This window comes from Mirounga angustirostris, unplaced genomic scaffold, assembly GCF_029215605.1.
Source record: "Mirounga angustirostris isolate CCGP_5_RB_7025 unplaced genomic scaffold, mMirAng1.0.hap1 SCAF_9, whole genome shotgun sequence".
NCBI lineage: Eukaryota > Metazoa > Chordata > Mammalia > Carnivora > Phocidae > Mirounga > Mirounga angustirostris.
In genome coordinates, this window is record NW_026991717.1 from 92,487,170 (window position 1) to 92,631,348 (window position 144,179).

The 144,179-nt window shown below is 36.2% G+C and overlaps 2 pseudogenes; one reads left to right on the forward strand and one right to left on the reverse strand.

Annotated features, from left to right (window-relative positions):
* Positions 1-31,246: 31,246 nt before the first annotated feature.
* Positions 31,247-116,474, reverse strand: LOC123862176 (vasculin-like; annotated as a pseudogene).
* A 20-nt stretch (positions 116,475-116,494) lies between these two features.
* On the forward strand, positions 116,495-116,792 carry LOC123862428 (non-histone chromosomal protein HMG-14-like; annotated as a pseudogene).
* The last annotated feature ends 27,387 nt before the right edge of the window (positions 116,793-144,179 follow it).

The following is a 144,179-nucleotide window of genomic DNA, read 5'->3' on the forward strand; positions in this document are numbered from 1 at the left end:
GATATATATAAGAAACCTGCTGGAGAATTACTTAATGAAAGGCATAAGAGGGAGAAATGTTCTCTTTTCATCACCATGTGCTTTGCCTATTTTAAATAAAAAACTAGGTTAGGACATTACTTCTTTAGCAATGCACAAATATATAGAATATAGAACATATTCTATTTTGTTTTTGAATGTGTATTTTATGTTTTACTCTACTCCTAAGAAGTACTGTATGCATATATTGAGTGTTCATTTATATTTTTATAGTGGAAATTGAATAAAAGTTGAGTCATGCATTAGGCCAATAACAGATATGCCTATAAGGTTGATAGAAATATGACTGGCCTTGGGGACTTGATAGTTGTGATGTGTTAGAAGTGCTCTATAACCTTTTTTAGGGGTCATAAATAATTTTAGAAGTAAAAACTTAACTTTTACTTTAAATCATCTCTTACCGTACTGTTATGTGGGATACCTGATACTGTGGAATCCATCATAATAGAATCTAGAAACTGGAGGAGATCTTTTTAATTGCATATTCTAATCACTTCATTTTTTTTTTAAGATTTTATTTATTTATTTGACACAGAGAGAGAGCGCACAGCAGGGGGAACAGCATGCAGAGGGAGAAGGAGAAGCAGACTTGCCCAGAGCAGGGAACGCGATTGGGGCTCGATCCCAGGACCCTGGGATCATGACCTGAGCCTAAGGCAGATGCTTAATGACAGCCACCCAAGCACCCCCTAATCATTTCATTTTACAGTGAGAACTTTATTTTGAAATCATATCCAGTTTTTAGTCAGTTATTTCATTGAAAATAATTTCTTTAATTTATTGCTTCAAATAAATGTTTTGCTTTTGAGATTATTTCCTTAGGTTAAATCTCTCTGCTCTTGTCTTTCCTATATTTGAAGGCCATTAATGGTTCATTTTCTTCTTCTGAAGAATATTGACTAGGGTAGTAAAGGTTAGTAGCAAGAGGAATTACGCAATTCATCTGGCATTTTGAGTTTCATTTAATACCTCAACATGATTCTATTACTTCTGAGCATTACTATGGAATTGAATATTCATGAAGCCTTCAGAAATGGTATTAAGACTCATTATAAAAAGTATATATGTGTGGGCGCCTGGGTGGCTCAGTTGTTAAGCAACTGCCTTCGGCTCAGGTCATGGTCCCAGGATCCCGGGATCAAGTCCCATATCGGGCTCTCTCCTCTGCAGGAAGCCTGCTTCTCCCTCTCCCACTCCCCCTTGCTTGTGTTCCCTCTCTCACCGTGCCTCTCTCTGTCAAATAAATAAATAAAATCTTTAAAAAAAAAGTATATATGTGTATATATATATGTTCAAAATGATTAATGTTATTAGTCCCGTTCAAATGATGGAAAGATGATAAGATTGAATCTTTAGGCACACTTAAAGAATTTGTACATGATGACACAGATGATACCTGATTCTCAAATAGCATGCCAGTTTTCACCTAGTAGAGATGTTGCCCCAATGAGTTATAATCTTGAGACATTTTAATAAGCCTGGATTTGAACAGATGATCCAAAAAGTACCATTCTAACTGTACTGCCTATCTTCAGTTTTTTCAAAGTGGAGAATTTTTTGCAAGCTGAATAAAATGTTTTTTCATGGCTGTGGGATAATACAAGAGGCTTGAATGTAAGGTAGTGGGGTTAGTGGACTCTAGGTGAAGGCAATATGACTAGAAGTTTTTATTTGGCTATCTACCATCACTCGTTCTCTCAGAAGTCTACTGGGATAAGCCTTCAGAAATAGTCATCTAGGCCAGGGCATGATCAGTCTGGTATCTGTGCTTACTTCTTTAGCAAGAAAACTTGACATTCCCAATCCCAGTTAAAAGGATTGTGGTTTCAGAAGAAACAGAGAATAAAAATTAGTATTACAAGATAAAAAATGAAAAGACATGTCAAGCTCTATAATGCCAACACAACTGACTACTTTGGGTTAAAACACAAAAGGCCTCTGATAATTCCAAGCATATTAAAATCCTCTTAGCTACTGGCCTTACCTAGATTGACTGTATCAACACTGTTTACTCTCATATTGCCATCTAAGTTGGGAAGCCAGTCAGATAATAAGAAGGGCAATAAATCTCTGGGGAAGAAGTAGGACGAGGGAACAGATGAAGGTAATATTGATCCAGAGTGGACATCTTAGGTAAAGTTTGCTTACTTTGCATTTTTAGCTGAGGGTGTATGTATTGATTATGTGGGTCTTATAAAGTGATAGAAAGTGGGATAAAATTATGCAAACTTTCAAACCTATGCTGTGTTAGATTGTTGCCATGGTGAATATCTTTCCTGGAAATTACTGTGGTCAGGGGCAACCAGCATCAGACCTAAACAGTCAAAGTTGTGTCCTTTGATTCTTATGCTAAGACGTACTGCTTGAATTGAACTAAACCCATTCTTTCTGTTTGTAACCTATTGAAGAAGCGGAAGAATTTGGATCCAGCCAACAAAGTCACTATTTGTGAATGAATTCTGTTTTCTAATAAAGCTTTTGCACATAGAGAAATGTTTAATGGAAACATGGATTTAAGTCATTACAGGTGAAATAAGGAGTTGAGGAAAATTATCTGCAATAATTCGGACTTAGAGTAACTTTCATCTAAACTTTCAGATAATAGAGAAAAAAATTTTTTGGAATTTTTCCTTTGCTTAGATTATCTGTACAATTGCCTCTTCTACTGTGTGTGAATCTGGAAACCACCCATTCATCAGTTTTCTATTCTACAAATGTTTATGGAACACCTACTCTGGCTAAGACCCAGAATGTGAGGTGAGAGGAACAATACCATCTGTTCAAAAACTTATTGTATTATGGAACTCATAGCCTTTTAATAACTGGTTTTATTACTTTGTAAAATATAAACATAACACATATAAACCTAAGCAGCTCTTGAGATATTAGCTGTCAAGAATAGAACCAGACCAATGGATATTCTTAAAAGCAATTAAATTAAATATTCACCTAAATCTCTTAAAGCATGCCAAAGTGAGATTATAATAATAAAGCCCAGTTTAGTTCCCCACCCCCTACCATTTCTCAGCAAGTAGGCTCTGTTCCCTTTGTCTCTGAGCTTTGTCAGTGCAAATACCTTAAACCTCTCTCCAGGCCTTCCCATTTCCCCCTTCTACATTTCCATATTCTATTCCTTAGTAACTCTGCCTTTACGGAGCTCCTCAATTCTCCTTCACTCACTTCCCTGGCTCTATACAACAAAGACCACATCACTGAGATAAAATACACACGCACACACATGCACATACTTTTTTTTTCTGTGATGTAAAACTTACAGAAGAGTATTTGAGTGAGATTTTTAGGTTATACAAAAGTGTCAGAAAAAATATTCACAAATCTGAAAATGTAAATTTTTTAATTGTTTCAGCCACTTATTATGAGTTGATCTGGTAATTTCATATATCTCTTTGCCTTGGATCTTCATAACTTTGGCCTGAAGAAGCAGGCATAGGTTAGCCATTTTGTAATTGCAGAGCAGCCAAACAGACTATGATATATGTGTTATGTTTTTCCGGAAACACGTTTATGTAGATGTCTTCTTCCCACATTGACACCCAAGTCTCGTGTATGTTAATGTCCTTTAATCTCTTAAAACCAAAATGTTTTTAAAGACCTCAACTGTTTATATTTGGAAAAACTGCTGCTTTGTGCAGTAGCTTGAGTATGTCTCATAAAAATTTTATCTCTAGTGCTAGCTATGGCTATAAGATGTTATGGTGGCATTGAAATTGTAATTGTTCTATTGATATCATAATTGCTCTGAAGGACCATTACAATGTAAATACGCAAGTGCTCCTGACAAGCTGCACTGTTAAATGAAACCACCAAAAACAAGCTAAATGTAACAGTGCAGATAAGACATAACAAGCCTGCTGAAGAACTGGTATTAGAGACAGATTCTTCCTTCCTTAGCTAAATGGGTGGAGACTGAGGAAGCAACTTGTTTGTATTTTAGTTTTAAGAATTAAGGTTTTCACCTTCTTAAAGGACTAAATAGTAACTTAGATTATCTCTTTTGCTTTTGAGAAGAGAAGAAGAGGCAAAGGGAGGATAAGGATTTATTTTGAGGTTTCATAGCTAATGGCATAATCAGAACTAGAGTTTAAGGCCTGACCTCTGTTCAGGATTTCTTTCACTACATAGTTACCATTCAGTGACAATGTAACTCCAGGCAAATATACCTGTTTTAAATACTTGTTGTGTCTCCATTTTGGGGAAGGTGTTGTTCCCTGTCCCATTTTGAGATCTTGATTGCCATCTGTGGTGTTCTTAAGATGACTTCAAGCTCTATTACAAAGCTGTCATCATCAAGACAGTATGGTATTGGCACAAAAACAGACACATAGATCAATGGAACAGAATAGAGAGCCCAGAAAGGGACCCTCAACTCTATGGTCAACTAATCTCTGACAAAGCAGGAAAGAATGTCCAATGGAAAAAAGACAGTCTCTTCAACAAATGGTGTTGGGAAAAATGGACAGCCACATGCAGAAGAATGAAACTGGACCATTTCCTTACACCACACACAAAAAGAGACTCAAAATGGTTGAAAGACCTCAATGTGAGACAGGAGTCCATCAACATCCTAAAGGAGAACACAGGCAGCAACCTCTTCGACCTCAGCCACAGCAACTTCTTCCTAGAAACATCACCAAAGGCAAGGGAAGCAAGGGCAAAAATGAACTATTGGGACTTCATCAAGATAAAAAGCTTTTGCACAGCATAGGAAACAGTCAACAAAACCAAAAGACAACCGACAGAATGGGAGAAGATATTTGCAAATGACATATCAGATAAAGGGCTAGTATCCAAAATCTATGAAGAACTTATTAAACTCAACACCCAAAGAACAAATGATCCAATCAAGAAATGGGCAGAACACATAAACAGACATTTTTCCAAAGAAGACATCCAAATGGCCAACAGACACATGAAAAAGTGCTCAACATCACTCGGCCTCAGGGAAATCCAAATCAAAACCTCAATGAGATACCACCTCATGCCAGTCAGAATGGCTAAAATTAACAAGTCAGGAAACGACAGATGTTGGCAGGGATGCGGAGAAAGGGGAACCCTCCTACACTGTCGGTGGGAATGCAAGCTGATGCAGCCACTCTGGAAAACAATATGGAGGTTCCTCAAAAAGTTGAAAATAGAGCTACCCTATGACCCAGCAATTGCACTACTGGGTATTTACCCCAAAAATACAAATGTAGGGATCCGAAGGGGCACATGCACCCCAATGTTTATAGCAGCAATGTCCACAATAGCCAAACTATGGAAAGAGCCAAGATGTCCATCGACAGATGAATGGATAAAGAAGAAGTGGTATATATATATAATGGAATATTATGCAGCCATCAAAAGGAATGAAATCTTGCCATTTGCAACGACGTTGATGGAACTGGAGGGTATTATGTTGAGCAAAATAAGTCAATCAGAGAAAGACATGTATCAAATGACCTCACTGATATGAGGAATTCTTAATCTCAGGAAACAAACTGAGGGTTGCTGGAGTGGTGGGGGTTGGGAGGGATGGGGTGGCTGGGTGATAGACATTGCAGAGTGCTATGGTGAGCACTGTAAATTGTGTAAGACTGTTGAATCACAGACCTGTACCTCTGAAACAAATAATACATTAAGTGTTAAAAAAGAAGAAGATAGTAGGAAGGGAAAAATGAAGGGGGGGAAATTGGAAGGGGAGACGAACCATGAGAGACTATGAACTCTGAGAAACAAACTGAGGGTTCTAGAGGGGAGGGGGTGGGGGGATGGGTTAGCTTGGTAATGGGTATTAAAGAGGGCACATACTGCATGGAGCACTGGGTGTTATACGCAAACAGTGAATCATGGAGCACTGCATCAAAAAGTAATGATGTAATGTATGGTGATTAATATAACAAAATAAAAAAAATGTTAAAAAAATTAAAAAAATAAATCTAGCAAAAAAAAAGATGAACTGGAGTGTTACTAACTCAAATGAACGGAACATTCTTTGCATATAAGTAGGAAGATTTGGGGGGAAAGAAGGAAATGTTCTCTGAAACAGGATGGAATATCCCCCTCCCCAGAGGGTAGTTAGGTGATTGTCTAGTAGCATGTTCTTTCTGCCCATTGTAGGGTGGAGAACAAGAAGGGTCAAGGCAGAGGATTGGTGAGAATTGCAGCAGCCTACTAGTCAAGTGGTGATACACTTGACCTATTGTAGGGTGGCCTGCTTGATGGTCCTAGATCAGCTTTGCTCTGAAAGAGCTACAGAGTTTGAAATGTTAGATTTCATTTTATAGGGTATTATACATATAAGTTAAACATTTCATCTGGAAATGCAGTGTTCTCATTTAGGCTTCGTGGCTTAAACCTCCTTTGCATAAAATTAAGGATGAGAAAGCAACTCCAGGAGAAGGAACAACATCTTAATTAAATGATTTTTAATTAGTGATTTAAATTAGTGATTCTTTAGAGATAGATGCTTAACAACCATTAATAATTATTTTAAAAGTTACAGTTATGCGTAGGAGAAAGCTAGTGGGCCTTGAGAGGGTAAAATCCAGGACATTGACTTAGTTGAAGAGCACAGATGGCTTTCTTAGCAAAGTGACACTTGAGCTAAACTCAAGTTGAAGAAGGAGTAGGAAGTAACGATGCATAGAATAGAGGCATTGAATAGAGTCCTTTGTCTGGCGAGGGACAAAAAGACCTCCAAATTAGAAAGAACATGGCATGTTTAAGAAACTGAGGAAATGTAATAGCTGGAAAGCAGAGAATGGAATGAGAGTGTCCAAAAATGAGACTCATGAGAAGGGTCATCAGATGATGCTTAATAATTGAATATTCAACAAACTATAAATGTATATATATTTGATACAGGTTGATTTTTTAAAGAATTAAGTTAAGCAGGATGACATTCTAAATGAAAAGTTGTACACTTTTGAGTATTTTTACTGGAGAGAGAATTTCAAGGAAGAATATATTTATGTGTGAAGTTAATAACAGGGTCAATACATAGTTAATTAGTTGTTTTTTATGAGTGAGTATATTTTAAATTCATGAAAGATCAGTTATTCTATTTAGAAGTAAATGTAACACACACCTAAGTAATAAATGGAATATGTTAAATAATGAAATAGATTGATTTTAGTTACCACCATCATTTTTCCAAGCAGAGAGACTTTTCTAATCATTCATTATGATTGAATTAATTTTGTTTTTTCATTCAGCACTTTCCTTCCTCTAGGTTGATTATATTCTGAAAGATTGTAATTTTTGAGTTTGAAAATAATTAGAAATGTTATTTAATACTTAATTGGTTGACTCCTTCTTTGAACTTCATGCTAGTTTGCCATTAGTTTTGACTGAAAGAAATGTGCTAGCTCTAGCTATACTGGAGTAATGACAGAGAATGGGTTTATTTACTTGGAAATCAAGCAAACTTAAGAATAAAATTTGTGACTGAAACTTTTAACTCCTTGATGAAAAGTTAGCCAGTCTGGCTATATTGTAAATATATGCAATTACAAATGCATTTGTTTGCACACTTAATAATATCAAATAAAAATTCCTGTACCAATCGGCCTTAACCAGTGACAATATGGTTACCTTTAAGTGGGTTTGATTCAGAATCTTTTTTTCAGGGATGACAGTGATGTGGTAAAATGTCCCATGCACCATTGTAGGAATCAAGTGGAATATTTCCTACTTTTATACTTCCTGTAGTAGTTTATTATTCAGGTATATGTATGTTCCAACCTCTTCCGGGATGTCATCACACCTCAAACAGGAGTGGAGGTGCAGATGGACTTTGTATCAAACATTGATCAAAAACTGTGCTGGGTGCTAGGCACAGTTGGAAGCTTACCAAGACAGGCATGATATGTATGTTCATGGAACTTTGAGTCTAGATGGAGAGACCTACATTTCAAACTAGTTATTTAACATACAGTTGTGACAAGTTTATGAGAGCATATAATAAGGGAGCTAACCTTGTTTTGAGTGGTCCTGAGGAGATGAGGGCGCCCAGGAAAACTTTCTTCTGAGTAAATGACATTTAAGCAGAAAGCTGAAGGTAATTACAAATGAAGTTTGGGCTGAGTGGAAGGAAGAGCCCTCAAGGAAAAGCCTTGAGGTGTATAGAATTCAAGAATATAAAAAAAATTATAATTTTAATTTTATTTATTTTATTTTAAAAGTATAGTGGACATATAATATTATAGTAGTTTCAGGTGTACAACAGTGATTCAACAATGATACACATTACAAAACACCGCTTATAAGTGTAGTTACTGTTACTGTACAAAGTTATTATGAATTTATTAACTATATTCTCTATGTTGCACTTTTCATCCTTCTGACTTATTTATTTTATAACTGCAAGTTTGTACCTCTAAATCCCTTTCACCTATTTCACCTATCCCCCCCACCCCTCCTCTCTGGCAACTACTAGTTTGTTCTCTGTATTTATGAGTCTGTTTCTCTTTTGTTGTTGTTTGTTCATTTGGTTTGTTTTTTAGATTACACAAATAAGTGAAATTATATGATATTTGTCTTTGTCTCATTTATTTTACTTTGCATAATGCCATATAGGTCCATCCATGTTGTTGCAAATGGCAAGATTTCATTCTTTTTTATGGTTGGGTAATAGTCCAATGTATTTATATACCACATCTTTTTTATCTATTCATCTGTTGATGGACACTTAGTTTGCTTCCATATCTTGGCTTATTGTAAATAATGCTGCAACAAACATGAGGTTACGTATATCTTTTTTAATTAGTGTTTTCATTTTCTGTGGGGATAATTATTGATAATAATTAATAATAATTACTAGCAGAGGCCAGTAAGTGAGAGACCCACCAAAAGTGAAATGTTACCCACTCTACTACTCTACCTGAAGAGATCCTTTCTGCTGTGTTAAATTTGTTAATACAATTTTTAAGATTTTAAGATGGGCCCTTCTTACTTAGAGGTTGAGAAAAATAACTAAGAAATCATTGTTTTTTACTGCCTTTTCTTCTTTTTTTGCCAAACATTGAAGATCATGAGAATTTGCTTGTTTCCAAAGAATTTTGAGCTGTTGCACAAGAGTGAAATGTAAAAAGCTTTCCAGGAAAAGCTGAAAATAGAAGTAATCACACATATGGGAGTGGGGATTATCTACTTTAAAAAAAAAAAAAAACTAAAGCCAGTGAAGACATCACAATATGTTAACCAGGATTTTAAAAGCATGCCACTTTTAGGTACAGATTCCAGTTAGCCCACAGACTTAAGTTTGACAGAAAAAAAATGGGCAGGTTAAATACTTTACTTCAATATTCAACGGAAGCCCTTTGTTGGCTAGCCATTTACTCAGGCATCTGCTGAATCTTCATGTTGGCAGTCTCACTGGGCTTTGGTCTTAGCCCAGCTTTGACTAATTGGTTAGTTAAACCATTTAGTTAGGGGCGCCTGGGTGGCTCAGTCATTAAGCGTCTGCCTTCGGCTCAGGTCATGATCCCAGGGTCCTGGGATCGAGCCCCGCATCGGGCTCCCTGCTCAGCGGGAAGCCTGCTTCTCCCTCTCCTGTTCCCCCTGCTTGTATTCCCTCTCTCGCTATGTCTCTCTCTGTCAAATAAATAAATAAAATCTTTAAAAAAAAAAAATGGAGTACTAAGTCTAAAAAAAAAAACAAAACAAAACCATTTAGTTACACGGTTAGTTAACCATTTAAATATCACCATCAAGTTAATGGAAGTGTGCTGACTGACATAAGCCTTCCTGAGGCAAGAAAAAGTTCAGGATGACTAAATATGAAATGACAGTGACGGCTTCCTCAAAAGTGGTGTTCAATCTCTTTGGTTGTGGAAGCAAGCAGCAGTTTGGATTGTTGATCACTTTGAACATAATGGCTATCCTAATTTCCACATCTGATGAAATTTTGTTTCTTGTGAGTAGTCTGCACACTCAAAGTTATGCCTCACCAGGGATAGGAAAGGAAGACAAATTCATTCTACTGACAAGCATCTAATGCAGCACTGTCCAGTAGAAATATAATGTGAACAACAAATAAAATTTAAAATTTTCTCGCAGCCACATTACAAAAGTAAAAAGAAATCTGATAAACTAATTTTAATAGGATATTTTATTTAACCTAATATATCCAAAATATTATCATTTCAACATATAATCAATATAAAATTATTAGTGAGATACATTCTTTTTTTATACTAAGACTTCAAAATCCAATGTATATTTTACACTTACATCACATTTTAATTCTGAGTAGCCATTTATCAAGTGTTTAATAGCCACATGTACTGGTTTTCCCTATTGAGACAAGAATTTTATGATTGTTTCTTCTTGTGTATAACATTTTCACATGGCTAAAATTGCCCTTTATGTTTTGTTTTCTATGTATTATCTATCATTAGTTTTTTCTTGTCTATTGATAATTTTAGACACTCGTACACATCAAATAACCTATCAATTTCTTTTTTTCTCCCTGAAGAGCTCTGCCTCCCTGAAACCGCACCCCCCCCCCCCCCCCCCCCCCCGTCTTTTGTCTTGCTGCTATAGTCTGAACTAGCTGTTCCCTAGGCTTTGGTGTATAGCAGAAATTCAGTGCTTCTCTTTGTCATTTTCTGTTCTGGATCTGCTATTTCTCGCATGCCACACTTGTCTTTTTCTTGGTTCACTCCATTGTTTTGTTGGCCCTTATCCTTTAGTAACTTCTTACCAAAAATGGCAAAAGCATGAAAGATAATGTTTTTATTTGTATTTTAATTTGCACAAGTTATGAAGAAAAACTGGTGATTTTATGGGTTCAGTTCATGAGCTTTGTATGTGAAATGGCAGCAATCACTTGTTGAATACTTTCTCTCAGGAGGTTATAAGGTCAGTACAAGTCTATAATTTGTGTATTGTTTATTGCTCTAGCCTCATGGTAGAGGATAAACTGTGGGTTTTAGAAATTGTGGCAGAGGATAGGTGTGGCCAAAACTCAAGTGAGAGTGTAAGACAGTAAGGTTGAAGGGAGGGTTCTGGATGGCATTATAAAGGAGGTAGACCCTAAATGAGTTTGTGACCAATTGACCCACAGTCAAGTAAGGGAATGTGCACATGTATGTGTGCACTAAATGAATGTATACCTGTGTTTGTGCAACATGCACAGCCCTTCCCTATCCCTCTTTATATAAGAAGGATAAATATTGTAATCTACCTCAAGGGGAAGTGAGGAGGATTAAGTGAGATAGTATATGCAATGCACTTAGATAAGTGCCTGGCATGTAGTAAGCACAAAACAAACTTAGTTATCAAATTGAGTTACATCTTGAACCTGAAGTGCTTGGGGATGGGCTGGGGGGAAAGGTACCTGCAAAAGATCTTAGAGTCCCTAGTATCTGCTCAGGTGCGTGCTCAGGCACAGTGTGGGTCTGGTAGGTGAGTCTGTACCTCAGGTACAAGAGGTATCCCCTTGTAGCCTAGAGACATGAAAGAATCTTAACGGTGATTAGATGAGAGGATGGTTATGCTGCTAATGATTTTCCTGTGGAAAATGTAGTTAAGAGGCTCCTTAGAACATTTTAAGAAGTAAAAAAATAAAATTAGACCACGCCTTGCTATCTTCACAGACTGACATTCAATGAATCAGGGAATGCACATCTTTGTTCAGGATTAACATATAAAGGAGACTTATCCCGCATCCTTATTTTTGGTCTTACTTTAGGATTGAAAGATAAAGGGTTAGTCCCTCAAGGGGCCATGATTTCTTTGAACTTAGGCAAAATGGGGAGAGGTAAGATTTGTTGACCACTGCATCTTGTCCCTGTTCAATCTCTCATCTTTCTTACTTTCTTTTTCAAAAATCTTAAAATATTTTAAAACAAAACAAACCGGGTGCCTGGGTGGCTCAGATGGTTAAGCGTCTGCCTTCGGCTCAGGTCATGATCCCAGCGTCCTGGGATCGAGCCCCGCATCGGGCTTCCTGCTCAGCGGGGAGCCTGCTTCTCCCTCTCCCTCTGCCTCCCTCCCTGCTCATGCTCTCTCCCTCTCTCTCTCTCTCTCTCTCTCTCTGTATCTCTGTGTCTCAAATGAATAAATAAAAAAATCTTTAAAAAAAAAAAACATGACACACTATTTTTATCTTCACCTTCTTTATTGTCCCTCCTTTTTCTTCCTCTTTCAAGCGTTCCTCTTCTTGCTCCTTTCACCCAGACTACCTTCTTAGATATCTATACTTTCTTTCCATCTTAATCTGTGTCCTTTTTTCCCCTGAATCTTGCCCATCTTTTCTTTTTATTGAGGAGAGGAAAGGGAAAGGTAGGTTTGGGCCACAAGTAGGGAGAGACGAAGAGAGGAAAATGTAGTAACAGGTTATAGGTGATGCTAAAAGACATAAGCAATGAACATATCTGACTTCATTCTTTGTGTCCTCAAGTCCTCATTTGGCTGGGAGTTCCCCAGGCATAGAAATCTTTAATTTTCTATTTGAGTGATGTAGGTATCATTATTCACTATTTCCAAATGGGATGTATATTCTGATTCTCCCTCGCACCCCGCCCCCGCTCAGTAAGAGAAGGAGGTAGAGGGAAAAAAAAGAGAAGGGACATAAAATTACCCAAAGAGCCACTTCCTTTTTGTCTTTATTTTGTAATTTAATATCTATTTTTTATTTTGCTGATTGATTATTGTTGTGCTCCCAGAGGCCAGCTGTGCTCCATCGCAGGGCCAGTTGCCTGTTATGCTGATTTGCTCTCTGATCAGCGGGAGTTCTGTTGTGCTGCCTTCTGACTGTCCGGGACCCTGTGCTGCCCCACTCCATCCAGCTTGGCACTGAGCTTGGCACTGAGGCTCTGTGTCATGTTGCTGTGACTGAATGCCTGCTGCCCTCCAGAGCTGCAGGTTCTTCATTGAACCTTCTTGTGATAAGATCCCTGTTAGGTTCTGCTGACAATATGAGACAAGTCCATGGAGTGTGCATACTGACGTGTCATCGTAGATGACAAACCAAACCAAAGGTAACTTGGCTTTCTTTCCCGTTTGTTGCTCTGCATTTGAGCAGTGGCCCCCGGAGGGCCTAAAACTCCCCCAACTATCTCAGGAGAAGAGTAGTTCATAACAAGTTTCCATGACTTGGCTTGTAGTCCAGTCACACAGGTGGCTCCCTGAGCTTCAACTTTCTCCTGCCACTGTCATTCTTTGTATTTGCTTCCTGCTTCTTCCACCAGGAATGCCTTTCTTGGCTTGGTTTAAATGTCAATACCCAACCTACATGTCTTTCCTGACGCTGTGCTATGCCAGATATGATTTCTGTTGCAAAGAACCATATACATTCCTTTGTCAAGGGTCTTTGCACAAATTCTTTTACACACTGAACTGTGTACTTACCATACTTTCAGCAACTTAAAGGAGGCCCCACATTCTATTCATCTTGAATTATCAGCACTTTGTACGTTGCTTGGTGCATTGTAGGTAATCAACACAATCTCATCACATTGCATGAACATGTTATCTATGATGGAAAGACTAACAGGGGAAGTTATGGGGCAAGTGATATAGGTTCTGAGAGGAGGCAAAGAGCTACACATGGACCATGCAGTAATATCCACAGATACTATTCAAGGCAGTTGCTTTCAGGGTCTATTCCTAAGGCCAGATAATTTTTCTTTGAAGGCATTATTTTCTCCATGTCTCCAAATAGATAACCTGAGAGATTATTTTTTATACAAGTAGTATAAGAAGCAATGCCGTAGATTTTCTATGAATAAGCACTTTAATCTTCTGTTTCTAATTTTTAAAATTTCATCCTTAAAATATCAATTTTGAATTAGATGGTTTTGGCTTCCATTTTTATGAGCTAATGTACTGTATCAAAATTTCAATCTTCACTTTCTGTCATTTTCTGTCATTATTTTAGCTTGCTTGCAGAGTTGTGGGTGAAGGTCCATGTAGAGAGGTCATCTGTTCTATCCCCTTGCCCCAGGTAGGACAGCTGTGTCAGCAAGATAGTTGGCTAGAATCTTGTAGAGGGACACAATGAAAGCTTGGCAATCTGTTTGTCAGTCTGTGTTTTGAAGCAAATGGCTAGTTTAGAAGTCCTGATAGTAAAAGTCAGTGCAAACCCCTTATTGCTTTACCTCAATTATGCACTGCACAGAACTGACTTCAACCCTGGTGACCTCAGTTGGTACAAGTAAGAAGTATATAGTCATTTCTTGTGCACATCCTAAAATGTGCACACAGTTATATTACTATTCCTCTGTGAAATATTATACTTTTTTCTGTTCTTTCAAGTAAGAAAGGAAAACAGGAATAAATAGATCAATGGATTCTCTCTCTCTCTACCATATATTATATGGATTTTTGAGACATATGATTGATTAAAAAGAGCTACTAATCAGATAAGTATTATTTTGAAAAAAAGTAAACCAAAAAAGGAAAAATGACTTATATCAATATAGCATGTTAATGAAAATTATGATCTGAAATATCCATTTATCCAGGTTTTTTTTCCCTATTTACCCAGTTTCTAATTTTCATCTTACCTGAAGTGTGAACTTGGATAAGATTCACCTTTACAAAGTTAAACTGTTTGCTTTTTGCATCTTTAAAGCAGATTCATCAAACACACAAGTTAGTAACATTTCTGTTAATTGCCTCTGAACATACTGAAAAAACTGCTGTGTGTGTAAAATTGTTACATAAGTAGGATTGAAGCCCTGCAGAGCAGATTGTGAATTTTGCAATTGCATTTTTAGAGCCAACTTAGTCTAGCCTATAACTATTTTCTTGGCTTGAATTCATATAATGGATAATGGGTGCTTTCTATGAGGTAAGCATATTGAAATGAATTTTGAAGTTTGTATTTTTTTGCTTGAGAAGGCTGACGTTTTTAAGTTAGGCCCAAACCACAGCAGTCTTTATGGACAAAAATAATCTAACATTTGCAAAAAGTATATTTCAAGCCTATCATCATAATAACAATGGAATGGAGGTTGAGAACTGCTCCCGGAAGAAGTGGTTCTTAGAGTTTTGACATGAATTTCTCTCATATAAAAAAGTAGCATAATTGCTTTCCCATCTTCTTTCCCTCCTCTGCCCTATCTTTTGCCTTTCATTTCCCTTCCTCCCGTGAAATTCAACAACTGTAAAGAAGAAAAAGTAAAGAATGAAATTAAACTATATTTTTCTTATTTTACATTAATAGCTAAGTAACTATGTACAGTATATGAATTCCAGTGTAGGTTCCATTTTGCATTTCATAATATCTAATGGTATTATCTGTATCTGTATAAATATACTTCCAACATGTTGACGCATTTGAAATATTTATTTAAAAAAAAATGGACTTTAGGGGCGCCTGGGTGGCTCAGTTGTTAAGCGTCTGCTGTTCGGCTCAGGTCATGATCCCAGGGTCCTGGGATTGAGCCCCGCATCGGGCTCCAGCCCTGCATCAGGCTCCCTCCTCGGCGGGAAGCCTGCTTCTCCCTCTCCCACTCCCCCTGCTTGTGTTCCCTCTCTCGCTGTTTCTGTCAAATAAATAAATAAAATCTTTAAAAAAAAAAGGACTTTATTTTTTAGAGCAGTTTTAGGTTCACAGCAAATTGAGCAGAAGGTATAGAGAGTTCTCATATACCCCTTTCTCCTACACACTTACCACCTCCTCCACCAACATCCCACACCAGAGTGGTACATTTGTTAAAGATAATGAACCAACATCTACACATCGTTATTACCCAAAATGACCCAATAGTTTACATTAAGATTCACTGTTGGTGTTGTACATTCTGTAAGCTTTGACAAATGTTTTATGAAATGTATCCATCATTGTAGTATCATATAGAATAGTTTTACTGCCCTAAATGTCCCCTATGCTCTACCTATTCATTCTTTGAAATGTTTATTTTTAGTAATTCTATAGTTTTGTGTATATGTTTTAGCCATATCCCTATTCTTGGGCAGATGGATCACTTTCAACATTTTTTTTTTTAAGATTTTATTTTATTTATATGACAGAGAGAGACACAGTGAGAGAGGGAACACAAGCAGGGGGAGTGAGAGAGGGAGAAGCAGGCTTCCTGCCAAGCAGGGAGCCCGATGCGGGGCTGGAGCCTAATGTGGGGCTGGAGCCCGATTATAAATAACACTTATCAAGAAATTGACTTTTTCTTTGCTCTTGGATCATATCTTTAAGGTACACTGTACAAAGAATTGAGTTAGAGTATATTAGAAAGTCTATAGTACTTGTTTCCTTCATCCAATAAGCATGTTCTGAACACCATCTGCACCCAGATACTAGGGTTATAGTAATAACAAATAAATAAAGTACAATTCTTGCTTTCAATTTTGAGTATGTGGAATGAGGGTGAGAGAGTAGATATGTTAACTAGGAAATACTTACATAATATAAAATGCTAAATATCATAACTGAGATATGAGAAGTGCTTTTTGGTTCCCAATGAGGTGTGATAGCAGAGTACAAGAAAGTAAAAAAAAAAAAAAAAAGTTTTAAGAAAGAGGGAATGACTTTTCAGGTAGGTCCTGAAGGATAAATATGATTTCTAGGCAAAGAAATGGGAAAAGGGTTTTCCAGGATGAGGGAATCATATGTGCAAAGCAAAGACCCAGTAGCACCAGCTACATTTGGGGAATCATAATACAGTAGTTGAGACTGCAGTGGGTGTTTGTACAGGTTGGGGGGATAGTGAAAATTATGGAAATAGTGGAGAATGAGACTGGATTCTTAGGCTGGCCTAGACTGTGAGATGTCCTGTGTCCCTAAAGGAACTTAAGCTTTACCTTTTGGATAACAGACTGTCAGCAGAATTTACCAGAACGTCCCCTGATAATCTGGGGGTTAACAGACAAGTGGTGTAAGTGATAGGCAGCAAATATCATGTAGCCCAGTGGTTCTCAAACTTTTGTGTGATTCTCTATCACTTGGAGAGCTAATAAAGGCTAGGGAAAACCAGACTTGTAGAAGCAGGATGGGGCTTAGACCTCTGGATTTTTGCCAACTTTTCCAGGTGTTTCTGATAAATGCCAAAGTTTGAGAACCACTGATAACATATACAACAGCCATCATGGGGCTCACTTTCAGTAGCGTATCTAGAAACATCCTTTCACGTGAAAATTATAATAAGACAATTTAAATATTTTAAAAAGTCTTTAAAATACCACCAAAGTAGAATGCCCTTTATAACTTTTTGAATCCTGCTTTCCCCATCTCTCTTAATATGAACATAGATTTTGGAGTCATGTAGACCTGAATTTAGGATCCAAGCCACCTGTACTACTCCCTACTGGAATGATCACAGGCAAATGATGCCTTGATTAATTTATTGTCCGTGAAACACAGAAATGATAATAATGCATGCTTAAAAAGGACTGTTGTGAGATATGAAAATGTCTAGCGTAATGACTGGCAAGGAGTAGGCTCTTAATTAGTAGTAAGTTGTTAAGAGAATGGAATCTGCAGCCAAAGTGCTTGGGCTGGAATACAGGTTCCACCACTTCTTGGCTATGTGATCTTGGGAAAGCTTTTTAATCATTTCTATGCCTCAGTTTCCTGTTATTATAAGTGGGTACAATTAATCCTATTACTGAATACAATAATAATATCTATTTTGTAGAGTTTGTAAAGCACTTAGAATAGCAGCACGTACATGGTAAAAGCTAATATGACAGGTTTTTCTTTATAAATATAAATGAGTCTTAATCTTTTGGATTGAAGAATTATTATTATTTCAATTTTTCCCCTCAATTACTTTTGCTTTTTTAAGAGATTTAATAGATTCCTGCCTGCATCCTTTACTAATCAAAGTCTAATGTTAACTTTTTTACCTTCCTCTCAGACCATATATGTACTTTAGAGTGTGCTGACTTTATTTACCTTTGTGCTGTTATTGCATTTTAACTTCTATTTGCATTTTAACCCCATGAAACATAATCGTTGTTTTACAATGAATATTTATTTATGTTTACCCATGTATTTATATATTTCATTCTCTTTCATTCTCTCTTGCATCTCTTTCCTTTCATCTGGGATAATTTTTCTTCTGCTTGAAGAACACTCTGTAATAAGTCTTTTAGTATATATTTCCTGGGAAAAAGTCGCTCAGTTTTTGCCTTTCTGAAAATGGTTTCTTTTACCTTCATTTCTAGATATTATTTTCACCAGGTGGAGAATTTTAAAGTGGCAACTATATTCTTTTCTTTCCTTTTTAAATTAATTAGTTAATAAAATTAAAAAGAAGTTTTTATTTTAATTCCAGTTAGTTAACATACAGTATTAGTCTCAGGTGTACAGTATAGTGATTCGACACTTCCATATATCACTTGGTGCTCATCATGACAAGTGCACTCCTTAATCCCTATTGCCATCTAACCTGACCCCCACTCTCCTCCCCTCTGATAACCATCAGTTTGTTCTCTATAGAGTTTATTGATTTCTCTCTCTTTTTTCCCTTTGATCATTTTTTAAAATTTTTATTTAAATTCTAGTTATTTAACATATAGTGTAATGTTAGTTTCAGTAGTAGAATTCAGTGATTCATCACTTACATATAATACCCAGTGCTCATCACAAGTGCCCTCCTTAATACCCATCACCCATTTAATCCATCCCCCACCCACCTCCCCTCCAGCAATCATCAGTTTCTTCTCTAGAGTTAACAGTCTGTTTTATGGCTTGTCTGTCTCTTTTTTTTCCTCCATGTTCATCTGTTTTGTTTCTTAAATTCCATGTATGAGTGAGATCATATGGTATTTGTCTTTCTCTGACTGAACTATTTCTCTTACCATTATACTCTCTAACTCCATCTATGTCATTGCAAATGGCAAGACTTCATTCTTTTTTATGGCTGAACAATATTCTATTATATATATATATATACAATCTCTTCTTTATCCCTTCACCAGTCGATGGACACTTTGGCTGCTTCCATATCTTGGCTATTATAAATAATGTTGCTATAAACATAAGGATGCATGTATTTCTTTGAATTAGTGTTTTTGTATTCTTTGGGTAAATACCCAGTAGTGAAGTTGCTGGATTGTGGGTAGTTTATTTTTAACTTTTTGAGGAACCTCCATTCTGTTTTCCACAGTGGCTGCACCCATTTGCATTCCACCAACAGTCCATTAGTGTTCCTTTTCTTTCATATCCTAGCCAACACCTGTTGTTTCTTGTTATTGATTTTAGCCATTCTGGTAGGTGTAATAGCTCATTATAGTTTTGTTTTGCATTTGCCTGAGGGTAAGTGATGATGAACATCTTTTCATATGTCTTTTGATGATTTGGATGTCTTCTTTGGAGAAATCTCTGTTCATGTCTTCCGCCCATTTTTTAAATTGGATTATTCATTTTTTTTGGTGTTAAGTTTTATAAGTTCTTTATATATTTTGGATACTAACCCTTTATTGGATATGTCATCTGCAAATATATTCTCCCATTTAGTAGGTTGCCTTTTAGTTTTCTTGATTGTTTCATTTGCTGTACAGAAGCTTTTTATTTTGACATAGTCCTGATCATTTATTTTTGCTTTTGTTTCCCTTTCCTCAGGGGACCTATCTAGAAAAAGTTGCTACAGCCTATGTCAGAGACCTTACTGCTTGTGCTCTCTTCTAGGACTTTTATGGTTTCAGGTCTCACGTTTAGATCTTTAATCCATTTTGAGTTTATTCTTGGGTATGATGTAAGAATGTGGTCCAGTTTCATTCTTTTGCATGTTGCTGTCCAGTTTTCCCAGCACCATTTGTTGAAGAGACTGTCCTTTTTCCATTGGATATTCTTTCCTGCTTTGTCAAATATTAGTTGACCATATACTTGTGGGTTCATTTCTGGGTTTTCTATTCTATTCCAGTGATCTTTGTATCTTTTTTTTTTTGTGCCAGTACCATACTGTTTTGATTACTACAGCTTTATAATATAACTTGAAGTCTGGAATTGTGATGTCTTCAGCTTTGCTTTCTTTTTCAAGGTTGCTTTGGTTATTTGGGGTCTTTTGTAGTTTCATACAAATTTTAGAATTGTTTGTGCTAGTTCTGTGAAAAATGTTGATATTTTGATAGGGGTTGTATTAAATGTGTAGATTTCTTTGGATAATATAGACATTTTAACAATATTTGTTCTTCCAATCCATGAGCATGGACTTTTTCCATTTCTTTGTGGCAACTATTTTCTTTTAATACTTTGAAGGTATCTTCCATTGTCTTCTGACTTTCTTGTTTTTGTTTTTTTTTTTTTTTCTGTTGAGCAGTTAGCATAAAGGCATTTGAAATTAATCAGTTTCGTTGCTGTTGCTGCTTTTGAGACTTTCCTTTTGTGTTTTGCTGTTTAGTATGATGCATCTAGGTGTGAATTTCTTTCTTTATTTCTGGTTATGCTTATATGGATTTTTATATCTGAATTGATTTATTTTAATAGTTTTAGAAAATTCTTAGGCATTGTCTTTTCAAATATTGATTCTACTTCATTTTCTTTGTTCTTTGTCATGGTCTTACAATTAGTTATAATGCATATTATAACTTGTCACAATGTCTCTCGTACCTTCTCTTCCAATTTTTCATGCTATTCCTCTGTGGTTAATTATGGATATAATAATTATGGAAATAATTTTATTTATTTATTTATTTATTTATTTATTTATTTATTTATTTATTTATCTATCTATCTATCTATCTATCAGAGAGAGAGAGAGTGAGCACAAGCAGGGGGACCTGCAGGCAGAGGGAGAAGGAGAAGCAGGCCCCTCATGGAGCAGGGAGCACCTGGGATCATGACCTGAGCTAAAGGCAGACGCTTAACTGAGTGAGCCTCCCAGGTACCCCTCCAGAAAGTTCTTAACTTCAGTTGTACTTTTTAGTGTTAAATTTCTATTTGATTTGTTCAAAGTTATGCCATTTTTTATGGTTTCTAGTTCTTTGCTTAGATTTTGAACTTAATATTTTATTTCTTTAATGAGCATAATTATTTCAAAATCTATACCTGAAAATTTTATTATCTGTAGTTTTAGTGGTTCTATTTTTATGGTGTGTTGATTCTACTTATTTTTGTCCATGCTGTCTTGATCTTCTCATTTACAGTTTATTTTTATTGTTTGCTAGACATTGTATTGACAAAATTATTGGTAAAAAAATGTAAGACCTATGATAATATTTTCCTTCAAAGAAGCCTCCATTTCTGGATTGGATAGTCCACAGTTATTTTTCTTGCTCCATGCAAATGACTGTAAGACTGCAGTCTGTGCAAGGATTATGCTACTTCTGATTCACTCTGATCCTTTTGGAGTTCCCAGGTGAACTTGTGAGGGGCTTTATTAGAGCTCCAATCCTTCATGGATTTTGACTTCCAACATGAAGCTTTCATAGTACTGCTTAACCTTTCATCTATCACTTCTGGAATTGGCAAATACCCTCAGGGGTCAAGCAACCACAAATGATAGGTTTACTTTTCTGGATATTTCTGTCATAGATCTTGGCTATGTAATTCTTCACTATAATATTAGTTCTGTCATGCATTCAAGTCGATAATTTTAATGTAATCTATATTTTGCAAGATTTTCTCATTGATCTAAGTGGGAGAGTTTATCTGATTTACCTGTCATTCCTGGATGCAGAAGTCCAATTTTCCTTTCCTTTCTTTTTTGTAAAACATTTTTAATAAGAGAACAATTCATAAAACAGTGTGGAAGATAAATTAGAGGAGAGGAGGGAGGTATAGTTCCCAAACAAATTGGTTGCAAAGAGGATGTGCCAGTTGACACTTCCGCTAGTGTTATATGAGAGTTCTGGTTGTTTCTTTAGTGTGTTTTTTTTAGCTTTGTCCACCTAGCAAGGAATTCTTGAAAAATCTGTTTGTAGGACAATGAATTATATCTTCATTATAGGAGCTGTACAGATGATGTGTGGATGGGAGGGGATGTGTCCTGGTAGGATAGGTAAGTAGCTTCTTTCTTTTTCTTTTCTTCCTCCCTCCCTCCTTCCCTCCCTCCCTCCTTCCCTCCCTCCTTCCTTTCCTTTCCTTCCTTCCTTCCTTCCTTCCTTCCTTCCTTCCTTCCTTCCTTCCTTCCTTCCTTCCTTCCTTCCTTCCTTCTCTCACTTCCTTCCTTCTCTCACTTCCTTCCTTCCTGGATGTTCCCTGTTTATTTTAGTAGCTATAAGGGTACTGCTCACTTTTCTGGCCCCAATGCTCAATCCAAATATATCTTCACTTAGAACTCCCTCTGCAGAGTTTATTTAGAACATTATCTTGGGGGAAAAATAGAATTAGCTGCAAATATTCTGTTGTTCAATAATTACCTGGTAGAATCCCCATGGGTCTTTCCTTTTCTAAGCCCCACACACCCATGTCTCTGCTCTTTGTACCATTTCTGTGGTCTGCTGGGAAAACTTTCTTGTTTAGAGGGTTCTTCCTTTCACTTGTGTGTGGTTATAGATTTCGGGTAATGTTGGATTTCCCCATTAATTTATTCTCATGTGTTATATATTTTCCAGGATTTTCTTATTGCTTCTGCTGGCATTTTCCTTGCTTTTTTTCCAATGTTTTAAAAATGAAATATTTGTTAATATTATTTCATTTTGAGGGAAAGGTAAAATTTATAGACTTCATCAGCCATCTTAATCAGAAATTCCATAAATTTCCAATATTATTATCACTGATATATTTTGAAATAACTATTTTTATAACTTCTGTTATTTATACTGTCACCAGGCAAATAATATACTCTTCCAAGAAGATCTAAAAATAACAATTACTTGGATTTACATTTCTAATTCCCTTTTTTCTTTATTGTTTTATCTCAATAGTCTGAAATCCATCTGAAATTCAATGTTCAGCTCTCATATTAGCAAGGCTGTGTCATCTAATAAAATAATATTTATCTTTAGCTTTCTTCATTGTCAAATCTGTTTATCTTTTAGAAATATTTTTTATCTTTTAACTTTCATGGTTCCTTGTTTTGATCATTATATCTATAAAACTTTTTTTGACAAATTGTTTCAGGTTTTGAAATATTCTTTTATTTGTTTGTTTGAAGGGAAAAGTGTCTTGCTTTTTACTCTTTTGTGGTATCAACTCTGTCTCTTTTAAATTTTTGTAAATTTTTCTTTAAGCTTTTTAAAAAAATCTATAATCTTCAGGCAAAGGAAAAAAATTCATTCGTATTGTCCCTAATTTAAATACTATGGATTAGTTTCTTCTTGGTATGTTGTTAAGAGTCTTAGCACTGACAATAAGGTATTCAGGGTGGGCTAGCAAGGGCTGGGAGATTCAACAAAATGGTTGTTTATAGGCATCACATTAGACACCTGGAAGACAGTGGTAAATAAGAAGATAGTACCTGTCTTTATAAAGCCTACTAATGGAGAAGGGAGAAAAATCACATAAGTGATAGTAATTAAGAATGATGAGCTTTATGACAAGGCAATTACTAGAATTTATCAGAATATACAGTAGCATTTCCTATCTTAGGTTAGAGGAGAGAAGTCTCCTAGGGATTTTATGATATCCTTACCAGGACTGTGATTTACACATCAGCAGTATTGTCTGAAACTAATACATTAATTATAGATCGAATCTTCTGTTTGTGTTTTCTATTTTATCAGATACTTTCATAATTCTTACTTGTATATTTTAGTTCTGTGCTTCTTAAACTGATATGACCACCATAGAGATATCAGGACACAGGACACACATACCTGTTTTCCCAGAATATTTTGTTGCAGAACACAAAATTTACATGAATTTATTTTAAGAGAAAGAATATGATTTCAGAGAGAGTTCTTCCTTGTGAAGGGCTTGGGGAATACATTCATTGTCCTCTGTCATTATTTCAGAAGAAAAATCTGAGAAGCTCCAGTTTGAGTGTTTTGTATTTCCTTACTACCAGTTGTCTTCTTATTTATTTTTCATATGATTTATTCCACTCTACTTAAATCTAGTTGCTCCCTTAGTTTCATATGAATTGTCCCTTCCTCATTTGTAAGTATTTTAGATTAAATGTCCAATTGTAATGACTCCTTCCCCTCAAGTCAGTTGTGGAATGTTTAAGGTGGAGGCTGCTGACTCTTAAGTGGTCTTATTGCTCAGTCTGATTCTGGTCTTGTTAAGGATGAAGTATGGTGACTAGAATAGTGTGGTGAGAACTGGCTATTATAGGATCGTAATGACTTGTTTTTCTAGCAACTATATGGTAAGTACTAAGTTCTGTTATTCAGTAATTTCAAATTTCCACTTTGCACTGTGTCCTTGGAGTCAAGACTGGTTTTAGAGTTCCTTCTTTGGTATTAGATTTTTCATTTCTGTTTCTATTTTGAGATAGCCTGAGAACATTGCTCAGGTCTGGTTTTCCAAGTCCATTTGCCTTCATGAGAACCATAGGAGGCTTCCATTACAGATTGGAAGACTAACCCATTTTTTTTTTTAATTTTTAAATTAAGCTAACTTAGGTTTTTTATTGGGAAGGGTGGAGTCAAGACCTTGAAAACCTTGAGACTCAGAGATAACTTGTGTTCTTGATGTAATGATTTGGGAAAATTCAGATGTTGAGAAGACTAGCCAATCAACAAACACAAGGGTTTAGAAAGAAATTTAGAGATGCTTTGATTCAACATCCTTTTGTTAGAGGTGAAGATAATTCTAGGCTCAGCAAGTGTGAGAGACTTGCTCAAAGATGAGGGACTTACTCAAAGAAACTAAGTTGATGGCAGACTTAAAATTAGGCTTTTAATCTTAGGATGATTTTTGTACATTTAAAATTACACTTCTGCCCAAAGTCTCAGTGGCAAGCATGTCAGAACACTCTGGTAACTGCTTTCAATGGCACCATAGTATTCGGCCACTAAAACTGCATTCCACTTCTCTACCCTTTGTAGCAGACTTTTCCCTATACCTTTCTCTCATGTTCCCTGGAGTTTCTGCAGATAGTTAAAAAAATATTTTAAACTTAAACTGAGGCAGGTAAACAGACAGGAAAGAGATGAGCACCTCTGAATGCTTTAATCTATTCTTATCCTTAGAAGTTCTTTTCAATATTGTTAATAGGCAAGGTAAATTTTTATAATCAAGTTGTTAATATTATTTAGGTTTCTTTTAAACCTAGAATTCTGTAAAAAAAATTATATATATTTCATGATTCATTTCATTCTACTCTACTGTAATTTGGGGATTTAAAATTTTTCTTTCATAAATGGTGACTATGAATGATTTTGTAGAAATTATTCTCTTAAACTTCTTTCTAGACTTAAAAAAATAAAACAAAAAAACTGATGTCACTATGAATCTTCAATCTTTTGGTATGACTTTATTTGGAAATAACCCCTTAAATGTTATTATTTCAATGTCAGAGTAGGTAGTTTTATTTTAGAAGAATTTATTATCTTGTTGGCAAATGAGTTCTAAAATAATCCTAGAAATAATTCATAATTCTTGTTCTTAAATCTCTACTTAGCATTTTCTTCAAAATAATATTAATTTGAATTTTATTTATTTATTTATTTATTTTTAAAAAGATTTTATTTATTTATTTATTTGACAGAGAAAGCACAAGCAGGGGGAGTGGCAGGCAGAGGGAGACGGAGAAGGGGGCTCCTGGCTGAGCAGGGAGCCTGATGCAGGCCTCGATCCCAGGACCCTAGGATCATGACCTGAGCCGAAGGCAGATGCTTAACCAACTGACCTACCCAGGTGCCCCAATTTGAATTTTATTTAAAAAAATCAACTAATCAAGAATATTTATTCACTGATGAAAATTAAACATAATTTTTTAAAAACATTTTATTTATTTGATAGAGAGACACACAAGCAAGGGGAGTGAGAGAGGGAGAAGCAGGCTTCCTGCTGAGCAAGGAGCCCAATGCGGGGCTCGATCCCAGGACCCCGGGATCATGACCTGAGCCAAAGGCAGACGCTTAATGACTGAGCCACCCAGGTGCCCTAAACACAAATTTAATCTGACACTTTTTTTATTCAGCTTCATTACTTACAACCTTGGAGTATGTTGGGGTATAGAAAAGAAATGTAAGGCATATTATCAGTTCTCAATTTTTAAAAAATGATATACATACATATAAACATGCACAAAATAACATTTTCTGGCTTTCTCATTCATTGAGTAGTGGACTATATAATTTCTGGTCATTTTGGATTTCATACAGTTGTTTTAATATGCTGTATTTATTATAATACCGCTGCATGGCTTTCCTTATAATATTCTCTCTTTCTAGAATGTCATTCCTCCCTTATTCTCCTGATTGATCTGCTTGCTTCCTTACTTATCTATAAAGATTCAATTGAAGAGTCACTCCCTCTATGGTAGTTCTCCCCAGTAACTCCTTCCCTTAATGTCCTATTAAAAATAGTCCTTTTCTTTGTGTTCCTTCAGTACTGTGTGCATGTACCTTTTCTTAGAGCTAGAGAGCACTTGATCGCTCTAAAAATCAGCAACAACAACAAAACAAGAGCTTTATGTCTGTGATCATTTATGGTCTCCATTATGTATTAGGTAATTTCCTATATAGAAAAAAAATCTGCTTGTCAAAATCTATAGGGATAAAATATAACAAATCATTGAAAAACTGCTCCAGAATCAAATTCTTGGAGTGATAATATGTTTGTTGCACTTTAAAAAAGTTTCAGTCTCCTTTTTCTTTTTTGACTGTGAACTCCTTGAGAGAAGAGACTTTGTCTCTTTTAATTTTGTATTTTCCCTACTTAAAAATGTGTTTTGCCCATTGAGGGACACAATTGCTATTTTTTGAATGAATGGATGAGCAGCCAGGGATCTGGTAAATAATGTACATTTTTTCTGCTTGCTCAGTGTGTTGCATATTTTTATTTGCCCCTCACGATCCATTATCTGCCCTTGCTATTTTGCTGCCCTGGGGCCTGCCTTTTAAGCCTTATGTTAATGGGCTCCCATGACCTCTAGATCTCAGTTGAGTTTAGCCAAAGGTTATTCCTAGAAGGGGATTGGAGGGAGAGAGGGTTTATTTCCCAGGCTCTCTTCTTGTGAGTTCATTTTGGGTTAGTTGTGTGCCTTACTGAAGATCTTTGTGACTCACAATAGGGTTTCTTTACAGGACCCTTTGCTTCTTGATTTTAGTAACTCCTCCTTTCCCTTATCCCTTTGGACAAATCTTCTAAGTACTATACTATCTCTTGTGGTCCCTCTATACCTCATTTATATCTTTGCAATTCATCTCTTCATAAACAAATTTTCTTGAATTACCTTAATCTGAGTGTTCCATTTGTTTCCTGTTGGGACTCTAACTGGTAAACTCAACAAGCATTCTTTTGCTTTTCCCTTGGATGAAAATTCCTCTTTTCCTTTCAAGAACACCATTTCTCCATGTGTAGTTCATGGGGCTGATCCCACCCATTGTTCCAGGGATTGGCACATGACTTAGATTTGGTAGAGTAGCTATCCCTCTAGCTTGAGTTATTGGTTTATGTACAGGCTTAGTGCCAGATGCATTTCTTTTTTTTTTTTTTTTTAAGATCTTATTTATTTATTTGACAGAGAGAGACACAGCGAGAGAGGGAACACAAGCAGGGGGAGTGGGAGAGGGAGAAGCAGGCTTCCCGCCGAGCAGGGAGCCCGATGTGGGGCTCGATCCCAGAAACTTGGGATCATGACCTGAGCCGAAGGCAGATGCTTAATGACTGAGCCACACAGGCGCCCCCAGATGCATTTCTTATCTTGCTATTTTCTCTAGCACTACTGGGAAGGAGGCAGTCTTTCCTGAAATTATGGTAAACTGGGATTATGTGGGAGCTGTCTTTGTCTTCATGTGGAGAGTCTTTATAAAAATGAAGCCAATATATATGGTATTATTAACATTCACAAACTACGGTTGTGTGTTAGCAACTGGGAGAAATAAAATGACTATATTTGAAGGATGTGTTGTACTGATTTATGACCAAAGCATCCAGAGAACAGAGGTCATTTTGTTTCTGTATATGTCTGCATACCTATTAGCTTGTGCTTGTCAAGATTTAAATACTAATGATTCTAATTCTAGGATTATAAGAAATTTATCTGCATGATATTAAGAAGCTTATCTATTTAAAATTTTTTCAAAACATTGTAGCATGGATGTTTTCTACCCTTTTTCTTATGTATTTTGGGTTTCCAGTAAATGTCTTATTTTCCTACCTGAAAAATATTTGTAAGCTTAGTCTTTTTATTCCTCCATAGACCACTGTTTTCCAAATAAAGATTACTGGGTTTAGCTTTAGTTTGAAGGAATCTATCAAATTGATTTCACTTGTGATCTAAGTTTTATTTTCACTTAAATCTCTAGGGCAGGAAACCTACCAGTTGCACTAACTCTTAGTGAGAATTCTGAATGAAGCTGAGAGCAAATTGCCAAAGGCAAAAAGAATATATTCTTGAAAAATGCCTTGTTTCTGTCTGCATCTCAAAATAATTCAAACATGATAATTTCCTCAAGCAGGATTTTAAGGTGCATAATGTATCTAAGAGACATATTTCCTAAGACTCCAGCCAGTTAGGCAGGTCTTAGAATTCAAAAGTCATGGTTGCATTTTTATTTAAATGAGTCTGAACATTCAAACCAGGCTTCTTTTCCTGAAGGAGATGGAAATGAAAACAACAAAAACAATGTGTTTTTTTTTTTTTTTTTTTGGATGCTTTCCATTACCCTGTTTTCCAGTAAAAACAATGTGTTCATTATTAAGGGTTGGGATGCTTCTTGATCTATTTAAAAGCTAATGAAAGAGTTACAAATTTCTATATGTAAATGTCAAGTTTTTTTTCAGGAATTAAAATTCTTTCAAATAACACAGTTGAGATTCTTTTTCTTAAGGTTTGATCCTTTGGACCTCAATTGTCAGTTTTTCTAAAAGGAAAATACTGCAGAAACAATATATTTCAGTCCGGGATATAGAATCACATGCCTTCTGATTTGGTGGTTACAATCCAGAAACACCTGCTATTGAGTCTGAATCTTGATTGTTTAGCTCTTCTTCTGAGTTTCAGAGGTACCCCTGTAACCTCCCTTCAAAATTCCCACCCTCTTATTTAGTAGGGTTTTTCCTTTTTTTTTTTCTGCACTAGACTGAGTTGATTCTGTTGCTTGCAATGAAAATATTTTAATTATGTATTCTAAGTGGTTGCACTATCTCTTTATGATAAGAGGCAATGGAAGATGGCTACCCCCAGGAAAAGCACAAATCTTATAATAAGTTTACTCCAAAAGTATTAATAACTCTTTCAAAAGGGATTAGAATAAATTTTAGTAAAGAAAATCGAGTGACTGCTATCAGCAGTTGTTATGCCCACTTTCATATATAATATTTCATTTGACTCTATATTAGTTTACTAGGGCTACTTAACAAGTTACCTCAAACTAGGTGACTTTAAATAACAAAAGTTTATTCTCTAACAGTTCTGGAGGCCAAAATTCCAAAATCAAGGTGTTGGCAAGGTTGGCTCCATCTGAAGTCTCAGAGGGAGAATCTGCTCCATGTCTCTTTCCTAGCTTCTGGTGACTGCTGGCAATTCTTTGCACTTCTTGGCTAGTAGCTGCATAACTTCATTTTCTTCCTTAGTCTTCCCTTCTGTGGCTCTGTCTTCTCCATTTCTGTCTCTTATAAAGACACATGTCATTGGATTTAGGGCCCACTCTAAATCCAGGATAATCTCCCATTTGAGTTTCTTAATTAAATCTGCAAAGACACTGTTTTAAAATAAGGTCACATTAAGAGGTACTGGGTATTAGGACATATCTTTTTGGGATTGCTATTCAACCCATTAGATCCTTCAGTAGTCTGTGGGATGGGTGACAATGTTATCCCCCTTTCACACATGAGTAAGCAGAGGCTGAAATCACATAGCCATCACGGTGGAAAAGCAGGACACCAACCAAAACCTCATTCTAAGACCAGTGCTCTTTCTTCTATGTCACAGCTTCTCTTGACATACTATTTTTGCTTACATAATCATTTCATCTTTTAAATAGAAAAAATACATATTTTAACATTGTTCATAGGTTTGACATAGTTGTATATTTTATCAGCATTATGTTTAGTTTTCCTTGATACAAAATGATTCTTAACAAGCTATTCCTAACAAAATTCCTCAGCTTTTCAGAAAGCAAAGGAAATTAAGAGAGAAACCAAATATATTTTTCCTCATCATCCTCAGCCATTATTTTTTTTTACTTACGATTTTAATCTTCTGTTTATATTGCTCTCCTTCTGCTTACTCTCATCCCAGTTCCAGATCCCTGGGGTTCAGCTAGTGACGAGAACTCTTGAAGAAGCCCAGGGAAGGCATGCTGGCTCTGTCTACAATCCCCTTTTCTTGGCACTCTGTGTAAATAATCAAGGATGCACCTGTCCCATTACAGATATGGGAATAACGCCATGATGCATGTTTGAGTTTTGGTTTTTAAAAGCATCTATTTTGTAGACTAGTCCTGTTGAGGCCAGGCCACAGAGAGCACAAGGTAACATGTGAATAAACTTGCTGCAAGGTATGACACATGGCAGTAATTTGCCTGAGTGATCTAAGGAGCCTTGTCTATCTTCCCATGCTTTTCTAATATTTGGAATATTCTACAATCTCACAAAACTCAAATATCCAATTCATATTGAGTCATGTACAGAAATTCAGAACATATAGGAAAGATGTAATAATTGGTTTTCTAAACCAATTCTTCATTAAAAAAAAAGTTTACGTTCCTATATCACTGAATGCTTGCCTTATATTAATCTGATTTTATTGCTTAAAAAGGGGTTACAAAACAAACAATATGTAAGTAAAAAGACTAATCTAAAAAATTGAGCATTAGAATTTTTTTCAAATTAAATGCCTACTCACACATTCTACCTTCACAAAAATAATTCTTCCTTGAAGTCAGTTCCACAATTTCCAAGAAGTCCTGAATTCCAGGTTTTGATGTCCTCTCTTCTCGGATTTGATTAGCAATTAGTTTGTACTCTACAATTTAATTTTTTTATTATTTAGCATGTACATTATAGTTTTGAGTGCTTATCTCATATCTTATCACCAGACTTTCCAGAAATTGGTACTTGCCCTGGTACCTACAAGTAATAGCCAACATGGCAGATATTGAGCTATGACTGACACAAGTACAAACTACAATTATTTTAAGTCCAGAGCTGATAGCACCATATTTCCTACTGTATTACATAATACTTAACATTATTGCAGGTTTGCTATGTACCAGGTACTGTTCCAAATATCTTCTATATATTCACATCAGTTTGTGGAAAATTTGAAGACTGAATGGTTTGTTGGGAAATCACAGCAGCATTGTTATTGTTTTGAGGAATATAATTTTCATCAAAGTTTTGGTTGATAGCCGTTTCTGGAGGAAACTATTGCTATTACGCAAAGTCAGGATCAACCTGACTTTCATCTTCAGTTTCCTCTTCCTCTCTGTCCCTTTTCAATGTTTTCAAGTATTCACATTTTTTATCAGTGCCTATTCAAATCAGTTTGGATAGATGAGGCTGTTGATTAATTCTGTCAACAAGTGAATAAGAATTTGAGTGATTATACTCTTTTATTAAATTTTTTGCACTAACATTCTTGGCAGCTGATTCAAAAGTATTAAAATTACCAATATTGTAGGTGGACTTCTGAATGAAAGAAGTCCAATCTTTAGTTTCTTTAGTTTGGCTTTACCTTGGTGAGCTTTTGTAGGAAGAGCAGCACATTTAGGGACTAAGACTTCATACCACTTGAACAAGCCTTGTTCTTAACTGGCTATAACTAAAAATTTTCTACTCCTGGGAATCCAGATATCTGCCAGTCTTTTATTATTATTATTATTATTATTATTATTTTAAGGATTTATTTATTTATTTTAGAGAGAGAGAGAGGGAGTGTATGTGAATGGGGGGAGGGGCAGAGGGAGAGAATCTTCGTGCAGACTTCCCACTGAGCATGGAGCCTGACATGGGGCTCAGTCCCACAACCCATGAGATCATGACCTGAGCTGAAAGTAAGAGTCAGTTGCTTAACTTACTGAGCCACCCAGGTGCCCCTCTGCCAGCCTTTTGTATCATCTTCCTCAATGACAATCGTTCTCAGTACTCTAGATAAAGGTTTTAGAGGCTATTCTAAGAAAGAAGCTTAGGAGACTTATTTGGTTGAGTATTTATGTGTTTGTGCATGTAGGCCCTATATACCTAGAGCTAAAGATGTTCAATTTAGTTATATCTCATATTCAGGAGTTAAGGATATAGGATCCTCAGGCTCAACCTGTTTGAATTCTCACTTGTCTCCCCTTGGCATCCCCCATTCCCACCCTTGGTTTCATTGTTAGGGACATTATTTTTGTGGAGTCATTTTTTTCTTGAATGGAAATTACTGCTATAAGAATAGGAACTTCTACCATAGTATCTGTTCCACAGATACCACAAATTCATATGTTAAAGTTCTAACCCCCAGTGTGGTGGTATTTGAGATGGGGCTTTTTGGGAGGTAATCAGGTTTAGCTGAGGTTTTAAGAGTTGGGTCCTTATGATTGGATTAGTGCCCTTAGAAGAAGAGACCAGAGAGCTTGCTATCTCTCTCCCCACCATGTCAGGACACAGCATAAAATGGCTATCGGTAAGGCAAGGAGAGAGCTCTTACCAGGAACCTGACCATACTGGTACCTTGATCTTGGACTTCCCAGCCTCCAGAACTGTGAGAAATAAATGTCTGTTGTTTAAGCCATCCAGTCTATGGAGTTTTGTTGTAACATTTCAAGCAGACTAAGACAGTATATCCCTTTTAATAATTTATGTTTTCAATACCATTTATTCCTTGTATACGTCACCCAATTTTTCTTACCTTACAGTGTTATCTTCATTAGGATGCCGAATACCAGAGTCAAAAGTATTTGGAGAATTTTGTTATCTATGATTTACATCATAGCAACTTTTTGTCCATGAAAAATTTTCATAATGCTTCTCAAAATCCAGAGATGATTTTTGATGGTAGAGAAGAAAAATTAAAGTTATGCTGTGCCATTTTGGAAGTCTGATTCAGTAAAAAACTGTCTTCAGTATCTCATGGCAAATCCCAAATCCAACAGGACTGCACAGAAATGTGTTAGAATTTTTCTTTGAAACTGTATTTTCAGTTTGTTTTTTAAACTTTGTTTTCTTTGAAATAATACCCAGGTTTGGGTTTTTTTAAAGATATATAAATATATATCTTTAAAACATGTAACTGTTTGACATAGAATTTCAAGTCAGTCATAAAATTTCAAGTCGGAATTTTACAAGTCTGTTAAAAATTTTTATATGATGATCCTCAAAATTAGCCAATTTCTTTGCTTTTAAGATCATAATGTATTCTGAATCCTGTTTCTATATTGTTCCATGTACTTGTACAATTGACATCTTTTCCAGATGAAATAGGTTTCAGGAGCTAAAAAGCAAAACCAAAAGAGAATTTCTTTTTCTTTTTTTTTTTTTTAAAGATTTTATTTATTAATTTGAGAGAGAGACAGACAGAGATAGTGAGAGAGAGCACGAGCAGGGAGGAGAGAGAAGCAGGCTCCCTGCTGAGCTGGGAGTCTGATGAGAGGCTTGATCCCAGGACCCTGGGATCATGACCTGAGCTGAAGGCAGACGCTTAATGACTTGAGCCACGCAGGCGCCCCGAGAATTCCATATCTGAAGGAAAAACATTTCAAATCATCATGGAGACATGTAGGTATCTTGCCACTACCATGCTCCTGTGAAATGGCAACATCTTAAACAAATTTGCACTTTTAATGTCTTCGTTTAGAAAAGTTGTCCCACTGTGACATGGAACAAGCTAACATCAGAAATTCCTATAACTTTTATTGAAGATAAAAATATCTATCATGAAACTTCAGCAATATTTAAACAGTAATTTGAAACTCTTTAAGCTACTCAGCATATGGATCAAAAATATCTTACAGCTCTGGCTGAAGAATACCAATGAAAGGGAAGAAGGCAAAAATTCCATCAACTTAAATTCCTAACCACTTATAATCTGTTTTGAACCTAAATATTGAAGAAATGTCTGAATCTTTTAAAAAAATTAGAATTTTACTATTTTATTTTGATAAAAATCATATCAAAATTATCCAGAACTTAGTTTTTAAAAATTAATTTTCCACTATTTTTTAAAAGATTTTATTTATTTATTTGAGAGAGAGAATGAGAGAGAGAGAGCACATGAGAGGGGGGAGGGTCAGAGGGAGAAGCAGACCCCCTGCTGAGCAGGGAGCCCGATATGGGACTCGAACCCGGGACTCCAGGATCATGACCTGAGCCGAAGGCAGTCGCTTAACCAACTGAGCCACCCAGGCGCCCCTTTCCACTATTATTTTAATAAACTTTAGGGTTAAAATTATTCAAAACAATTATATTCTAAAAAGGGCAAAATATCTGGAATATCTAGAAACTTTTATTCAAAACCTAGATGATATTCTTTGTATATGAATTGAATCCAAGTGATTCCTTTCTACCAGGGATACCCTGGCCTGGGGTGCTGCTTTGCTCAGTCCTAGGAAATGGTTTTCAGTGCTGTTTTTTCCCTTCCCACAACGGGTCTCAGTCCCCAAATGGCTCCAATTTGATTCACAGTGTTCTGGGCCAAGTTTCACACGAGCCTCTAGAATTTGGTTTTGAACACACTGAATTTGAGCTGATTACAGTATATCCAACTGAAAATGTCCAGAAGACTGTGCCAGGCTAGGTCCTCTGAGAAGCAGTCACCAAGACAGAATTTGAAACATAAGATATTTTTTAGGAAAATATCTGTGAGAAATAAGCAGGGAGGGGTCAGGAGTCCACGGGGAACTGACAGATGCAGGTGTGACACCTGTGAAAAGTCTGAAAGGAAAGGAGGAGGGTCAAATGAGAATCACTCCAGACTACTGTGAAGTAGCAAGTCCTGGCCAGGCCAGTGGGAGCCCCAGAGCAGAGACTGCCCCTCTGTGTCCTGTGTTGAGCAGGTAGGTGTTCCCAGTTCCAGTGTGCCCTCTATGTTTGGTCCTTGACAGGCCACAGCCAGCAAGACAAGGCCTCAGCGTGGGTGTGAATGCTGTGGTAAGTCCTGAAGATAGAGGTTGTTAGCTGACTAGTCTTTTTAGCAGGTTGTTACTTGAAGGAGAATCTGAGCAACATTCCTTCATGGCCACCACAGGTTTAAAAATGTGGGAAGGTTGTCTTCTCAATAGTTGGCAGAGCATTCCTTTTATGAAGGAAACCTTTTGATTGGCAAAAGTAATAAACCAATTGATATAAAAAGGCTGTCTGCAGAAGCCCAAATAATACAACTGATGGTTAAGATGCTCTGCATGAGGAAAATGCTTTTATGATTTGCTTAACAAATATTTACCGAGCACTTAGGTCATGTCAAATATTGTGAAGATAGAACAGCCATAAAAACAGACCATCATCAGGGTACCTGGGTGGCTCAGTTGGTTAAATGTCTGCCCTCAGCTCAGGTCATGATCCCAGGGTCCTGGGATCAAGCCCTGTATGGGGCTACCTACTCAGTGGGGAGCATGATTCTCTCTCTGCCCCTCCCCCTCCTTGTGCTCTCGTGCTCTCTCTCTCTCACATGGTCTCTCTCAAATAAATAAATTCTAAAAAAAAAAAACAGACCACAATCTCTGCCTTCATGAGGTTTACATTATAGTGGGTAGAAAGATAATAAAACAAATAAATGAGCAAGTTATATAGATTGTCAGAAAGTGATAAGCGCTATGGGGAAAAATAAAGCAAGGAAGGTGGATAGGTTATTGGGAAGTGAAGGGTTGCTATTATAAAAATGGTGTCTGGGAAGTTTTCATTGAGCTGACAATTGAGCAGAAGCTCAAGGAGGCAGGTGGAGTAAGCCACTTAGATAACTGGGAGAAGATCATTCTAGGCAGAGGGAAAAAAGGCTCTGAGGCAGGAGTGTTCCAGAACAGCAAGGAGATTTTTGTTTGAACAAGGCTGGAGTTGGTAGGAGAGAAGTCTGAGAGTTACTAGGGGGACCAGGTCAAGGAGGACATATTATAAGGACTTTGGCTTTTCTGTCAAGGTATCATGGGAAGCTATTTGAGGATTCTGAGCAGAGGAATGACATGAACTGACATGTTTTCAAAGGCTCTCTCTGGCTGTCCTGTTGAACTGACATGTTTTCAAAGGCTCTCTCTGGCTGTCCTGGTTGTAGTAGAAGGGCAAAGTGTAAGTATAGAGACCAGTTAGAATGTTAATGCAATAATCCAGGTGAGAAAATGAGAGGAATTAATTTTTCTCCTGAGATGAAAGGGGGAAGAGATGGGAGGGGAAAGGAGAGTCTAAAGAGAAGGTATAAGGAGACATGGCCAATGAAGGTTTCCCATTTGGGGTGGATAAGGGACATTTTAAGAAGGTGAATGTCAAATATGACCTTTGAAATTGTTGCCGTGTTTCTGTTTCTGCTTCAGATTTCCAGGCAAGCCTATTTTACTTGCAGTTGTATTGTGGGGGTGTATGTTTGTTTGTCTATCTATCATATAACTTTTTTTTATTCAGCGAAGGGTCTGGGTCTGGGTGTGTTACAACTGTGTTGCATATAGAACAGTGGATACTCATGGTAGCAGGAACTTGAAATCAAATATAATTAGGAGAATGGAAGCCCTGGGAGTTGGCAGAAATCTTGGGGAAGGTCTTGAAGGTGGGATTTGAACAAATGTCACCTAGTTGTAGGAGGCTTGACTCCAGCCGGCTTCTGACTTAAGGCAAAGCTAGAGATTTAATTTTTTGAGCTACCCCATATAGAGGTGATGAATAATAGAGGACTTTTTGGAGGGAAAAATACCAGAGGAAAAAAAATTTGTACTTTAGTAGTGATTATTCCAGATAGAAGAAAGAGATGGTAGATTTAGTAAAGACAGTAAAAGACTGGAATGATAGATAAGAACCAATGTCACCTGTTGTGACAGAGTCTGCTGGTTTCCCACCCAAATCCGTGTTTCCTTCTTATTTGCAAACCCTAATTTTTATTGTGTGGCTAAAATATTATATTTCCTATCCTCCCTGTGTAGCAAGGCTTGGCTTAGTTCTTGCCAATGAGATGTAAGTAGAAGAAGTTGGATGGAAGTTGTTGACAGAATGAGAAGGTGCCTTGAAAGTGTACAGGCAGCTGGGATGAGTCCTTCTGGCTAATTTAGGTTTTCTGTTTATGACAATATAACCGCCATATAATCCTGGCGGTCACCATTTATTGAGCCCAATTATATATCAGGCACAGTGCTAAGAACTTTATACTGTTAGCTCAGTTGGTCATCACAGTAATCCTGAGACATGGGTCATAGGTGCTATTATCTTCACCGATTTAATGGATGAGGAAAATGAAACTTAGAAGGTCGTGTGAATGACCCAAGATCACCTAGCTAGTGTGTAGTTTCAAACTTATTTGTTGGATTTTAAAGCTTGGGCATTATCACCTCCAACAGAGTGTCAGGTGGGGATAAAACTTAATTGCGGTTCTGAGAGTCTTGTTTGAAACTACTGTGTTTCTCTAAACTTAACACTTTATCATCGACCAGCTACGCTTCTCAGGCCGGTCTTCTTTCACACATGGTTCTGACAAATCCCCGTCCCACCTAAGACCTTATTCTACTGCAGCTATGCTACGGCCCAGCATGATGTTTAAATCCTGCCAGAATCTGCTTTGTACAGTTCTCTGTGAGAGCAGTCCCCAGGCAGGGTGAGAACTGTGCTCTCAGAGGTTATTTCTTTGTTCAAAATCGAAAGGAGGTAGCAGCTGGCCTAAAATTATGACTGGCAACTGGTCTCAGACTTATTATGGTTGCCCTGATGCTTTCTCAGATTCACTGAAATGTTTTTCCTCTGAGAACAAAGCTTCCAGAAACTCAAAACACCTGTATTAACCGGTGACCTAAAAGGAGCACTTAACCTGCTAACTTCCCGGCTGATTATCAAGTAGCTTGGCGGAAACTTCCTGCTGTTGCTAGGCTTCTATAAGGAATTAATTGTTCTGGATAGCTAGACCAACTTCAACAGAAACTGCCTCATCTGAAAAATCTGTCTCCTGATATTTTCTAATAACCATTAAGAGCCCATTAGCAAAGTTGTAAGGAAAATAAGAAAGTAGGACTAGTAAAGGCATTATCCCAATCATCCCTACCAAAGATATACCAGCATATGCATTAGTTTATGTGGATGTTTTTGTTTTATAACTATTCTAGATGACAGAGATGAAAGAGCTTAAAATCTTTTTATTTATGTGTGTGATTGAGAGTGGAGTATGAGAAGTAGGTATGAATGGAGAGGATCATTTAAATATTTTATTCAAAAGTATGGGAATAGCTACACTTTACTGAATGCCTGTTAGGTGTCCGATGCCATATGAGGTACTTCTCTCATTTAATGCAGTCTTTTCCCCAGCCCCTATGAGGTAGAGCATAGTTTGTAAATATGATGATATTCAGAGATATTCAGTGAATTGCTTAAGGTCACAGAGTGGGAATTTATATAGAGATCTGTCAGTCTCCAAATACATGCTTTTTCTGTTTATTATTCCATGACAAAAAGTTTGGAAGAACATGTATTTTTGTGGATTAAAAAAAAAAAAATGGTGACCCAGAATCACATAACAAAGAAGTGGGAATTTAAGGTCTCTGTGTCCTGCAGAGACCTCTTGATTCTAGCCCAATGAAATTCATTTTCAGCTTTGACCTCCAGGAATGGAAAAGTGTAAATTTGTTTCTTTTAAGCCCTCAGTGTGATAATTGGTGATAGCAGCAATAGGAAAGAGACAATGACATTTATCCAATAAAATTTTCTTTGAAGAAACTGAAAAAAAAAAAAGCATTCACTGTTATGGGATATTTTAAACAGAGATTTGCTTTATAGAACTTTAGCAATACAGAAAACTCAAGTGCCACTTGTAAACAGTTCTGGATCACTGATTATGGTCTAGTTTGAAGTTTTTAGATCCTATGTTCTTTTCTTTCCTGCAGCTACCCTTTGACCATTTTATATATACTAGAAGAAAGAATGCAGTTAATTAATTCTGTTCATTATTAACTGCCTTGGCAAGAGTTTTGATGAAGGAGAAAGTGGAAATGAACTTTGTTTATTATTTTTCAATTTCATTTAATGGTACATTACCATTCTTCATTCCCGTGATTTCTTGAATAGACTTTAGTTTTAAAAAAAATCTCAAAATTGCTCTCATTTAGCAAGTGAATACAGTATTGTTTTTACAAATAAGAAAACTAAATTATATTTGCTTATAATGGTTTATAATTACCCTAATATTCACAAGGGAAAAATGAAGGGGGGGAATTTGGAGGGGGAGTCACATTAAAAAAGGACATAAATCCTTAAAGCATCCAGTTTCATTTGTTACTTTGAGGAAGGCCAATAGTCATAAAATAATAGTCATGGCTCTGTGAGAGCTTAGTGTGGTAGGGTCTCAACTGAGTGGCGTATCGGTGCACTTGATAGACTCTCTGGCTGTATGCAGTTGGTGCTTAAAATCCTTAGCAGTAGCTGTAAGATTTTATCTCCATTAGCAGTAATCAACATCATGCAGTATACTATAAAGTTTCTGCTTAAAGGAAATTTGTCGTTTGCTAAATTTTACACGAAGGCAATGCAATGTTGACTATTTTAGTAGCCAATGAAATATGTAATATATACCCTTATCATCTATCCTCTATGGGAATTTTGAATCACAAATGAATATTATTATTTAATTTCCATTTTGTATCTCTTTCTAGCTAATAATGTTTGAAGAAAGTAATCATCAAATTCTTGAGTTTTTCTCTTTACATTTGAATAAAGTATTTTTCAGATTCCTTTATGGGTTGGATATCGACTACAGGTTATTACTGACTTTTAGGAAATTATGCAATAAATCGGTTATTCAATGTATGTAGAACATTTGTTCCTTTGGAAACACTTAAAAAGAAAATATCTAAATATTTACAAAGTGTTTGACAAGGTTAAATAATCTAATCACTAACTTGGTGCTTGTAGTATTTATGGGTGAACGTGTAAGAAAAGGAGGGTTTATCTACAGACCCAGATTCTGGCTTGTCCGTTTTCGCCCCATCCAATAGCTTTCCTAGAGCTGGGGTATAACCAGGAAACATGAACTTCCATTGCAAAAGGAAAATTTGTTTACATTAAGAGCTTTCCTCATCACTTCTCCCCAGGATTTAGAGCTGGAAACTACCAGGGTAGCTTCAGTCAAGTTCCAGTGACAAGGACAGGAAATAGAACTAAGAAATAAAATGGCCTTGAGCAGATAGAGTCCTAGTCATGCAGGCTTAACACAAAGGACCAAATGTCTGAGAAAGAACATTGTTTTTCATCGTGTGTGTGTGTGTGTGTGTCCAAGACCAGTTACTCTAGCATGGTAGTTCTCAAACTTTGACATACATAAGAATCTCTTGGAGGGATGGTAAACACAGATGTTTGAGGCCCATATCCAGAGTTTCTGATTTAATAAGTCTAGGGTGATGTCTAAGAGTTTTTATTTTCAACCAGTTCCTGGGTGATGCTGCTGCTATTGGTTCAGGGATTATACTTTGAAAATCATTGCCCCCACCACACAGATAAGCTTTATATAAGGGGGTTGCCGTGAACCCAGAGTGCTGTGACTATGCAAGGAATTATGGGGCTTTGGCAGGAATCCAGCCCAGAAAGGGCATTCCTGGAGCAGTGGATAGTTTCTTTTGGACTTGGCCTGATAACTTGTAGCTGTGCTATGAGGCAATGAAAAGCAGTGGTGGTGGACTTGTACTTTTAATCTCTCTCTACCTGAAGTTTAGAAGCAGGACTGACTAGACTAGCCACACTATTCTGAATCATTCCTGGCATTTTTTAATATTCTCATTGCCCGGCTTATAAAAAATGTTTTAGATAATGCTTTTATTTCTATTATTTTAGTTTATAAAGGTGAGTTTATACAATACATCTGTATATTTTCATTAGCACTAAAACCCTTTTACTTTATTATTCACCTACACAAAACAATATGTTCATAATATTTCTAAACCATAGAAAGGGTGATTATTAAATGTGTTGAATAGAAAATAAGGATGCTCTGAGAAGTTGAAGATTTTCCCCCCCAACCCTTGCTTCATCCTGAAATGTGACTTTATTTGCATTGCCTGTCTGGGAGATGGCAAGAAGTTTAATGTTTTAAGTTTCCAAAAAGTAATATTAAGTAGGAAGTCAATAGAGAAGGAGCAATGAGGCAAAGCAGAGTGCCCCCAGACACTGATTTGCTATTTGTTTTTTTCTTTTCCATTAAAGAAAATAAATGTCTTGTGGGCATAGAGTGAGCGGGAGTGTTCATTCCAGGGTTGGGGAGGCTAGTAATGCGAGTAGATCAGGCATGCCACCCACTCATATATACTTTGATGTCACTGGCTTAGTAAATCATTCTTTATATATGTCATACCTGGTACCATATGTTTAGAACAAATCAGTTTATGCATATTGAAGTTCTTGCCTGGGTTTATACATTTATCTACATAAAAATGTAATAGAATATGTTTGTTTAACTGACTACAAATTGCTACATTAGGACTTTCAGCCTTTGTCTTTTTTTCTTCCTCCTTATCTGCTGCACCAGTTTACTCTTCCCATTATTTTCTCTCTCAAATTGACTTTGTTTTATAGCAAGATGTTCACTCAGTTAACAGTATGGTATCTTTCTTATATATATTTTTGTCTATCTGTACCTATCTACTTTACTATCTACACCTGAGTTAGAGAGAGCAAAGATGACTTTTCCCTCTAGAAAACTGATTGCTTCTCTTTAACTTTCACATAACTTTAATTTTATCCACTGATTATTAGTCTCTGTGGACTTTGTCTCATGACAGAACAACACAGAAGCATTTTTGACATAACTTTTTCGTTGATATGACATAGTATGCTCAGTAGTGTAGACAATGTAAAAAAGTGTTGGTTCAGCGTTTAGTAGATTGACTTTGTTTTAGTAGCTACCAGTGAAAGTTCTACACAACTACATAATTTAAAAAATTGTTGGAATGGAAATCTTTGAAAATGTTGATCTTATCAAAGTCCTTATAAGATTATAGAAACTTTACAAGGCATGACATATTAAGGTCTCAACAAAGATTTTGTCCTAACATGTTTCTAAAAACTTTAGAGGTTGGGGCGCCTGGGTGGCTCAGTTGGTTAAGCGACTGCCTTCGGCTCAGGTCATGATCCTGGAGTCCCGGGATCAAGTCCCGCATCAGGCTCCCTGCTCGGCGGGGAGTCTGCTTCTCCCTCTGACCCTCCTCCCTCTCCTGCTCTCTGTCTCTCATTCTCTCTCTCGCAAATAAATAAAATCTTAAAAATAAAAAAAATTAAAAAAAAATAAAAACTTTAGAGGCTTCAAATCTGCCCATATTCATATTCTGATGGGAGGAGAATCAGGCAAGGAACTGTTCTATAGACTCTTTGTTTGTGTTAAACCACCACAAAGGAGGAACACTTTAGGGGACCTGTGAAATGTTAACTTTTCCAATTAATGCATTTTATGCAAGACCAAAGAGTTTAAAAAGAGGAAAACAATTGCTTTGGGTTTCTGGGTTAGGTTAGTTCACACTAGCTAGAAATTTAGATTTAGAATAAATTAAAGAAGTAATATAATTAATTTATAATTCTTTTGAGAGAACATCAAGATACTGCTACTCACATTTTTCACTAATTTCTCTGTAACTCAGAAGTTCACACTGAGACGTGCAGGGTAGCTATACTACCCTGCAGAGCCATCCCTTCCACATTTCACATCCCCTTCCTCATACTTGTAGGATTGCTTGTCTCTGCCTGGGAGGAAGAGCTTCAGGCTGGACCTCCAGATGGAAAACTCCAACAGGGTTTAATTATATAGTAAACTGTTTTGCTTGATCGTGCACCTGGAAAATTTAAGATGAAGAAGAACTTAAAAGTGAAATAAATGCAGGACAAGTGCATTATCATTTCCCATCAGTTTACAACCAAACCTGAGAGAGAAAACATTTTCTTAGCTCCTTTACAACACTGAATAAGGTGAGAAAATCATTTAAATTGAAGCCCTAAAAAGGTCTTTCTGTAGGAGGTGATCACACACAGTGGGTAAATTCTGCTCCTGTTTATGCTAATTTATTTTACAATCTTCAACTTCTTATGGGAGAATACAATTCAAAGAATAGAAGAAATATAGAGGAGGAGGCGAATAACTGCAACTGCAGAGGAAGGGATAAAAGGAGCTTTTGCTGAGAACATGACATCAAAGCTGGGTCTGAAGAATAAGTTCTTCAGTAGAGAAGATGTTTCAGGCAGAGGGCATAGCTTGCACAAAGGCAGAAATCAACACGGTGGTGTGGTGACTGGTGTGTGTGTATGTGCCCACATGTGTACCTAGGGAGCAAGAGGTGGAGCTGGCAAGGTAGGCAAGACAAGGAATAAGAAAGGTCTTTTAGGGGCGCCTGGGTGGCTCAGTTGGTTAAGCGACTGCCTTCCGCTCAGGTCATGATCCTGGAGTCCCGGGATTGAGTCCCGCGTCGGGCTCCCTGCTTGGCGGGGCGTCTGCTTTTCCCTCTGACCCTCCCCCCTCTCATGTGCTCTCTCTCTCTCATTCTCTCTCTCAAATAAATAAATAAAATCTTAAAAAAAAAATTATACAGCACAAATAAGTGGATATAATTAAGGGATAATTCCATGTATGCAAATCTGGAGTTTTAACATTTGAAAATTTAATCAATGTAATTTGCCATATACACAGACTAAAGAAGAAAATCATATTGTTATATCAAATGACAGTAAAAAATAATTTGAGGGGTGCCTTGGTGGCTCAGTTGGTTAAGCACTGGCTCTAGATAATCAGCTCAGATCATGATCTCAGGGTCCTGGAATCAAGCTCTGCAACGGGCTCTGTGCTCAGCAGGGGGTTTGCTTGAGGATTCTCTCTCCCTCTGTCCCTCCTCCCACTCATGAGCGCATGTGCTGTCTCTCTCTCTCTCAAATAAATATATCTTTAAAAAAATAATTTGAGGGGCGCCTGGGTGGCTCAGTTGGTTAAGCGACTGCCTTCGGCTCAGGTCATGATCCTGGAGTCCCGGGATCGAGTCCCACATCGGGCTCCCTGCTCAGCAGGGAGTCTGCTTCTCCCTCTGACCCTCCTCCCTCTCGTGCTCTCTGTCTCTCATTCTCTCTCTCTCAAATAAAATAAATAAAATCTTTAAAAAAAAAAAAAAGTCTTTTATATGTGCGAGGCAACTTGGACACTGATCTAGGCCTACGGTTACAGACAGTGCTCCAAGAACCTTTTCAGGCACCTGATGGTGGGAGTGAACAGGGCTTTGGGACTCATCCTCATTTCAGCCGGGGTCAATTTACATATTTTGTAAATGTGGGTTCTTCCTAGTCTCTATATTAAACGAAGTATCCTGCAGCTCTCACATTCACCCTTGATGGTTGTGTCTTTCTTGCCTTTGACATAATCTTTTCATTTTGGGCATCTAGACTTTAAAACTGTAGGCCATTGTATTAGCTAGCTTATGAATTGCATGGACCACCATATTTATTTTGCTTACTTCACTCTCTCTTCTCCTCCTAAAGATAATTTGAGATTTAATAGACTTGAATGTCATGTGGAGGCTCCAGGTCTTTTGACCTATTTTCCCTTTTAGGTTTGCATGCCGTAGAATTTTGAATTTTTCTCTGAACTTTCAAATTCTTGTCTTCTAGACTTATATAAAGCCATCTAACTCTGCTTTTTTTTTTTTTTTTCTGATTATCGTAAGCCTCCAGGTGACAGGGCCCCTGAATCCTAAGACTTCCATTACTTTGGTTTCACTATCCAATTCTTTTTTGGTCTTAAGTCCTGAGGTATTTTTTTGACTTCTTAGTGCCCAAATTACGAAGACCTTCATATGCTTTGTTTGAACTAAATGACAGACAAGAACTGATTAAGGTCCTCAATTATGACCATGTCTACTTTGTGACCTGTCTTAGTAGCACATTCTAGAATTGACTCAGGAATGTTATAATATCCTAATACCTTTCATTTCTTTCCTCCCACAAATTTCTACCAAAATGTTTATCTTCATTAATTTACTTCTACTGCACTTACCTTCTACCTACCTAGAGAGTCTTTTTTTTTTAAATAGGATAATTCCTCTTATTGTTACAACTGAAATTAAGCTTATCTAACAATTATCAATAATACCTACATGATCATGTTTATTATCTATATTTTACATTTAAGCTTGATGTTTATTCAGTTCAATCTATTTGCTTTTCAGGGTTCTGTACATAATTACATTGTTACGTTAACATCAGTAATTGTATGTAGCATTTGTGATCTTTAAAATTTTTTCTTGTGGTAATGGTTCAACATCTGCTCTCCAGTCAGGTTTTCTAGCAGGTTGATGGGAGAGACATGTTGGGCAGGTAGAACTTTCAGCATTCTCAGTAGCACTGAGAAATAATTGTGTATTCTATGTGTAGTGCTAACCATTCATGATGTATAAGCCCAGCTGAGAGATTTCTTTTAAGAGTGGCAGAAAATATGAGGAAGAAAAAGTGGGAAAGTGTGTTAACCTTGCACTCATTGGGGATTTAGCAAGCTTTGCACACAATAAAACTTGAATAATTTTTCCTCTCATAGATCACAGTTTGAGGATATCATCAGATTGAGACACATAATTGTACTCATCATTGTAAAACAAAGACCAAAATGAATGTATTTGGAGAGAACTGAAAAATGAAAGGAATGAAATGTGGTATTATTTAATTTTTTCCAGATAATAATGCACAGTTTGCTTTTGATGTTATGAATGGATTCTATTAGACTGGTTCTGTAACTACAGATGACCATTAAGTGTTATTTAACTTACAGGGAGCATGAAAACCCGATTTATTTAAACAAGTAAAATGATGTGGATTTTTCATGATAGATCATTAGTTCAATATTCTAGTTTTATGCTTTTGAAGATCATGACATTTACCTTTAGAGATAGGTGTTATCTCAATAGATTTTTTTCTTCTTTGTGAATCTACTTTCTACTTTGTTAATGATTCTAATGTTAGTGCTCGCATGGACAGAATGTTATTTTTCATTAGCATTATTTCAATGCTATTGATTTTTGTTTTACACAGTGGTTTTGGTTCTTTTGCTTATCACTTCTCGAGAATATTGATTCATTCCCAGTGCTGTTTGGGAAACTGAATGAAGAAGGTTTATAACCCTACAAAGCCTGGTGCCAAGATATTTAGTGGTTAAATAGTTTCCTTGGCCAATGCCATTCATGCTGTAATAGTGCTTTTCTTATTTCAATAATTTTTTTGCTGTTAACTATGGTTATAGAGGTGAGATATTGACTTTCTTGTTTTGGAGGATAAGAGAATGTTACATTATTGGAGGTGGAGTTGAAGCATGGTTACTTTAGCTTGGAATTTATAGTGTGTATTTCCATTGAATTATAGGCAGTCAAAAGGTCATCTGTTATAAAAACTGCTCAAGATTATACCATTCTACCAAAAGTAAATTAATGGATTTTTTTTTTTTTTGTTAAGTGTTACTTAGAACCCAGAATTTGAGTACCTGAATCTTGGAAGAGAAAGAAAAAGGCAAAAAGAAGGCTAAAAAGCCTTTGTTGTGCATACCAGAAATCAAATGTAAATTTAGGTTAGAAGAAACTTACATAATAAAAAGTCTCTTCTAAAAAATAGTTATAAAACAAGTGATATTTTCTCAAATCCCTTGCTTTTTGATATTTCAGTCTAATGAAACTACATTGAAACTTCTGATACAGCCTCAGTTTGCATGGACAAGATCATGAGCACTCTCCAGGCTAGCATAGGAAAGGGCTTCCATCTACTTCCCAGGTTTTGCTTATATCTCTTAAATCTTATTCCTTTTGAACCTTTGTTCCTTATGACCCTTTGAACACTAGCATTCCTCTAGTTTAGCTGTTCTATGGTTTTTTATACTTTAACAGCACCTGCTTCGTTCACTAAGGAGAATCGATGGAAACCTTCCATAAGAGGTGAACCCTGTAATGTTTGTCATCAGGTAAAAAGCATGACAAAGCTTTCTGATGGGACTAAAGAGAAACATATGAATAAAAACACAACTGCTGCTTGAGCTTTTCCTGCAGATGGCACTGGTGTTACTTAGATAAAGAACATTTTGTGCTCAGCAGCTTTTAGTTCATTGTGCACACTGGGAAACTAAGTAGATGTCTTGAAGTAAGTAGTCACTTATCTGTGCATGATTGAACCCCAGCATGGTTCAACCAGTCTTTTTGGAGGTCTGCTTTTCAATTAATGCATTCACATGGACAATAAAATCTGATAGAGTACTCTTTTTGACCAGGGAAGGGGCCTACTACCAAAAGCACATTACAAACTTCAGGCCCATCCTCTGTTGCATCTACATGAAAAAATCCAGCCTTGTCTGAAAATGCATAAATAATAAGGAATTTAGGGGGAGGTAATGTGATTTTTTTAAAGTAAATAATCCTAGGCAATTTATTCTGATAATATTAAAAAGAAATTCAACAAAGACTTACTGAACACTTATTTGAGGCAATGCATTGTGCCAGATTGTTATGGAGGATTCAAAGACTAAAAACAAAAACCAAACATAATATGCATTTTCAGGTCTCTCAAGCTAATTGCAAAAATAGATATATGCATAAATATGTGAGATATAAGTGTCTAAGTCCATTCAGGCCATTATAATAAAATACCACTGAAGGGTAGCTTATAAGCAACAGAAATTTATTTCTCATAGTTCTGGAGGCTGGAAGTCTGAGATTAAGTTGTCGTTATGGTCAGGGGAGGGCTCTCTTCTAGGTCACACACTTCTCATTGTATCCTCATATGGTGGAAAGGGCTAGGGGGTCTCTCTGGAGCCCCTTTTATAAAGCACTAATCCCATTCTTGAGGGCTCCACTCTCATGACTTAAGCATGTCCCAAAGGATTCACTTCTAATACCATCATGCTTAGGGGTTAGGACTTCAACACATGAATTTTGGAGGGACAGAAACATACAGGCCATAGCATACAAATTAGTTTCATAAGTGATAGATTACCAATAGGAATAGGGAGAAAAGAGTAAAGAAGGAATGTTGAAGTGGACTTGAGATGGGTTGTGAAAGGAGGGCAGGCATTCAGCTAAATGTGAAGTAGGAAGGGGAAAATAGAAATCCCAGTAAGAGAACTGTAACATCAAAGCAGTGAGCAAAGCAGTATATAGAGAATTGTGTTCTTTTTGGATTTGTTGATTTATTCGGGGACTGATATATTCTATGTTCTCTGTTAGGTGCTCTAAAACCTGACTGTATACCACTTTTGTCTCAGTTCAGCCTTCTGTAACAAATATACCACAGACTTGGATGACTTAAAACAATCAACACTTCTATCTCACAGTTCTGGAGGCTGGGAAGTCCATGATCAAGGTGTTGGCAGATCCAGTGTCTTGTGAGAACCTACCTGCTGGTTTGCAGATCTTCTCATTTTATCCTCATATAGTTGAGATCAGAGAGAGAAGAAGCAAGCTCTTTTATATGTCTTCTTGTAAGAGCACTAACTTTAATGATGAGAGCTTCTCCCTCATGACATAATTATCTCCCAAAAGCCCTACCTCTAAATACCATTACACTGGGGATTAGGCTTCAATATATGAATTCTGGGGGGACACAAACATTTAATTAATAGGGACATTTTAATTCTGTGCTCTTGGGTTATTTGAAGTCTCTGTGGCTTTGTTTCCTCATCAGTAAGATGGGGTAAGAGTATTTACCTGAAAGGGTTTCTGAAGGGATTAAATGAACAAACATATATATAGTACCTGGCCATGGTAATAAATATTACTGTAATCATAAAAATAAATGTTAGATGTTATTATGCATATGTGTTTTATGCTAGTCATTCTATAAGGAGAATTCTAATTCTATCAGAAGACAGGGAATTAGGTATCCTTACAATTTTACATATAAGGAAATTTAGGCTTAGAAAAATTAATTAACTTGCTAAAGATAATACAGGGTACATTTTTTAAAATTGAAGTATAACTGACAGTTTAAAATTGTATGTCTTTAAGGTGTATAATTTGATGATTTTATATATATATAAATATATACATACATATGTGTATATATAATACATTTACAAATATATACATACATATATATAATATATATATAATATATATATACACACACAGTGTGAAATAGTCACTATAATCAAGCTAATTAACATGGCCATTGGTACAAGCTGCATTTGAACCAAGGCTAAACCTATCCTTTTTTCCTCTTCCCCATTCACTTCTTCATAATTAAGTTGATTATAATCAGTCTCAGTGCTGAATGGGTGGCAAGAAGCTACAGTAGGATTTAGAGATGGTAGGGGCCCAGAGTGGAAGGTTTCCAGTGCTTGGCCAAGGGTTTCAACATTGTTATGCAATGGGAAATAATTTATGGGCTGTCATGGACATTGCCTGTCTCCTTTGGAAAAGAATGAAAGCTAGTTGAAGTCTTCAAAGATCAATTAATAGGTGAGGTTGAAGGGTAATTTAAGAAAAAATTATTCAAATAGCAAATGTCCAACAACCATTCCTTTACCATTTAGGGTTCTGGTCTAGGGGAATATTCTTAAGATATCAGGTTGGTCTTATCCAGGGATATAGTCAAGAGGTCTGAACATGGGAGAATATTTAACTTTTAGATAGAGCCTGAGGAAAATAGGGGAGAACCAGGAGGTATTTTGAGTGCTATGAATTCAGATAATAGTAAACATTTAGGAAAGAACAAAGTGTTGACTGCTGTAAGTGATTGAGCAAGCAAAAGCCTTGAAATGATTGGATGTCCTACATAGATGAACATCTGTAACAACTGACAGAACAGATTCAGCCCAGTGTTGGGGCTTCAAACTGATGGGTAAAGTAAAGGGAGATTGAGAACAATAAGAGGGAACAAGTATAAATTAGTCTGACAAGAAAAAATTTGGAGATAACAGAAAGGTAGTTGTAACTTAAGGGAGAAGCATTATTACCCAAGGGGAAGTATTATCACTGAGGATTTTCTTTTAGTATAGAAAAGGGAGTAGTTCAGGGACTAAAGAAGCAAAAGAGACTAAAAAGGAACAACTGAAGAAGGAGAGGAGCAAGCAATGGGTTATTTTTGGATGAACATGGACATGATGGTCATGAGAGCATCAGAGGAGTGATCAGTAATGTCAAGTGCAGAAGAGGAATCAAGTAAGGAATCAGTGGAGGAGTGAGAACAGAAGCTGTGTGGAGAAACTTCCTTTGAAGAGCTTGAGGTACCTGGTTCTGAAAAGAAGAGAAGAGAGGAAGCCTCCGAGGTGGTGGGTTTTGTGTTTGTTTTTTTCTTATTGTTTTATTTTTAAGGATGAGAGTGTATTTATAGTTTTTGAGGAAGATGCCAATAAAACTGAAGCCAGAGAAAGAGATTAAATGATGAAGTAAGACCAGAGAAATGATAAAAGGGAATCGGGGAAGGATTTAGTCATCCAGTGCAATGAAGATTAGAAAAAAGAAGAGTGACATGGATATAAGTTTATGAATGAAGGTGAAATATTGAAGGAGCTTCTTTTTGCTTCACAGAGGAAATAGAGTGACCAGTGGCTATGAAATACACCCTGAATTCTCACGTATGACACATAAAACCCTGACCAATTCCCTAGTTTTCATCTCCTGCCCCTTCAGATGCAACACAACACCATCTAGAACTCTTACCACAATATTCATATACTGTGCTTTTGCATGTGATGTTCCCTCCATTAGAAAGTTCTTTCTTCAGAAACCTCTGCTGTTCAAGCAGAGTTTAATGTCTCTCTTGTGTTTTGAGCTCTATAAAACTCTTCCAAACAGACTTTATTAGATTGTCAGCACCTTAGGAACAGGGACCATTTTCCAGTTACTTTATTGTTTCTAGCTCCTGGCACACAGTAGTTGCTCAATCAATATTTGTTGAATTTAATTTATTTTCCAAAACAACACTTTTGTGTGTTTTTTTTTTTTAGCAATTGGAGATGATTCCAATTTATGTACTTTCAATTTATAAAGCTAAATTAGAGGCAGATTTGATTTTAAAACTGGTGGAAATGATAATTTACTGGCTAAATCACTCTTAGATACACACTGTCTTTGTTTGACTTGTGTGTAGCTGCCATCTGTGTGTGGATCATGGGACACTAACAGTATTAAATCTCTCAAGGGCAGAATGTTTTAATTTCTGAATCTATAACATAGGCTTGCCAGAACCATGCTCAATAGAGACCTAACAAACAGCTAGTTGTTTTTATTAAATAAGTTGACTTACATATACTGATGGGTAGAGTGTCTTTTTGGAGAAGTTATTTTACATCACTGTGTCTTAGTTACTTTTCTCTCTGTGAAGTTACTCCATCTTGTTAATTTCTTTTCTATAGTTATAGTTCAGAATTGATCAGGTTACATTTGGTCATTGATAATTTTTACTTGTAGAAGAAAAGCACTATATAAATAATTATTCAACCAGAGGAAAAGTTCTTAGTCATGTGCTGGCCTTTCCAGTGGATGACTATACATAGATAATACCTGCAACAGTCATTTTGTATGCATTCCTTTAATAAAAAATATAACAGATGCTTTTATTTTTATTTAAATTAACATGAATATATTGCCTCTGTTCCTTAAATGATCAGTTCTCTCTTCTCTCTTATTTAGATCACTTTATATTTCCATCTCCCTTCTTCCGTGGTTTGCTATACTTCTCGTCTCAGTCCAAGATATTACTTCCTGATCTTTGTATTTCCTTTCTCAGCTCATAGAGTTTCTCACCACCTGGAGTGCAAACACTGTCACATGTATTGATGGCTTTCATATTATATGTTGACAGTGCTACTACTCAGGAGTGGGGACATGGTCAAAAAGACAGATATGACTGTTCATCTTTTCCACAGAATATTGCTGTGATAAGAAACATTCACAGGAGGCTTTTCTGTTTTTGTTCTCAAGGTAACTTTGGTGTGTACACCTTACTTTTTATTTCCCAAACAAATACTTTTGCTAAGTTTCTGAAGGCTTGCCAGACATCATATCCTAGTGTTTTGCTTCTGTGAGTTTTACTTAGCAGGCATGCAAAGAAATAGTGGTGTTGACATTCTCTATCTTACTTAGAATATTTTATCAAGGGCCCAATGTACTGTGTAATTTAATTTTAAATAATAAATTGAATACAAATGGAAATAGTGTGCTGTCTTCCAAAGCACATTTCCTAGAGGCCTTTTCTTGAGATTGCTGTGACTATCAAAGGATACCATTATAGAAACATAACCTTATGTACCACTCCATGTTTGACTGTGCATAGGGAGGGCAAGATCCAAGATAAAATACAATCACATTGTATTTTAAGTTCTTCAACAATAAAAAAAATCATATGTCTGTAATGTGATTTTCTATAAAGATTTATCCCATGAAATTACATAAAATTGACTTCTTAATATGTATAAATATAATTACTGTTGTATTCAGACTATAGACATCAAGAGCAAAGAAAAATGGATTAAATTGAGTAAAAATGAATAAAGTAGGAAAAATAGCATAGAATTAGAGGGGAATAAAGGGGAATCTGTTTATAAGCTTTGGTTGGAAAAATAGTTATAAGATAAGACAAAATGTAGAATACTTAGTAGAAGAAATAAATATAATCATATCAAAGTTTTAAAATTTCTGTTTAAATTAGACACTATAAAGTCAAGACAGGAAATACTGAAAAAAAAAATGTTTACAATCTCTTTATTCACTTCCTTATTCATTCTTCCAGTAAACATTTATTGAGCATACAATATGTGCCAGGTATTGTTTTAGGTCCTAGAGATCTAGCAGGGAACAAAGCAGATAAAAAAACCCTCTGCCATCACAGAGTTTACAATGGATCTGTATTCAGAATATATGAAGATCTCCTTCAAACAACAGAACACAACACAAAACAAAACAAAAGCACAACAGGAAAATGAGCAGAGGAAATGAGTAGGTAATTCAAAGGTAAAGTACATAGGACCAATAAACATTGCACCTCTTAAAACCTCATTGCAAAAAATGAATCATGGAACACTACATCAAAAAATTAATGATGTAATGCATGGTGATTAACATAACATAATAAAAAAAAGTAAAAAAAAAAAGAAAATATAGGAATGACTCTCCAAATAAAAGAAAAGAAAAGAAAAGAAAAGAAAACCTCATTGCACCTCTTAAGTATAAATTGAAACAATGAGATAGCAAATGTTCCTCAGAAAATTGGAAACAAGTAAGAAAGATTGAAAATCCAGTGATAGTGGTGGGTGGGGCACAGGATATTTTCATGCATTTTGGTACTCAAGTAAGTTGGTAGTCCTTTCAGGAAACAATCTGATAGAACCTTCCACCCAACTCCCCTCCCAAGTATATATCTGCTATGGACTGAATGTTTGTGTGTCTAAAAAATTCATATGTTGAGGCTCTTACTCCCAATGTGATGGTATTAAGAAATGGGGACTTATGGAAGTAATTAGGGTTAGATGAAGTCATGAGGGTGGGTTCTTTTAAAGAGAGACGTGAGGGAGCTTACTTTCTCTCTCTGCCATGTGAGGTCACAGCAAGAAGCCTGCTCTCTGCAAGCCATGAAGAAAGCTCTCAGCAGAACCTCACCATGATAGCACCTTGATCTCAGACTTCCAGCGTCCAGAATTGTGGCAAAATAAATTTCTCTTCTTTAAGCTATCAGTCTATGGTATTTTCTTATGGCAGTCTGAGCTGACTAATACAATATCCTAGAAAAAAATAATGTATAGCCACGTTCATTGAATTTTTAACATTCTTTTCACTGGCAAAAAATGGAAGATGAACAACCAGAAAACAATGAACAAAATGGCAATAAATACATATATATCAATAATTACTTTAAATGTAAATGGATTGAATGCTCTAATTGAAAGACATAGAGTGGTTGAATGGCTAAAAAATAAGACTCGTTATATGCTGCCTATAAGAAACTCATTTCAGACCTAAAGACACATGCAGACTGAAAGTGAAGGAATGGAAAAAGGTATTTCATGCACATGACTATGAAAAAAAAAAAAGCTGGTGGAGCAGTACTCATATCAGACAAAATAGACTTTAAAACAAAGACAAAGAAGGATATTACATAATGATAGAAGGATCAATTCAAGAAGAGGATATAACATTCATAAATATTTATGCACCCAATACAGGAGCACCTAAATATATAAAGCAAATATTGATAGACATAAAGGGAGAAATTGACAGTAATATTAAAAATGGAGGATGGGTGAGGGAAGATGAATAGATGTAGCTTTTTGTGACAGTGAAAACACCCTGTATGATACTAGAATGCTAAAAATACATAAATACATGCCTTTATGTATTTATCCAAACTCATAGAATTTGCAACACCAAGAGTAAAGTCTAATATAAACTATGAACTTTGGGTGCCAATGATGTAGCAGTGTAGGTTCATCAACTGTAGAACATGCACCACTCTGGTGCAGGATGTTGATAACGGGAGACACTATGCATGTGTGGGGGAAGTGAGTATATGGAATATCTCTGTACCTTCTGCTCAATATTGTTATGAAACTAAAACTGCTCTAAAAAAATTAAGTCTTTAAAAAAACAAGAGAGAATAAAACAAAACAAACACAACAAAATGGAGGTAACCCAAATATCCATAGTGGGTGGATTGTTAAAAGATGACAGATTCACACTTGAACTATTATAGCGGATCTCTATTACTGACATGAAAAGATCATTAAGAAAATAGGTAAGGAAAAAAAGTTAATATTATTGGGGTATAATTCTATTTATGTAAAATAAACATAAACACACAAAAGTCACATATTTTATATGTATATGTGTATTTATATATTTTATATGTACCTATGTCAATACATTTAATAGTAATGCTAACAGTGATTGCTCACCTAGTAAGAGAAGGGAAATTGGATAGAAATCCAAAGAACCTTTACTATTATCTAAATTATTTGAAATCCTATGCGAGGATGAATTAACATAGTAATTGTATAATTAAAATTATTTTAAATAAAGACAATTGCAGAAAACTAAAAAAAAAGTCAATGAGCAAAAAAGAGAATTGGCAGCTGAGAGTATTATGGGGATTGAGTGCTCCAAAGTACAAGAACATATTGCCTAGTCAGGTTTGTCTGATGTACTGGTTATATGTTGAAGAAATGAGAAAAAAAAAAATCCTGAAAAACTGAACTGGAAATGTTTGTCTATGGTTTTTAGGGTTGGACTATGTTGTGTGGATTAAGTTTTAAGCAGAAGTATGAGGTTATTAGACCTATATTTTATGAAGTTTTACCTGTTGTACAAGATTGGAGAAACTAGAGATGAGGGTTGAGGCATGTGTGTGTGTGTGTGTGTGTGTGTGTGTGTGACAAATTACTGTATTACATCTCACAAAACAAACCTACAAATATACTACTGGTGGTCAGATAGTAGAAATAACTGGACACACACATTTCTGTGTCTACATAATTTTTCCATCTTGGCTACTGCTATTTTTTATATATACTTAAGGAAATTTCAAGATGTCAAAATTACTAGAAGTTAGCAAAAGTTTTTATTTGGTTTTCAAGAACACTTGTTCTGCTTTTTTTCAATTCCCTTGACTTACATTCTTAAGAAACCTATGAACTTTATATCAGGCCAAAAAGACAGATGATACCTACTTCAGCATCTATTTCAAGATATCTTTCTCACTTCTTCAACTAAAAAAGATGGGTATTGAGAAAGTCATCAGTCACCACTGCCTTTCCTCTATTGGTGATAGAGATGGAGTCAATCAACCTGAGCACCTGCCCAGTCAGCCGACTAGAAGGGGACTTTTGACATAAGAACAAATTTCATGATACAGCTCTCCCTCCAGAATGCATCCTAATTTTAACTGTGAACTCTCCTTACTGTTTTTAAGAAGGGAAGTTGATGTTTTTATCTCAGGAAAACTATCTACCTTTTTCTATGCTGTTTTTCATCACTAAGGCTTTTTCAGGTTATCTATCTCATAATTTTAATACAAAACCACATTTCCCAATTGCATTCTCACCTCCTACAGCATGATTTTATATTTAATTAATTAATATTTGAGTATAGTTGACACACGTTACATTAGTTTTAGGTGTGTAACATAGTGATTCAATATCTCTATTAGTTATGCTATGCCCACAAGTGTAGCTGCCATCTGTGACCATATAACATGATTACAGTATCATTCACTATATTCTATATGTTGTGCCTTTTATTTTCATGACATTCATTCTATAAGTGGAAGCCTGTATCTTCCACTCCCCTTCACCCATTTTGCCCACCCCACAGCCCCCTCCCCTCTGGCAACCTTCAGTTTGCTCTCTGTACTTATGTCAAATTCTGCTTTTGGTTTCTTTCTTTATTAATGTGTTTTTTAGATTCTACATATAAGTGAAATTATGTGGTATTTGTCTTTCTCTCTTTCACTTATCTCAACTAGCATTATACCCTATAGGTCCATCCATGTTGTTGCAAATGGCAAGATCTTATTCTTTTTAATGGCTGAATAATGTTCCATTGTGTGTATATATACCACATCTTGTTTATCCATTCATCTATTGATGTACATGTAGGTTGCTTCCATATCATAGCTATTGTAAATAAAGCTGCAATAAATGTAGAGGTGCATATATCTTTTCAAATTAATGTTTTCATTTTCTTTGGGTGAATACGCAGTGGTGGAATTATTGGATCGTATGGTATTCCCATTTTGAATATTTTGAGGAACCTACAAACTGTTAGCCACAGTGGCCGTACCAATTTACATTTCCACCAATAGTGCACAAGATTTCCTTTTTCTCCACATCCATGCCAACACTTGTTCCTTATCTTCTTAATTTTAGCTATTCTAAAGGTGTGAGGTGATATGTCACCACGGTTTTGATTTGCATTTCCCTGATGATTAGTAATGTTGAGAATCTTTTCATACATCTGTTGGCCATATGTATGTCTTCTTTGGAGAAATGTTTGTTCATATCTTCTGCCCATTTTGAATTGGATTATTTGTCTTTTGGTGTTGAGTTCTATAAGTTCTTTATATATTTTGGATATTTATCCCTTATTGAATATATCTTCTCCCACTCAGCAGATTGCCTTTTTGTTTTGTCGATGGTTTCCTTCACTGTACAAAAGCATTTTATTTTCATATAGTCCCAATAGTTTATTTTTACTCTTGTTTCCCTTGCCTTAGGAAACATATCTAGAAAATGTTGCTATGGCTGATGTCAAAGAAATTATTACCTATATTCTCTTCTAGGATATTTATGGTTTCAGGTAGCACATTTAGGTCTTTAATCCATTTTGAGTTTATTTGTGTGTATGATGTTAGGAAGTAGTCCAGTTTCGTTCTTTTGCATGTAGCTGTCCAGTTTTCCCAACACCACTTATTGAAAAGACTGTCTTTTTCCCACTGTATATTCTTATCTCTGTTTTCTTAGATTAATTAGCCATATAAATGTGGGTTTATTTCTGAGCTCTGTATTCTGTTCTATTGATTTATGTGTCCGTCTATGGCCATCCCACCCTGAGCGCGCCCGATCTCGTCTGATTTGTGTGTCCATTTTTGTGCCAGTACCATACTGTTTTGAATATGACAGCTTTGCAGTATATCTTGAAATCCAGAATTGTAATTGCCCCATCTTTGTTCTTTTTTTTCAAGATTGCTTTGGCTATCCAGGGTCTTCTGTCATTCCACACAAATTTTAGAATTATTTGTTCTAGTTTTGTGAAAAATGGTATTTTGATTGGGATTGCATTGAGTAGTATGGACATTTAAATAATATTATATGAGCATGGAATATCTTTCTATTTATTTGTGTCATCATCAGTTTCTTTCATCAGTATTTTGTAGTTTTCAGAGTATGGGTCTTTCACCTCTCTGGGTAAGTTTATTCCTAGGTATTTTATTCTTTTTGGTGTAATTATAAATGGAATTGTTTTCTTAATTTCTCTTTCTGCTACTTTGTTATTAGTATATAGAAACACTACTGTTTTATTAATTTTGTGGAAACTTTTTTCTGGGTATTAATTTTGTGTTCTGAAACTTTTCTGAATTCATTTTTTATTCTAGTAGTTTTCGATGGAATCTTTAGGATTTTCTATGGATAGTAATATGTCATCTGCAAGGAATGACAGTTTAACTTCTTCCTTACCAATATGGATGCCTCTTATTTCTTGCTTTTTCTCTAAGATCAGGAACAAGACAAAGATGTCCACTCTCACCAATTTTATTCAACATAGTACTGAAAGTTCTAGCCATAGCAATCAGACTAAAGCCTGATTTTAAAAAGTTAAAGAGAAAAAGAAATCTGTTTTCTGTAGCACGTATTTGCTCCTACATACTTGTCAAGTTTTCAAAGGTGAAATTAAATTAGGGATGATAAATGAAGGTAGTGTTCTATTGATCTCTTCTTTTTTCAAATTCACTTAATTTTCCTTCTCCCCTCCACTATCAGTCTCCTACCTCAAACAATACCCGTTCCTGCTGCTCATGCTATATTTAACTGGACAGACATTTGTTCAGTGCCTACTAAATGCAAGTCCCAGAGCAAGAGAGCAGTCTTGTCTTAATTATGGTTGAGAATCCACATTTAAAAATATCAAAAAGGAAAAGAAATATAGTGGCCAAGAGTTTCTTGAACACAGGATACTTTCATTCAACAAATATTGAACACTGGGTGCTAGGGACACAAACATACTTTAGATGGCAACTCTGCCTTTGAGAGGCTCAGGTATACAGGGAAGCCTAAAGGTAAACATGCAATTATAATATAATATCATAAGTGCTGTAACAGAGGTGTTTAAAGATTCTGCATAAGTTCAGAATAAAAGCAGACTCTGAATTCATGTGGAGAGAGGTCAAGGAAGGCATCATAAAGATGACACTCAGATGATCAAAGGAGAAGTGCAGTAAAAAGGGAGAAAAGGTTATTTCAAGGAGTATGCATGTCACGTGTCAAGGTAGAGAGAAGGAAAACACTTATTATTTGGAGAAAGGAAAATTTTTCAGTGTAGTTAGAAAATAGAGTTAGGGGAGCACGTAGGTGGCTCAGTCAGTTAAGCATCTGCCTTCACCTCAGGTCATGATCCTAGGGTCCTGGTATGGAGCCCTGTGTCATGTTCCCTGCTCAGAAAGAAAATAGAGTTAGTAGAGGGGAGTTTGGGGAAAAACTGAAAGTGGGGAAGGGCTGGGTGGGGTGCTCCTGCTGTTGGGAATGACCAGTCACTGTTCTCAATGTTTTACATGTTCTCTAACATTAACTCATCACAAAAATGTTAAGTATTATTACCCCCATTTTACACAAAAGAAATCTAAGCCCAGATAAAGTAAAAACAAAACCAAAAATATCTCAAATTTACATAGGGAGCAAATGGCAGAGGCAAGATCTGAATTTAAGTCTAACCAGGCCTTAAACTCTGTGTTCTGATTCACGGAAGAGAAGACAGTAAAGGGAAGTTTACTTGTGAAGAGCCTTGTATGCAGTGGAAATTTGAATTTTATGTATATGCAATAGGAAGTCAAAGAAACATAAGTAATAGGAAAGGAATAGTCCATCATATAGAAAGAGGAAAGCATGAATTTTCCAGGATTTCTTTTGCTAACATTAGTGCTATAGTCATTAGTATGAGTTAAAGATTTGACTCAAGTCATATTATTGGGCGGGAACAAAATATAATTAAATTGTTCTATGGAAGTGGATGTAGTCTTCTATATAGAATTAAACTAAAATTATCATTTAGTTTAGGAAAGCACCCTGAAAAGGTAAAAAAGCTGAAACTAGCTGACTGCAAGATTTTCAGTACATTCTCAGCTCTTTGAAATTTAAATGAATTAAGAACAGAGACCAACTCAAATACATTTGTAAAAGCACTGCTTCTGTGATTATTTAGGGTTAATGTCAACAACACAGGATCCAAACAAACCTAGTATGACACAATGACTGTCTTAGCCAAGTTTTTCAGACTTGGTGATAAATTCAAAATCTGTATAAATTTAAAACAAATCTGTATAAATTTGTTAGCACTGGGTGGAAATCAGTACATTACTGCCCTATATGTACTGATTTTTATCTGAAACAAAAGGCATACTGTAATCTGTTGTTCTATAGGAAATAAAGTACAAGTCAAGAAGGGTCCCTATATTAGTCCTTATGATGTCCTTGAACTACGTGCAGAGAAACTCAATTGATGCATAATGGTTTGTTATGTGGCAAATGCCTTTCTTCCTTCCTTTCTTCCTTCCTTCCTTCCTTCCTTCCTTCCTTCCTTCCTTCCTTCCTTCCTTCCTTCCTTCCTTCCTTCCTTTCTTTCTTTCTTTCTTTCTTTCTTTCTTTCTTTCTTTCTTTCTTTCTTTCTTTCTTTCTTTCTTTCTTCTTTCCTTCCTTCCTTCCTTCCTTCCTTCCTTCCTTCCTTCCTCCCTCCCTCCCTCCCTCCCTCCCTTCCTCACTCCCTCCCTCCCTCACTTCCTCCCCTCTTCTCTCTCTTTCTTTTTTTAAATGAGTGAAACCATTGATAAGATTGATGCATTAATCTTCTCATATTATCCTCTATTGCAAAGTATGTATGTGTTATAAAGGAAATCTTAAAATACTGCTTCATATTCATATTAGTTATTCATTAGAAAGTCAGAGTTCTGATGCTTCTGCCTTCCTTGAAGCAGTTGTAGTTTATCAAGAGATCTTTAAAGAGATAACAGCAGGACAGGGTGGCCTGCTCATGAAGAGATACTTATCTGACACATGACTTATGAAGATGCCTTCTTTACTCCCCAAATCTAGTTTTATTTTATTTATTTATTTATTTTTTTAAAAGATTTTATTTATTTATTTGAGAGAGAGAATGAGAGAGAGAGAGCATGAGAGGGGGGAGGGTCAGAGGGAGAAGCAGGCTCCTCGCCGAGCAGGGAGCCCGATGCGGGACTCGATCCCGGGACTCCAGGATCATGACCTGAGCCGAAGGCAGTTGCTTAACCAACTGAGCCACCCAGGCACCCTCCCCAAATCTAGTTTTAGATTCTTGCTATATATAGACAGCTTGGTCTAATTGACAATCTGTAGGATAAAACACAATCTTACTGTCACCCTTATAATAGAGATGGTTTTGAAACCAAGCCAAAAATGTTTCAGAGATGCCCAGGATAACTCTGCTAAGAACTAGGGTTCAGGTCTTTTTTTTTTTTTTCTTTAAAGTTATTTATTTTTTCCCTTGCAGCTGACTTGGGGATCTGTAATTTACAGGTTGCCATGGAAACGAGTCACATGTGTAATTTCCTATGGCAAAAGTGGCATCTTGTGAATGGTGGATATTCAAGGTGGCACCAGGCTGGCTCATCTATGATGAGAATAATAGTTCAGCTCTAAAACGACCAAAATCTAACTAGTCATAGCTGTAGCAAAGAGGGCACTGTTTCAGTGAGTTAAAAAACAATTGCCTAATACATTTTTCTACTGTCTGGAATGTTCCTGGTTAGATGGAGTAAGTTCTCCAGCGCTGGTGTGTCATTGTGCATATTTACATTTTGACCAGGACACACTGATTTCTTTTCTCAAACAACAAGTGCAATATTAATAAGAATACTGACTTGATATGTTAGTGTTAATTAGTTTTTACTCAGTCAAAAATCACCTTTGAAATTTTTAAAGCAATCATGAAATCTCTTTGTAATATGCTGGGTTAGAAACCAATATTTGTTTAATTTAGTTGAGCTGTCTGCAAAAAAAAAAACCTCACAAGATTAATATGTTAAACTATTTTCATCATCCTGTGGATTGTTTTTCATACTTTACAAGGAAGAGCTATTTAAGTTTTAGTTTTTAATATATTTCTCCAATCCTCATTCTCCTCACCCATTTTCTTACCTCTTTCACTTATTAAAATAGGTTAGCAGACAGTAGAATGGATGAAATAGATATGGAAATTGCCAAATGGTATGCATTCTGAGGATGTACAATTTCAGAGGTCAAGACATTAGAGAAGTCACAATTATGTATTAATCAGTATTTCTATCATGTTTTGATACACTTTGCACTTGGCTTCCTCTGACATGACTAATAAAATAGATTTATTTTAATGACTAAGAAGTTCTAGCTACAGAAACACAAGAAGAAATTTCTTGTTGTTTTGACTATTTAAAATTTTTTTTAACTTATTATTGATATGTATGGTTGGAATTCCCATTCCAATTCTGTTACCATAATTCAGGTCTCAATTCATCGCCTCTTTCAAGATTTATTTTCTACTGTACTCTGATCACTTTGAATAACTATACTTATATGCCTTATCTTTTATATACCATTTTCATAAATACAGCTTCTTTTAATTCACTACCCACCACTGCATATTGATATATGTATGTCTATCAACATATTACCTTTCAAACATTACATATGAACAACACTATTTCTTTCTTGTTTCTAGCTGCCTTGATCACAGAAGACCTAGAGATTTCACCTGAAGTTTATAGAATTTGCCTTAAGTAGGTATCCAAGACAAATGCTAAAATGAAAAAGATAGAATCACTAACCCTCAAAGATAACATCCCTAATCCCTCATAGTAACATGCAAAAAAACCCCATTCCCTTGGGGTACCTGGATGGCTCAGTTGGTTAAGCTTCTGCCTTCCACTCAGGTCATGATCGCAAGATCCTGGGATGGAGCCCCACATTCCACACCTCCCCCATTGGGCTCCCTTCTCAGCAGGAGGACGGCTTCTCCCTCTCCCTCTGCCAGCCACTTCCCCTTCTTGTTCTCTCTCTCTCTCCACCATGACCCCATCAAATAAATAAATAAAATCTTAAAAAAAAACCCTTCCATTCCCCAGCTCCCCCACCACTGAGTTTGTGCAGAGAAAGTGTCATCAGGAACAATTTTTAGGTTTTTGTCAGATTTAGTTTTCCAAATGCATGTACATGAAGCCAGAGAGTGACTGGGTAGAATCCCAGCAGAGTAAGATAGAACAAACAAAAAAAAACACACAAAAAAACAAAAACAAAAACAAAAAACAACAAAAAAAATTGAGACTGAAAAGAGGGAGAAAGGTGAGAACTCAAGGGGAAATGCTAAAATGAAACCAGAGGGAAGTACTAAAGAAGGAGAGAGAAACATTACAGAGTGAGAAAAGAAGTAAAAGAAAAATGAACAGATTGTAGACAGAATCATTCTAGAACTGAACATATCTGAAGTGTCAGGCAATACATCTCTAAAAATGTATTTTGGAGTGCAGTAATTTCTTTTTAATACTAGACTATTCTCAAGTGTTATGAAAGACACATGAGATTTAGCGTCAATTGTACTCTTGGTATTCATTCTGTATGACACAAAGGAAACCACAAAGCTAAAAAAAAAGAGGTAGAAGGCAGTTTTTACAAAAGGGGAAAAAGAAACAATGTATTGGCATTACTGGAAAATGCATTTTAGGAATACTACTTTTCTAATTGCTTAAGCATCTGTGCTTTGAATTGTAGGGAGCTTTGATGACATTATTGCCAAACATTGGTTTGAAATCAAATGTCTTGCACACTTCTATTATATTTCTAAAAAGGCAAAAGAATTATATGTCATGACATAGTGAGGTTTATTCCAGATGTGCCAGGCTGGTTCAACATTTGAAAATTAATCAATGTAAGTCATCATATAAATTGACAAAGCAGAAACATTTGACAATATCCAGTAACCATTTATTATAAAAAAAACTCTTAGCAAACAAAAAATTAAGGGGAAAATTCTCAATTTTCTTAAAATATCTATAAAAGATCTACATAAAACATACTTATTAGTAAAAGACTAGATGTCTTCAAGATCAGGAGGAAGACAAGGATGTCTTCTCTCACCACTCCTATTCAACATCTTACTGGAAGTCCTACATAGTGCAATATGACAAGAAAAGGAAATTAAAGGGATACAGATCAGAAAGGAAGAAATATAACCATCTTATTCACAGATGATATGATTATCTATGTAGAAAATCCCAAGCAATCTACTAAAAAGCTCCTAGAACTAATAAGCAAATACTGGGAGATAGCAGTATACAAATTTACTATTATTATTTTGAGAAAAAATACCCTATCTATTAGAAGAGTTAAGAGTAAGAAAAATAACGGATTCTATTTTACCTTCATTTATTCTTTCTCTGATGCTTTTTCTTTTTTAGAAAATGTAGATCTGAGTTTCTGATTTAAGCATTTTTCTTTTCTCAAACTTTTAACATTTCTTTTTGGGCAGATCTGCTGATTATGAATTCCCTCAGTTTTTGTTTGAGAAAGTTCTTATTTTTTTTCCTCACTTTTGAATTGAGTTCAAAATTGTTCTTTTACCTGCCTTTTAGTAGACCTTGTAATTTTTGTTGAAATCTGGACTTGATATATTGGGTAACAGGAACTGAAGTAAATAGGCATGATGTTTTATCTTAATGTGATAGCAACAGTTGGACTGTATTCAATACTTTCTGTAGCTGTTGGTATCAGAGACTTTAAATTCCTCCAGCATCCCTGCTTTTGTCTCCTCTGTTGTCTTGGGTTTCCCTAAGACCTCTTTCTTAAACAGAGTCTGAACCTTGCATTTCTTTCAACTCTAATCCACTATTTTTATACTGTTGATGTGGTAGTAAGGACTGGTGGAGGGGGAAGCATTCTGTACTCTTATGATTGAATCTTAGTCTTTTAGTGGGCTTATGTCCCTGGAGTGACCTTCAGAGGTATTTTTTTACATTCATTTTCTCTCCCATTTAGGTGAGACAGGAAGGCTAGGAGAGGGTTGAAGTTGGGTATTTCCCTTCTGCCTATGTGAGATAGGACTCTAGTAATTTTTTATTGGGGAGTAAGGCTTTGTTATAGTATATTTTGAAATAGATACTTTCCCCCTTCCCCTGTCAAAGACATGAGGTGATTTTTCTTGGCTCCTCACTGTGAGAACCTGGTGGCATTCCTGGAGATAAGATGCATAAAATTGTGGTGGCAGGATACAAGGTTAATATACACAAGTCAATTTCTTTCCTATATACCAGCAATGAACAACTGGAATATATAAATATATTTTGAAATGTAGAAAATACCATTTATAATAACACCAAAAATCTACTTAGGTGTATATCTAATAAAATATATATAGGATCTATGTACAGAAAACTATAAAACTTATCAAGGAAAATTTAAATGGAGAGATATTTTAAGTTCATTGATTGGAAGACTTAATATTGTTAAAATTTCCATACTACCCAAAGTGATCTACATATTCAATGAAATCCATGTCAAAATCCCAATTTTTTGTGGACATATGAAAAACAATCCTAAAATTAATATGGAACCACAAAGGACTCCAAATAGTCAAAATAATCTTGAGAAAGAACAAAGATAGTGGCATCACACTTCCTGATTTCAAGACATATTACAAAGTTACATTAATCAAAATAGTATAGCCCTGGTATTAAGACAGACATATAGATCAGCAGGATAGAATAGAGAACCCAGAAACTTACCTATGAATATATTGTCAACTGACCTTTGATAGGAGTGCCAAGAACACAATGGAGAAAGGATAGTCTCTTCAACAGATGGTGTTGGGAAAACTGGATATCCACATGCAAAATAATAAAATTTGTTCCTTATCTTATACCATACACAAAATTAACACAAATGTATTAAAGATTTAAATGTAAGATTTTTTGGGAGGAGAAAACTGGATAGCCACATGGCAAAGGATGAGAGTGGACCACTATATTATACCATACACTAAAACTCAAACATGTATTACAGACTTGAAACTGTAAATCTCTTATAAGAAAACATAAGGGAAAAGCTCACATTGTTCATGGCTATGACTTTTTGGATTTGACACCAAAAGCAAAAATAAACAAGTAGGATGACACCAAACTAAGAAACTTCTGCACAGCAAAACAAAACAAAACAAAAAACACCCAATACCCTCCCCAAAACAAAATAAAACAAACAAAACCAACCATCAACAGAATGAAAAAGCAACTTACTGAATGGGAGAAAATGTTTGCAAATCCTATATCTGATAAGGAGTTAATATCCAAAATATTTAAAGAACTCCTGCAACTCAATAGCAAAAAACCCCAAACAATCTGATTAAAAAATGGGCAGAGGAACTGAGTAGTTATTTTTCCAAAGGAGACATACAAACGGCCAACAGGTACAGGAAGAGGTACACTATACAACTAATCCTCAGGAAAATGTAAATCAAAAACACAATGAGACATCACCCCACACCTGTTAGATGGCTTGGTGAGGATGTAGAGAAAGGGAAATTTGTGCACTCTTGGGAATGGAAATTGGTGCAGCCACTATGGAAAGTAGTTTGGAGGTTCATAAAAAAGTTAAAAATAGAACTATCATATGATCCAGCAATTTCACTGCTGGGTATATATCTGAAGGAAATGAAATCAGTATCTTGAACCGATAATCTGTATTCCTGTGTTTAATGCAGCATTATTTACAAGAGCCAACACATGGAAACAATCTAAATGTCCATTGATAGTTGAATGAGTAAAGAAAGTATGGTGCATATATGGAATGGAATATTATTCAGTCATAAAAAGTAGATCCTGCCATTTGTGGCAATATGGATGAGCACTGTGTTAAGTAAAATAACATAAAGACAAATACTGTATGATCTCACTTATATGTGGAATCTAAAAAAACCTGAACTTGGGGCACCTGGGTGGCTCAGTCGTTAAGTGTCTGCCTTCGGCTCAGGTCGTGATCCCGGGGTCCTGGGATCGAGCCCCGCGTTGGGCTCCTTGCTCGGAAGGAAGCCTGCTTCTCCCTCTCCCACTCCCACTGCTTGTGTTCTCTCTCTCGCTGTCTCTCTCTCTGTCAAGTAACTAAATAAAATCTTTAAAAAATAAAATAAAATAAATAAACCTGAACTTTCAGAAACAGAATAGATTGGTGTTTGACAGAGGCGTAGTGGTGGGGGAAATGAGTTAAGGTGGTCAAAAGGTACAAACTTCCAATTATAAGATAAATAAGTTCTGGGATGTAATGTACAGCATGGTGACTATAGCTAACAATACTGTAATGTATATTTGTAAGTGGCTGAGTAGATCTTAAAAGTTCATATCACATAAAAAAATTGTCACTATGTGAGGTGAAGGATGTTAACCAAATCTATTGTGTTGATCATTTTGAGATACACACACACACACACACATATACACACAGACACACACATATAAATATATGGTCATTATGTTGTTCACCTTAAACTAATACAGTGTTATATGTCAATCATATCTCAATAAAACTGGAAAAAAAGAATTACATGCTTTTTACTACAGTCAGCCAAAGTATAATTTTATATAACAGAGAGACTCTGATATTGATTCCTATATCATTAGAGAACTGATAAAGTTTTAGCTAGGTGTGACTAAGACAATTAGTTTTGCTCTCCTAGGCCTGAATTCTCTTTGACATGAACTACAATTTTTAGTAGTTCTCTTCTGAGTGTACACTGAACTTCTTGGAAAAGATTATCTCATTTTGAGGTAATAATAGCAAACATTTATACAGCATTCACCATGGGACCAGCATATTTCAGGTGTTTTAAGGTGTTAGTTAACTGCTTAATGCTCACAACAACCCTATTGGATGGTTGTTGCCAATATTTCTGTTCAACAAGGGTGGGAAATTATTTTCACATTCTATAAGGGGCAGAGAAGGGCTTATGAAATTAACTGCTAACTATAGGGTTCTCCATTAATATGTGACTTTGGGTTATTGGAGTCCATATTACTATATTACTACATTTTTAGTTTGTATATGATAGTGCTCAATGTACAGGTTTTATTTTTATCTTTTTTGTGATTAACAGGTCTTTTATTGGTAGTAAACTAGAGCAAACAATCAGAATAATACATATGCAGTATTCAGTACACACAATAAAAATTAAAGAAATTCAAAACCTGTATAAAACAAACACTAGAGAAAAATCATACAGCTTAAGAGATACAGTGGTAAAGGTCCTCTCCATCCTTTGATTACAGCGTGTACTCTATACCCAATAGAACTTACTGCACTTAACAAATAAGAAATACAGACTTTTTAGTACTGAGTATATTTAAGAGGATTAAACACATTTTCTAAGAATCTTGCAATGACAAATAGGTGACCCTTTAGCTGGTAAGCAGACTTAAGGGAGGAAAGTGGGGAAAGGAAATTAATATTATCTTTTAATAATTTCCTATTTTCCAAACACTGCTTTCATAACAGAAATGTTTTACACTTGCACAGTATTAATTACTTTATTATACATGGAAGCCTGTTGTAGGCTGATTACATAAGACTGCAAACAACCAGTGGTACTTTTCTGACATCAGAAGAACGACATAAAACTGAAACATCACCAAAAGTACATAAAAAATCAGCATAAACATCAAAGTACATTAAAAAATATAATCAGGAAAAAAATACAATTAATGCACAGGTTTTAAATAACAGTTATGTTCAAAAGAAAGCTTTGTTTCCTCTGAAATGTTCAAAATAATGCTGCCTGTCTGCTTCATATACCATTTCAAAGAATGACCAACTTCTGCTTGCCACTATCTCATTGCTGTCGGACCTCAGCTTTCAATGTTCTTCAACATTCTGCCCTCTGAGTATTCTGCCCCAGCTGCTATGATGGAAAGGAGTTCTAACCTGTTTCCTGTGATTGCAAGAATATCTTCTTGATTGAGATCCAAGAGGAAAACTGATTCTCAGGCCACCCACCCCTCCCTGCCAGGCCAATAGGCATCAGTGCTCCTTAGTTGTGTCCTTGATACAATTTTGAACTTAAAACTTTTGACTTACCTAATGAAAAGTATTTGAACACAGATTTCTAAGATTCCAAATGTTAATAAGAACCATCAAATACCTAATAATGGTTTCTTTGCTTGATCAAAGATCTCCACAGGAAGGAGATTGGCAATTCAGTAGGTGGCACTTTTCCCACTGAGCCAGAACTAAAGCAAAACCCCAGGAATTCAACCCACCCTGGGAACAGGTATCTTTCCACTGAGAAATGGGACAAAGGAAGCATTTATTTATGGTATTAAAAATATATTTTTTTGAAGTGCTCAGGTGCGCTGGTTAAAATCCAGTTTGGATAATTACATTCTTTTCACAGAAGTTCCACCTACAATTATAACTGCCAACTCCAATTTTACCAACAGTTTGAATTCTAAATAGTCTCTTTTTGATACACATTGTTTTTGAGTTCCATTTTGCAATGACTGGCCAGTTGCCCGCCCCCCCCGCCACACACACACCTTCTCCCTGTAGCTGAGATGAAATAGCACAGGAAAATATTTTGGGGTATAATTAAGTGATTTGAAACGGATGGCACTGTATTAAAGTGATGTAGTACTTATTAAAACACAATCTGATTATGTAAACTCTCATAGATTTTGGAATTTTTCTGATAATGAATACCTTTTGGCTTTTTCATTTGTGATATCATGCAAAACTTGAACTTGATGTACTATACTTTTTTCCTCCAAAAAATAGTTATGTTTTATGATTCTTCTTTTAAATACATGAATCTATCACCTGCCTGACGAAAACGTATTCATGCTGTTGGTATTCATTACATATAGCATGACATAATGTACTTGAAAGATAAAGCACTTTACATGGAAGACGTAGAGTACTTCACTACACATATATCAAATCCCTTCCATGAACTGAGAAATACATGAAAGAAAGTTTGTTTTTGTTGTCAAAGAACTTACGATTTTTAAACTGAGAGAATCAAAAATACCAGGACTTTTTCTTAAACCTAATATTCATAAGAGATAAGTTATATCTTAAGGTCAAAGCAGTTTTTTTTTAAAAGATTTTATTTATTCATTTGAGAGAGAGAGAGAAAGCATGAGAGAGGGGAGGGTCAGAGGGAGAAGCAGACTCCTCACTAAGCAGGGAACCCAATGCAGGACTCTATCCTTGGGACTCCCAGATCATGACCTGAGCCGAAGGCAGCCGCTTAACTGGCTGAACCACCCAGGCACCTAAGGTAAAAGCAGTTTTGAGAAATAATCTCATTATTGTTCTCTGTTTCCTCTGTTCTTCCATCCTTTCATACCTCATTCTTATCCTCAGATTTCAGAGAAACACATTCTAAGTTTCTTATTCTTCCTACCAGTCTCTTTTGCATTAGCGTTTTGTGTTTTCCTTTCCTTACCTTGCAGCCTCCTCTAAGATTGAGTATGTGTAATGAATTTCAACTTTCCATTAATACCTATATAATGCATAATAATCACTATTCAGATAAACCAAACTAAATCTTTTGGAAACACTGAGAACTTTAAAAAGTACAAAGCATTAGTCATTCAATGAATACTTATTATGCAATCATTTTAAGACATATTTAGAAATGTTAGATGCAATGACTGTTAATTTATTTTTAGTTTACCAAACCAAAGCCTATGTCAAATCTCAAGCCTTCACAGCACGCCTAGAGTAAAGTTAGCTTATACATCTGCTCCTCCTATTCTCTGTCCTGAGTTTCAGTCATCTAATACCAACTTCTTCAGATCTGTCATTGTAGTCAGCAACATCAACAGTACCCGAGCCTCCCCAGTAGTCTGGTATCTCTCTTTCAAAGTATATGTCAACCCTATTGCCAGTCTCCAGTTCCAACTTGTATTCTAATGGTAGCAAGAAAGTAAAATTAAATCCTTGTTAGTACTCCTTTTCATATAGTTAGGGAGGAGAACAAGCATATATTATGAAAAAACATGTTACTCATCTGGATGATGTAATTCAGAGACTATCTTTAGGTTTTCTTATCTCAAAGTAAAGGCAACAGGCAAGAACATAGAAACTATTGTAGGGGCCAAGGGCAGGTCACCCCAAGATGGCTACTTTGCATGAAGATTATTCTGAGCTAAAGGCAAATGAGACCCTATGACCCTCAAGAGAAATTTTTGCCCCTTCCTTTATGTAGAAGAATCTAAATTGGGGTCTTTCCCAGAATAAGGATTATTAGCAGAGATACATTTTATCTGAGTGTGACCCATCTATATGGCAGGGCAAACATCTAATTACCAAACATCTGCTCTTCTTTTTATTGCCCTGTGAATACGTTCCTCTCCTCAGAAGTCCCAGACTCCTTTCCCCTTCTCCTTGGTTCAGGATGACCTAGATACCTCATTTTGCCTGACTGTCTTTGGAATTTCCAAGTCTATGTGTATTTCTCATACATAAGCTATTAAATTTAATTTTCTCTTATTAATCTGTCTCATGTCAATTTGATTCTTAGTCCAGCTGGAAGGACCTTTGAAGGGGACAGGAATTCTTGCTCCTGGACACTATGAAATTTGAATAAAGGAAATCCATATTTGAAAAATAGTCAGAAGGTTCTAATTAAAGTTGTCTTACATCAGGCAATGGGACAATTACATACCTGTTTGATAAGAAATGTCCTCAAACATCTGAAAGAGCTGTTTAATACTTATCAAATGACAAGGACTCCCTTCTTGACCAAACTTCAATCAGATCCTTTGAGCCCTCTTCTTCTTCTTCTTCTTCTTTTTTAAGATTTTATTTATTTGACAGAGAGAGACACAGTGAGAGAGGGAACAAGCAGGGGGAGTGGGAGAGGGAGAAGCAGGCCTCCCGCTGAGCAGGGGGCCTGCTGAGCAGGGAACCCGATGCAGGGCTCGATGTAGGGCTCGATGCAGGGCTCCATCCCAGGACCCTGGGATCATGACCTGAGCCAAAGGCAGGTGCTTAATGACAGCCACCCAGATGCCCCTGAGCCCTCTTCTTGGTTAGGCCCTATCCTTGGCTGGCTGCGCCCAGTTTTGGTAAAGAATACTATTGAGCCCACTTTCAGCAAAAAATCCTGCTAAGCCAGTTTAGTAAGAATCCCCCTCCCTTGATATCCAATCATGATCTTTTCCCCCCACTCTTGATATATAATTACATTCCTCTTTGCAATTTTCTATTTAGTGACTCCTTTACCATGCCTATTTGCTATGAATCCCAGCTGCCCCTATTATATTCAGAGTTGAGTTCAATGTTTCTCTCTTATTACAATAGTCATGAATAAAGTCTTCCTTGCTTGTTTAACTACACCCAGTACAATTTTTCTTTGGCAGAATCAAAGGGTGAGCTTGATCCAAATATCTTCAATCCTAGCCTAACACAATATGAAGCACCCACCACTTTTATAGATAGTTTTTGAGTGATAGACTTTCAAAAATGCAAATATATAATGTAAGAGGAGCATGTATTAACATCTGTTTGCCTTCAGTAGGGTATTTAAGGGGTGGGACACATGACAGGTAAATTTTAATCAGGAAGGAGGGTTCTTCAAAATTTTTATAGGATTAGGAGTTTATCTACTGAGAGTAGGTGTCTATCTAAGACCACAGTGGGCGATTCCAGGCAATTTGGCTTTGGGGTGGAAAATAGCTCACACATGAGGTACAAGGTGTCAAAAGGGAAGAAAGAAGGAAGTCTATAAAACAGGAAATATTTGGACACCAGAGATGGCAAAGATATAATTGAAGTGGATTTTGCTTTTCCTCAGGTTTGTATACTCTTACTACAAAATAAGCTCTAGCAAACACCTTAGATGGCACTGGAAAGAATAAAGTCACAGATAGAGGATTCCCCTCATAACTTACTGAGTTTTATAAATGAAGGAGAACTTCATTTCTCTCAAGTCTGACCCAGGGATCTTAGCTGCTTAGTTGCTTGTCTCCCTTAGGAAATATAGAGGCAGGGTAGAACCATACCATTGACCATTTCAGTCAAATACTGAAAATTTTTAACAAAAAATAGGCAAATAAGAGATTTATTTTTTTGTAATTTATAAAACATTTAAACATTCTCATTCTTTACATACTCTTATTATCAGTCGGATATGCCATTTAGATCAATTTTCAAGGATCCGTGAGTTATTTGCCCTGAGCCACACATATTCCTTTCCATTATCACTTTTAAGGACAAGAGCATGCATTGACAGCAGGTAACTGGTTTTCTGAGGGCAACCTTTGACATAGAAGAAGAGCAAAGCGAACTGACTTGTGAAGGCATTGAACCCAAGACCTTGACCAAGTTCTGATCTATAACAAAATAAAAGTATTGTGAAAGATAGCTATTTCAACTATTCTTGTTATAGACCATGGCTTCAAATGCGTTTTACGGAACCCATGCCATTCTCTAAAAATTATAGTATCTCTCCAAACTCACACTATGGGTGCTGAAAATGCTAGTTCCCAAAGCCTTAGAAATAACTGTTTCTTTTCCTGTCTAGGGAATGATTATTCTCATTCTAATAAGAGCCTGATGATTTCATTAATTTTATTATAGTAGATGAAAGGGATAGGACTCTTTAATACAGTTGTGTTGACTGGTGAATATTTTCCCACATATTTATAAGAACACATTGATATGATACTTGGTTTAAAAAAATAATAATTTCCACAGGTCATTTTATCTGTTTAAGTGTGAATAGCACTAACCTACTCAGAATAATAGGGGAGAAAATCCTGACAAGAATGGCACTAAAGCCCTTTATAGAGATGTAAGTGTATAAAAGTAATAATGAGAAAAAGGTGAACATTACCCCTAAATTCTAGCAGTATATTTGCTTTGGCAGAAACAGAAATGATCTTTATGCATTGATTTTATCTTAGGTTATACAAGTATGTACATCAGAATCAAAAACTGCTTTCATGGCTCCTCCTATTAAATTTAGGGGGTATTGTCCAAGTGTGTCAAACTGGTCAGATATTGCCAATTCCAGCAAAGAATCTGATGAGATTCTGACCATTTGAAAGCAATTAGAACAGTAAACACAAAGCTCTTCTACTCCCACAGCAGAATGCTACTTTTCTGAATGTAAAGTGGGTATAAAGGACAATTGTGTTGCATAGAGAAGTATGAATAGAGTCAGGAAGTCACCACTTACGCTCCTGCCTAGCAAGCACTTCAGAGGTCACCCAATCAGAAATTACTCAGGAAGTCTTTTCATCTCTGCAGACATATGGTTAATTATAAAAACTGAGACTGACACTGACACTGAAAAAGGCTAAAAAGCTCACGGTTTGCAGAGCAATGCCTGTGAATGAACACAATTACCACATGAGGCTTCCCACTTTACAACAAGAATGTTTTAGTCTATATGTAATATAGTTAACAACTATCGTACACACACCTAATGCAACCTGATTCTCTAATGGACAAGTTCTCCTTCGTTGCTCCCACAAATTAGGCAGCTCAACTTAAACAGGAATTTTCTTGGAGGCTTGCCATCTTGCTCAAGTTGCCAGACCCATGAAACTGCTTTAACAGATTTGCAAGAAGCCTTTGATCTGCTCAGATTCATCTTCTGGAACATGCACAGCTTCTGTCTTCTCTGCCATCTTTCCTCCAATATGTCTTTGTTTCATTTTCCTGGGGGTTTCCCTTTTCCAAATATATTCACTGTAAAAATGACCTTCAATAAATCCATTTCAGCACTTTTCCATAAGTACAAAAAAATCCATTCTTCATAGCTCTAAAAATCAAGGTTGAATCTTCATTAAAAGAGCCAAGCACTTCAAAGTATGGCTACCTTACCTTTGTACTCTTGTTTATATGTTGTCTTTGTGGTTTAAAAACATTTATAACTTTCACCTTATTTCACTTAAGATTAAAATGTCCATTGAAAAAATAATAAAAAATAAGTTTGACTCTAACTACCGCCTTCTAGTTTCTTCATTATGCCATCTCTTTCCTGAATGAATAGACTACTATACCCTATTTGGCCAAGATCACACCAAATTTAGTACATAGGAAGGGGCACCTGGATGGCTCAGTCAGCTAAGCGGCTGCCTTTGGCTCTGGTCGTGATCCCAGAGTCCTGGGATGGAGCCCCACATCAGGCTCCTTGCTCAGCGGTGCCACTCCCCCGATTATGCTTGCTCTCTCCCCCTCCCCCATGTCAACTAAATAAATAAAATCTTAAAAAAAAGGAATTGTAAACAGAAATGCCACCTAAAACCTCGTAATAATAATAATGTGGATTTTTTTTAAAGTTTAATCCAGGATAAGACTTTGTCTTTCCAATATTAACTTAAGCTAAATTCAAGATGAAGCTTCTGAAGTTTTCCTAACTTTTGATGTTATGGCATTGTTTTAAATATGGCTACAGCTACAAAATAAGGAATGCTATTTAAATGATATTTTATAATTTGGTATTCTTGTGGATGCATATAGTCCAATGACTTGTAGCTACAGAAAAGATACAGATGAGCCATCTCCAATACACACACACACACACACAAATATCACATACATTGATTATATATGCATTCACAAGAGATAAAAAGCTAGAAGACAATAATAAACCCTTCATGCATATAATAAGCACACGTGCCTTCTACTTGCACTATTCAATTAAAAAGTATTTTCTTGCTCCTCAACTATTGTTTATAGTCCTCAAGTGAAAAAAATTCTCTAGGAAAGGGAACCCTGTGCACTGGTGGTGGCAATATAAATTGGTGCAGCCACTATGGAAAATAGGAAGGAGGTCTCTCAAAAAATTAAAAATAGAACTACCATACAGTTCAGCAATTCTAATGCTGGTTATTTATCCAAAGTTAAATTAAATCGCTATCTTAGAACAGATATCTGTGCACCTATATTCATTGAAGTAGCTAAGACATGGAAACAACCTAAACGTGCACTGGTGGATGAATGGATAAAGAAAATATGGTACATATATACATAATGGAGTATTATTCGGCCATAAAAAAGGATATCCTGCCATTTGTGGCAACATGGATGGACCTTGAGGGCATTATGCTAAGTGAAATAATTCAGACAGAGCAAGACAAATACTGAATGATTTCACTTATATGTGGAATCTAAAAAATCTGAACTTGCAGAAACCGAGAACAGATTGGAAGTTGACAGAGGTGTAGTGGGGAAAATGGGTGAAGTTGGTCAAAAGGCACAAACTTCCAATTATAAGATAAGTTCCAGAATGTAATGTACAGCATAGTGACTATATTTAACAGTAGTGTATTGTATATTTGGAAGTTGCTAAGAGAGTAGATCTTAAAAGTTCTCATAGCAAGAAAAATAATTTTGTTAAAATCTGTGAGAAAAAATTACTTCAATTAATCCATATTCTGGAATCAACAATTGTTGGGTTGTTGATTGTACAAACTTTTCCTAGCCATCCTGCTTAACTGGAGAATCTGAGACACTAACAAAATATACGCTGTTGATTGACAAAAAACAAAAACAACCAGAAAACTAAGAAAACCTTCTCTACAATATTCCTAAAATGCCATTCTTTCCATAAAACTTCCATGATAACCTACCACCACCCTCCCAGATAACTGAATGTATTTTCTACCTTGAACTGTCAAAGCAGTGTGAATCTCAACCATCCATCTATTCACCTGTCTGTTTTCTTACTCATTCAATCCATAGTATTTTCTAATGCATTGCTGGAACTGTATTAGGTGTTTAGGAAAACATGTACAATCCTTGCTATAAATTAGGAACCTGTGGTCTATCATTGGGGATGGACAGTAATTTCACAAAAATCAAACACATTTGTAATTACAGAATTGAATATTATTTCTTTTGTTCCTCTGCTAGAATATGAGAACATTAAGAGCAAATACTGTGCTTTCTTCAGCTCTGTATCCTTTTATAGTGTCTAAAATATTATTTGCACCAAATACCTATTCAGTTAAATATTAAAAATTTACAAGGCTTTGTATCTAATTCTGACCTAATTTTAATGAAAATTTTTGTCTTGATGATTTTTATTCTTCCAGGACAGATGTTCTGCTTGAGAATTCTAATTGTTAGGAAATTTTATTAGGTAGAAACTAACTTCGCCTTTCAGGCTAATGTATGAAAGATTTCTGGTGATGGCTATGGAAGTCAGAAAAAAATACTCAGCTATAGTTAAAGTTTCAGTTATTTTTTTTTTGTAGAGAGTTTTAAAAATAATTGTTTTATTGTAGAATACAAGTATGTATAGAGAAAATTTCTCTTGAGTATACAACTTGATGATGAAATTTCCACAAAGCAAATCTCTGGAATAAGCATCCAGAACAAGAAATAGAACTGTAAATCCCTATGCCAATACAAAATCATATGATGATTTTGATCCTAGTTGGCAAAACTCACTTTATACAATGACTATCACATTGCCCTGCACAGATAATATTTTATAAGAATACTAAATATTCTAAAATTTTTAATACAATCTGCCTGGATTTCTTTTAGATAAAGGGGCTATACTTATTTTTATGCTTGTACTATTAAGTAAAGTAAAAATGTGCCTCTCATAGCAAGTGATTTCCCACAAATACACACCAGTTGAATACTCAAATCTGTGCTGGAATCCTTTGCCCTCTTGGTCTTCTGTTGCTCCTGTTTTGTCAACTCCCATGACTGAGTGAGCCTGTCTCTGTGTCTGTTCTCAGAGCTTCTGACTATTGCTGGACCCACCATAATTTCATGCTGGGTGTTCACCATGCTGAGAAATTTTTTGTTTCATCTCTTGACTTCTATTTTGTTACTGGACGTGGCAGTTTCCAGTTGGTTTGAATTCTGCTTTAGCTCACAACTCTAACTTTTAGTAATTTATTTGGTTTGTATTTACAGAAAAGTGTGAATTCTAATTTTTAAATTTGATTCTCACTTAATTTTTCTTCTTGGTGTTAATGTTCTACTTGGCCTTTTTATTCCCTAGTTACTCAACAGTGTTGTTTACTCAGTTCTAGTTCTTTTTGAGTTTCTGTAGCATTCTACACTGTTATGCCTCTAAAGTACCTGGATATATTGGGTACAAAAGGAAGTGCTCCTCTTTTCTTTCCCTCTATTCCTTCTTGTATGTTTCTCTTTCCTTGGCTTCCACCACACTTTGTATATCCTGGTTTTTCTGCTAAGAATTGTTCTTATATTTTCGTAGTGGAGTTTTCTTCTTCCTTCCAAACTAAAATATTTATAGGACTTTTAACCTCCCTAACACATACTTGGTGCTTAACAAGTGTTTTTGGCTTAATAAGTACACTGAGATTCTCTCATTTTTCTCTTTGTCTCTTCATATTCTTGTTCATCACTTCATTTATTTTTCTCTCTCTCTTTCTTCTCTATATCAATTCTCTTTCTTATGGCAACTTTCCCAAGACCCATAAATAGTCTTAAATCCCCTTCCTTAAATGTATAGATACAGAATAAATGTTTGTAGTTAAGTTTTTCAGTTGCAAAAAAGTTGGAAACCAATTCTGGCTATTTAATTTTATTAATTAATTAATTATTTAGAGAGAGAGAGAGTGCAAGTGGGAGGTGTAGAGGGGCAGAGGAAGAGGGAGAGAGAGAATACTAAGCAGGTTGTACACCCAATACGGAGCCTGATGTGGGGCTGATCTCAGGACCCTGAGATCATGACCTAAGCCAAAACCAAGAGTTGGTGCTTAACCAACTGAGCCACCCAGGTGCTTCCTGGTTAATTTAAATATAAAAAAAAAATTTTACCTAGGGGTCTCCAGAAGGTCATCAAATCAAGGGGAATCATAGAAAGCTAGGATCTGGTTGAAAAGACTTATTTACAGGGTGTCTGGGTGGCTCAGTTGGTTAAGCGACTGCCTTCAGCTCAGGTCATGATCCTGGAGTCCCGGGATCGAGTCCTGCATCGGGTTCCGTGCTCAGCAGGGAGTCTGCTTCTCCCTCTGACTCTCCTCCCTCTCATGCTGTCTGTCTCTCATTCTCTCTTTCGCAAATAAATAAATTCTTAAAAAAAAATTAAAAAAAAGAAAAGACTTATTTACATATTTATAAAAAAGGAATATAAAACATAAAACAAGTAATGTAAAATAACTTTTCTTCATACACGTAAATACAGGCCTATTTCCTGCTCAGTACTCCATATTCCATAAACAGGCAACTTCAGAATCTGGCTTATAATCAGTTTCCCTTTAGTTCTGTTGTGACTCTATCTTGATATTCTGCAACCTATAGCCTAAGTTATTGAGTTATATAACCCAGATAACTTTATATAAAGTGGCAGGGGAAAGAAAAAAGAAATTATACATATAAAATTATTTATATACTTTTATATTTATTTTCAATTATCATTTAATAATAAATTATTAATGATCAAATGTATATGACATACATATTTTAATCTGTATAAAATGCATATGTATATGTACACATACATTAACATGTGACCTATTGTTGAAGGAAACTAACAGAATACATTTTTCAGCCTTTACTTTTATAACTAGTCATGAAATTACAGATGCTTTTGTGATTTTTTTTTCAAATTTTCTTCTAGTTTCATATAATATATCACTTTTAGAAATCTGCTATTCCTCTGAGTCTTCATGCTTCACGACAGACTTCTTTGTTTTGCACTTTTGTTTTATCCTTTTGGAAAAGGAATAGTTTTTCCAGACACTGTGTTTATCAAATTGGCTTTTCTGACCACTTGAGTGGTAGTCAAACCTCTTTTAGATCTTCAGCCAGTCATCAAGTTGATACAAATCATATATAGCCCAACTCCTACTGAAAGCAGGTTTTAATCTTTTGTGGTTCTGCTAGCCTATGATGCTGACAACTGCTGAATTGAACATTCTCAACATGAAAATGATAATCCCCAGAGTCTACTTCTTCCAAGCCTCTTTTGATATTCATTCCCTATCTACTAAATTATTCATAGGAAATATGCATCCTAGAATGCCAAATGGTACTTCTAGTCATTTCTGCATCCTTAACCAGTTTTTTGGGAACTCTATCTCCCCTTGGACATATAAAAAGAAATATTGCCTGAGGTTGTGGGCTCAATTCTTGATGACTTGAAAAACTATAGCAATTGATGCTTGGTCGGTTTCCTAGTTGGTAGAGACCCTGAGTTTCTGGTCTAGGGGCAGAAGGTGAGGCATAGCTCGTGGATTGGCATAGCATGACATTGAAAAATTTGATCCTATGAGGCTTGTAGTGGGTAATGGGAAATCCTCTTAGATTCTGACATTAAGCTGACCATCAGTCCTAATTTTAATGGATGATGTGAATTTCCATTCTTTTGGTCTTCATAGATGTTTCAGTGAGAATTTAGGAAAGGCTGCATCAGTCACATTTGCCACTTTATACCAGAAGCCTTCATTCAGTGAGTGAAGAATTTCTCAAAGTGTATTTTGGATACACTATTTCAAAAAAATTACAACAAAAAGTATTTCACAGGGCACCTGGGTGGCTCAGTCAGTTAAGCATCTGCCTTTGGCTCAGATCATGATCCCAGGGTCCTGGGATTGAGTCCCAAGGCGAGCTCCCTGCTCCACAGGGAGTCTGCTTCTCCCTCTACCTCTCCCCCTGCTAGTTCTCTCTCTCTCTCTCTTAAATAAATAAATAAAATATTTTAAAAAAGTGTTTCACAGGGCAAGCCAGGACATTTGAGTTATACTGAAATAAAGTTAAACATGTCTGTTTAAAGTGAAGCTTCCCAAAGCTTTTGCTATGTTAATGTATATAGAGATGTATATAGGGAATCCCTTGGCTAGGAATAGAGTATATATTCTTTGTTGCCCAAACTTATTTGAACACAAGTTCCTCCCACTCCTTATTTTCCATAAGTCATTTTCTGAGAATAGTGTTTTATAGAGCATATTTTGGGAAAGGGCAGTTTATAGGTTGTTTTTAATTTCTGGAAGTTGCCTACATCTTACTGGAGCTATTCACTTTGTTGTTGATTATCCTTGAGAGGATAGGGAGATGGAACCAGAGGGCATGAATTCTCAGCCAGAACTTCTTTCTTCTCAGGCTTATCACTTCAAAGAGTTTGCCAGTAAGTGGTATAAATATCTAAACAGTTCATATGTAGCAAAAAGAAATACATTTTCCCATTTGCAAGTAAATTTACTCCTCAGGTGTTTGATTGCAATGGAAGTTCATAGACATATACTTCACTTCATATTACCTTGTTTGTGACCTCTATTCAATTTTCCCTGCTGATTTTACTCAGTTGCCAAGTCAGGATAAAATTTTGGCTTTTGAGGAAAAGGGAGTAAAATATAGATAAATCAATATTACTGTGTTTTGCTTTCTGATTCCTGACTTTTTTCAGAATCCTAACAGTTTGTAATTAGCTATGACTAGATTGTGTAGGTCTGTTTCAGGAGATCTGAATTGGTTCTCAGCTTTACTGCTTTTGGAGGTTGTACATTCTGAGTACCAAAAAGGATTCACTGTCTAGAATAGTATTTCTCTACTTAAACTGTACTGTGAGCTGTTAGCCTCATTAACCAAGAGTTGCAAACTTTAGGGAATACAGAGTTAATAACACTTACAATGAAAAAGGCTCTTGTTCTCTAAGACTAATATCTATCTAGATATGCTGCCTTTTAAAACATTGTGAGAAACAACAAAATGGTCCTAACTCCCCCCTCCCTTCCACCTCCTGCCCATGCCCATCATGACTAAGTCCTAGAAGTCACCAGTTGACAACTCCTGATCTGAACACAAAACAGTGAATTGGCAAGAACAGGGAGAGAGGAGGTGGATAGCAATAGCTATAAAGTATCAGGGGGAAGACAGAGGAGGTGGTCTAAAGTGGTAAAAGCTTACTTCACCAGGTATTAGGAATTGCCAGTATTGAATGCCCAGAGCAACTGTGGACCAGTTGGAACTTGCTGAATCTGAGTCTGCATCTTTGGGAACTTTGCCAAGACTGTAGTAACCATGATATTTAAAAGTATTGACCACAAGGTAGACACCATTACTGTAGTGCTAAAAATGTGTTCCAAGTGCCAGTAGGTATGTTTGAATTCTGTATCTTAGATCAAGCTAGTATACCTAGTGTGTCAAAGATTGATGCTTTCCAGAGGCTTTAACAAGATTATCAGAAGCAAATATTTTATCTGGTATTTAGCTAGTAGTTATAATTAATTTGTAAGCTTCTTGTTGTGAAGGACTGTATTAGTCAAGATTCTTGGTTGCATACAACAATTCAAAGCAACTTCATTTCAACTAGGGAATTTTTTGAAAAATACTGGGGTAGATCACAGAGCTGAGTGAAAAGCTGTGGGAACCAGGAAAGTTCTAGTAGTCTACAACTGGATTGCTATGAGAATTCTCTTTTTCATCTATCTTCTCTGATTGGTGTGAGCTTGGTCCCATACTTACCTTCAACTGAGAAAGAGAGATTACTAAAAAATAATGAAAAAGAGATGCCAAAAAGAAAAAAATTATAGATATCCTATCTTATTCAGTCTTAACATAGTACTGTATACATATGGCTCTTCCATAAGTATTAATTTGATTTCCTTGTACCTCTCATCTAGGGAGATACCATTCATTATTGAAAAGGCCTCGTCAAAGCTTGTGTCAAATTCTGTCACTGATTCTAAAGGAATCCTGGAAAGATGCAAGTGATCATAAGATGAATTTATTTAGTTGAGTGGATTTTGGTCTCTGTCAGTCTGAAAGCATGGCTTATGTTTTGGTGAGAGTCATCACTGTCTGACTCTGACATTGAGTAGGATGGTTACCTGGGGAAGGGATTTAGTACCTAATATCATTATGTTGCCTCCAAACGCAATTACTAATTTCTACCTAAATGCTTCTAGTAATAGGGGCTCCTTGTTTTAAAGTAGTGCATTTTCTCTAATAGCTATATTATTATATTATTTCCATATATTGAACCATATTATTACCACTTAGATTTATAGGGACTCTATGAAATCAAACATTCTTTTATGATATGGTTCTTCAGTATTTGAATATTGCTCTCCAGTCCTTTGAAATCATCTCTTAAGGTCACTTACCTTCTTCTTTTTTTTTTTTTTTTGCCAACCATTCATTTGTGAATGACACTTTAAAATTGCTCCACACTAGCAGTACACATTGAAACCCTGGTAATGTTTTGCCTTATTAATCCTACTTCTAAGAGTTTATCCTAGGGAAACAATTATGTACATAAAACTGTAAGACTTGGGCGCCTGGGTGGCTCAGATGGTTAAGCATCTGCCTTCGGCTCAGGTCATGATCCTGGGGTCCTGGGATCGAGTCCCGCATCGGGCTCCCTGCTCGGCGGGGAGCCTGCTTCTCCCTCTGCCTCTGCCTCTCTCTCTCTCTGACTCTCATGAATAAATAAATAAAACATTTAAAAAAACCCCAAAAAACAAAAAAACAAAACAACAACAACAAAAAACTGTAAGACTTAAGACACTTTGTGTGGAAGAAAGAAAGTAATTTATAACAGTTGAAAGTTATAATGGCTTAAATGTTCAATAATAATGAGTTGGCTAAGTCAGTTTTGAAATGCTCATATGATGGAATATTATAATGCCATTAAAATAGTGCATAAATAGATCTATTGACAGGTGATAATATTCATTATATAAGGTTGTTTCATTTATCTCTTGCTGCATAATAAATCTCCCCAAATCTTAATAGCTTAAAACAAAAACAATTCATTTCCTCTGATACTGTGTGTTAGCAGTCTGGGTGGTTCTGCTTGTCCTGTCTAAAATCACTTACACATCTCTAGTTATCTGTTGGCTTACCTGGACTAGAGAACTCAAGATGGCTTCCCTCATCTGAATGGTAGTCCATGTTGTTGATTGTGTGCCTCAGTTCTCTGAGGCTCCAGAATTTACAGTGTCATGTCTATGACATTCCATGGGTCAAAGCAGGTCATAAGACCATCTAAATCCAAGTGATGAGGAAATAGACTCTACCTCTTGATGGATAGAGCTACAAATAATTTACAGCCATGGTTGTGATCTATCACAAATAACAAGTAAAAGAAGCAGGTTATAAATAGATTGACTCAGATTTTCTAATGTTATTGATAAATACATAAACACAGAGATAACATTCTTGATAAATATATGCATAAATATGAAAAGTGAATTTTTTTAAAACAGATTTTATTTCTTTATTTGTCAGAGAGAGAGAGAGAGAGCACAAGCAGGGGGAGCAGCAGAAGGAGAGGGAGAAGCAGGCCTCCTGCTGAGCAAGGAGCCTGATGCAGGACTTGATCCAAGGACCCTGGGATCATGACCTGAGCTGAAGGCAGATGCTTAGCTGACTGAGGCCCCCGGGTGTCCTGAAAAGTGAGTTTTTAATAGATGATAGAATTATGGCTATTTTTGTGGGATTTTTCTATGAGCGATATGATTATGACTATCTTTTTTCCACAACTAATCAATTGTGTAATGAATTTAAGAGAGGCATCTTAAAATACTAATTGTCATATTTTCTGTGTAAACCTCTACTGCCCTGCTCTTTCACCAGTGTTTTTAGGGTTATTTTTCTCTTCCTTAGCTTAAAAAAATTTCTGTAAAAGAGGAGATTCAGATATAACTTACAGATAAGAATGGGGAGAAGAAGAGGTAGAGGGCAACTTAGAGAATGGAGAAAGAAGTGGAAGGGCTCTACATTGGAAAAAAGAAGGAGGGCTCTTCACAGAAGCACCTGAACAGCCCTAAGCATGGACCTTTCATGAACCTGTCATGTGTGGACAACCATCTGAGATACTTAAAATCACTCAATGAACAAAATATAGTGGAAAGAAGAGAGAAGGTCAAACTGTGCCCCTTACCAAGGGTTTAGTGTATAAAAGGTGTTAGGAATTTCCCTGTGAATGAGGCAAAAGAGGCGGCATGGGGGCATACTGCTATTATTATATATATATATGTATATTTATAGCAGTATGCTATTATATGCTATTATATACATAATAGCATACTATTATATGCTACATATATAATGTCTTTAAATTATTTAAAAAATTTCTGGACCTAGTTGTGACTCTCCAGTAATCAGATCAAACAAGAAATCGTTAGGATAGCTTCTATTTCTCCCTCCAACTATAATCTGTCTAGAGGCTAATATCACTCCATAAATCAATGTGGGATATAGTTTAACTAAGCATACAAATTGCCAAATTATACCATCATCTAGTACATTTCCCCCCATCTTCTTCAGGAAAACATCACAAAAGTGATTTTTGTTAAATGCCTTACAGAAATTAATATGTACTCTGCTTATGGCTTTCCTTTTGTTAGACTACTAGACTTACTTTAAACAGGATGAGGTTACTTGCATATCTTTTTCTTTGTTGTCTTATGCTGGGTTTCAGTGATCACCACTTCCTTTTCTAAGTGTTCACATATCACCACTGCAAATCTCTTTAATAATTTTTATTAATCTCTTTAACAGTTTTTGCTAGAATGTTGGGAGTCATGTTAGGCTCACCAGACAGTGCTGAACAAAATTATAAGTAGGAAGACCAAACTCACCTACCTGAAACAATTGCTGGTACTTGTGAGTTGTCTTGGTATATAAGCTCTCCCCTTCTGCAGTGTCCTCCTTACAACTTCGTGTCTTTAAGTACTCTCCATCATGTAGGCCAGCTTTAGATCCAATTCTTCATGAAAGCCCTCTCAGGTATTGCTAGGCAACAGTGATCTCTTATTTTCCTAAATTTTGGTTGTCCTTACTGTCTGCACTCTCCAACCTAATATTTGATTTATTTTGCAGTGCCTCACAGAGTAGAGACAAAGATCTTCTACTATATTGTGTAACAAGTTTATTATACACTACAAGGTACCCACCAATAACTTAGCAAACATTGACTTGTTAAAAATTATTGTTTTTGCTTAAAAGTTTATTTTTTTCTGAAAATGTTTATCACCCTCTGAGCTCTGTAATATCCCTCCTTTCTGATTGTTCTGCATTGTCCTCTTAGCCCTCCTTGCCCTGTGCCTGCCCTGAATTGTACTTAGGGCTCCTAGAATTTTACCTTAGTCTTTCTTCTGTAAATATATTTATTTTTTTAAAAAATATTGATAACTTGGGCGCCTGGGTGGCTCAGTCGTTAAGCGTCTGCCTTTGGCTCAGGTCATGATCCCGGGGTCCCGGGATCGAGTCCCACATCGGGCTCCCTGCTCGGCGGGAAGTCTGCTTCTCCCTCTCCCACTCCCCCTGCTTGTGTTCCTGCTCTCGCTATCTCTCTCTGTCAAATAAATAAAATCTTAAAAAAAAATAAATATTGATAACTTTATGAGAGTGGAGTATTATCTCAACAGAAGGTGATGATATTCAACATCTATTTTGAAACTTTAAATTTGATACTTCGGAATTTGAAAATTAAGTTAGCTTCCTATTTATCAATCTCAGCATTCAGGAACTTAGTGCAAGAGATACCAGTGTGTATTTTCAAATGCTTAAAGGCAATTACTCTGAGGAAAGTATTATTTAAGTTGAAGAATTAGACTATGCTTGAAGTACCATTTAATGCTTACATGTGTTTCTTTACCAATCATGTTCACTTACCTCAAATATTTAATGTATCTGTGTAGATATGTTTTATATCATTTGAGTGTGTGTGTGTGTGTGTGTATCTTTCTTTTTTCCCCCTACCCACTCTTATTTTTAGGCATATGTTGTTCACCATATTGGCTGATAGCCACAGTGGCTACTGACCACATGTAATGTGGATAGTCCAAATTGAGGGTGTGTTTTAGGTGTAAAATACACAGAGGAATTCAACCTTTTAGTACAAATATATAAAATATCTCAATAATTTGTATATTGATTACATGTTAAAATAATACTTTGATAGTCAATCTAAATACAAAATATATTAAAATTAGTTTTACCTGCTCCTTTTACTTTTAAATGTAGCTGTTAGAAAGCTTAAAATTGTGGCTCACATTTGTGACTCAATTTAAACTTTTGTCAGACAGTGCAGTCTTAACTTAAAAATTGAACTAACACATTTTCTTCTTCCTTCCTCCCTTCCTTCCTTCCTTCCTTTCTTCCTTCCTTCCTTCTTTCCTTCCTTCCTTCTTTCCTTCCTTCCCTCCTTCCTTCCTTCCTTCCTTCATTCTCCACTGTGACCAGTAAAACCCTATACATAGAGGTACTTGATGGTAACAGTACAATGAAAGTTGAATGGTCAAACTGGTCAGAATTTTGAAGGAAAGATTTATTTGAAATAATCTTATGGAGATGAAAGTGAACAGAGGAAACTGTTCTATTTGACTTTCCATCTCCTATTTTAAAGGTAGGTAAAAGAAATAACTAAATTATTTGGTCAGAATCTGCAAAGTTTGTTATATTTCCCCTTCCATTTGGAAAGTTGTCTACTTATGAAACATGTAAATCTGAATAAAAATGGCTGAAACTCCCAGCAAATATTATCCACTACAATTTCAAAATTATAGCTAAAGTTTCAAGGACTAATTTAAGTACAGCTATTATGAGAGATTATTTACTAGATCAAAATGTTTTATCAAATACTCTCTGCTATCTGGGAGTTATACAATCCTTTTTAGTGTGATCAGTGATACAAATAAGTTTGCTATCTTGGACTTTGTCCATTTTCCTTAACACCAAACAAAAATTAAAGCCTTCAGCCAAAGGGAGACACAAAATAATTATAAAAATTTATCTTTTGTTCAGATTTTATACTAATAAAATTCTTTCAAAATTTGTCATCTGTCAGTTTAAAAAATGTATACTGAAATTCAGAATTGTTTTGTTTTTTATGAAGAAGAGTTGATGAATTAGTAACTGATTTTACAGCTTCTAGGATAACTACTCAACAATGTTTAGAGAAAATAAGAAAGATTGAATTTTAGCAGTCTCTGTTCAGCCTTCACTGACAATTGATCCACAACATATAATTTTCTCCAATGTACTATACAAAAGGCCAAACCTGGGAAAAATAGGATTAATTCATCAAAGGAATAACAAGTGGAAACATTTCTATTTCAATAATAACAAACAACAAAAAAAGGCATTTATATTTTTTCCAACTTTGTTTTAAGCAAATTGTTTTAGTTTAGTTTGGCTATGAACAAACAAAGCACCTTTTCTAATTATTTTAAAAATTATTTTCTTTAATCACATTTCCCAATCTCTTCCAAAATAAGTGTTTAGATACCAAAAGACATGAATGCTATTTTGGGACTTTATTCTTGCCTATCACCTTTCTTTTTTTGCTGGAACTTTTTTTTTTTTTTTAATGAACTGTTAAATGATGAACTTCAAAGTGTCCCTTTGGGACTTTGTCTGCAGACAAGCTTCTGGACTAGGTTTGTCAAATCCCATCTGGTCTATGCTCATAGCTGATGGAATTAGGCATTCTAAATAACAGATACTAAAATACCAACCAAATAAAAGACAATTAATCTTATTTGCTAAGTGAAGTCAATAAAGAAGGATTTGGTGATCTCACTCTTTTCCTTCACCATGGGTTCTGTGGATAGCTCTTTCACGTCTTAGTGTTTACTCCTATAGGTGGGATGATGTATCTGATGATAGATGCAGTGTGAATGGCTCTTTGGTTTGCTGTTTTGCTTTCTATGCCATTTGGACCAAGGTGACAGGGTTGGTTCTCACGATCTTCACAAAGTATAAGAAATAAGTCAATTACTGCAGTTCTTTTCTGTGAGCATTCATTCCCCTACTCCGTGGGAGGATTTATTAGTTAGGACATATTAGAGTAGGCTGCAGTAATGAATTAAGCCCCAAATATCAGTGGTTTGATAAAACAAAGATTTTTTTTCTTTGTTCACATTTTTGTCCAGTGAAGGTCAGTGGTGATGATATGGGATTCTGCTCCACATAGTTGCTCAGGGACCCACTTTGTGATACTTCCATTTCAAAATGTGGTTGGCTGCATAATTGTTACAGTAGGGGAAGAGCAAGCTGGAGGTGCATTGGTTTTAAATGCTTTGACTGAGAAGTGATGCACATCCTTCTGCTCACAGCCCATTGATCAGAACTAGTCCAACAACTGCCTGGTAACTATAAGGCGGCTGTGACATGTGGAAGGGACACATGCATTTGGTGAGCAATAAATATCTCTGACATAATATTCCCTTCTGGTCATTAATATTCTCTTTTCCCTCAAATTTCCAGACATCAAATATCTCCTCAAAGGAGGCTAAATTCCATCCAGTTATTGCCTTAAGCTCAAAAATTAGGATGATACACATTAATCTCTACATCAGGTCTTACTGTACCCCATCAGTGTGGACTAAGAGACAAGTTATCTTCCTCCCACAAACCCACCCTGAAGTAGTATAACATGGCAGGATAACTACAATCCATACTTCCTTTTAGAATAGGAAAGATGGAAGACATGACAGTCACTTGTCTGTAGTGATTCTGAAATCCCACCTGCAGACACTGGGAGGACCCTCTATCTCTACCCCTGGGTGGAGGAATATCCCCAGCTCTCCTGGCAGAGTTTCTTTGTTCATTGTTCCCACTAGTCTTGACTGCACTCTTTGTGAGGTTCTTCTTTTCCTTTATTTTCTTTGGCCACTTCTGAAGTAGGCAGTGAATAATATTACCTTTTGGGAGATTGTATGGATTTTGAAGCTTAATTCCTTTCACTTGAATTTTGGGAGCCTGAGTCATTTTGTATGTCTGTCATAAGCATGTAGTTTCCTTGGTAGTCAACTCTCTTGAAAATTTAATAGGCTTTTATTAGAATCCAGTCAGTTACATAATCTAGTAACTAAACTTACAGTTATGTGTGAGATTTAGTTTCCAGATCTGCTGTCTTTCTTTGCTTTTCTTCCCTCACATACCCATTGCAAACTCTTTTTCTCTTTCTTGACTTGATAATGGATATGCTGTGAATTGTGTAAGACTGTTGAATCACAGACCTGTACCTCTGAAACAAATAATACATTATATGTTTAAAGAAGAAGAAGAAGAAGAAGAAGAAGAAGAAGAAGAAGAAGAAGAAGAAGAAGAAGAAGAGGAAGGGGAAGGGGAGGGGGAAGGGGAAGGGGAGGGAGAAGGGGAAGGAGAGGGAGAAAGAGAAGGAGATGGAGAAGGAGAAGGAGAAGGAGAAGGAGAAGGAGAAGGAGAAGGAGAAGGAGAAGGAGAAGAAGAAGATGATAGCAGGAAGGGAAGAATTAAAAAAAAAATAATGAATACACTGAATCCATCAAGAACAATAGATAGAAGACCACAACCTTACTCTGGTATTTCCCCTGAAGGTTTTTATTTTATTTTTAAAAGATTTATTTATTTATTTTAGTGGGGGGTAGAGGGAGAGGGAGAGAGAGAATCTCAGGCAGACTTCCCACTGAGTGCTGAGCCCAAAGCGGGGCTTAATCTCATGACCCTGAGATCATGACCTAAGCTGAAATCCAGCCAGGCGCCCCTCCCCTGAAGCATTTTAATTGATTGATAAGTTTTATTGAGCATTAGCTGTTCAATTTTTAAACTCATTATTTATAGTTTAGGTTTCAAAAGCAATTGGATTATACAATCTACAGGGCCCTTACTTTTCGGACATTCTCTTTTCTCTTTCATTTCTCCTTATAATAAGTTCTTTCCTGGGAATCTTACCTTTTTCTGGTATTTACATGCCAGAATAACCTAAAACACCCAAAACAACCAACACACACATTAATTTTCTTTTTTTTCCAACCTCTTCCTTTAGAGCTGCCTGCTCAGTAAATCAGTTGTCTGCTTTCGAAGTTAGATCCTGTAACTATTTACCAAACATTTTGCTATTGCTTTGTAAAGATGGCCATATTTTTAGTCTCTGATACCAGTTTCCTTGCATCCTGCTGTGTGATTACTAAGCCAGTGACATACCTTAGGATTTTCTTATGGCGGCACCCCACTCCTGAGATGAATTCTGCATTCACTAGATAGGCTAGACTGCTATGTTAATAAATTTACACTAAATGTCTGGCTTAACACAACACTGGTTTATTTTTTGCTCATACTAGATGTCCAATAAGACAGAGGTCCCCATGCAATATAGTTACTAACAGATCTAGACTGACCCAAGTTTCCTTCATCCTATAATGCTACTATTTCAGCATGTGACCTCATGGTTGCTTTAGAAGGGGAAGGGGAAGCTATCTACTGGCTCTTAAGTATAAGGGAGGTGGGAAATAAGAAGAAGAAAAGAGGTATTTGTTTAGTAGTAAATATCTCTGTGGAATAAATTCAGAGGGGCCCTTAGCTAGTATTAGTCCAACATAGACAGATGAAACTTATTTAGGAATTAAATAATTAAATAACTTATTACTGACAAATAATGTGTTATCATTGACTTTATGATACCAATCATTTTAAAGATCTAAGTGTATTTTATTTCTCCTTTTCTTTTTTTTTATTATTTTAAATATTTTATTTATTTGAGAGAACATGAGAGCGAGAGAGATTGAGAGAATGAGTGGGGGGGAGGGGCAGAGGGAGAAGCAGACTCCCTGCAGAGCAGGGAGCCCGATGTGGGACTCGATCCCAGGACCCTGGGATCATGACCTGAGCTGAAGGCAGACACTTAACCGACTGAGCCACCCAGGTACCCTATTTCTCCTTTTCTAAGAGTATATCCCTATAACAGTATTATAGAAAAAGTTTTCCATATGCAGTATGATACTTACTCTTCTCCTTTCTTATTCCCCTTTAGATGAAATATCACAAACAGAACTTCATACAGTATTTTCTTTTTATCTTTAAAGACAGAGGTGGTGGCGATAAGTAGAAGGAAGACTACATCCTCTTCTAAGTTACTTCCTCCTTAAGGTCAGGGAAATAATAACATTTACTTCTGGAAGTAAATTGAGAGGTAATCTAATTCAAATTCCTAATTTAAAACGCAAGAAGAGAGAGACCTAGAGTGACTAAGTGACTTATCAAAAGTTACCCAACTAGTTGCTGTCAGGAACTATGAAAAGTGTAAAATTTTACACTATTTGCAAGCTAATAAGCTTGTGTTCTGCTGCTTTGTAGATGTTGGTAGAAGACATAATACACCTGCATCAGGGACAAAGGATGTTATTGCTCACAGCAAAAGCAATAGCCAGAGTTTCATGTTCACTTGAATTTGTTCTCTCTGTCCCCCAATTTCCATGCCAGTGGGCCTACATGCCTAGGCATTTCCAGTGGAATGCCCCAGAGGCAAGGACAGTGATAAATAGGTTAGAAGTCTCAGGGTGGAGAGGGTGGTGGGGTGAGGGTTGGTGTTGGAGCACAACATCCTCATCTTGTGGCTTCCAAGACCTGGGGCTAACGGACCAAGAGCCAAGGTGCAGAGCAAGTGCTCTCCTCTTCCACTTTTGCCCTAGGGTAGCCCCTAGATTTATTATAATGCATTTGCATCATGGTTATAACCCCCTCCTTGCCATGAAGAAAGGCTGCCATATGGGTTCAGGTACAAACTTTATAGGGTCAAAAACACCCCCTCCCAACCTGTGGGAGGAGTCCTTCAAAGGATTGGAAGCAGCCTCCATTAGAGACCACCCTGTCCATGATGCAAGACCCCACTCACAGAAAAGAAAAGGACCCCTGTAGCCTCAGGGCAGTTGCCGCCTCTGGGCTTGCCCACTCTCCCACCTGGAGAGTGGACTGTCCTTAATAAAGCTGCTTTCTGTTTTCACTTTGGACGCTGGTCTCTAATTCTTTATTGCGTCAGTGCCAAGAGCTGGGACACAAAGTCTTTTTCTCTGACAGATTGTGTTACAGGAGAGGAACACCGAGCTCTCCACTTGGGGAATTCACTGCTTTTATAGTGAGCAGGAGCAAGCTGCCGTTTGTCTGAAGAGAGGCATTACCTCATTTTTAAAGGCTCCTTGCTGCAAACATGACCCTGATAAATGACCCTAACTGGGCCATTAGGACCTTTTATTTTTGGCATACCTAGCAAGAATGTGGAGAGATGCTCAGGGTGCATGGTGGATTGCTACTTCCAACAGTCGGTAGCAGAGTTTACACTAGAACTAGCTCTTTCAATTCTTGCTTTACTAAACTGCCCATGGCACTGTCTCTGAACACAAAATCTTTTTTTTTTTTTGCTTTTACTTTTTTTTTATTATGTTATTTTAATCACCATACATTACATCATTAGTTTTTGATGTAGTGTTCCATGATTCATTGTTTGTGCATAACACTCAGTGCTCCATGCAGAATGTGCCCTCTTTAATACCCATCACCAGGCTGACCCATCCCCCCACCCCCCTCCCCTCTAGAACCCTCAGTTTGTTTCTCAGAGTCCACAGTCTCTCATGGTTCATCTCCCCGCCTTCATTCTTCCCTTCCTGCTATCTTCTTCTTCTTCTTCTTCTTTTTTTTTTTTTTTAACATATAATGTATTATTTGTCTCAGAGGTACAGGTCTGTGATTTAACAGTCTTTTAAAAATCATCTTCATTCTGTTTGAAGTGTTGTTTATTAATTATCTTCCTTTTTGGAAAGAGCCCGTATTTTCCAGTCCTATTTACATGTTTAATTTTTTTTCTGTTAATGATCTGATTGGTAGATCAGTATTAGGTAACATGACCCTTAATTATTTCATATATAATAAGACCTAGTCAAGGACCAACAAATTTGTGCCAGCAAATCCTGAATTATAGGAAATTTGTCTTTTTAAAATATCATATTTTACTTTTAATTTGTTTTCTACTTTGTTTTCACTAGTCAACATTTATGGATCTCCTACTTTGGGTCAATCTATACTTGGAGTGTAGGTTATATGACAAATTACAAGTCTTGATCTCATAGTGCTTATAAGACCCATGTATAAGAAAGTGAAAAACAAAAATGAAGAAACATATGCTAGGACTGGAATGAGCAGTAAAGAGCACAAGTTTATTTGATCCCAGAAGAGCTAGAGATTTCTTGCTATTTGTGGTCAGGCAGGATTCATAGATGAAGTGGGGAAAGGAAGATAATTCTTAGGGAATGGGGAGAGAATGAGTTCTATCACTCTTTGCATTCTCTCTGGTTTTAAAAGTAAATATCAGGGGCGCCTGGGTGGCTAAGTCGGCTAAGCATTTGCCTTCAGCTCGGGTCATGATCCCAGGGTCCTGGGATTGAGCCCGCATCGGGGTCCTTGCTCGGCAGGAAGCCTGCTTCTCCCTCTCCCACTCCCCCTGCTTGTGTTCCCTCTCTCACTGTGTCTCTCTCTGTCAAATAAATAAATAAAATCTTAAAAAAAAGTCTTTAAAAGTAAATATCAAAGAATATTCTTTAACGGCAACAATATAGGCACTTTTGTCATCTGTTTTATTCACTTGCTCAATCTTTAGAAAAATGTCTTGCCCATGTTAGAAACTCATACAAACACTAATAAATGAAGAAATGATGGTTGAAGGTGTGCATGATTTATATACTATTTGTCTTCAACATTCATCTTTTACAAAGCCCATACATTCATACAGTATACAATCCACACAGAGACAGTTTCTCATTCACTGAGTTGGGTCTTTCACATGGTTCCTGGCCCTGAGAAAAAGGACCTGATGTCAGCATGGCATTACAGGGAGATGTTTTTAGCCAGATACAAATCTTCCTCAGTTGCCCCAAATCTTTCTTATTGTTTGAACTGAGGCGTCTGTTGGGGACGCCTTGGATCTTGTATACTCATATAGTGATTTTTTATCTAGCCTAACTTACCTGTTCAGGTGCCGCTCTCTCCATCCCACTTCTTCCCCCACTCACTCCTAACTGCAGGCTCAGGGTTGTGGGGGCCACATAAGTGCTAGAGGGAGAGTGGTACAGCGAATCCACTGTGGTAGTAGTAGACACAGCCTCCTTTTATCTTGCTCACAGTGCACACTGAGCTGTGTGGCAGAGGTTTAAGGACCAGGGGTAGCTTCAACACCCATATAAAATGATACTAGATCCATGAGAAGGAGACAAGAATGGATCCACTTTCTGGGACACCTGGCATTTCTCTTACCTGTTACCAATTCCTGACAACTCCCCATTCTTATCACCATGTTACTTGGCAGTAATTGTATAATATATAATAATATCCTTATATATTATTAGCTGTGGAAACATTATAATATTTTTGAGTCATATGGGGGTAACACCACCCTGAAGCCATATATATTGATCTTTCCAACATCAGACTTCCAAATATATATTGAGAAAAATAGGAGATTACCTGTACTTTGTTCTTGGACCACAGATTTTATGACTACTACTAACTATAACTGTGCAATTTTCTGGTGAAAACTTTTAACTTTTAACTGGGTGAAGATAGTCAGAATAATAATTAGTGAGAATAGGAAAAACAAAATAAATTAAACTTAGTAACTACTGGGATGCCTTTAGAAGTATTTACCATAAACATCATGGAGTGGGCCATTTAGAAATATTAATTAAAAGGAATTGCTAACTAAAAGTGTTATACCATTGTAGAAACCTTTTCTCAGGTAATGAGTGCTATGTTTTCACATGGCTTTTTGTAAAATTTTAATTTTGCTCATGCCTTATGAATCTAGTGAACCTAACAAGGATTAATGTGGCTCTTACCTTCCATGGAAGGAAGCTATGAAATTAGATGTTATAACTTATATATTCACTTACTTATGCTGAGAGACTCATTCTGTAGAAATGTCCTTCTGTTTAAAAATCTTGCTGTTGCAATGATGTAGATTTCTGAAGGGAAAACAAAATGGGCAGCCTGAGGGAAATGCCAGATGGCCCAGCACTGCAGAGAGAGATCTGAAGCCAGGTAGAATACCAGGCAGTGCTCACTAGGATCAGAGAGGGGTTAAGAATGAATGAAAGATTGCCCTCAATCTGAATCTTTCATGCCTAGGTTAATTCTAGGGACTCATAAACTTTGTAGGCCTGTCCACAGTTGGAAAGATGGGAACTTGACTACAATGTAGTTTCCCTATTGGATTTAACCTGGTCCCAGGTTACCCAGAAACCAGAGAACCTGTAGGCATAGCTATTGACTGAGTGGAATGTTATGATCTAGTTGAAGAGTGATTAGTAGGTATCAACTTTTCCATTTCCATACGTTAGCTAAGACCCTATAACCCTGACAAAACTTACCTCTTGAGGGAATCCCAGATGCTAAGGCCTGAATGTTTGTTTCCCTCATAAACTGATATGTTGAAATTCTAACCCCCAAAGATGATGGTGTTAGGATACGGGGACTTTGGGAACTGCTTATGTCATGATGGAGAGCCTTCATGAATAAGATTAATGCCTTATGATAGAGTTTCCAGAGAGATCCCTAGGCCTTCCACTATGGGAGGATACAGTGACAAGTTGTCAGCTAAACCAGGAAGAGGGACCTCACCAAAATATGATCATACTTTTACTTTGATCTTGGGCTTCCCAGCCTTTAGAACTGCGAGGAATAAATGTTTGTTGTTTATAAGCCACCCTAACTGCAGTATTTTGTTATAGCAGCCTGAATAGACTAAGACATCAGATAAATTACAAATCTGAACCTAGATATTTGTCAATAGTGCTAAAGGATTATGAATCAGATCATATCTGGGTAATGTAGTAAAATATCACTAATCATTCATTCATTCATTCACCTAGTAATTATTCGCTGGTCCTTAGAAGTACCAGATATTCTGCTGGGCCCTGGAAGAGACAAGCAGATTAAAGACATAGTTCTGGTCCTCAAGCACCTTATGATTTAAGTGAACAATTATTTATTTTTTCTCAAGATTTTTATACACACAAAACAGGGCTACTTATGTGGCACTGGGGACTGCCCAGTTCTTGGCTTTCCCCTATGTAGCATACCTATCCACTTGAGCACTTTGTTAATCAATGTTCCAATGTACAAATGTAACCACAGTAAAGTTGGATCACAAGTTGCCAGTTCTAAAATTTCTAGTGTGCTTTTTCCTGGAGGAAAGTAGATTTTAACAAGTTCTTTTAGTTACATACCCTTCCCAATTCTTGATCATTCATCTACACAATTTAATGTAAGAGCATGTTTCATAGTTTAGTGGGAGCAGTGGTAGGAATAGTTGGTTGTCAGCTAGACATTTTTCCCACTCCCCCTGACCAACAACAAAATTAGCATTAAATTATGTAGAAAATGTTTGCCAAAAAGCTTTCACAGAACTTATCTCTAGAAAGGTAGAATTACATTTACATCATTGGTGGACTATTGACAAGGTGCTGGTGATCCCTGAAGATTGAGAAGGAAATAGGTTTTATTTTTATTTTTTTAAGTAACTTAGCTTTCATCAGTACTTTAATGCAATGTGTGTAGGTGGAGGAAGCTACATAGAGGCCATAAAACAGGGGCGCCTGGGTGGCTCAGTTGTTAAGCATCTGCCTTTGGCTCAGGTCATGATCCCAGCGTCCTGGGTTCGAGCCCCGCATCAGGTTCCCTGCTCCACGGGAAGCCTGCTTCTCCCTCTCCCACTCCCCCTGCTTGTGTTCCCTCTCTCACTGTGTCTCTCTCTGTCAAGTAAATAAAATCTTTAAAAAAAAAGAGAGAGAGAGAGAGAGCATAAAACACATCCAACAAATAATTTTTGTTGATTGTAAAAGTAATAGTACAGAGTTAGAGAGTGAAAACAGAACTAAGAGGTTATTAATAAATATCTACTCAGTAACTGCTATGGGAAAGACACTGTGCTGAGCATTTCAGGGGATACAAAAATGACCATGACCATTGATCCCTATATTCCAGGAGGTTGCAGTCACCAGGCATAGGAGTATGACAAATATATATAATTATAGCACATACCATAATAGGTTAAATGTTTCTATGACAAAGGGAAAAATAAAAGGCTAAAAGGTTCAGGAAAAGAGAAAACATCTGATTGAGTATATTTTGGGGCTTAAAAACACTGTTGAGATTAGTGAAATGGGATTTCTGCTGAGTTTAAGGATGGATGACATTTAAATCAGCAAAGATGGGCAGAGGTGCAGAAGTAGGAAAGCACAGTTGAGGAAACGGTCAATAATCCTGTGTCAGGGAATTTAGGGCATTCTTTGGGGATAAACGGCTGAAATGGCTAGAAAGATCATATGGAAAAAGATTACACATACTTATTTATGTTTTTTCTTTTCTCATTTTTACCTTTTTTTTGAAATCTGAAACTTTCCTCCTATCTTATCTTCTTTTTTTCTTGAACTTGCAGAGAAAAATCTGTCCTCCAAACAACCATTTTGTTTAATTGTAAGCCCATTAAATGCATTTTATCCAAGTGTCTATTATATGTCATTTTCAAAAGTCACAGCAGTGAAATTGTACCCCTAAGTCTCTAGTATAGCAAGTCTTAGAAGATCAAAAAAGAGAAAAAAGAATAAAAGCTAAGCTTTAAATATATGGATGTGAAACCAGGTGGTTTTCCATAGCAACATTTTTCCCCATAGGCATACAGTTTTGATGCGTTGCCTTTTAACTTCTAGTGGATTAAAGATAAAACCTCAGAGTTGAAACAGATCAGTAATTAGATTTTTCCCAGTCTCTTTACTTTAAGGAAGAAAGCAGGCTACTCTCTATCTCGAGTTACTTTATTTTTGGCTCACCTTATAGTTGTTCAGCTTTGAGACATTTCATGTTTAGATTAAGCATGCCTTTGGGCAAATTTGATTTTTATCAGAGTAATTCCAAATCATGTTGCATTCAAAAAGTTAGAGGTATAAAAGCTTATTTCTGATCACCTTTAATAGGATAATATTGGTAACTTTTGTTAATTTTTAAAAGTAAGATCTTGGAAAATGTAATCATTCTATCATAGATTAGTTATGTGCAAGTGCTTGCTACTTAAAATTATGAGAAACCACAAGTGATTGGTATTACCAAAGCTTGGTGTTACTTTTGTGGTTAATAGTAAACCTGTTTTCAAGTCCAGATTATATTTAAGTTTATTTTTTTAATTTTAAAATGATCATGAAAGTATCAGGTTGGATAAATTTTCTTTTGATAGTATGATGGAATCTATTTTTTTAAACAAAATTTTTGCATGATAAGAAATTGTCAGTGTGTTTCTAATTCTGTTTTCAAAATCAATCATCCACCCTAAATGTGTTCTGTTCATTTATGCTAATGATTGTAAAATAACATGCTGGAAATTGTTTTATTTGTTCTATACATAGCAAGGAAAGAATGCTGTCGGCATGTCAATATCCTCTTAAATTTAAAGTTCCTCCAAATTAGGGGCACCTGGGTGGTACAGTCGGTTAAGCATCAGACTCTTGGTTTCAGCTCAGGTAGTGATCTCAGGGTTGTGAGATCAAGCCCCACATCGGGCTCTGCACTGAGAATGGAATCTGCTTGAGATTCTCTGTCCCTTCTTCCTCTGCCCCTCCCATTCATGCTCTCTCTAAAATTAATAAATAAATCTTTAAAAAAATAAAAAATAAAAAAATAAAGTTCCTTCAAACTAAATAAATAAATAAAAGCAATTATAATTTTGTATAATTTTAGTATACTTACTTTGTGGCTTTTATTACTAAGATAAGTTTGCTTTATAATAATCATAAGTATATTAAATTTTTATTTGGGCATTTCTTTTAGCCCTTCCTATGCTACTTAAAATGTATTTCTCTTTTTGTTACTCTATTTACAAGTTAGGTTAGATTTTATAATATTTGGTTTAAACTTAAAATAAGAACCTTGACCTGCAATCCATATTTTCTTTTACATTTTTTTGTTTCAGTGAAGAAATTCTTTAATTATTATGATGCCACCTCAGCATTATGTTGAAACAGAAAGTTTCAGGAATTGTTCATAGTAATTATTAAGCTAATAATGTCTTCACGAAAGGATGTTTCTGCCCAAAGGAGTATTACTGATGTAAATAACAAAGTGCACTCAAACTGTTTCCATGGGGAGACTGAACAAAAGTACATATGACTTAAATTTATATGAAAAACAATTTAATGACTAATATACTTGTCTATATAAAGAAATAGTCTCACCAGTCTACAGTATCCATCAAGGGGGAGGTCAATTTTAGATGTCTCTTTAACAATAGCATAAAAATAATAACTGTTTTGCCCCTCAGATGAAATGATTTCCTCTCTTCGACAAAAATAAAATGGAAGTTCCTCTGCACGACAGGATGAGTCAATCCAATCTTCCACAATTAGTACTCTTGCTTAAAGAATGGAAGCAACTCATCATGGGTGAGTTCCTAGATTGCATTTCTTTCTCTCATCAGATTTTAGGTTTGTTTCTGAGGATGGAGAAGTGCTCAGGTTTCATGTAGTTGCCAAACTATGTACTCAAAAGCTATTGGTAGCCCTTTTCTTTGTTCCTATGTTAAAATTGGAGCGCTTAAAATTTATAAGGATGGTTTAAATGTTGAAATTAAGCATGCATAAGGATGATTAGAGATCTAGGCGGATAACCAGTCCATAGATATGGAATAACGTTTTTGTTGGTGAAGATTTCTTATTCCATTAAATACTCTTGGGTGATTCTGTTCCCTGGAGGCTAACCTTGATGTACTTGTGGGAAAGCCGGCCTTCTTGGAATTTCAGCCGTACAGTGCAACTGGTATTGATGGAAAGTTACACAGAAGAAACTCTCCTGTTCTATCTGGCTAAGCTCTGGTAGATAAATATCTTAGGAGTTCCAAGGAGTATTAGTCATTAGTATTTACCATTACTGGTATAGAATATAGCTAAATACAGCTGAATATAGCTCAGTATTTTTGACAGCACACAATGGGAAAAATAAGCTTTGAGGACGTTTTGTTTTCTCCCGATTGATTTAAATTCACAGGTATAGATGACTTTCTTGTCTGTATCAGCATTCCACTGAATACAAAGATTGTTCAGTGAGGGCGCCTGGGTGGCTCAGTCGGTTAAGCGACTGCCTTTGGCTCAGGTCATGATCCTGGAGTCCCAGGATCGAGTCCCGCATCGGGCTCCCTGCTCGGCGGGGAGTCTGCTTCTCCCTCTGACCCTCCCCCCTCTCATGCTCTCTCTCTCTCATTCTCGCTCTCGCAAATAAATAAATAAATCTTTAAAAAATATATATATATTTAAAAAAAAAAAAAAGAGTTGGAGATCTTTACACCAAGTATAGAAAGTAGTCAAATTCATAAGGACAGAAAACAGAATGGTGGTTGCAAGGAGCTGGGGGAGGGGAGATGTTCAATGGGTAGAGTTCCAGCTGTGCAAGAGGAGAAAGTTCTGGAGCTCTGTTTCACAGCACTGTAAGCACACTTAACACTCCTGAACTGTACACTTACAAATGGGCAAGATGGGGGCGCCTGGTTGGCTCAGTTGGTTAAGCGACTGCCTTCGGCTCAGGTCATGATCCTGGAGTCCCGGGATCGAGTCCCACATCGGGTTCCCTGCTCAACAGGGAGTCTGCTTCTCCCTCTGACCCTTCTCCTCTCACGTGCTCTCTCTCTCAAATAAATAAATAAAATCTTAAAAAAAAAAAAAAAAGATTGTTCAGTGAAAGTGCACAAGACCAGCATGTCTAACATTCCCTGCCTAGTTGAGAAAATCATGATGCAGAGTTGAACAGATCTTTGCCCCTAATTTGTATCCTTTGGCTTTTGCCAAATTCTAACTCCTAATAATTTCCAGGGCTTATTGGATAAACTAACATTTAATATTCCTTTTTGATATAGATGCTTTAACTATGACAATTTCTAATTAAAAGCATACATGTACTATAGTTCAAATATGTTCTTGGGTCTCAAGAAAAAGATCCTAGAAACATTTTGTTTGGACTTAAAAATCTCTATCAAATGGACCCAGTGAGTTACCAACTGGTTTAGACATTTCATGAAGTGATTCCTCATTACATTTCTAAATAATGGTGGTTTGAAGAATTTATCCAGTTTAGCACATACAATAGCCAGTTTTCTTCACTTCTCATTTGGAGAATACTTTTTTTTTTAAATTTGTAAATGAAAAATTTAATAAATAAGTGGTGAAATGTTAGAACTCGTCAGATTATGAATTATTTAATTTGCTATGTTATTGTTTATTGGAAATAATTTAAGTAGAATTATTTGTTTTTATCATTTGCCTTCTGGTTGAGTACACTCTGGCTTCCCATTCTAACTTTTAAAGATTTTACTTTCTTGTTAATATCTCATAGTGCTTAGCAGAGGACATTGTATATAGCATAAATATTTTTGATTAGTGTGAAAAAAATGTTCCACTAAAGCTTTTGTTATACTTTTTGGTAATGGATGCATTTAGAGGAAATTGATGGGCTCAGTTAGGAACATCCTACTTGGCTATTCCAGCAAAATTTTCAAGATTGCTTTTCAGCCTCTTATTTGAAGTTAACAGTTGAAAGTATTCCAGCCTGTATTACATACTGACTACAATATGGGAGATTGCCTAGTATTTTGTGGAGAAAGGAAGCAATGCATGTTTTAGACATATAATGTTCTGGGCTGCACTAGTGTTTCTGCCAAATTAATATAGGGGCAAGTCCTTAGAGTAATGTGGTAATATATCAAATCACCAGAAGCTTTTTTTTTTTTTTTTTTTTTTTTGTGTGTGTTCATTGACTTGGAAATTGTAGCTACACTGACTTACATGCAGTTGGATAATTATCCTGTTAGTATCCTGTTTACTAGTCTGTGTGTAGCATCGATCTCTTGCATATTATAGCAATTTTCAGTATGGAATGTGAGAAGACTAAATAATAGTACTCTAAATAAAGATAGATCTTGGTGTCTGAGCACTTACAGTATTTAGTGTAGCAAATAATGTCTTGCTTTATCCTATTTGACAAGGCTTTTGAATTTGGCATATCTTCCATGTCACTGTAAGAAGTGTTTTCATGATACTTTCTATCTCTCTCTCTCCCCACCCCATTCTCTCTCTGTGTTTTTTTTCCCCCTCTCAGTAGTTTAGGAAACTTGGCTTAAAAATGATAAGTAACAAAATCATTTAGCTTGTAAAAATATGGAGAAAGAAAATTTCAGTTCTAATCTCAGTGATTGCTAAATCAATAATTAAAAAACACTGAAATTAAAGGGAAATTATTTAAATTAATGAGCCCACGTCTTTCTTGAATAGGATAAGCCCTCTAAATATGATAATTGGTTGTATAAAGTTGTGGGTTTTTTTTTTCTTTGAAAATTAACTTTTTGCTTCTTTATCTCCGTGTTAATTTTGGGGGGACACTGAATATTATCATGAACTCAAAAGTAGATTTATAAAGAAAAAATTGTCCCAGATAATAGTCAGACAATTGAATTCTGTCCTATTAGTACAGTGGGAAGAGTAGGATTATATATTTTTGGTCTTCCACATAAAAACACTTTGTTTCTTCAAGCACTGTGAAGCCAATGGGATTCATCTTTTGCATAAAAGTGGGTTAACCACAATGCTCATTGAAAACAGCTTGCTCAGGCTGCTGTCAAGCCCTGCAGCCAATATAAATGCTTTGCAGCCAGATATAAATGCAGCCCATGCATTAAAAAAATATTAAAACACTTAATGGCACAAGCTTATAGATGGTTTTCAAGTTTCATTCAGGCTCTGGTATCTGAAAGTCTCTTATGACTTTCCTGTTTCCTTTTGCTTCAGGACATTGAAATAAGCCTGACTCAGAGACAAGATATGCATATTTATATATGTTTTATAAGAATAACTAACCTTGAAAAAATGCAGAATAATTCAGAGAAGGCTGAATTATGCTTACTTTTCAAATTCCCAATAGTCCTTTATATTCTGAACAGTGATTTAAAGTCCTTGTGAATGAAGAGCTTTTGAAAGGGGCATTTATTAATGTGCTCAATATATTTATTTATGACCAAATATATTTTTAAAACAGCATGTGTCCTAGATTTGGAAAATGTTGTTAGGCTTCTTTAGTGTCATTTTACTTGCTTTGGAAGACTTATAGTCTCAGTAAGTATTTTAATTTTGACTGGAGAAAAAGGAGGAAAGATGAAAAAAGGAAACCTACTAAAGCGTTTTTAGTGTACAGTTGTTTATTCAGAATTCTCATTACCAGATGTCTCAAATAGCATTTCTGTAAATCACACATGCAGTGATAATTGATTTTTATAATGGTAAGTTTTAGTTATTGCTACATATTGAAGAGCCTCTGAATCATTAAAGAAACATTATGATTAGATTAGTTTTAGTATCAAATGTTTATAACATTGTATCTCCTTTCAGGGTACAGTGTATCATTCGCAGAGATACAAATTTGCCTTTCAAATTCATATATGCATGAGAAAGCTGTGCAGGGCTGGTTAAACATCCCTTATGTTAGCACATGCTAGATTGAAAAGGACCCTCTTCTCTCTCCATCTAATGGCTTCGTCAGTGTCATAGTATTTAGAAACATGAGTCTGGATAGTAGCTGAGTTCATCCTGATCATATCTGTTTTTTTTTTAAAGATTTTATTTATTTATTTGAGACAGAGAGAATGAGAGAGACAGAGAGCACATGAGAGGGGGGAGGGTCAGAGGGAGAATCAGGCTCCCTGCCGAGCAGGGAACCCGATGCGGGACTCGATCCCGGGACTCCAGGATCATGACCTGAGCCGAAGGCAGTCGCTTAACCAACTGAGCCACCCAGGTGCCCTCATATCTGGTTTTAAGAAACCAGGTAGTTGGCCCAGTTTGGACTGCCCTCTGCACTGGTTTCCCCATGCATCTGCCTCCCTTGCCTCCTTCTTTCCCCAGTGCATCCTTCACAACTTTGGAAAGATAGTATTTCTAAAATATACTTTCATTTGTGCCACACTTCTGCTCATGAACAAGCACCTGCCATGTGTTCCTTCTCTGCTTCCCTCCTCCACTCCATTTCAATCTCTTTTCTGGTTAGTGTCTAAGTTTGAAGTGGTGGTCAATGGGGGATAGAAAGAGTGTTAAAAGGAAAAAAAAAAAAAAAACAGACAAGAAGAGAGAAGATGAAACAATTAAAATAATAAATTTGGATTCTTGGACACTCAGGATAAATGATTTATGATTTATAATTTATATAGTTAGTTTGTATTATGCTGCAAGTTGGAAATATTGTTTTGAGAGTCTCAAGATGGTTTTGTTTAGTTTAGAGTATGAACTGGGCTATTTCCTTTGTTAGAAATTATGGATGATTTTGCGTCTTTGGAAGCCAAGGAATGATGACCCAGTTAATATGTATCTCCAATATTATTGGTATTTTAATTTTCACTTATGCATAATTACATCTGTTATCTGGAAAATATAAGATAGTCTGACAAACTATCCTCTATAATCTGGCAGGGAAGGTTCATTTCCCTCTTAGTCCCCCATGTGGCTGTGCTGGACAGGACAAAATTGAGATTGGGGAAGGTTTTCATTCTCACCACATTTATCTTTTCTGTATGGCATTTTACTTTACTTTCCATCCTTCCAGTACTATCTTGTTATTTCAGATGGTATTTTTGTCTTTCATTTTTCCCTACTGCAGCTTCCTTGCCTAAACAAGAGAGGTTAAATTTTATTGAATCCTACTTTATGTTAACTCTGCTTACATTTTAAACCATGTTTATTGTAAAACACAGATACAGAAAATCACCCAAATCAAATGTATGGCTTAATGAATTATTATAGGGTAAGCATCACCCAGGACAAGAAATAGAACTTTCTCAGCTACCCGAGAAGCCCCTTCTATTTGCACCATCCCAATTATAGCCCTTTTCTCCTGCCATTATCCTGACTTTTATAGTAACGTCTTCCTTGCGTTTTTCTTTTTATAGTTTTGTCACTAAATATGTATCATTAGACACTAGAATTTAATTTACAGTTTTGAAAATTTGACATGATTTTAAGTCTTTAAAACATCTCTATGTTCCTCTTCCGCCTCTTTCATTTCCTTGCAATATATCTGTTGAAAAACCTGGGAAATTTGGCATGTAGAATTTCCCACTGTCTGGATTTTGATGATGCTATCCTTGTGGCACAGTTCAATATGTTTCTTTGTTATGGATATTTTTTGCCCATTGTCTATTAAACCCAGAGGGTGGATCTGACTTAGGCTTGATTCTTTTGACAAATCTGTGCATAGTATTTGGTATGATTATAAGAAGTACAAGCCTAGTTTTCTCTCTTTTTGTAATTTTAGCAATCATTGATGTTGAATGCCTATATAAATTATTCATTGGCATTTGTAAATGTTGTTTTGTAATTCTACCATTTCTTTTTTTCACTTATTAGAATATTTTTATAAAGAAACACTTCCTTTCCTCTCCCATTTGAATACCTAATGGTACAGTCCATATAAGAAAAGCTAGATAAATGTTCCTTTCCCTCCCTTTATTTACTAGTTTTTAAGGTAATGAGTGTTTTTCTCTATCATCATCAGAAGGTGACCAGTGTTTAAAATATTATTATGAATTCATGAATTTGAATACAGTTGATAGATTTCAACTCATTGCAATTTGTATCATTGTTGAAACTCACATTCTATGTGATTAACCCTATTTAATCTTTATGTTACTAGTCACTATTATCTAGCTAGGGATGGCCTTTTCAATAACTGAGTCTTTTTTTAATAGATTTAATTCCTTCATCTTCTATTCCTCCTACAGAATGTAAGCAACTTTATGTAATATAAGTGTTGCAATAAAAGAAACATATGTTTATTGTGAAAACTATTTAAAAATTAAAAGAGGGATGTCTGGATGGCTCAATTGGTTAAGCGTCCAACTCTTGGTTTTGGCTCCGGTTGTGATCTCATGGGTTGTGAGATGGAGTCTAGAGTCTGCGTAAAGATTCTTTCCCTTTGCCCCTCCCCCTACTTGTGCGCATGCGTGCTCTCTCACTCTCTCAAATAAATAAATCTTTAAGAAAATTAAAAAAAAATAAAATCAACTTATAACTCACCACTCAAAACTATCCACTGTCACATTTTGGTCAATAACCTTTCAGAATTTTCTATGCATAATATATAGACTTGAAATCTTACTCTTTGTTCTATTTTATGATATATATGATGCATTTATTTTCATGTGAATAAATATAGACTACCTCATTACTTTTAATGTATGGATACAAATTAGTGGACATTTAGTTTCTATTTTTCCATCAAAAATAATGCTACTGAATAGTCACTGAAAATAATGCTATAAGAAATAATTGCTTTTGTATTAGAGATGCAGGACATTTCCTGCCCCAACCATATATCTTTAGAAATTTCTGAATAGGCATGGAAACAAGACATTACATCAACCCCTCCCCTCACAACTGGGGTATTAATTAAGGGTTTTATCAGGCAGCTTAACCCAAAGTGATGAGATGAGTAGTAGCATTCAGATTTCTTGCTTAACAATTAGGAATTGTGAAGTAATAAACTGTGCTAGTCACTGATAATTTAAGTTGGGGACTGTAGTATATTATCCATATTTGACCATGTGCATCTTGAAGTTTACAAAGAAATAACAAGTATATTGAATGAGGAAAAAAAATACAGCAGACATACAGAGCACCTACGGTGTGCCACTCACTGTTATAGTTGCTTGGGATACATCAGTGAATGAAACAATGATCTCTGTTTTCACGGAACGTACATTCTAGAGATGAGAGACAATAAGCAACTGACATTTTAAGTGAACAATATAGCATATTAGAGTCACATGGAAATAAGGAAAAGGAGGGCAGAATAAGGGGGTATGGAACACAGGTTGTAGGGGTGGATCATGTGTCTTTTATGAAACAAATGGAGAAACTCATTGCCCTGGTTCTGGTAACTCTCCAGTTAGTAACTCTAATTTGCATGAATCCTATCCAGCTATACTCATTTATAGTGCTTGGCTTTTGTGACATTTAGGTATCCTTCAATAAATCTTTTTAATTTTAACTAGTTTTACTCTGTTTCTGTTCTTTTTTTTTTGGTGTAGTGTTCTATGATTCATTGCTTGCGTATAACACCCAGTGCTCCATTCAGTATGTGCCCTCTTTAATACCCATCACCAGGCTAAACCATCCCCCCACCCCTCTCCCCTCTAGAAGTTTCTGTTCTTTTCAACTTTGATGAAAACATTCTTATGTACTACTTTTTGGACATAAACTTATGCAATTATTTTTCTAGGATAATTTCCTGTAAGTGGATTACTGGATTAATGAGAATTCATATTCAATTTTTCAGGTATCTTTTGCCTGAATTTGTGCTTTACCTTCCCAGCTTCTGGTAATATTCAGGGGGATGATAAATACCCATGTGGCATATTGCCAAACATATAGTACTTTAGACAGGGTCTAGTCAGGAGCCAGAAACCACACCAGTCATTTGGGCAGGGGAAATTTGATATAAAGAATTTTTTTATGATTTACAAGATGGGTAACTATTAATAGAGATTAAATAGAACACCAAAATCTATAGAGGTAACATCTCTAGAGAGTGGCTACTATCCTGAGAGCTGAGGGGAAAATCAACAAGGGAGGAACTGCGGGGAAGGTCCTGCAGGTCTGAGATTCAGAGCTTTAAGGAGAGGGTGTGGTTGCCACTGGACTGTGCTGTTCACCACTATGGTGATGAAGGAACTTGCTTTGAAAGCTGAGAGCCGCCATTCTTATGGTGGTCTTTGCTGACAGGCACCTACTCCTGAATTGCCAGGAAAACCACTCGCTGCTGGGACTGCTGTAAGGTCCTTCTTCCACTTGGAGGTTGGCAGTGTCCCTCCAGGACTCTGGAATGGCTGTATCTAATAGTGAGCCAACTTGCAAAATAGAAATCTAGTCTGCAGGGAAAACAAAGTGGGTTTGAAGTCGGGAAGCAATACAGTGATACCTGCAAATGTGGTCAGTGTGTTCTGACTATAATTTAAATCCATTAACAGAATAGTTTTGATATAATAGAAGATAAGGCAACAAAAATCCTTTTGCTTTTCTCTATACAAAATAGTGTATTTGGGTACAATCCTATTTGATCTGAAGCTATTTTGAGCATGAGAAAAGTTTCTAATATTTTAAAAATTCCATCTTTGGGCTATAATTCTGTATCACCATCTGGCAAAGTGATGGAATGGTTTGTTTCATCATTCAGTTTTACTACCCGAGTGAAAACCAGATAGTGCTTGAGTCCAGAGAGAATTTTATTGATTTAAGTTTAATACTGTGTATTAATCTTGCTGTGAACAGCCTTTCCTACTCATCAGATTCCCTATATGCTGCTTACAATTATTTTCCGTGTATAACCCGCAAGCCTTTTCAAATGCATTTGTCTCATGGGAATCCAAAAGCTCTAGAAACGTTGTGGTGTGTATTTCAGTGGTTGCAATTTCAAGGTGCAGCAACACCTGGTAAGACCATCACAATTCATCTGCTGTCTCTTAGGGATGTAGTAAATTTTCCAATGAACTAGGTATTTTTTTTTCTTTTCTTTAAAGATTTTTTTAATTTATTTGTTAGAGAGAGAGAGCGTGGGCAAGAGAGAGTGAGTGAGAGTACAAGCAGGGGGAGCTGCAGGCAGAGGGAGAAACAGGCTCCCTGCTGAGCAAGGAGCCCAATGCGGGACTTGATCCCAGGGCACTGGGATCATGACCTGAGCCGAAAGCAGCCGCCCAACCGACTGAGCCACCCAGGCGTCCCTAGATATTTTTTCTGTATTTATTTCTCTTTTTTCCTCCACATTGCACCTGCTCAACAAATTAAAGAAAGTTATTCTAAAATGCTATTTGACTACAAGTGTTATTTATATAGAATAGTAATCACTGCTGATTTTTTTTAACGAGTAAAAGCCTTCCTCTTATTAGCATCCTATATTATACTGTCTGAATTCACACTCCCATCATGTCTCACTAGACTATTAGGCTAGCCTACTAAATTGTTGTCCATACTCTATTCTTATGTGCCCCAAATCTGCCCTCCATACTTCATCTCTGAGGTCTTTCCAAAAGACCTGATCTTGTTCCATATCAGCTTTTCTCCAGGGTTTAAAAACTCCCAGTTGCTCCCCAATGACTAAGTTCCTTTGTGACGAGACCATCAACACCAACTGCTCATCCCCTTATATTCTGTACCTTAGTTGCCTGACCCATTGGCCATTTTGCACAAGTGCATGCTATTTTGTACCTACTGGGTTTCTACTTGTCCTTCCAGACTCAGACTAAGGTTTGCCATAAAGATGTTTGGAAAGAGTTCCTTAATCTGTGCCACCAGTGTTTTATTGCAGTACTCATTCAGACATTTCAAATATTTGACCACTTACTGTGTGCAACGGTCGAGAATAGAGAGTGATGAGGTAAAAAGATGGGAGATTTTAGGGAGGATGACTGACTTCTCTGAAGTAATGTTGAACAGAGAGGTCCATGAACAGATGGACTGAATCAAGTGGTTGTCTGGGGGAAGAGCATTTCAGGCATAGGGTAAGTGCAAAGGCCCTGAGGTAGGAATGTGCTTTGGTATAGAAGGAATAACATAGAGAATGTTTGGCAGGAGAAGAGGGAGCAAAGGGGAGTGGTTAGAAACAAGGTTGGATACTGAGGTGGGATGAAGGCAGATCACATAAGACCTTGTAGGCCATGGAAAAGATTTTGGGTTTTATTCTGAGTGAGATGGGATACGCAATATTGTGTAAGAGGATATAGAATTAGGTCCTTCTCCCCCATTTGCTTTCATGGTAGAAAAAAACTAATTCTTTAGAACACAGGAACATGACATTTTTCAGTTAAAATCCTTTTCACTTTTGCAGCAAAACCTGATGGGCAACAGTGGGTTAACCTGCTTTTTTCCCTTTTTGTGTGTAGAAGATATATTTAGGTGAAAGGAAATGATGATTCTTGGAAAAATCAGTTTCTTCTTATCAAATCTCTGAAAATGAAAAAGGCTCACAATTTTTGCAATTTCTTGGAAAATAGCCTATTCAGTAGTAGTTTTTGATCATGTATTAACCCATATTGATCAAATCAAAGTGTCACAATGGCTCATTGTTTTTGTATTGTTTTGCTTTATCACTTTATGTCTGAATACATGGGCCATATTTGTGATTTAAATTACTCTTTAAAAATTCATAGTAAAACCTTGACAGAGGCAACAAAAATAGAAACAGAAGTATACAATTGTTTTCACTATGGAAAGGACTTTTTTAAGAAGTGAAAAGATCTTTATCGTTTTATAGAATGAATTAATGTTCAATTTGCATGACTTTTGCAACTTAATGGGAATTCTAAAAGTAATATAAGATATAATGTACCTGGAATTTTAACTGACTTTTAAAAAGAAAAAGGATATTTTAAAATCATGGACAGCCTTACGATTAAAACCAAAGTATATGTTAGAAATTCTGTGTGGAGGTCAAGGATATGGAAATCTTAACAGTGCTGTAGTTTGTCCAATCAAAGTTGATATGGTTATGTCATTCAGTTTATATTATGTGCCCTACTCCAGTTTTGATATGAATTTTGGAAGTCCAGCACCAAAACTGAAACTGGAGTCTACCTCTAAAGAGCTATATTTACCTCTTTTGAATAACTGAGGATTTTACATGACTTAACATCTAAACCTACCACACAAATTGGTCAATAAAAAATTTAGTTTTGACAACATTAGAATAACAACAAAAAAGTTCAACCACATAAAACTGTACCAAAGAGATTTTTTTTTTAAGATTATATTTATTTATTTGTGTGAGAGAGAATGAGAGAGAGCACATGAGAGGGGGGAGGGTCAGAGGGAGAAGCAGACTCCCTGCCGAGCAGGGAGCCCGATGCGGGACTCAATCCAGGGACTCCGGGATCATGACCTGAGCCGAAGGCAGTCGCTCAACCAACTGAGCCACCCAGGCGCCCCTGTACCAAAGAGATTTAAAGTGCATTAGAATCCAATGGGGAAAATGGGTGAAGGGGAGTGGGAAATACAGGCTTGGAATGAGTGTCACAGGAATAAAAGGCATGGCAGGAGGAATAGTCAATGATATTTTAATAGTGTTGTATGGTGACAGATGGTACACTTGTGGTGAGCATAGCATAATGTATAAACTTGTGGAACCACTATGTTGTACACTGGAAACTAATGTAACATTGTGTGTCAACTATACTCAAATTAAAAAAAAACTTTTAAAATGTACTAAAAGGATAAAAGTAGGGTTCCAATTCAATATATAGCATAAAGCAACTATGTTTTACAAAAATATTTCTATGAATAATGCTAATAATGATGATGATAATAATAACTGAGGAAAAAAAAAAAGAATCCAATGGGAGCACAGATTTTAATGCATGTTCATGTTTCTACTGCCCCAAATCTTATATTCAGTACAAGAAGGTGGTGGTGATGAAATGGGTCTCCCCATATGTTTAAAAGCAATTACACCAAAAAAGGAGAGACAGGATGAACCAGCATGAAACTTTCTCTGAAAGTATTTTAGAGTTGCCCTTCCCTACGCTTATCATATGTTAGATATAGGTTATTCAGTTTTGGATACTTGATGTTTTATCAAAAAGTAGAATATTTCTGTTCTTTTAAAGTCTCATGTTTAAGGCTTCCATACTTCCCAGAATTTCATTAGAGTTCCAGAAGATATTAAATATAAAACTAGATTTTTTTAAATTTTATTTTTTTATTATGTTCAATTAGCCAACATATAATAAATACGTCATTAGTTTTTGATGTAGTGTTCAATGATTCATTTAAAACTAGATTTTTTAAAAACTTGCTGAATTAGTGTTCCATTCATGTTCAAGTTAGACAAAGCCCACATGATCCAACAAACACCATTTCATTAACAGTTCTTTCTGACATTCTTTTGGTCTGTGTGTGTGTATGTGTGTGTGTGTTCTCAAATAACCAAAGAACTTAATATTGAGGAAATAAGAATGATTTGACTTAGCCCATACACTCAGAGTGATAACTTTTGAATAAAGCATAGTGCAGTGGATTTGGCCAGAGAGAAGGACTAACAGAGGGAAAAAGCCCATGTTCAGTCCGCTGTGATGTGGCCCGACTACCTGGTCAGGCTCTGTGTAAGAGTGCCGGGAGTTCCAGATCCTGTTAACTAGCTGTCAAAATACTCCCAGAAAAATTAGCCTGCCTAAATGCTTTTGTTGTGATGTGTTCTAATCCTCCTGTGCCATACTTTGTTCTGGCCTCAAAGTACTTGGGATAGTTTCAGGAAGATTATGGAGACAGAAAACACTTTGCTGGGAAGGTGGCATTGGGGGAGGAGGTGATAGGTTCTGTCTGGTAATTTTGTATCCCAAGGGGCATATTTTTACTATGTCTGTTTAGTCCCCAATTCCCATGATTGTAGTCAAGGAAGTCAGGACAGAAGATTCAGAAAAATTAAAAATGCACAAACAAGTGGTCTCACAAAGAGGCAGTAAAATTCAGGATCTGTGGAAGCCAGGAATGGGAAATTCTTAAAAAAAGAAATTACGATACTCTTGCAAGAGAACTAGTAAGAAGACGCAGGAATGGGATTAATTAAAGAAAGGGAGATATAAATATTGAGAAAGAAATAGTGTAGATGAACAAACATCCAATTTTCTTCACATTCAGTGAAGCTTCCACGGCTGTTTTTCACATTTTGTGACAGAAAAATTTGTCTGTGATATTAGAGCCCCTTACAACAGGAAATGTTCAGACTTTCTGATTCTGCATTTTCTGAACATGGATGGTTCCTCTCACATGGCTTGGCCCTTCAGAGATGTTCTTGTAACTGCATTTCTCCTGCTAATCAACCCGGCAGGCCTTGGAGGTTATTAACACTGGCCTACTTTCATAGTCCTGAGCTGAAGCCACAGGGTATCTAGTTGTATAGAGAAACCCAGACAGAGGAAATGGCAGTGTTTCTATGTCTTTATGGGGAAGAAATCATCCCTGTTAATTAAATGAAGAGTTTGAAAGGTGCTTGGAGAATTGTTTGTAGCTTTCCTGTGGAAAAAGTTTTCTTTGTCATGTCTTTGGAAGTCAAGGCTCCAGTTCAAGTTTTTCCTTTGTGATTTAGAATCTGAACATTTTTTACTAAGGAAAATTAATCTTTGCAATTAAATCTCTAACTATAAATAAAAAACATAGATCTCAAATGTAGATTTGGATTATCTACCCCTCTACTGTTTTAATTAGCGCTTTAAGGAAATGGTTTAGAGATCGAAAGTGGTGACATATATCATGGTCAAAAGCCCAATTTTTAAGTGGATTTTTAACTGTCATCTGTGTGATCTTCCTTGATTATTTGCTACAAATTCTGGGGGTTGAGAATGGTGTCTACAATTAACTAGGGCACAATTAGTGAGCCTACCACTCCTTTAGTCTGTGTGTTGCTGCCGAGTTGCTGCCTTGTTTAGAGTGCATTACCATTTTGTCCATTAAGGAGAATAGAAGGGCAGCTCTGGGATCCCAAAGTAAGTCTTCCACTATTTGCTAAACAATGGAAAGAGCTTACATTTTGGAGCCAAAGCTGGGTTCACATTTCTGCCTGACCTCTTTTCTTTTGTGTGGATCCTAGGATGGTTGCTTATTTCTTCAACCTTCATTAGAAATATGAGAATTTTGTACACTGGTTGTGTCATCTGAGATGCTGCTATGCACCTGATAGGCAATTTTTAAATAATAGATACTTTAGTATTTAGGCATTGATTAATAAAATATTGTCACTTTGAATCTTAGAATTGAAATCATCTAGTGTTTATATACATCTTCATTCTTGACTCAGGTACTTAAGGATTCAGGCATTTGGAAGAGATGTATTTACTAGGTCTTCAAATTATTTGCATGCAAGTTTTCACAGAGAAGGCATTAAATTGCATTTTGAGCACTCATTATCTCCAAGGTCATCTTCTCAAACCACCCCTTCTCCCCAATATACTACTTATCAGGGAGAACTACATATGTTGCACTCTGATTTTTCTCTGCACTGTTGTAGTTATTGCACAAAATGTTGCTGACCTCTCTTTCTTCATCCTCTACCTCAGAACTCAATACAAACATATGTCCACCACCCTTACTCCACTTACCCAGTAGACTGATAACTTCTCTCTTTCATAGTCTCTAACTAAGCCCTCCTTTGCATTTAGAGTCCCTAAGTTAAACTCACTCTCCCCTGGCTGTTGTCACCCACATTGGTATAAATAGTAATTGTTCAAGGTCACATAAGATTACCTTTTTAATAGCCTTTAATTCTTCCAGCTGTTTTATAACTTGGATCCTTCCAGAGACTTTTAAAGTTGCCAGGATTCTTTTTACCTGAATGTTTAAAATACGCGAAACAAAAATTTCAAACAAAAATACACTGAAGAATCTTCATATTAAAATCATTTGTTTCTGATGTTGCAATTATGTATCATGCTTCAACTAAGTAGTAAATGTATAAATAAAGATGCCTGTTTTTGTAGTGCTTTAAGAAATAGAATAAAATTAACAAGAAAATCAATTCTAGTTATTGATCAGACTCTGGAAAGGGTCTGTATAAAGCAGGGGTTGGCAAACAATAGCCTGTCAAATCTGGCCCACTGTCTCTGTAGGGCTTGCAATCTAAGAATGGTTTTTACATTTTTAAGTGGTTGAGAAAACATCAAAAGTAGAATAGTATTTTTTTAAAGTAGAATAATATTTCACAATACATGAAAATAATATAAACCCCAAATTTCAGTATCATAACTAGAGTTTTGTTGGAACACAGCCAGTGTCATTTGTTTACATTGTCTGTGGTTGCTCCTGGGCTATATCGGTAGAGTTCAATGGTTGCAACAGAGATTGTTATGTATGGTCTGCAAAGCCTAAAATATTTACTAGCTGGCCCCTTATAGGGAAAGCTTTCTGGCCTCTGGTCTAAAGCCTTCCCTGTAGGGAATGTCATTTATCTATTTTATGATTTATATTATACTTCCTAAGTGTTTAGGCTTCTTCCATGTTATTAAATGATTTGTCTAACAACCAATGTAAGTGGCAGAGCTTGGGTTTCACATATCTTCTCAACAAGACCAACATTTTACATTTAATGAAAAAAAAATAGTGTTCATGTTGGAAGAAAAATGTGTATTTTAAACATATACAATAATTTTTCTCTTTCAACTACCCAATAGGATTTATTTAGACCTAGGGATTTTCCAAGTAATTTATAAAGACCTTATCCTTGGATTATTTACAATATAATAGATTGGGGAATAAATACATTTATGAAATAGCTGGTGAAATACAGAGTGAATCCATGATATCAAGCTACAGATTTTGTACACACATGCACAGTGAAGGCAGCAGAAAGGTTAGTATGAAATGGGGTTAACCTGGAAAAGAGTTAAAGAGTAGTATTTCCCTTCTAACTTTTGTGATGTATGCTTTTAAATTTTGTCACAAAGATTCAAAATGACATCAAACATAAAATGGAAACTGTTAGATAAACTGGGATAAATCAATTTTGTGTATTTTCTTTTATACTAATTTCTGAATAAATGGTATTCAATAAATGGTAGTTATCATTAGTATATGATATTTTCAGTGGAAAACAGATTGAAAATTCCTGTAGGTAGGGAAAGAATATTTGAAGAGTAAATGACTAATTTTATAAATATATGTATATATATATATTTATATGGAAAACTTTGATCATCTTATAATTAGGCATTGGTTATCTTCTTTTGGCTGAAAGCCTGATGTGGTATAAAAAACTGTACTGTGGGCGGGTGGTCGCAGCAGCTGAGGGGGCGGCCGTGGGAGCAGAAAGAGCATCAGCTCTGGGCGGCCCAGCTTCGCAAATGTTCTCTGTGGACCGTGTATCACGGCGGCCGGCAGGCACCGGCATGCGCCCGCCCCGCGGCCGTGATGCCCAAGAGGAGGGTCAGTTCCGCCAAGGGGATGGCAAAGGAGGTCTCCAAGAGGAGATCAGCAACGTTGTCAGCCACATTGGCTCCTGCAAAAGTGGAAACGAAGCCAAAAAAGGTGGCAGGAAAGGATCAATCTTCAGACAAGTGCAAACAAAGGGGAAAAGAGGAGCAATGGGAAAACAGGATAAAGCGGCTACCCAAGAAACAAAGACTTACCTGCAGAAAATGGAGAAACTAAAAATGAGGACAGTCCAGTCTCTGATAAAGCAGAAGAGAAAGAAGCCAAGTCTAATTAATATCATATACCATGTCTTACCAGTGTTCCCTGTCCCCTTCTTGTACAATCCAGAGGAACATTTCTATTAACTATTTTGTAAATGCAAGTTTTTTAGTAGCTCTAGAAACATTTTTAAGGCGGGAATTCCTCCTCATCCCACTTTTTAAATGTAAATGCTTTTTTTTTTTTTTTTTTTAAGAGGGGAAATCATTTGCTGGTTGTTTCATTTTTGGTACACCCAGAAAATAGTGGGATATTGAATATGAGAGGCTCTGATTGTCTTGGGTGTCATCTCAACATCCTATAGATGAGGTAGTTTTTATGTCCTATAATACTAAGCATACTAAATGGCAATTTGGAGTCAGTTGTGCATTTACTATGTCTTGGACATTTTAAATTATTTCTATTCCCGTGTTGTTTTTGGTAGAATTGTTTCCTAAAGAAAACTACTCCTTTATCTTGGCTCTCCCTGTCAGAATTTTGTGTGCTCTGAAATGTCTTAGTCGTGGTAGTCCAGTTACTAGTTTTACTAGTAACTTAGTTAATGTGCTGTGCAAGACTGAAAATTTGTGTGTATACTATATTAAATTGTGAATTAATGGGACTAAAAATGTAACAGTGCATCAACAGTTGAAGATATTGGTACTTGATATACTGTTAAGGAAAATTTGCCTCCAAATTTTAGGCTGGAAGGTCATGGAAAAACTTTTAGAAAAGAATCACAGCTATGTGATTTTTTAGATTTTCGGTACGTACATTAAGAATTGTGTACAGGGGCACCTGGGTGGCTCAGTTGGTTGAGGGACTGCCTTCGGCTCAGGTCATGATCCTGGAGTCCCAGGATCGAGTCCCGCATCAGGCTCCCTGCTCAGCAGGGAGTCTGCTTCTCCCTCTGACCCTCCTCCCTCTCATGCTCTCTGTCTCTCATTGTCTCTCTCGCAAATAAATAAAATCTTAAAAAAAAAAAAAGAATTGTGTACAAATTGAAATGTCTGTATTGATCCTCGAACAACCAAAAAAACCTCAATTATAAAAAAACTGTACTGTGATGTAGCAACAAATATTATAAAAGCTTTTTATTAAGAATAATTTGAAAAATATGCAAAAGTAGAGAGAATGGTATAATGAGCACTTTGTGTAGCCATCACCCAGCATCAACAATTATCATTTTCGTTTTTAAACACCCCCACCACTGGATTATTTTAAATTATGTGCCTGAAAATGGTGCCTATATGGATCTCGAAAAGGTAACCGCTTAAAAAAATAACATTATCACAATTAAAAATAATATTAAGTCAGCATCCAAATAAAGGACATACATTTGAAATTAGTTACTATGTCTTTAAATCTGTAATTTCCCTGTCCCTCTTTTTTGTCCATGAAATATTTGTTGAAGAAACCAGGGCATTGGCCCTGTAGACTTTCCTGCATTATTAATTTTGCTGATTGCACCACACTGGCATTATCTAACATGTTCCTTTGTCTCCTGTATTTACCTTAAAAGGTATTTGGAAATAGAGGATTGATGAAATTCATGTTCAATTTTAGAACAAGAATACTTCATAGGAGGATCCATCAGGAGGCCAAAGAATATTGTGTGTCTTTCTTTTTATGATTTAGAGGACTTGATCATTGCCTAGATCCATTATTTCATTAGGGTGACATTATAATTCCATCATTCCTTTTTAACTTATTAGTTGGAAAACTTCTCGAAAGGGAAGCTTTTCCTCATCTTCTCACATACACACACATATTAAGCATACTTCTTTGATTATTTTTTCAATCAATTGAAGTTACTATTATTGCTTAAGATATTCCATTTTTTAAAAAATATTGCATTTTTGGATAGTGGGAATTTAGCTACAAAATTTTAAATATTTTTAAAAGGTTCCCTTAATTTATGTCACGAGAGTTTCTGCATGTGATTTTTGTTTAAAGTTTAATTTAAATAGTTTTAATGCTTTTTCTTTATACATGCAATGAATTCTTCAGTGCTTATCATTATTCAACAGAGAATTAAACCTTTCTTTTTTTTTTTTTTTAAAGATTTTATTTATTTATTTGACAGAGAGAGAGAGAGCAAGCGAGCACACAAGCACGGGGAGCAGCAGAGGGAGAAGGAGAAGCAGGCTGTCCGCTGAGCTGGGAGCCCAATGTGGGGCTCGATCCAAGGACCCTGGGATTGTGACCTGAGCCAAAGGCAGACGCTTAACGAACTGAGCCAACCAGGTGCCCCGAGAATTAAACCTTTCAATTTGAGTTTTGTGCTAGAGATGGCAATCTCCATCCTTCTTCTAAGAGCAGCCCTTCTTGAGTCCTGTAATCATGTCACCTGGGATGAGGCTCCCTGCTTGTCTCTGCCCCCTCACCATTTTTTTTCTTATTTGATGTAGCTTAAAGAAGTTACTTGCAACCAAAAAAGGCTAAGACAGACAGAAATGTTCCTGTCAGTAAACACTAGGTTGAAAATAAAGAGATTTGGTTCTTGCTCTGACTCTGGCACTAAGTAAGATACAATTTATCAAATTGGTCTAAATCAGCATATTCCCCAATGATATCCCTCAAAACCATAATTCTGTGGGATCCTTTGTAAAAGAGTTTCTTGTTCAAATAAATTTGGGAATATTACCTATAATTTCCCTGTCTTGGTATGTCACTAGGCCTGTTAGCATAAAAAGTTCTGAGAATTTTACAGGAAAGAAATCCATTTAACTTGGTATAACTGTGTGGTTTCCTAAGCCTACCTGGGCACAAAATCATTAACACTACTATCTTGTGCCTCTGAGTTCCAAGGTGCACTCTGTGGGAAATGTTGGAATAGCTAATGTCCAGGTCTCTCTTAATTCTGAAAGTTGGATTGTCATGACTAACTGTGTCAGAAATCAAATTTTCTTTCTTCGGTGTGGAACCTGTCCTCTTCTGTCTTCCTCTGCTCAATCATTGAAGCTGACTTTATCTCATCCCAATTATCCTAGGGAAAAATATTCTCGGATATCAGACTTCAGATTGGATGTGAATTTTGGTTGCAATCATTTTCTGAAGAGACCTAGAGAAAAGGAGGTCTGGCTTTGTCAAAATAGATAAAAGATTATTAGGAAGATTAGTGTAGTATTGGAATATTAGATAATTAACTTAGAAAAATGAGAATTTGAAGTCATACAAAATAGAGATTAAAACCTAAAACAGGGCAGTCATCATGGAAATAGAAAATGGAAGAATGAAGTTACTCCTTATCAACTGGGAGGATTTTGACTCCAGCACACATATTTAACATCACCAGGGCTTTTGGTTTATGGACCTGGGAACTATCTGGCACTGGCTCCGCCACTAAATGGGTCACCCTCAGTAAATCATATGGGCCACAGCTTCTTTATGTGCAAAGTGAGAGTGTTTCACTAGATGATCCCCAAGGTCCCCTTCTGTTCTAAATCAGTTATCCCCATGAAACGTATTTAAAAAGAATCTGAGCTTTGTATACTATTGGTGTATGGAGAAACAAAGTAAAACAGATTTTCCTTCTTTTCAAGTATTTGTATTCTCAAGAATCAATTTAGCTTAAAATATGGGCTGGAATTTTCCTGAAGATATTGGTAATGTGCTTGGTGAAAACAGTGTGGTGTTGGGAAAGGAGGTTAGAATTAAAAGAAGGATGTGATAGAGCTCTATAAATCATTTTTTCCCCAAATATACTAATGAACAAATAATATCAATAGGGCAATGCAGCAAATATTCTGAATATAAATCATTTGGATTATTTGCAGAAATTATTAAAAACAGAAAACACAAGAATAGGCAACAGCAGGTCAAGAACATGGACTCTGGGACAAGTAGAGCATTTGAGATAGTTTTCTACAGTGTGAGAAAGACCTTATGGGCAGGCTGGGGACATCATTTCAGATTTTTATTTTCAATTCCCAGCATGTTCTTTTAGTAACCTTTTTCTTTTTAATTGCATTCTCATTTTACCCAAGCCAACAGCTTCAGAATTACTGTGCTTTTCGTTTCATGCAGTCAGTTTGCAAATAGAGCATGTCTGGGTTCTTCTGTGGCAAAGAGAATTAAAAAAAAAAAGTTAACTTTGATTCTGTGACAAAATGTCTGTAGACACAGCAAAACTAGTCATGGTCCTACACTAAGTGGCTTTATTAAGCTATCTGATCATGACTGTGACCAAAATAAAGCTTTAAAACTCCCTAAAAATATTTACTAGCTGGAAGCAATCAAGGGTAAATGACCTTAATGTATACTTCTAGTAGAGAACTAGATACTCTAGTGGACTTGAGGAAACAAAAGTAGTCCAAGTATTCAGTGGTACTAAATAGAGCTACCAATTTTTTATTTCTTACCTCAGGCCTGCAAAACTATTGCATAAAGCGAGTAGTATCCACTTTTAATATGGTATTTGCAATTCAAATGTTTTTCTTCCTCAATTTTAACCTGCAGTTGCAAACACCACATTCCTCTTTTGCTTGTCATATCCTCAGGGTTTTGTTCTGCCAAATTGTTGGCTCACTACTTTTCATGGTAATTTATAGAACCCAGTTTACTTTGTGTCACCACAGGTTATAAATGAAAATGGAAACAATTTGCTCTTAAATCTTTCTGAAACAAAATGCAAATAACATATTGAAACAAACTAAAGCTATTTAAAAGAACAGTGTAGGGGTTGTATTACAACAAACTTCTTTTTTCTTAATAGTCTCTCTCTGTCAGAGGATATCCTTCTTTCTGTATTTAAATTAAGATACTTTCTCTTAGGAACTTTTTATCTATTTCTATTTTTCCCAATTAGTTAGCATCAAGCCTCTGGATTGTGGTGGTGGAGTTATTCCTGAGGATTTGCAAATCTATCTGTATACCAAGTATTGTCACTACACTGAATAACCTGTTTTTCATATTGATGGACCATCTATTTTTATTTATTCATATATTTTTTTAATGTTTCAAGGTTTTATTTAAATGCTAGTTAAAAAATAGTATATTAGTTTGAGGAATAGAACTTAGTGATTCATCAGTTACATACAGTACCCAGTGCTCATCACATCAAGTGCCCTCCTTAATACCCATCTCTCATTTAGCCCATCTCCCTACCCACCTTCCTTCCAGCAACCCTCAGTTTCTTCTCTATAGTTAAAAGTCTCTTATGGTGTGCCTCCCTCTCTTTTTTTCCCCCTTCCCCTATGTTCATCTGTGTTGTTTCTTAAATTCCACATATGAGTGAAATCATATGGTATTCGTCTTTTTCTGACTGACTTATTTCACTTAGCATAATACACTCTAGCTTTATCCATGTCATTGCAAATGGTAAAATTTCATTCTTTGTGATGGCTGAGTAATATTCCATTATATATATATCAGCTCTTCTTTATTCACTCATCAGTTGATGAACATTTGGGCTCTTTCCATAATTTGGCTATTGTTGATAATGCCGTGATAAGCACTGGAGTATATGTATCCCTTTGAATCAGTATTTTTGTGTTCCTTGGGTAAACACCTAGTAGTGCAATTGCCAGATCATAGGGTAGTTCTATTTTTAACTTTTTGAGGAAACTTCATGCTGTTTTCCGGAGTGACTTCACCAGTTTGCATTCCCACCAACAATGTAAGAGGGTTCCCCTTTCTCCGCATACTCCCCAATATTTGTTGTTTCCTATACTGTTAATTTTAGCCTTCTGACAGGTGTGAGGTGGTATCTCATTGTGGTTTCGCTTTGTATTTCCCTGATGCTGAGTGATATTGAGCACTTTTTCATGTGTCTCTTGGCCATTTGGATGTCTTCTTTGCAGAAATGTCTGTTCATGTCTTCTGCCCATTTATTGATTGGATTATTCTTTGGGTGCTGAATTTGATAAGTTTTTTTTATAGATTTTGGATACTAGCCCTTTATCTAATATATCATTTGAAAGTATCTTCTCCCATTCTGTCCGTTGTCTTTTGGTTTTGTCAACTGTTTCCTTTGCTGAGCAAAAGCTTTTTATCTTGATGAAGTCCCAATAGTTCATTTTGCCTTTGTTTCCCTTGCCTTTGGAAATGTGTCTAGCAAGAAGTTCCTGTGGCCAAGGTCAAAGAAGTTCCTGCCTGTGTGCCTGTGTTCTCCTTTAAGATTTTGATGGATTCCTGTCTCATATTTAGGTCTTTCAACCATTTTGAGTCTATTTTTTGTGTATGGTTTAAGGAAATGGTCCAGTTTCATTCTTTTGCATGTGGCTGTCCAATTTTCCCAACACCATTTGTTGAAGAGACTGTCTTTTTTCCATTGGACATTCTTTCCTGCTTTGTCGAAGATTAGTTGACCATAGAGTTGAGGGTCCATTTCTGGTTTCTCTATTCTGTTCCTTTGATCTATGGGTCTGTTTCTGTGCCAGTGCCATACTGTCTTGATGATGACAGCTTTGTAATAGAGCTTAAGGTCTGCAATGGTGATGCCTCCAGGTTTGCTTTTCTTTTTCAATATTGCTTTGGCTATTCCAGGTCTTCTGTGGTTCCATACAAATTGTAGGATTGTTTGCTCTAGGTCTGTGAAAAATGTTGTTGGTATTTTGATAGGGATTACATTAAATGTGTATGTAGATTGTGTTGGGTAGTATAGACATTTTAACAATATTTGTTCTTTCAGTACATGAGCATGGACTTTTTCCCATTTCTTTGTGTCCTCTTCAATTTCTTTCATAAGTGTTCTATAGTTTTCAGAGTACAGATATTTTACTATTTTCATTGGTTTATTCCTAGGTATCTTACAGTGTTTGGTGCAATTATAAATGGGATCAATTCCTTGATATCTTTTTCTGCTGTTTCATTATTGGTGTACAGAAATGCAACAGATTTCTGTTTGTTGATTTTGTATCCTGCAACTTTACTGAATTCATGTACCTCTTCTAGCAATTTTTTGGTGGAGTCTTTCAGGTTTTCTACAGAGAATATCATGTCATCTGGGAATAGTGAAAGTTTAAATTCTTCCTTGACAATTTGGATGCCTTTTATTTCTTTTTGTTTTCTGATTGCTCAGGCTAGGACTTCCAGTACTATGTTAAATAACAATGGTGAGAGTGGACATCCCTGTCTTGTTTCTGACTGTAGAGGAAAAGCTCTCAGTTTTCCCCACTGAAGATTATATTGACTGTGGGTCTTTCATACATGGCCTTTATGATGTTGAGGTATGTTCCCTCTATCCCTACTTTGTTGAGGGTTTTTATCAAGAATGGATGCTGTATTTTGTCAAATACTTTTCCTGCCTGTATTGAAAGGATCATATGGTTCTTATCCTTTCTTTTATCAGTGCAATATATCATGTTGACTAATTTGAGAATATTGAGTCAGTTTTGCAGCCCAGGAATAAATCCCACTTGATTGTGGTGAATGCTTCTTTTAATGTACTATTGGATTTGATTTGCTAGTATTTTGTTAAGAATTTTTGCATCCATATTCATCAGGAATATTGGCCCATATTTCTCCTTTTTACTGGGGTCTTTGATTTTGGAATCAAGGTAATGCTGGCCTCATAGAATGAGTTTGGAAGTTTTCCTTCCATTTCTATTTTTTGGAACAGTTTGAGAAGAATAGGTATTAACTTTCCTTTAAATGTTTGGTAGGATTCCCCTGGGAAGCCATCTGGCCTTGGACTTTTGTTTGTTGGGAGATTTTTGGTTACTGATTCAATTTCCTTGCTGGTTAAGAGTCTGTTCAAATTTTCTATTTCTTCCTGTTTCAGTTTTGGTAGTTTATATGTTTCTAGGAATTTATCCACTTCCTCCAGATTGCTCAATTTGTTGGCATATAATTTTTCATAATATTCTCTTGTAATTGTATTTTTGTGGTGTTGGTTGTGATCTCTCCTCTCTCATTTGTGATTTCATTTATTTGGGTCCTTTATCTTTTCTTTTTGATAAGTCTAGCTAGGGGGTTATCAATTTTATTAATTCTTTTGAAGAACCTGCTCCTAGTTTCATTGATCTATTCTACTGTTTTTTGTTTGTTTCTATATCATTTATTCCTGCTCTAATCTCATTATTTCCCTTCTTCTCTTGGCATTAGGCTTTATTTGCTATTCTTCTTCTAGCTCCTTTAGGTGTAAGGTTAGGATGTATATTTGAGATTTTTCTTACCTCTTGAGGTAGGCCTATATTACAAAATACTTCCCTCTTAGGACCACCTTTGCTGTGTCCCAAAGGTTTTGGATTGTCATGTTTTCATTTTCATTTGCTTCCATGTATTTTTTAAATTTCTTCTTTAATTTTCTGGTTAACCCATTCATTCTTTAGTAGGATGTTCTTTAACCTCCATGTATTTCTGGTCTTTCCAAATTCTTTCTTGTGGTTGATTTCAAGTTTCATAATGTGGTTAGAACATATGTGTGGTATAATCTCAGTCTTTTTGTACTTGTTGAGGCATGATTTGTGACCTAGTATGTGATCTATTCTGGTGAATGTCCTATGCGCACTTATAAAGAATGTGTATTCAGCTGCATTAGGATGAATGTTCTGAATATATCTGTGCAGTCTATCTGGTCCAGTGTCATTCAAAGCCATTGTCTCCTTGTTGATCTTCTGCTTAGATGATCTGTCCATTGCTGTAAATGTTAAAATCCCCTACTATTATTGTATTATTATCAATGAGTTTCTATATGTTTGTTATTAATTGTTTTATATATTTGGGTGCTCCCAAGTTGGGGGCAGGAATATTTACAATTATTAGATCCACTTGTTGGATAGAACCCTTTGTTGTGATATAATGCCTTTCATCTCTTGTTACCGTCTTTGGTTCAAAATCTAATTTGTCTTATATAAATATGGCTATTCCGGCTTTCTTCTGATGTCCATTAGCATGATAAATGGTTCTCCATCCCCTCACTTTCAATTTGCAGGTGTCTTTAGGTCTAAAATGAGTCTCTTGTAGGCAGCATATAGAAGGGTGTTTTTGTTGTTTTTTTAAATCCATTTTGATACTTTATGTCTTTTGATTGGAGCATTTCGTCCATTTACATTCAGAGTGATTATTGATAGATATGAATTTAGTGCCTGTTAAGTCATTGTTTCTGGAGATTATCTCTGTTCCTTTCCAGTCTTTGTTGCTTTTGCTCTTTTTTCCCACTCAAAGAGTCCCCTTTAATATTCCTTGCAGGGCTGGTTTAGTGGTCACAAATTCCTTTAATTTTTGTCTGGGAAATTTTGTCTCCTTCTATTCTGAATGACAGCTTTGTTGGATAGAGTATTCTTGGTTGCAGATCTTTCCCATTCAGCACATTGAATATATCATGCCACTCTCTTCTGAGACTTCTGCTGTTAACCTTATTTGTATTTGCTTGTAAGTTAGGGATTTCTTTTCCTTTGGTGCTTTTAGGATTTTTTCCTTATCTCTGTATTTTTCAGATTTTACTATGATATGTATTGGTGTTGGCTGTTTTGTTGAATTTGATGGGAGTTCTCTGTGCCTCCTAGATTTGGACATCTGTTTCCTTCCTCAGATTAAGGAAGTTTTCAGCTATAATTTCCTCAAATAAACCTTTTGCCCCTTTCCCTCTCTCTTCTTCTTCTGGGACTCCTATGATACAAATGTCGTTATGCTTTATGTAGTCACTGAGTTCCCTAAGTCTACATTTATGATCCAATATTTTTCTGTCTCCCTTTTGTTCAGCTTCATTAATTTCTATAATTTTATCTTCTCTATCACTTATTTGTTCTTCTGCTTATTCCATCCTTGTGGTCATGACATCCAGTTGGTTTCACATCTTGGTTATAGTATTTTTTCTTTTGGCCTAACTAGTTTTTAGGTCTTCTATCCTAGTGATAAGGTGCTCCCTGGTGTCTTCTATGCTTTCCTCAAGTCCAGCTAGTATCCTTATGATTGTTGTTTTAAATTCTGGATCAAGCATATTACTTATATCTGTTTGATTAGCTCCCTGGCCATGACCTTTCCTTGTTCTTTCTTTTGGGATGAATTCCTCCATCTTGTCATTTTTCTAGGTCTCTGTCTTCTACGTGTTAGGAAAGCCTGTTATGTTTCCTGCTCCTGAGAGTAGTGGCTTTATTAAGAAGAGGTCATATACTCTTCAGGGCCTGGTGCTTCAGGAAGTGTTTCTGGTGTATGCTGTGTGCACTCTGCTACTGTGTTTTGGCTGCTCTTTCCCTCAGGTCAGTCCTCTGCAGAGTTTCTCCTTGCCTGCAGTGAGGAGTGTTTGGACCTTGTCTGGAGTGTGGCAAGTTTTAACTAGGTGTGCTCTTGTCTGCTTGTTAAAAGAGGCCTGATTCTATTTCCACTAGAGCTGAAGATTTGCAGCACACTATGGTCAGTAGATTTGGTGCATACCAGGGGTTTGTGCTGGTCTTCTGGGGATGGCCCCCTGCTCTGGTTCTCAAACACACTTGCCCTAGTCAAGAAGCACCTGCAGAGGAAGGGGCTTGGTGTAAGTAGCTCAGGTGTCCACTGTTGTCACTGTGCTACTCACTGAAGTCAGTCTCTGCTGATGGGTGGGACAGAAAAATGGCACCTGCCCTCTCCCTCATCCCCGGAGAGGGGAGTCTGCACCCACCACTATCCAGGAAGCTCTCAGAGAAGAGTGAAAAATCTCCCCTCATTTGTCCCAGGTGTCCCTCAGATCCCTGCCTTCACCCTGTGTCTGGACCATCTTCCCACCTGGTAGTGCAGTACAAGTGTGTTTTGTCTCAGGCATGCTGTCTAATTTTCAAAACTCCAAACTTTAGGGACCTGGCATGGCATGGGCCCACCCTGGTCCTCAAGGAGGGCCCTGCCACACTGGGGCTGGTGTTCCAGAAGGGCAGTTGCACCAATACGCAGAAAGTTGGAGTTTAGAGTAAAGAGCAGCAAAAAGCCTGAGTCCAGGTTAGCCACCCTTGGCAGGTGTCTCTGCCCCTATGTTTAAGGGGCAGGGGGGCACAATGGTACCCACCAGCTCTTTTGTCCCCTGAGGGGCAGTGCCACCTCTCCCAGATGCACTCCAAGAAGGGGGAAATGTCTCTCCCAGTGCATCTCAGGGGATCCTCAGAAGGGGATCCTTTTCCACAGGAACACTGCAGTGCCTCCCAAGCTCATACCAGCCTTAGTGTGGACTTCTAAAACTCCAGTCTTTGAGCTCTGCTGCTTGTAGAAACTCAAGATAATCAGCCCTTCTCATTCTCCCAATCAATGGCTTTGGGGAAGTGTTTTCCTTGTGCAATCCCCTGTGCGATCTTCTTCTCTCTCATTCTCCCTTGCCTCTCTGTGATCAGGACACCCTCCCCTCCATAGCACCAGCAATCCTCTTCTCCCCCAGATCATATCTCTGCATTTCATCCCTTCCATGATGTGTCCTCTTCTCTCCCTCTAGTTGTGCAGTTTGTTCTGTCAGTTCTCACATCTATTTCTTGGGTGTTTAAATGATTTGATATTTATCTAGCAGTGTTCAAGGGATGAGGTAAGCATAGGGTCCTCCTCCTACTCTGCCATCTTCTAAATTTCCATTTATTTTTAAATATAGAAGTTGTGATTAAATGTCTTTAAACTAAAATGAAATCATGGAAAAAATGTTCTATTATGCATTTTCTTAATAGGTTCTCAAATATCCCCTGTATCAAGTGAATATTTTACATGTAAACCTAAAAAGCAGTCTCTCATGCTCCTACTTATGCACCACTTCTCCATCCAATATTTGAATAATAGAATTAAACTGGTCATTAAAAGAATCACTATTGAGTTTCAAATATGATTCTTTTAGAGCAGCGTTTCTTAATCATGAGTTCATGGATCCCTGGATATTACTTGCAAAAGTTTAAGTGTATAAGCATATGTGTTTTTCTAAAGAGAGACTCCATAGCAGTGTTCACCCAATTAACAAGTGTCTGTGACCATAACAAGATTGGGAACTTCTGTATGAGGTGAAGAGATGAACCTGAAAAGAGTGGGTATATTCTAAATTTCCTTGGAATTAACTATATTTTAAAAAGATGAAAAAATTCTAAGTCAGCAAGTAAGAAAAGCTTTTGTAGGAGAGAGTGGCATATTCCAAAAATAAATTGAATATACTTTGTAATTGCTTAGAGATAAGGAAAATTCAGGTATATTGTATTATTCATTCTTTCAGAGAACTTTTGCAAGTACTAACCTGTGTTTTTATAGTCAACTCACTTTTATTTTGTCCCCTGTTTTTGTAAAGAGCTATCCTTTACTGGAAGAAATACTTCAGACTAGAGATTGAGAGGTTGGTTTTAACTTTTCCTCTTCCATTGCTTGATCTTTTATGAGAGCAGATTGTGATACTTATTTTAAAAATGGTCTATTTATTAAAAATAAATTTTATTAGTTATCTGATTTTGAACAATCAAGAAAACTAGATGACTGCTAGAAATGTTCTTCTTTAAACTAATCACATTGATATCAAGTAATTATGAATTTAATTTCCCTTTTCTTCAATATTTCTACACATGAAACAAATTTAAGTATATATTGCCATTTGGTTAATGGAAATGCTAAAAACAGGGATGCTATTTGTGGACATGTAAAACTCAGAAAATTGAAATATACTTTGTATTTACTAGAAAATTCAGACTTAATAACCAGAAAATACAAAGTGTATGGGCCACATATTTAATAATTTCCACACTCTCTTCTTCATGCTTTATGCCAATCCAGCACCTTGGATTTCAGACCTAAGCCTCTAATCCCAAATGATCCAGTAATTTAATTTGGGCAAAGGTGGATTGTCTTTTCATAGTGCCCATGTACCGGTATCCATATTAAAATAAGTATAGAGACATTTTATTTTCAAGTATCTGTCAAGATTGTGCTGTGAACAATGACCAAATAATATGCCCTAGGCTTTCAAATATCACAGAATTCCTCAACAATATTCTATCTATAAGAACACATACATCCATAACTGGCACCATATAATGTCATTTCACCAATGACTTTTGACTAATCAGCTAGGATATTTTCTATTTTAAAACACTTTGTTAAGGTAAAATTTGCCTACAGTGACAAGCATAGGTTTTAAAGATTTTATTTATTTTTTGACAGAGAGAGAGACAGCGAGAGAGGGAACACAAGCAGGGGGAGTGGGAGAGGGAGAGGGAGAAGCCGGCTTCCTGCTGAGCAGGGATCCCAATGTGGGGCTCGATCCCAGGACCCTGGGATCATGACCCGAGCCGAAGGCAGACGCTTAACGACTGAGCCACCCAGACGCCCCATGCATAGATTTTAAATGGATAATTCAGTGAGTTTTCATAAATGTGTGCATACGTATGAAAATATCTTAATCCGAATCTAGAACATTTCAATCTCTGCAGAAAGTTTCCTGTACAACTACCTCCTATGTGACTGCTGTTCTAATTTCTATCATTGTATGTTAGTTTGAATTGGATACAAAATTTATGTAGATAAAGTTATATAATATGAACTGTTTGTGTCTGGTTTCTTTCATATGCATATGTTTTTGAAATTTGTCCTGTTGCTTTTATCAGTAGTGTGTCCCTTATTTTTGTTTCCAGTTTTTGGCTACTCTGAATAAAATTGATATAAACATTTTACACAATTCTTTGTGTCACTATATATTTTCATTTTTTCCCGAGTAAATACCCAAAAGCAGAGATGCTCAATTATATAGTACATATATGTTTAACTTTATTTAGAAACTCTCAGGCAGTTTTCCAACATAGTTGTACCATTTTATATCTCAATAGCAATGGGAATTCCAGTGACTCCATAGTCTCACCAACATTTGAAGTTGTTAGTCTTTTAAGTTTAGCTAATCTAGTGAGTGTGAAATAGTATATCTACTAGGTTTAATTTGCAATTTTTTTATGACTAAAGATGCTGAATACTTTTTAGTATACTTTTTTATTTCCTCTTTGGGGTAGTCTTTTCCCCATTTAAAAAATTGGGTTGCCTTTATTAATTTATAGTAGTTTAAAAAATATATTTTGGGTATTTGGTGGTGTGTTTATGTGTATAGCTTGACTTGCCTTTTTTTAAAACATATTTTTAGAAGCAGACATTTCAATTTTGATAAAATCCAATTTATCATTTTGTTTCTTTTATGGCTGGTGCTTTTTGTGTACTCTCTGAGTCATTGTCTCCCTCAAGATTGTGAGCATATTCTCCCATGCTTTCTTATAGATTTACAGTTTTAGCTTTTATCTTTAGGAATGATCTTTCTTAAATTAACCTTTATTATGAATTGAAGTAGCTTGCATTTTGGTTAGTTGTTCCAATACCATTTATTGAAAAGATTCTCCTTTCTTTACTGACCATATATGTGTTGGTCTATTTCTAGAACCCATTCTATTCTGTTAAACTCTTCTTCTAAACTTTGCCAATGTCACGCTATCTTGAATACTGTAAATTTATACTAAGTTTAGAAATCAGGTTGTATAAGTCCTCCAACTTTTCTTTTCTATTTTTTCCCCCTACCTCAAGTCCTTAGGGATTTTGCATACATTTTAGACTTATCTTGTAAGTTTATATAAGAAAACCTGCTGGGATTTTATTGGAATTATATTGACACTATAGATGATTTGGGGAGAATTGATGTTCTTTCAATCCATGAACATGGTATATCTCTCCATATATTTAGGTCTTTATTAATATCTATAAAATGTTTTGTAATTTCAGTGTGCAGGTATTTTACAGTTTTTGTTATTGCAGACAAAAATATTTTTAAATTTTGTTTTCAATTGTTTGCTGCTAGTATACACATATACAGTTGTTTTTTTCTGTATTAATCTCTTATTCTGTAACTTTGTTCAATTTGCTTATTAGCTCTAGTATTTTTTTGCTGTAGTTTACTTAGGATTTTATATATAACATAGATTAAATTTAGATAATTTTATTCCTGTGAATAAAAACAGTTTAATACTTCCTTTCCAATTTTTATACCTTTTATTTCTCTTTGTTCTTTGTCACACTGACTAGGATTCCTAAACTTGTGGGACAAAGGGCATTGCTCAATATTTACCAATAAATATAATGTTAGCTGTAGGTTTTCATAAATGCCCTTTATCAGAATGAGGAGTTCTTTCATTTAGTCTGTGAATTTTACTCATGAATTGGCCCTAAATCTTGCCAGATTCTTTTCTTTCTTATTTCAATATGATCAAATGTATCGATTTATTTTTTAATGTCAACCCTACTTGGTTATGATATATTCTGTTTTTATATATTTCTTGATTGACTTACTTATATTTTGTTCATAAGTTTTTTATGTACATTTATGGGGGTATTGATCTATTATATATATAATTTTTTTCCCCTTATAATGTTTTCTGACATTTTGATAGCAGTTTAGGCTGGGTCTCTTTAAATTGTTAAGTGTACTTTCCTCTTCTATTTTCTGAAAGAGTTTTAATGAGATTCTTCTTTTTCTTCCTTAAATGTTTGATTGATTTTAACAGTGAAACAATTCAAGCCTTTTTGATTATAAATTCAATTTCTTTAACATATATGAGGCCATTCAAATTTTCAATTAATTCTTTATCAGCTTTTAAAGTTGTATCTTTGAAGCAATTTTTTTTCATTTATTTTGTCAAATTTGTTGGCATAAAGCTATACCATATTTGCTTATTTCATTTTAATGTCTGTAATATCTCTACTCATAGTGCTGCTTTCATTCCTAATATTGATAATTAATGTTTTCTCATTTATTTGTTCTAGGAATTTATCAATTTTATTAATCTGTTCAGAGAATCAATTTTTGAATATTAATTTTCTTTATTATCTGTTTTTTATCTCTTTAATTTCTGCTCATATCTTAATATTTCTTTTATTTCCTATTTACTTAGGGCTTAGTTTGCTTGTCTTTTTCTAGTTTCTTAAAGTGGAAACTTAGATTATTGGTCTTAAGCAGTCCTTCTTTTAAATGTAAGAATTTAAAACTATAAATTTAATAAAATATCACTTCAGCTGTATGCCATAAATTGTTATATATTGTGCTTCATTCAGTCAAAGATATTTTCTAATTTCCCTAGTGATTTCTTCTTTGATCTGCTAATTACAAGATAGTGCTTAGTTTACAATATTCAAAATGTTTTAAATAGTTCTATGGATGTATTATTTTTTTAGAGGGGGCAGGGGCAGAGAGAGAGGAGAGAGAATCTTAAGCAGGCTCCACATCAGCATGGAGCCTGACATGAGGCTCAATCACACAGCCCTGAGATCATGACCTGAGCCAAAATCAAGAATTGGATGCATAACCAACTGTGCCACCCAAGCATCCTGATAGTTCTGTGGATTTAAACTTAATTTTCTGTGGTCAGAAGACATATTCTACATGATTTCAGTATCCTAAAATTCATTATGGATTTGTGGTTTATTGTATGGTCTTTCATGATGACCATTATATGTGTACTTGAAAATAATGGATTCTACAGGCATTGGATATAATTTTCTATACATGTCAATTAGGTCAAATTGGTTGATAGTGTTGTTCAAGTCCTCTATGTCCTTATTGGCCCTTTCCAATCTTATTTTATATCCTTGAAGCTAGCCTTTTAAAATGTACTTTTAATCAGGGGTTATGAGAAAATAAAATAATAGATTTATTTTCCTATTTAATTTTATCTTACTTAGATGTCAATACAACTTTATGGCAATTTATTTATAAGGCAAACCCTCTGCTTTCATGGAGGGCAGATAGCACTTGGGAGCAGTATATTGTAAGTCAAGGGACATTGGCTTGAAAATCAGACATTCTAGGTTATTGTCCCAGCTATGCTGCAAAATCCTTCCTGGTGCTGTTTATTACTTGAGTTGGTGGCTTTTCATTTTCAGTGATCTTTTCTTTTGGGAGAGATATGGGTCAGAGAATCTTACTAATACCTTTTATTTTTCCTGTGTTTTCCTTTTACCTTCATTTTAAAGCAATATTCATTAGTTCCAAAAATATTCATTGATCTTCAACTATTTCCACACACTCTTATGGATGCTTAGATAGATATCCATGAAACAGATAAAATTCCTGTACTTTTGTAGCTTTCATTCTCATGGGAGGAAATAGTACATATAATAAGTAAATTATGTAGTATGTTGGAAAGTGATAACTGCTATGGGATACATAGGGGAAGGTAACAGAGATTGAAGTGCTGGATTTGAGAGTACTACTGAAAAATTGCCTCTGGGCACAGACTTGAGGAAGATAAGAGTTAGCTATTGGACACCCGGGGAAAGACTTTCAGAAAGAGTGGACAGTCATTGCAAAGGTCTTAAGTCAAGAGTGTGCCTGGTATATATGGAGAATAGTAAGAAGGCAATGTTGCTAGATTAGGGTGAACAAGGAAGAGTAGTAAGGGATAAGATCTGGCCAGGTCACAGAAGTCTGTTTGGGCCATTTGAAGGACTTCTTTTTTCATTCCAAGTAAAATGGCTTTTATGCAGAGAAGTGTCACAATTTGACTTTCATTTTATTAAATTTTTGTTTTTTTGTTTAAAGATTTTTTTTTAAATTTACTTATTTGACAGAGAGAGACAGCGAGAGAGGGAACACAAGCAGGGGCAGTGTCAGGCAGAGGGAGAAGTAGGCTTCCCACTGAGCAGGGTGCCTGATGCAGGGCTCGATCCCAGGACCCCGGGATCATAACCTGAGCCAAAGGCAGACGCTTAACGATTGAGCCACCCAGATGCCCCAATTTGACTTTCATTTTTTATTTTATTTTATTTTATTTTTTTAAAGATTTTATTTATTTATTTGACAGAGAGAGACACAGCGAGAGAGGGAACACAAGCAGGGGGAGTGGGAGAGGGTGAGGGAGAAGCAGGCTCCTGGTTGAGCAGGGAGGCCGATGCGGGATTTGATCCCAGGGCCCTGGGATCATGACCTGAGCGGAAGGCAGACGCTTAACGACCGAGCCACCCAGGCGCCCCTTGTCTTTCATTTTAAAAGTATCATTGCAGATGTGTTGATAATAAACTATTGACATGGGTCAAACAGAAAGATATGCTAGAGGCTATTGCAGCAATGCATCTGAGAACTTAATTTGGTTCAGACTGGAATGATGGGTAGAGGCCATGGGAAATAATTAGATTCCAAATATATTTTGAATATACTGCCAACAGAATTTGCTTATTATTGTATATGAGGTATGAATAAAGATGATTCAAGAATGATGTGAAGTTTGTTAGCCTTAGCAACTAGAAAGTCAAAATTAGCATCCAAGGTAATGGGGAAGGGTATATTTCTTTTCGAAGGAGGCGAGGGAGATCAGATATCCACATTTGAAAATGGTGAGTTTGAAATGATGCCTAGATATCATGTAGGTATTTGAATATGTGAATCTAGAGTTTGGCAGAAAGGCCTGGACTGGAGATACAAACTTGGATGTTTTAAGCATATATACCATATTTAGATGGAGAAGGGCAGGGGACTGAGAATGAATTTTTAGGGCATTTCAAATTTAAGAGGTCTTAGAGAAGAGGTAAAACTAGCAGAGAACACTGAAAAGGAATGATGGGTGAGGTAGGAAGAAAACCAAAGAGCAAGATATCCTGAAAACCAGGTAAAGGAAAACTATGGGGGGAAAAAAAAGAGGGAGAGGGCAGCTCTGTCAGCCTCTACTGACAGGCTGAGTAAAATAAAGGCTGACCAGTGGCTTTAGCAACATGGAGGCCATGTGAATTTTGGGCAAGAGCAGTTTTTGATGCACTGTGTAGTGGTGGTGTGTGTGGGGGGGGGGAGGAGGTGGTGGGGGGGAATCTGATGAGAGGGGAGTTTTGTTGGAAAGGGAAATTAAGAAATAGGACAGTGCCTGGTAGGAAAATGCAGTCAGTAAGATTTTATTTTTTCTCTTAAGGTGGGAGAAACTAGAAGAAATCCCAAAGATCTGTAACTGTTACTTATATTTACTTATTATTTGATCATGCCTGCCTCATTCCCAAAAGTCTTTGAGGTGGATTACAAAAAACAAAGTAAAACAAAACAAAAACAGTAAAACAAAATAAAAAGGGAGGCATTCAGTAATTTCACCTCTTTATAAAGCTTTGAAATTTATGCCCCCTAGGAAATAGAGTAAGCAACATCTTGTATTTTAGAAGAGAAACAAGCATAGTTATTATTTGTCTGTTTTTTGTTTTTGTTTTTCACTGTGAGACATATACACCATGGGGCACTATGCCCAATTTGTGAATTTTGTTGTTGTTGTTGTCGCTGAGACTAGAAGTTCATAACTTTGGTATCTATTTTGCGTGGCTGCTCCCAAAATCTGATTTAAAGTTATGGTTCTTGTTGCAGTTAAAACAGCATAATGATATGTTGGCTAAATTCCTTTTTCATTTATAAAACAAGTTCTGAAATGTTACCTGTCTTTATGAGCAGACATGCACCAGCATTTTACTGTTATCTTTAAAATTTGTTCTCAAGATGATGCTTTATCAAAATGAAAGTTACTTTTAAAATCTTATAATCTTTTTTCCCCAGTTTTATTGAGATGTAACTGACACACAACACTGTATAAGTTTAAGGTGTAAAGAATAATGACTTGACTTATATATTGGTATGATTACCACAATAAGTTTAGTTAACATCCATCATCTCATATAAATACCAAGAAATAGAAGAAAAATATGTCTTTTTTTCCTTGTGATGAGAACTCTTAGGATTTACTCTAACTTTCAAATATACCATATAGAAGTGTTAGCTAGTCATCATGTTGTACATTACGTTCCCATTACTTATTTATCTTATAATTAGAAGTTTGTTCCTTTTGACCACCTTCATCTAATTACTCATCTCTCACCCCCTGCCTCTGGTAACCACAAATCTGATCTCTTTTTAAATTTTTTTTAAGTTCCTTTCTTTCTCTTTTAAAACTTCCACATATGAATGAGATGAAACAGTATTTGTCTATTTTCTGACTTATTTCACTTAGCATAATGCCCTCAAGTTCCATCCATGTTGTCACAATGGTAGGATTTCCTTTTTTTATGGCCAAATAATATTCCTGTGTGTGTGTGTGTGTGTGTGTATGTGTATATACACACATATATACACACATCACAGCTTCTTTAGCCATTTATCTATCAATGAATACTTAGGTTGTTTCCATGTCTTGGCTATTATAAATAATGCTGTTATAAACATGGGATTACTATGAATATCTTTTCAACAGAGTGTTTTTTCTTTTCCTCAGGTATATTCCCAGCAGTGGAAATGCTGGATCATATGGTAGTTCATTTTCTAATTTTTTGAGGCACCTTGATACTGTCTTACATAGTGATTGCACCAATTTACAGTATCACCAACAGTGCACAAATGTTCTCTTTTCTCCACATCCTTACCAGCATTTGTTATCTCTTCTTTTTTTTTTTTATTATGTTCAGTTAGCCACTGTATAGTACATCAGTAGTTTTTGATGTAGTGTTCAGTGATTCATTAGTTGCGTATAATACCGAGTGCTCATCACAACACATGCCCTCCTCAATACCCTCACCTGGCTACCCCATCCCTCTACCCCCCTCCCCTCTGAAACACTCAGTTTGTTTCCTGGAGTCCATAGTCTCTCCTGGTTTATCTCCCTCTCTGATTTCTTCCCCTTTAGTTTTCCCTCCCTTCCCGTATGGTCCTTTGTGCCATTCCTTATGTTCCACGTATGAGTGAAACCATATGATAATTGTCTTTCTCTGCTTGACTTATTTCACTTAGCATAATCCCCTCCAGTTCCATCCACGTCAATGTAAATGATAGGCATTCATCCTTTTTTGATGGCTGAGTAATATTCCATTGTATATATGAATCACATCTTCTTTATCCATTCATCTGTTGAAGGGCATCTTGGCTCCTTCCACTTTGGCTATTGTGGACATTGCTGCTACGAACACTGGGGTGCATGTGCCCCTTCTTTTCACTACATCTGTATCTTTGGGGTAAATACCTAGTAGTGCAAATGCTGGGTCATAGGGTAGCTCTATTTTTAACTTTTTGAGGAAACTCCATACTGTTTTCCAAAGTGGCTGTACCAGCTTGCATTCCCACCAACAGTGTAAGAGAGTTCCTCTTTCCCTGCATCCTCACCAACATCTGTTGTTTCCTGTGTTGTTAATTTTAGCCATTCTGGCAAGTGTGAGGTGGTATCTCATTGTGATTTTGATTTGTATTTCCTTGATGATGAGTGACATTGAGTATTTTTCATGTATCTGTTAGCCATCTGAATGTCTTCTTTGGAAAAATGTCTGTTCATGTTTTCTGAGCACTTCTTTTAAGGCAAGTCTAGTGGTGATGAACTCCCTCAGCTTTTGTTTGTTTGGAAAAGTTTTTCTCTCTCCATTTCAGTTTTTGACTTTTGACAATTTAATTATAATGTGTTTTGGTGTAGTCCTATTTGGGTTCAATCCATTTGGAGTATTTTGGGCCTCATGGATTTGGATGTCCATTTATCTTCCCAGGTTTGGGAAGTTTTCAGCCATGCTTGCTTGTATGCTTGTATTGCTTTAAATATACTTCCTGTCCCGTTTTCTTTTTCTTTTCCTACTGGATTCCCATAATAAGAATACTGTTTCTTTGATTGTGTTTTATAAGCTCTGGAAGTTTTCTTCACAGTTTATCATTCTTTTTTTTTTTCTTCCTCTGACTGGATACTTTCAATAGTTCTCTCTTCTAGGTCACTGATTCTGTCTTCTGCATGGTAGAGTCTACTACTTTTGAAGATCTCTATTGAATTCTTCAATTCAGTCATGGTACTTTTCAGGTCTAGGATTTTTTAAAAATGTTTTCTATTTCTTTGTTGAACTCATTTTGGTCATGAATTGTTTTAATAGTTTTGTTTAGTTGTTTGTTCTTATAGTTCACTAAACATTTTTTTCTTTTATGTTTCATTTAGCTGTTGTTTATTGTACTTTATAAGCCCTGAAAAAGTATTCTTTAGACTGAATACACTAGAGAACATTTCCAATCATAAAATACCTATAGGGACTATATAGCCTCTAGTACAGTCCATGCTTTTATAGTTTTAACAAGTGTTGAGATATTGGGTTCTAGAGGCAGAATTTGAAGCTCCATCACTTATTAACTACATAGTTTTATAGACTTGATCAGCCTTCAGTTGACTCAATTTGTAAAGGGGGTATGATAACAAAGTGTTTTTTCCTATTTCACTGAAATATTCAGTGGATCAAGTAAGATATTTCTGTGAAAGTGGTTTATAAACTGTGATGTTCCATAATTATTAATTGTTGTTAGAGACCATTTTCTCCTCTTTCTCAGCTGCATAAATTCTCATCCCACTGATGTAACAACTGCCATCTATTTTTTGTTTTTCTTTTTGTTTTTACTAATTTTTTATTTTAATTCCAGTATAGTTAACATACAGTGTTATATTAGTTTTGGGTGTACAATATAGTGATTCAACAATTGTATACAATACTCGTTGCTTGTCATGATAAGTGTACTTTAATTCCCATCACCTATTTCATCTATTCCCCCACCTCCCTCTCCTCTGGTAACCAACAGTTTGTTCTTGAAAGTTTAGAGTCTGTTTCTTGGTTTTCTCTCTCTCTCTGTTTTCCTTTGGTTCACTAAACTTTTTAAAAAAGATTATTCTGAATTCTTTTTCTAGCAAGTTGTAGACCTCCATTCTTTAAGTTCAGTTATTAGAGCTTTATTAGTTTCCTTTGTTGGTGCCTTTCATGATTCTTGATTCCTTATGTTGGTATCTATGCATTTTAGTAATAATTTTCCTTTTCCAGACTTCACAGGTTTGCTTTGGTAAAGACAGTTCTTTACCAATAAGCTCAGTTTTGGTTTCTGGATGTATCTGCTGGCAACATTCTTGGGCAGGTGGGACTTGCTATCAGGGTCTATATTGGGGCAAAACTACTGCCTGAGCTCTGAGGTTGGAGGGGTGCCACTGGATGAGAACAGTTGGATAGCTGCCTTGGTTTTCTGCCCAAGAAAGCCTGTAGGGTGGGCTTTGTGGTTTTCTGGGTTCTTTGGTCAGGCTTCCTAAACTACGGCAACTGGGTACTATACTAAGCAGTAGATGGGGCTATGAATTAGTTTCCTTGCCTGCGTGGAATGGGAGAACTGGCTTGGTTCTTTGTGGTCTTAACTTAGTTCTCTGGCTGAACAGTGCCACTAGCTTTGCTCTGTGGATTATCAGCTCTGCCTGCCATAATCTGCTTGAGCATTGTTGGGTTATGCACCATCTAGATATTCCCACCAGGCTTTCTGGTCAGGTAGGGCTGGGAGCTATACTCAGCATTAGACTGGGCTATGACTCCACTTTCCTGCCTGGACAGGGATTCATGGGGAGGTAGATGAGGCTCCAGGGACAATGAAGCTCTTTGTTTGAGGACCTGAATCAGGCAGCCCTGTGCCCTGCTGAATTTCCCAGTCAGGCTGTGCCCCATCTTTGCTCTGCCAATAGGCAGAACCTCTGGCTGAGATTACTACTTGGGTGCTGCAGGTATGAATTTGGTCTGCAAGATCTTAGCACTGGTTGTTGCAAGCCTCTCTCCATCTTCTCCATCAAAATCAGATTCCCAGTGGCCAATCCCTACAGATTCCCTTAGGATCCTTGTAAAGCAACACTGGCCTAAGGACTGCCAAGAAGTGACCCACAATGCTGGGGAAGTGACCCACAATGCTGGGCTCTCTTCTCCCACTGGAGGAATCTAGTCTCTGGGGAGACCCCTTGGTGTGGTGCTGAGGGAGGGGCAATATGATCAGTGTGCAGCTGCTTCTCTTACCCTTCTAATGCAATCTGTCTTAGTCTATGTGCTTCATTCTCACTCTCTTGTTCTAGGGTTTTCTCAGTGGTGTCTTCTCTATGAATAGTTGTTAGTATTTCTTTTTATGAGGGAGAACAGAGTCAGGAACCACCTCTACTGTCATCTTGGTGATATTACTTCTTAAAATTTTATAGTCTTTTAATCTACTTTTAAGTCTTATAATCTTCATTAGTTAGGAGCAATAAAATTCTGCTTTTAATCTTTTAAAGTTGAATCTAGAAAGGTTTTACTTCAGAGTACAAAGGCCATTTTGGCTAAATAGCTATTATTAGCATCGGCAATTCATGTTTGATTTTTAGTTTTCCTGATAGCTGACAGGATTTAATAAAAACAATGTCCTTATGGATTAGTTACCTTCTTATCAGAAAAATGAAACTATTTTTATCCCCCATTTTTGTGGACTTCTTCTATTTGTTAAAAAAAGAAGATTCACTCAATCTCTTCACCACATATAGATCACCACAAATTAAAAACCATATTATTTGACTCTTTTCTTAGATTATGATTCTTAAAGGGAGGCTCTTGTTATCCTCAGCACCCAAAATTGATATATGGGAGGTACTCAATAAATATTTAAAGGATCAAATAATTGGCCTTAAGTCTTCTGAATGATAAGTCAATCCTTTATTATAAAACCATTCTCAAAGGTGCTTCTATTTATAATATAGTTATATATTACATATTTTAACTTAATTTAGATTATTTTGTGGATTTACTTTTATGAGCAATAAAACCTATATATGATTTAGACCCTATATTGTTTTATTTTATCTTCTTATTCTTCAAATTAAAGTCAGATTTGAAGAGATGATATTTTAAGAGATTTCTAACATAATTTTTTGAAAGATTATAAAATAATTTTTAAATGGATTATTTCACATGTTCTTAACATGTTATTGCTTCTGCTTCTTTTAATTGTTTCTTTTATATTTTGAATGCTTCTGTTACAAATATGCTCTCACCTTCTTATTCTTTACATTTTTTTCCTCATGATGGTTGCTCTTGAGAGCATCCCTTTGTAGCATTTCTGGCTGTGACTTGTGTTCCTTGAAGTCTGAGGTACTCAGTTGAGACTGGAAGCTGAAAAAGAGCATGAGTCCATTTCATGCACACATTTCCTTTCTTTTTCCATATATTTAGAATCAGTTTTTTTTTCCCCTAAAAATGTTCCTCCTTTCCCCAAGGACTGATAAACACTCACATTTCAGCTACTTATTTTCTGGAAACAAAAAAAAATTTACTCTTCCTTAGCTTTGTTTTCCAGGGTATACTAATTTTTTACACTCTTCTTCTAAGAAGACTACTGCATTAAAATTTTTAGTTCCATAAACATCATTATAAGAATTCTTCATAGAGATATTAAAATGCACTGAGGAGATGGAATTGTCATGAACAGGAATTCTGTTACCTATATATTGTCAACTTTTCTATGGATCCATTTATTTATACATCAGAAACTGAAGCATATCCAACAGAGCAGAGAATGCTTTCTCTTAGGCTTGGATTTCATTGGTATATAAATGCCAGGGAGCCCTATGAAAGAAGAGTCCAGGGCTGAAATATAAAGGCACATTCAGTGCCCAGTGGGGAAAAGGGAGTCATTTGGACCATGATTTACCCATCGCCATTTTCTAAGTTCAACCCCTAAATAAGTGTAGTGTGGTGAAGAGAAGGAATGAACAAATTAACTTTCATTTTACAGCAGGGGGAGATGTGAGGTGCTCAGGAGTGAATCAATCACTCTGCTACTCACTGCACTGACAGCATTCATTCATGTGAGCAAACTTCTGTGTGGGCGATGCCAGTGAAATCTATTTCTCAGAGTGAATTTACTACTTACATTCAAGGCGTCTCATCTTTCTGGCAGTCAGGATAAATTGTGTCTCAGTAATAATATTGTAGCAAGCTATTCTTTACCTGAGGAGCTGGTAATGACTGTGTCTTACATTTGCATTAGTTCTGACAAGATTTACTGCTGCTTGCTGATCTGTAAATTTCAAAATGGCAAATGGCAGCAAAGGTCAACACAGCAATAATATTAATAGCTTTAGAAAAAGGTTGAGAGACTCAGAGATTCCAGATGATAGCCTGGGTGAGAGGGAAATTCAGTGAATGTTTTTGTCATCTATTACTTCACTCCTTATTTTATAAGGTAATTATAGTACCCTAGCAAAGGAAGCCTGGGGTCACAAAGAGCAATAACATGGAATGTTGTTTAATCATAGGTAACATTTTCTCCAGAATCTCTATCTTATAAAAGCACTTGGAAAATATGGTGAGAAGATGGAGATTTGGGGTATTTTAGTTTATAGTTACAGCACATGGAATTTTTTTGAAGATTAAGGACAGCTCAGTAATACTTAAACATTCTTCTTTGTAATATATTCCTCACTCAGTGGAAATCTCATGAGCTAGGAAAAAATGTTTAAACACAATAGATACCTTGATTCTTTAGGTTTATAATGGGAGAAATGTGTTCCACATCATACTGGATTCATGTCTTCCGGGAAATCTTTCCTGATGCCTCCAGAACAAGTTAACCATTCCTTCTTCCGTATCATTTCTTACCCAGATGGCACAGAAGTTTCTTTCTGTTGATGCCCTCTTTACTTGTCTTGTAATTTATTTGTTTACTTATCATTGTCCCTCTCTAGACTCTATGGCTTACAGGCTAGGAATTATGTACTTTTCATCTAAGAGAGTACGTGGCTTATAATATGTGCTCCATAAATATTGCAGTGAAAGCAAGAATGCCTGATTGCAACTTGACAACTGTGCACTTTGTGGTCAGACACCTCTTGGTTCCATAGATGTCAAGAAGAATCAGATAATTTTAAGGTATGGAGCAAGAGGTTCCTGTTGAACAGTTGAAATATGTAGGACATCCAGAGGGAATCAACACAAGGTACTTGACCAAAACAGTCCTTTGTGGTTTGAATAATCTGGATAACCATTTTGAATAAAATCTTGATGAGTTCTTTAGGTACCTTGAAGACAACAGAAGAATGAGTATAGAATAACTGAATCCACTGCATGGGAAAAGAACTAAGTGCAGTTTGCTTTATTGTTACACTAAAGTGATATTATATCCAGCAAGATATAAATGATATTGATAGCTCTGGGATAAAGCCTGCTAACTTTTTCTCACTAAAGACATGAAGAAAATTCTAAAGCAGAAGAGAATATTTTGTTCTTGTTGTACATGGACTCCCTTCTTATTTTGTTTTTTTCAGATCTTCTAGGCTTTGTGGTGATCTGAGTCAAAATTTGCTTGCATTAGAACCTTTATTATTTTTTGATTATTATTTGCAGAAATGTCTTTGGTGAAGAGACTTTACTCATTAAAGTCTTTATTGATTAGATTTTTTTTTAAAGATTTTATTTATTTTTTTGACAGGGAGAGACACACAGAGAGAGAGGGAACACAAGCAGGGGGAGTGGGAGAGGGAGAAGCAGGCTTCCCACCGAGTAGGGAGCCCGATGCGGGGCTCGATCCCAGGGCCCTGGGATCATGACCTGAGCTGAAGGCAGACGCTTAACTGATTGAGTCACCCAGGCGCCCCTATTGATTAGATTTTAAAGGCACTTTGATCCCATTAATGAATTGCTACAAATACTCTTAGAAAACTTCTGTTTGATCTTGCACCCCTTCATCTTTCTCTGATATCTGCATGTTCTGAGTTTTTCAGGGTGTGTCCTAAATTAT